Genomic DNA, 144,179 nt, shown 5'->3' with positions numbered 1-144,179 from the left:
GAAGATTACAATTTGGAGTAGACTCTGGAGAATTTTACCTTCCGTCAATGGAAGCTAACCGTATGCTTCAGTCGGCTCTCCTATATGAGAATGATGTCCTTCTCTTTGTCGAAGGTATGATCAAATCCTTGAAAGGTCTCACTGGTATCCTTGATGAGTGGGCTAGCTACTCTGGGCTCAGAATTTTTAAGGAGAAATCCAAGGCAATCGGCTTCAACATCAAAGACAGGGAGAGAAACAAAATTAAATCAGAGTTGGGATGGGACCTTGGTGTCCTTCCCATGAGGTATTTAGGGTTGCCGCTCACTCATGAGAAGATCACTCCTCTTGACTGTGCAGAACTCTTGATCAAGGTAGAAAGCAAACTTGCAAGCTGGAAAGGCAGAATGCTCTCATATGGAGGAAAAATATGCTTAATCAAACATGTGTTGATGGCCCTTCCCCAATATTGGATGTTAGTGTTCCAGCTTCCAAAATCAGTGATTGAGAAGATTGAGGCACTGGCGGCTGGTTTCCTATGGGGAGATAGAGACAACTCTAAAAGGCTTCATCTGATGGCATGGGATATGCTCTGTTTGCCCATTGATGAGGGAGGCATAGGCATAAGACGGTTGACAGATGCTGATTATAGCTTACCTTGCCTACTGGGGGTTGTATTGCATTGGTTTCTACCAATAGCTGGTCTAACTATGTTAAAGAGAAATACCTTCGATTAAGCAGTCTTTGGACCAGAAGGGGGGAAGAAAAAAGATTCTCCTGTTTGGCGTACCATAGTCAAGGCATAGTCGGAAGATTAAAAACTGTGTCAAGTGGTGGATTAGAGATGGTTCCCACACCAAGTTCTGGACCGACAACTGGAGTGAAGGGCTTCTTATTATCAGAATCAATGGGGAGACCTATATGCCCAGATAGAGATGGACTTGCACATTTCAGTGGATATGGCGATTGCTAAATACTCTAGTCCCAATTGGGCTGGGTTCTTTCCTCAACATATCCAACAGATTATTCAGAATGGATGTTCTCAGGGGGAGGATGTGCTGGGCTGGCTGAACAAGCCATACGTGAACCCAATCACCAGGAAGGAAATTTGCGAGGAGATCAGGTAGAGGTTGTTGTGCTAAGGAGCATTGGAGAAATCACATATGGGAGAAAGACGCAGAGGCACGCTTCAGTTGGTTCATTTTTCTGGGTTGTGCTGATCGTCTTCTCTAAGGGGCAACGACCTAAAAATGAAGTTATTATTATCCTAAAGTACAAACAAACTCAAGAAAACCTAGTTTTTTTTATCACCACGGTTAATGCTACACATAAGGCAAAGACTAACAAGACAAAGGTTAAAAAAAAGTTGCAGTTTTTAGTGCAGGTCAGCTTGTGTTGGGACGTTGCAAGTTCAAATCCCAATGGTATGATTATAACTGGTGGGGTCTGACTAACCCCAGCTTGACATTAAAAAATAAAATAAGGTATTCAAAACAAAAATCGATTCATCAATGCGTACAGCTTTTAGATTATGTTTTTACAGATAAACCAACTTTATTTTCCTCTGCAGCAAGAGCTTACCATCTTGAACCGACATTGTATTCATCTTTATAAAATTGGGTCCAGTTTTCAATCAACACCCCACTTAGGTTATACCCTGAGTTCTTGATTTCGGATTGTTTGTGGCATACATATATCTACTGCTTTTTATATAGGAAAATGAAGACGCTTCAAGTTAGTTTCGATCTTCGGTCTAGGTTTAAATCCCATGGGCTTTATCTCTTGCGCAAGCCGAAGCGTGAACGCAAAGGGTAAGCCCACAGAGTTTTACGCTGCGAGGACAATGATCATAAGTATGGCAGGCAGAGCAGCGCGACTAGGTCTCTGATCCTGGTGGTGGTTTCTCCATGTAAATATAAAAAAAAATGTTAGTTCCGATCTAATTAACACAAATCTGATTTTATATGCTTACCCAGTTCAGCCCTAAGAGAGGGTGTAGTGGGGTGGGGTGGGGCCTTGGCCACTTGAGGAGTGTCAAGTTTTCATTCCCATGGGCATCTCCTCTTTGCGCAAGCTGATGCCCAACATAGGCCCCGGAGTCGGGGTTCCTAGCCTCGGAGTTTTATGCTTCCGGTATGATGACTGTAGGTATGACAGGCTGAGCCAGCACGACTAGGTCTTATTGTCAGGTGCCGGTTTCTTCGAGTTTTATAAATCGAAAAAATGCTTACTCAGTTCTGCATCCAATTTTTATTGACCACGATGATCTAGTCTATGCCACAAACATCACAAATGTTTTGAAAACATTGCAATTTTATTGCATAACTTTAAAAGCTCATACAATGCCCAAACAATGCTATAATTTTCAGAATATGGCCTATTTTGTAAATATCACATTTTTATCGTGATATAAGCGAGATAAAAACATTTTTTGTTTATTTGTATTTGTATTTTGTATACATTTCCTATATATATTGGTATTTTTTCCATTTTTTCTTTAAAAAATTTGTTTTTTCTAAATATAATGAGATTTTCCCTTGCCAAGAATTTTTTCTAAAATATGTGAGTTGTGTGATATGGGCTGTAGATACAACTTGGTTTTGGTCCTTTGGGATATGAATACCTGTGCCCAAGCCCAACAATTCGGGTAGGAGTTGGTTCTGGCGTAGGTCAGGACCTGAACCTACTTGTGCTCTACCATAAGGTATCGAGTCCCTTGGCTGCTCACCATGCCCAAACAAGCAGACTTCTAACATATCTAACTAAAAGCTGGGTTGTGTCAGTTTTAGGAGCAGACCTAGAACATGACCCGAACCATAGATGCCCGGTTTCAGGTCCAAACTGAGCCCCCACAACAAAGGTTCAGTTTCATGCCCAATGTGACGTTGCTTAGAGAAGCATGTCGGACTGTCACAGGGACACGCCATTGGACTGCATGTCCCTAGCGACACATCAGGCTCCGACACGCTGATGCTGGCACTGACAGCTGCAGATATGATACTTAAATGTATTTTAATAATATTTATAATCATCCGAGCAATATTTTTATAAAATACATTTTTGAAGATTAATTATCAAAAAATAACAACAGCCGCCCCATGTGGCAGAAGGATTCGATCTTGGGCCTTAAGAAGCTTGAGACACAGGACACTGCTCACCACATGGGATACCACCTCGGTAGTCCAGGTGTGTTATTTTGAAAAACAAGTTCGAACCCATATCACGGCAATCTTTGTGTCGTAACTCGTAACGGACTCGTCGGACCAGAGAAGAGCGTAGTGTCAAAAGCTGTAGCGAGCGTAACGGAAGAGGTGGCGTTGATAGGGTAGAATACTTTCAAACGAACGAGAGTTTAGTCCCATATCGATCAGAAAAATATGTCGGTAGCCCACTCTCTTGTATATAATGGGGGTGACAGGCGAGTTCTCAAACCACGCAGCCGCGTGGTGAGCACAAAGCGAACTATTCTTTCGCCTTTTACTAAAGAATACCGTGTGCTCGCCACTTTAAAGCGGCATACGCCTATTTTTGTATGGGCTTTCCCTACAAGGGAAAGCCCTAACATTTTTTAACTTAAAATATCGGCTCTTTTACGGCTTTGTGGGTGGTTAAGTTGTGGCTCTGGATTATAACTTTCTTTTTGTCCCACAAAAATTACTGTTAATGCTTTGTGTTCAATTTTAACTGGAACAGATCCATACTAGTCTGAGTCTAGGCTTTTACACAATTAAACATCCAATTTACGGCTCACGGCCCCGGACCGCTTATCACAAGAAATTACATAAAAGTTAAAAGCGGTAATTTCTCGTGATTTTTTCATCAGAAACGTACGCGATATTTATGTTTTTATCAGTTATTTATTGTAAAAAACTGTGTTTTTTATTTTTATTTCTTTATAAAATTTTATTTTTTATTGCTGAGATTTTGCCATTTTTACTTTAGTCACTATGGACGGTACACATGGATTGTCTTGGATGGGACATGTAGGAAGGCAAAGTCGTTGAGAGCAAGGATAGACTTATTTTTTTGTCCATGGTAACGGTGCGAACGGATTGGATGTGGTCTGGATTATGGCTGTCGGTAAAAATCTGAATTTGAATTTTATAGGTATGATTCCTAATCCAGATTCGAACTAAATCAGGGCAGCGTGAGCCCAAACCTGGCAAATAATGAGCATTTGGGACTCGGTTCAGGTTGGGTTTATGTCGGGTTGAGAAAATGGGATCTGAAACCCAAACCACATAATTTAAAGAGTTTAAAGTACTTTTTTTTCACATAAAAATATGCGAAAAAACACTTGTGCCAGATGGGTTGGGTCAGGTATTCCGCAAAACTCATACCAAATACGACCCACTTGTTACTTGACCCGGTTCCGGTTATTCGGGTAGGCTTTTTCACAGCCATGCCCATAAATCTAGATTTAGGTCAGCTTAGGTACCAGAAACAAACCAAATCCATTGACAGCCTTAGATGATGTATAATCAATCATAACATTTTAAAATGATAAAAATAACAGCAGCTAAATTCTTGTGAGAAACATAAGTTTTCCATTTTTCTTGAGTTCGTGCAAAATATCAGCAAAAAAATTAATTAAGGGTTTATGCTCATGGGATTTGAACCTAACCACCCGCCTAGTGGCCTAGGCCCCATCCCACTGCGCCAAACCCCTTGGGGTTATTGTTCCTGCTTTACTTTTTTTTTCAAAGGTAAGCTGGGGGTTAGGCAGACCCCTTATCAGTTTTACAACGATACCATTGGGTTTTGAACTTGCAACGTCCCAACACAAGGTGACGTGCACTAGCTGCTCCTACCAGAGCCGGATCCGGCTTTACTTAGTGATACGGGATCTGGTATTAAAAAAAAAGGGATAGAAACAAGCAATTTACCTAAATCTGAACCCAGATCGTCTGAATATTCAGTTTTTATTTTAAGAACTGTATGAGAAAAATATGTTAAACTCTGACTGGAGGTCCAACCGAATCCAATCTGTTCGCACCTCCGATCCGGTGGCGATGATGCATCCACGTAAAACGGGCTAAAAAAAAACTTATCCATTATGGCTCAATCTGACAAGCTAAATAGATCTAGAATATGATCCTCATCTGATCTTGAGGTTTGACTTGAATTAGATAAGTCATGGTTCGATAACTGGAAGCAGTGGCAAATTTTGTTTCAAAAAATGCTAGAATTACATGGCCTTTTTCAGTAAATTTCGGCAGAATTTGTTTCTTCCATTTTTTTAATGTTTTAACATTTTAAAAATTTTGTTTGTTAAAATTAATTAAATTAACTTTTTATTCTTTAATTCAATTTTCACATTGGCATCTCAATTTCAGTCTTTTTTAGGCTTGTGCACCTTTTTGGCACTCTTGAACACTAACTTGATAAGGGGCATGAGGGAAACGTATGTGCAAGTAGATTAGACATCACAAAGCGTCTGTGCAAAGTTACAATGAGCTACCTTAGTCTATGATCTGAAGACCATGTTCGAAAGTAATGAAGCAAGATCACACAAGGGACCTGCTGCAAACTCTAGCTACTATGGGATAAAGATCTGATAGGGGTGACTTGTGAATGTCACCAAGTTGATCTGATGGTCAGGAGGGACCTTAAGGGTTTTACCAACGGAAGGCCAGACAAGGTGCGGTCGGTGACGGGGTTCCCTTGGATTATCCAAAAAAAAAAGTTTTAGAAAAGTACGTTAGATTTGGGTCGGAGGTCCGTCCGAATGCAATCTCTATCCACACCTCTAATTAGGGATGGCAGTGGGGTGGGGCGGGGCACAAGGCCTCCACCCAAGGGCGTAGCTAGGGGGGGGCAGGTGCCTCCCGAAACAGTTAATTTTTTTTGTATTTTTTTTTTAAAACCCAGTCCTAGCCCAACCCTGATTCCATATGAAATAGATTTTTATCCATTTTTTTAGCTCAGTCCAGCCCTAGCCCAGCCTTGACTGCAGCAAATAGTTTGATTTGTCCATATGAAATAGCTTTTTATTAATAATTGTAGCCATTTTTTATTTTATCTCAAAAAAAATTTTTTCGGGGGCGCTGCCTCCGAACCCCCAACTATCGCACAAATAATTTTTTTTTGCTACACCCCTGTTTGCCCCCCCCCCTCACATGAATCCTAGCTACGCCCTTGTCTCCACCCCCGCCCCACCTCAAGATTAGAACCTCCATCCCCGGTCCAAACGGGGCGAGGCAGGGCCCCGCTTTCCCCCGGTCCACTGCCATCCCTACCTCTAATCCCATGGAAATGATGCAACACCTAAAATGGGAGCAAAAGAAGAAAAACCTTATCAAATACAGCTCGATCTGGCAAGTTAAATGGAAGAATATGATCATCATCTGATCTTTGCGTTTAACTTGAATTGGATACATCATAGTTCCGGGCATAAGTCACCCATACGGGCTCGTCTATACAATACATAACAAAGGTGTTAGCGGTTGGTGGTAGGAAACGTGGCCTCGTTTTTAGACCCATATCGACAAGGAGAGCGAAGTGAGATGGGTGAAAGATGTATAAAATGGGGTTGAGGGCCAATGAGCAATTCATACCTTTCTCGGCCTTTTGGCTAAGATCAAGTGTAGTATCTGTTCTTATCAGTTTAATATCTGATACGTGGTCCATGTGACCGCACGATATTAAATTAATTTCTTGTGGGGGAGGGTTGCCACCACAGTAGCTTGCTACTGGGCTCCGCGAGCGTCGCCTATGCGTTGCACTACTGCATGGGCCTGGCGCGCCCCAATCAATCTCAAATATTCAATTTTATTTGTTTATCAATTGGTTGAGCCTTTAGGAGTTCCATTTTCATTTTTTTCTGTCTTGAATCAGTTATTTTCCATTGGGTTTTGGATCACATCGGCACTCTTAAAAATACAGGACACTTCTGAAGATACGTTGGAGTGATTTGTGGCTTTTCGTATTGTGATATTGGATCCTGAGATGGTTTTAAATAAAAAACTGGTGGGATAAGAATTTGAATACACAAAGTCTGATCCATGGATTGTATCTTGTTGCATGATCTGTATAAGATGCTAAATTCAGGCTGGATCTCCGATTATATAAGTTTGATAGAGATATCATAGCACTAATCCAATTGGTTTCCTTTATGATAACTTCATTACTAGCTCTAAAAAGTAAAAAAAAAAAACTAATTGCATTAATTATTGATTTTGATGCATTCTAAATATGAACCAATATTATCATATTTTTCAATTTTTTGTAATGGACATTTTTTATTTTAAATTGATAAATTGGTTAGTTTTCAAATAATATTCTTTTTATCTTTAATTTTTTGCGTACTTTATAATAGTGATCTTTAATAAGCTTTACAAATTACAAGTGTTTATAAATTATAATAAGGCTTTTAATGCATAATCTTGTTTTTTTTTAAGAGAATGTATAATCTTGTTGAAGGAGCAGCCAACTAAATTAAGAATGAGCTCGTGACAGACACAACCCATTTATACCCTAACCAGTCTATACTTGAACAGATTAACCTTTACCGGTCTACAATACTCACTCTTGAACCCAAACCCGAAGCAAATGGCGACCAACCTGCTTTGTACTTGAACCGACTAACACATGGGTCTATGATTTTCAGCCATACTCAAACCTGGATCAAATTGAGTTTTTGGGTCTAATTTTCATACCCAGTTAAAATATGGGTCTAATTAAAGACCAGGCCCATTTGCATCCCAACCTGCTAAAACCAATATGGGTCCACAATTTTCAGCCATACCCAGACAGGACCAAAATAAAGTTGGATCTGTTCCAGATCTATTTACATCCAATCAAAATAGGTCCTTGAGAACTTATCTGGACTCGACTGTTTACACCCGTAAGCTGAACTCGAATTCACACCTTGTTTTTAGGATATGATCCAATAAATAATCGCTCTGAATATTCGTCTTGGCCAACCATATGGCAGTATGTTCCAGTAGGATCCAGTTCCGGGTCCAGGTCAAGGTAGCTGTATTCATGAACTTGGTCTAGTTCCTGTTCGGACCTACTTATGCCCCGGGTGGCAGACCTACTTACACCCCTAGCGTAAGGCATCAAGCCCCTGGGCTGCTCACCATGCCCAAATAAGCAAACCTCAAACATATCAAACCAAAGACGGGGCAGTGCCAGTTTTATGAGTAGACCTAGAAAGTGGAGCATAACCTGAACCATCGAAGCTCAGTTTCAGTGTTTCTGAGCCTAATATGACGGGCTTAGACGAGCAGGAGCATAGTGTCACAAAGTGCAGAGAGCGCAACAGAGAAGGTGGGACTGGAGGAGTTGAAACCGTATTACGAGGGAACGCTGTAGTCTGTTCTGTTGGGTGGTTTCAGCAAATGAAAATTAAACGCATGTGAACAGGAGTTTAGTCCCATATCGATCCGCAAGCAATGTCGGTGGCTCACTCTCATATATATAAAAGAGTGGGATTTTGTCTTTGCAAATCACGCAGCCGCGTGGTGAGCAATGAGCGAACTATTCTTTCGCCTTTTACTATAGAATACCGTGTGCACGCCACTTAAAAGCGGCATACGCCTATTTTTGAAGGGTGTTCCCTTTAGGGAAAACACTAACAATGTTGTCTTAAAGTGTTTCCTCCTTATAGTGTTTCATTTACTGTAAGCAACTTATTTAGAGTTTTTTAAAAGTCGAAAGCAATGGATTACCTTTAAGATATTTTTTTATTTCGAAAATATGTTTTCAATATTTACATTTATGAGAAACTGGAATATGTTTACCAACCAAATTTGTTAGCTGGTTTGAATCGAGATTTTCATAGTTTTTTTTTACTGTTTTTATTGTAATCAGATTAAGAAATATGATTTTTTATGCTTGAATATTTATGAAAATTCTAACCCGTTGATTCTCAAACATTAAAATATTCTTCTTATATATCCTATATATTCTTCTTCTATAAAACCAAGTGTCTAAATCATATCTAGTAAATATATATATATATATATATATATATATATATATATATATATATATATATATATATATATAAAACCTATAAAAATCTTGGTTCACTGGAGTAAACATATTTTAGTTACCTTTACATTTATACATATACATTTTTTTTATATGTTTTTAAAATTGAAAACTTCATCTGCCCTCTCTCGTTGATTCATACCTCATAATCTAGATTTTAAATATATCTTCTATAGAAACACAATTTTTACTTCAACAAAATTACAATAACAAGGTTCATAGTTTTTTATTTATTTATTTATAACCAACTTTGAGGCTAGGACCCACTGGCGGAGCCAGGGGTGGGCGGTCGCCCACCCCAGAATTATGCGTCCATGTGTGTTTTCTTCTGACGATGGTAGTGCTAATCTTTTCCCTTAATTTTTTTCACCTTATTGAATTGTGTAAAAACCGCAGAAGAGACGGGTTATTAGTTTGTGGGAGTTGGAGTTCTCTCTTGTGAATATTCAACGAAGATCTGTGTGTTTTTCTCCAGCTTCTTCTTTTGTCATTTGTTCTTTGTGAAACCGTGTAACCTACGTTTATGGAGAACCTAGCTCCACTCATCCCTATATGATCCTCTGTGGTCATAACTCCCTCTGGGATCTCATTGGTACTAAGTTGTTTTGATCAATCTGGCCCTATCGATGGGTTCAACACGGTTGATTTAATAGAAATCAATCTTTTTGTAGTGTTCTTTAACAAAAAAAAAATTATGATTTTCAATTTATTTCGACAGTGCTATTTAACAAAAAAAACCATGTTTTTATTAATGGTTATTGATTTTTGAATCAGCAAAAAGTCCTGCACATAAGTCGGATTCTGTCTATTCAAATGTCTATCTTCACTAAATGAATGATGTAGATCACATACACAGGGTCCAATTTGATGAAAACAACTTGCATCAGTGAGGTCCTAATGACAGGAATGGTGATATGGATGACTGGAACCTAAATGTGGTTATGGGTGCCATGCAAAACACTATGTTTGCTTCACTAAATTGAGGAAAAAAGGGATTGAAGGTGTGTTGTTATAGCCTGGCCACGGGCTGGCGGATGCCATGAAGGCCCTCAGAAGATGAAACCAGATGGTACCATCAACTTGATGGCCATCTCCTTCTCTGGCCAGGGAGGCTGCTTCTAGAAGAGCATGTTAGATCTAACACGCACAACCAAAATTTCTTCTGACGATGGGTGGGCGAAAAAATTCTAGCTCCGCCACTGGTCCGAATAAATGAATCGTCCTTCAAGACCATAGCATTGTCCCCGAGACCCGAAGTCTGCCCACCCAACAAAAAACTTCTGGCTCCGCCACTGCTAGGACCCCTGCCCCCCCTCGGAGCTTATGCTATGCATTGGCTTACATGAAAGGTCAAGACCCACAAGAATCGAACCTTGACTGCCCGTCAAGCAGCTAAGGCCTCACCCGGCTACGCCAACCCCTCTTGGGAGAACGAGACTTGTAGCTTAGTCCAAGTTTTTATAAAACTAAAGGCTCCAGTAGAACCCAGTTTGGGTTCTCACTTCTCACATCGACTGTTTGGGGATGAGGGGGCATGTAAGTTTGGGCTCACATGGATCGTTATTTGGGGCATTTAGCAAGGAAGAGGCATGGAGAGTGAAGATGCAACTACTTTTGGTCCATGTTAAGAACTCAAACAGATCGGATACGGTCTGGATTATGGCTGTTGGTCCAAATTTAACTTTGTATTGCGACACATCAAGGTGCACCCAAACCCACCCAAGGCATGGTAGGTTGGAGCCTTGGGTACTAGATGGGCAGTCGCGATTCAATTCCCACGAGCGCCCGCCTCCTGTTCAAGCAGACACCTTGCATAGACTCTCATGGTTGAGTCCTAGCCTCAAAGTTTTATGCCACCAGCATGCTGACCAGAGGCATGACATGCTAAACCAGTGCGATGTTGGGGGTGGTTTCTTCGTGTTATAAATAAAAAAACAGTACACTTCATTCGGGCTTCAGATTTGGTTTATGTTGGTTCATGAAAATGGAATCTCAAACCTGATCTACATAATGTAGAGTATTTACAAATTGCAAAACCTTTTTCTTTTTTCATAAAAAAAATACTCGCGCCAATTGGGTCGAGGTAAGATATCCAACAAAAATCATGGCCAAAAACCCAACTCACTTGGGGTGGTTTCTTATGTTATTGTATGCTTTAAGATTTAATTATGTCATTGTTAAAGGCAATTATCTTAATTTATCACAATTTTTCTTTGCCAAGAAAATTCCAATGACTAGATTTGTGACTTTGTTAAGCTTTTATACAGTTAGAAACATAGGTCAAAACCAGGTTGTGTTCACATGGATCGTTCTGGATGGGACACATTTAAAAAGGAAAAGATGTTGAGAGTAAAGATGCGAGGATGCAACTATTTTTCTTCACAAGAGTTCCTCTCATCTATTAGGGGTGATTTGTGAATGTCATCAAGTTGACGGCCGTCACAAATTCGAAACTCATGGGTGATGTCTCTTTACCTCAAGGCCGAAGTTGGGTGCACTCCTCAGTGGGTATGAAGGGCCTCGAGGGTTTTACTTTAACTAACCTGAGGCCAGCCAATGTGCAATTGGTGATACCAACGGGGCTCGACGTGGTTGGTAAGAGTGCACGTCTCCTTGTGGATCAAAATTGGTACGTTGAATAATAACTGGTGGGTGTCTGCCTAACCCTATTTTTCCTTATAAAAAAAATGTGCAATTGGTGATGGCGGGTTTTACCTCTTGGATTATCCCAAAAAAAAAATGTAGCTGTTTTTGGTCCATGGTGGGGTTTCCAAAAGATCGGATGGGGTCAGGATTATGGTTGTCGCCGGTTGGTACAAATTTGAATTTCAATTTTAACCATTAAACATGAAATCCTAATCCATATTTGTCTTGATCAGGTGTGGATACCTAGGGCTGTTGATGGATCAGGCATCCGAGACCCAAACCCACCCAAGTAACAAACATTTTTGTCCGGCTTCGGATTTGGGTTATGTTGAATCGTGAAAATGTAATCTCAAACCTGATCTACATAATCTAGTGTTTACGCTATTTCTTCTTTTTACATTAAAATATATAAGAAAAAACTCCGGTCAGTTGGGTGGTCGAGGTAAGATATCTAACAAAAATCATGGTCCAAACAAAGGCAACCCACTTGGGTCAAGTTCGGGTCAGTATTTTTTATCCCCACACTCCTATATCTAGGTTCATGTCAGATCCGATACTTGAAACAAAACTAAACCCGTTGACATTCCTAGCTGAGGTAGAATCAGTTACAGAAGTTTAAAATGACAAAATAACAACCAATTTCTTGTGAGAAATTGAAAATTTTCATCCACTTTGTTCTCTAGTGAAATTATAGGCAAAACTAAAATAAACCAAAAAATAAATGCATATCTAAAAAAAATCCGTAAACTGCAGTCTTTCCCCATTAATTTGCATTAAATATCACAACAAAATCATGATATTTTTGTTAAGGTGGTAAAATCTTAAACCTGATCTACATAATGTAGAGTATTTACAAATTGCAAAACCTTTTTCCTTTTACATAAAAAAAATACTCGTGCCAATTGGGTCGAGGTATGATATGATAGATCATATTTTAGATCACACAATTTCACAATCAACAACATGAATGAAATCAGAACATGTACAAACATGATATTCATAGAAGACAACCGATTGAAACATAAACAGGGAGCAAGCATATCGATTTCTGCATAATACCAAAATCCAGACAATAGCCCATGAACAAACAGATGCAGAGAACACAATAAAAATAATGAAAACATGTTAATATTATATAACAGGCTAAGGCGTACGAAAGTACTCCCCTTAGAGAAGATTCACCCCCACATACAGTGCAAACAGGGTTCGACATCCTTCCCCAATGATACAATAGCCTCAATGATCAGGACGGGTGCACTCTGACGGATCGTCCTTCGAAGACAACCTCCATGAACCGATGTTGCAGAAAACCCTTTTCGAGATAACTCAGGAAAGAGAGAGCGAAAGCAACAGGGAGAGAGAAAACACAGAGCCTTCCTCAGAATTATGCATACAACACGCTTGTAACCCCAGCCCTAACTACGTTTTATAACCCACGTACAGTTACAAAAAGTGGAAGGGACCCGTTATGGAATTCGAGGAGCCGAGAATCCAAAGAGTTGAGATTTGTTATGGAATCCGAAGAGACAAGACCCGTTATAATTTCTCATAACCCATTAATGAATCCAAATAATCACATAAACTTTGGGCAAAAAGGTACTTTGGTCTTGATTGGATATGGTCCTAAATGGCTAATTACTCGAACCCGAGCCCAGCCCGGCTCGGCACAGCGGGCGGGCATGCGCGTGTGTGTGTGGTAGTCATCCCATCATCTTGTTCTTAGGAACAAGTGTAAGAGTTTACTTGTAGGTTATAAAACCCACAACAAACTCAAGCCTCTTCAATATGGGATTATTCCACATCATCAAGTCCAACCTTTTCCAAAAAAGAAAAGAGCCCACATTTTCTTTATTTGAATTTTCTCTCACCTCCTCTTCTTACACCCAACATTCCCCCACAAATTCAAAGAATCAAAACGGGAGGAAACCAAGATGCAAGATGGGATAATCTGCAGCAGGACATATCATGCTTTCAGTAATGGTACCTTCCGGTTTGAACCACTACCTTAGTTGACTAACTTTACCCACACATGAACGAAGCGAACTGAAGTCTTGAACTTGAACCTTTGGTGTAGGAGTGTCCATTAGAAACAACATGATAAAGGTTCTAGTTGTAATCTCTAGGGGAAGCACGTTAAAAACCAAGCGCCCGAATCCTGTTTCATGAGTGACTTCAAAAATAACCCAATTCTTTAAACTGCGGCTACACAGTCACACTCACATAGGTGAGTTTCTCCAGAGATGCACTGCTAACATCTCGCCTATAAGGCTTTGAACTCATTCTGAGTTTTAACTCTTTCTTAAGTAGCAGCTACAACACCTTTCCAGAGTAATCAGGGGAACAGACACAGATACATAGTATCTCATAAATAAGGTGCTATGCAGTTTATCCTACAACTTGTTATTACCACATTGAACCTACTTTATGGGATCTCCACTCAGATAAGTTGGGTTGCTACTGTAGATGAAATACTGATGGGTTTCAGTCTCATCCTCTCTCTGGATTTTAGGACTAATGACTTATCTAGTCCTTTAGTTAATGTATCAGCTGTGTTCTCTTTGGATCCAACGTAGTCCACAACAACCACCAACTGAGACACCAGTTCCCTTACAGATTTTATTCTGACTTGGATGTATTTTCTTTGCTTTTGATTATATTTTGTGCTTTTGATTTTTTTGCAATTGTGGCCATATTGTCACAATGCACAGATATAGCAGAAATTTGTTTATTCATTAAAGAAAGTTTCTCAAGAAGTCCCTTTAACCATTCAACTTCCAATCCTATGATATCTAAAGCACAAAGCTCAGCCTCAAAAGTAGACCATGACAAGATGATCTATTTTACTGATCTCCAGGCGACTGCACCATCACCCAAGGTAAAAACATACTCTGTCACACCATAACGCCCAAAGTTTATGGCTATCCAGCTCGCATCACTATATCCCTCAAGAACGACAGAGAATCTCTTGTAATGCAAACTCAAGAAAATAGTTTCTTTCAGGTACCTAAATACCATGTTCAATGCCTTCCAATGAGTGTGATTTGGATAACTTGTGTATCTATTTAATTTTGTCATAGAAAACGAAATATCCAGTCTCGTGCAATTTGCAAGATACATCAAACTTTCAATAATCTGGGAATACTTTAATTGAGACAGAGGGACACCAGTCGTATTCTTATGAAGAGGAATAAAAGGGTCATATGGAGTTGCTATAGATCTCCCTTGGTTATAACCAAAATTCTCAAGTACTTTCTCAATAAAGTGAGACTGAGAAATGACTATCCCCTCAGCTGAACGAGTCAACTTTATGCCTAAGATCACATTTGCAACACCCATATCCTTTATATCAAATTTACTACTAAGAAATGACTTTGTCTTATTCATAATTCTCATATTGGAACCAAACAATAGAATATCATCTACATACAGGCATAAAATAATACACCCATCACTTTTAACTTTGAAATAAACACATTTATCAGATTTATTGACTACAAAGCCAAATGATAAAATAACATTATCAAACTTCTCATGTCATTGTTTAAGAGCTTGTTTTAGTTCATATAATGACTTAACAAGTCTACAAACTTTGTTTTCATTACCAAGAGCCACATAACCTTCAAATTGATCCATATAGATCCCTTCTACAAGATCACTATGCAAAAAGGCAGTGTTCACGTCTATTTGATGAACCGAGAGATCATAAATGAAAGTCAGTGCAATAAGCACCCTAATTGTGGTCATCTGAGTAACCGGAGAATATGTATCAAAATAATCTATTTCCTCTTTTTATTTGAACCCCTTGGCAACCAGTCTTGCCTTGTACTTGTCAATGGATCCATCTGGTTTCAACTTCTTCTTAAAGATCCATTTGCACCCAATTGTGGAACTACCACGAGGGAGGTCAACCAGTTCTCAAGTGCCATTAGAGACAATGGAGTCCATTTCACTCTTTATGGCTTCTTTCTAATGCTTTGCTTCAGGTGAAGCCATTGCATCTCGGAAAGTGGAAGAATCATTCTCGATAAGGTAAGTGATAAAATCACTTCCCAAATCCTTGGTAATTCGTGGTCTCTTGCCCCTTCTAGATTCAACCACTTCCTCAGACTCAATGAGTCTAGGATGAGAACAAGATGGTTCTTCCCCTACATCTGTCATCCTTTTCACATGTTCGGGAATGAAACCAGAAGTTGAAGGTATATCTAAAGAAGAAAGATTCTGAGGTACACCAACTTTCATGAGAAATACATCTTCAAAGAATGTAGCTTCTCGAAGCTCAACAATAGAGTTTACATCTATGTCAGATATCTCAGACTTAATTACTAAGAACTTGTAGGCATAGTTGTTCTCTACATAACCCAAAAAGACAACATTTACGGTTTTAGGACCCAACTACTTCATGTTGTGCTCTAGGACAAGTACTTTTGCAAGACACCCCCACACTTTAAGGTATTTCAAGCTCGATTTCTTATTTCTCCAGAGTTCAAAAGAGAAACTGTCATTATGCTTCTGAGGAACTCTATTCAGAATATGGTAAGCCGTATTCAGAGCATCCCCCCACATATAGGTAGGTAATCCAAAACTCCCAAGTAGAGCATTTAGCATGTCAGTTAGGGTTCTATTCTTTCTTTCTGCAATCCCATTAGATTGAGGAGAATATGGAGCTGTAAACTCATGAATTATGCCAAAAAATTTGCAATATTCATCAAGTTTGTTAGAGGTATATTCTCCCCCTTTATCAGACCTCAATCTTTTAAGTTTTCTACCAGTTTGTGTTTTTGCTTCATTCTTAAAAATAAGAAACTTATCAAAAGCTTCATCTTTTGATTTTAGCAGATACACATAACAGTATTTAGTGTCATCATCTATAAAAGTGATAGAATATTTTTTATGATTTCTGATTAACACTCCATTAAACTCACAGATATCTATGTGTACCAGATCCAATATTTCAAAATCTCTAACAATCGTATGAAATAGTTTCCTACATTGTTTTGCTTACACACAAATTTCACATTTTTTAGTTTTATCTATGGAATGCTCAAGAATTATCTTCCAGTTCATCATCATCATGCATTTCACAGAAATGAAATTCATATGACCTAATCTATTATGCCACAAATGAGATGATTCTATATTATATGCAACATTAGACAATGAATCAAAAGAAATATCATTCTCTAATCTATCACTGCAAACATGTTCAACTCGAAGTTTAAACAAACTATCATCTAAATACTCATTGTCAATAAAGGTTCCAGAATGTAAAATAATAACTTTATTATATTTAAAGTTAAATTTATAACCCTCTTTAATAAGACATGAACCACTTAAAATGTTTCTTCTAACTACAGGCACATGGTGCACTCTGTGTAAAGATAGAACTCGTCCTGAAAGAAACTTCAGATCCACGCGTCCAATCCCTAACACCTTTGCAGTCGTTGAATTGCCCATAGTCACGAATCTGCCTACAACAACCTGGTATGAGACAAAGACAGTCTTATCTGCACAAACGTGCACATTAGCCCTAGTGTCAACCAGCCACTCAGTTGGCTCATAAACGAGATAAATTTATGGGTTAATAAAAACATACCCAGTACTGGTCCCAACGACCTCAATCACCATATTGACTTGAGGCGTTTCATCTATGGTCCCATGAGCTTTGACCTTCTTGGAAGGACATTCCTTAGCCCAGTGCCCAACCTGCCCACAGTTTATTCTTTGCATTTTTCTGGATTTTGGCCTTAGGTTTAAACTGATTTTTCATTACAGATTTTGGTTTTTGTCCTTTGCCCTTAAAAGATTCGGTCATCATGTTCACTTTAGGTTGTTCAGTTGGCAACATAATATGTTTCTGACTTCTATGTTCTTCTTCAATGGCAATGGCTACTATAAGATCATCAAGGGAGATCTTCCCTCTACGGTGCTTGAGAGACATACCAAAGTCTACTCAAGACTTAGAAAATTTCTCCACGATGATCATTACTTGAAACTTTTCAGAAAGTTTCATATCAGCCTCAGCCAAACTGTGGAGCAACAAAAAAAACTCGTGTGCCTGCTCAGTGACCGAATTGTCCTCTACCATCTGATATTTCAGAAACTTGGCAACCGAATAATTTTCAAGACCTTGGTCTTCAGTATTATACTTTTTATCAAGTTAATCCCATAGGGCTTTAGCAGTGATAGACGAGAAACAATATACATCGAACAACATGTTGGATAGAGCCAACAATATGCAACCACGACATATACTGTCCTTCTCTTTCCACTTTACCGCAGCACTAACCATAGCAAGATCAGGGTTAGTTTCAGAAACTGAAGAGCAGTCGAGCTCCAGAACAGATAACAACACTATCGTAGTGAATTAGATTTTAATGTGTTGCTGTCAATGCTTGAAATTCTGACTGGCAAATTTCTCAGGTATATCAGACATGTCTACATTTGATATAAAAGCAAAAGAAGTCTATATGCTTTAGAATCTTTTATAAGACTGTTGGATTATATTTCAGATCACACAGTTTCATAATCAACACCATGAACGAGATCAGAACATGTACAAACATGATATTCATGAAAGGCAGTCGATCAAAACATAAATAGGGAGCAAGCATATCGATTTCCGCATAATACCAAAATCTAGACAACAATACATGAACAAATAGATGCAAAGAACACAATAAAAACAACGAAAACATGTTAATATTGTATAACAGGCTAAGGTGTACGAAAGTACTCCCCTTAGAGAAGATTTGCCCCCACATATATTGTAAACAGGGTCCGGCGTCCTTCCCTCAGGATACAATAGCCTCGACGATCAGGACTGGTGCACTCCGATGGATTATCCTTCGAAGACAACCTCCACGAACCGATGTTGCAGAAAGCCCTTTTCGGGATAACTCAGGAGAGAGAGAGCAATAGGGAGAGAGAAAACGCAGAGCCTTTTTCAGAATTATGCATACAACACGCTTGTAACCCCAACCCTAACCACGTTTTATAACCCACAAACGGTTACAAAACTTGGAAAGGACCCGTTACGGAAGCCGAGAATCTGAAGAGTCGAGATCCGTTATGGAATCCGAAGAGACAAGACCCATTATCATTTCTCATAACCCATTAATGAATCCAAATAATCACAGAAACTTTGGGCAAAAAGGTACTTTGGTCTTGATTGGATATGGCCCTAAAGGGTCAATTACCCGAACCCGAACCCGAACCCGAACCGGTGGTCGGGCGCGTGTGTGTGTGGTAGTCATCCCATCCTCTTGTTCTTAGGAACAAGTGTAAGAGTTCACATGCAGGTTATAAAACTCACAACAAACTCAAACCTCTTCAATATGAAACTATTCCACATCATCAAGTCCAACCTTTTCCAAAAAAGAAAAGAGCCCACGTTTTCTTTATTTGAATTCTCTTTCACCTCCTCTTCTTACACCCAACAAGATATCCAACAAAAATCATGGTAAAAAACCCAACTCACTTGGGTCAAGTTCATGTATATATTTTCTATACCCATATCCGTATATCTAGGTTCAGGTCAAATCCAACACTTGAAAAAACAAACAAACCCAATGACTGCCCTAGATGAGACAAAATCATTGATAAAGGTTTAGAACGTCATAATAACAACCAAATTCTCGTGAGAAATAGTAAAATTTCATTGTCCTTGCACTCTAGTGAAATATCAGCAAAAATAAAAATAGACCAAAAAATAAAAATGCATATCCTTAAAAAATATAAAAGTGCAGTCTTTCTCCGTTAATTTGCCATTAAATGTCACAATAAAATCATGATAATTTGTTATAAATGGTGATATCATGATATTTTGAAAAATATTGTGATATTTTGGTCCTTTTAAAATGGACACAAAAATATGGTTCTTTTCTCTGCTATATTTTTGAAGCATTACCAATATTTATGACTACGGATAGAATGGAATTTGGTTCTGTTTTTATATGGTAATACCAGACTGGGTATTAAAAAAGTGATGAAAACAAGCAATTCCGTAAAAATGCACATGGATCAAATTCTTTCTAAGATTTGAATAAAGATCAAATAAAGCATTGATTCAAACTGACTAAATGTTCAGTTTTAAGAAAAAATACGTTAGATTCGGGTTGGAGGTCAGACCGAACACAATCCATCACCCATGGCAAACTGTGGTCCATGGACGAGGCGTAGTCCAGATCGAGGTAACTATCGACTTCCGATAAGAAAATACTGGCCGGATTTGAGCTCGCACTCCTGAGCACACATCTTAGGGTTGGGAAGGAGCCACGATGCCTCCTTCTCATTGTCATCGTCATCAACCTCCTTGTAGTTTCTAGCACAGTTTACGTTTAGCAAGCCGTCTGGGTCAACGATTGGTACAAGCAGGCTCGCCGCTTCGACTGAGTTCGCGATGGTCCCAGCGGGTTCGAAGAAAGGCACCACTGGCAACTGCTTGTGGTGTAGGGTGAGCGGGTTGGTCGAGTGGTTGTCGTTGTTGCAGGCGATGCAAAGCCCAACCACATTGGTTTTGCAAGTGACATTGGCATGGACTTGCTCGCAAACCTCGCACATCCAGACTCGCTGAAGGCGGGACACCAGCCGGTTCACCCCGTGGACCTTGCTGTGGCAGCGGAGACAGAGGAAGGCTGAGTCTACCTTGCAGAAGAGTAGCACCAGCAAGGCCTTGCACACCCTCACTGTCATGCTCCACCCCGCCATGCCGCCCTCCGCGATGAACCCTTTGCGTCTACTCTCGTCCTTCGATTTGTGTTATCTCGTGGGTGGTTTTTGATGACTATCGCAAGTGCCTTTTTTCAGCAGCAAGGGCATGGCTATACGACACATCCGATAGAGAAGAAACCTTCAAACATCGGGTCTGTGCACACCAAAAACCTCGCTTCATTTTGGATAAGCTCAAATTGTGAAGCAGTTATGCCTTTTCTAGTTGCCCCGGAGGGAGTAAAATCCTTAGTTGAACTACTTTCTTATTTGAATGAAAGAGGGCATACTCATCTTAAAAAAAACATATCATGAGAGAACAAACCCCTCCTGAAGAAAACTGCAAATAACTCCCTCAATCCTTCCGATCCTACATATGCAACATGTAAAAATAGTGAAAAAAGGAAAAAAAAAAAAAAAACGTATCCAATATGGTTTAATCTGATGAGCTAGATGGTGTTAGGTGTAAGAAAGGAGGGGAGAGAGAATTTAAAAGAAGAAACATGGGTTGTTTTAGAGAAAGTTTGGTTTTGATGACGTGAAATAGTCCCATATTGATTGTGGTTGAGTGTGTTGTGGGCTTTATAACCCACATGTAAACTCTTACACTTGTTCCTGAGAACAAGAGGTTGAGATGACTACCACACACACACGCGCACGCCCGCACCCGCCTGCCTTGCCGTGCCAAGCCTTGTTTCTTTTGATTTATTATCTAATGTTGCATATAACATAGAATCATCTGATTTGTGACATAATAGATCAGGTTATGTGAATTTCAATTATGTGAAACGCATGATGAACTTGAAAATGATTCCTGAGCATTCCATTGATAAAACTAAAAAATGTGAAATTTATGTGCAAGCAAAACAATGTAGGAAACCATTCCATACAATTGTTAGAGATTCTGAAATATTGGATCTGGTGCACACAAATATCTGTGAGTTTAATGGAGTGTTAACCAGAAAGCATAAAAAGTATTTTATCACTTTTATAGATAATGATACTAAATATTGTTATGTGTATCTACTAAAATCAAAAGATGAAGCTTTTGTTAAGTTTTTTATTTTTAAGAATGAAGCAGAAACACAAACTGGTAGAAAACTTAAAAGACTGAGGTCTGACACAGGGGGAGAATATACCTCTAATAAACTCGATAAATATTGCAAATCTGTTGGCATAATTCATGAGTTTACTGCTTCATATTATCCTCAATCTAATGAGATTGCAGAAAGAAAGAATAGAACCCTAACTGACATGATTAATGCTCTACTTGGGAGTTCTGGATTACCTACCTATATGTGGGAGGATGCTCTGAATACGGCTTGTCATATTCTGAATAGAGTTTCTCAGAAGCATAAGAACAGTAGCCCTTTTGAACTCTGAAGAAATAGGAAATCTATCTTGAAATAGCTTAAAGTGTGGGAGTGCCTTGCTAAGGTACTTGTCCCAAAGCACAATAGGAAGACGCTGAGTCCTAAAACCGTAGATACTGTCTTTTTGGGTTATGTAGAGAACAACTGTGCCTACAAGTTCTTAGTAATTAAGTCTGAGATATTTGGCATAGATGTAAACTCTATTGTTGTGCTTCGAGAAGCTACATTCTTTGAGGATGTATTTCCCATGAAAGTTGGTGTACTTCATAATCTTTCTTCTTTAGATATACCTTCAACTTCTGGTTCCATTCCCGAACATGTGGAAAGGATGACAGATGTGGGGGTATAACCATCTTGTTCCCATCCTAGACCCATTGAGTCTGAGGAAGTGGTTGAACTTAGAATAAGCAAGAGATCACGAATTACCAAGAATTTGAGAAGTGATTTTATCACTTACCTTATCGAGGATGATCCTCCCACTCTTTGAGATGCAATGGCTTCACCTGAAGCAAGACATTGGAAAGACGTCATCAAGAGTGAAATTGACTCCATTATCTCTAATGGCACTTGAGAACTAGTTGACCTCCCTCGTGGTAGTTACACAATTGGGTGCAAATGGGTCTTTAAGAAGAAGTTGAAACCAGATTGATCCATTGACAAGTACAATGCGAGACTGGTTGCCAAGGGGTTTAAACAAATAGAGGGAATAAATTATTTTGATACCTATTCTCTGGTTACCCGGATGACCACTATTAGAGTGCTTATTGCACTGGCTTCCATTTATGATCTCTCAGTTCATCAAATGGATGTGAAGACTGCCTTTTTGCATGGCGATCTTGAAGAAGAGATCTATATGGATCAACATGAGGGTTATGTGGCTTTTGGTAATGAAAATAAAGTTTGTAGACTTGTTAAGTCTTTATATGGACTAAAACAAGCCCCTAAACAATGACATGAGAAGTTTGATAATGTTATTTTATCATTTGGCATTGTTGTCAATGAATCTGATAAATGTGTTTATTGCAAAGTTAAAAGTGATGGTTGTATTATTGTATGCCTGTATGTAGATGATATTCTATTGTTTGGAAACAATATGAGAATTGTGAATGAGACAAAGTCGTTTCTTAGTAGTAAGTTTGATATGAAGGATATGGGTGTTGCAAATGTGATCTTAGGCTTAAAGCTGACTCGTTCAGCTGAAGGGTTAATCATTTCTCAATCTCACTTTGTTGAGAAAGTACTTGAGAAATTTGGCTATAACCAAGGAAGCTCTGTAGCAACTCCATATGACCCTTCTATCCTTCTTCATAAGAATATGACTGGTGTTTCTGTGTCTCAATTAAGGTATTCTCAGATTATTGGAAGCTTGATGTATCTTGCAAATTGCACAAGATCGGATATTTCGTTCTCCGTGATACAAGTAAGTAGATACACAAGTTGTCTAAATCACACTCATTGGAAGGCATTGGACAGGGTACTTAGGTACCTGAAAGGAACTATTTCCTTGAGTTTGCATTACAAGAGATTCTCTGCAGTCCTTGAGGGATATAGTGATACAAGCTGGATAGCCATGAACTCTGAGAGTTATGGCGTGACAGGGTATGTCTTTACCTTGGGTGGCGACGCAGTCTCCTGGAGATCAGTAAAGCAAAACATCTTGTCTCTGTCTACTTTTGAGGCTGAACTTTGTGCTTTAGATATCACAAGATTGGAAGCTGAATGGTTGAAGGGACTTCTTAAGGAACTTCCTTTAATGAGCAAACCAATTCCTGCGATATCTGTGCATTGTGACAATATGACCACTATTGCAAAGATTAAAATCACAAAATATAATCAAAAGCAGAGGAGACATATCCAAGTTAGAATAAAATCTGTAAAGGAACTGGTGTCTCAGTTAGTGGCTGTTGTGGACTATGTTGGATCCAAAGAGAACACAGTTGATCCATTAACGAAAGGAATAGATAAGTCATTGGTCCTAAAATCCTGAGAGGGGATGAGACTGAAACCCATCAGTAGTTCATCTACAGTAGCAACCTAACCTATCTGAGTGGAGATCCCACAAAGTAGGTTCAATGTGATAATAACAAGCTGTAGGTTGAACTGGATAGCACCTTATTTATAAGATACTATGTATCTATGTCTGTTCCCCTGATTACTCTGTAAAGATGTTGTAGCTGCAAGTTGAGGAAGAGTTAAAACTCTGAATGGGTTCAAAGTCTTCTAGGCGAGATGTTAGCAGTGCATCTCTAGAGAAGCCCACCTATGTGAGTGTGACCGTGTGACCGCAGTTTAAGGAATTGGGTTATTCCTGAAGTCACTCATGAAACAGGATTCGGGCGCATGACCTTTAACGCGCCGCCCCTAAAGATTACAACCAGAACCTTTATCGTGTTGTTGCTAATGGACACTCCTATACCTATGGTTCAAGTTCAAGACTTTAGTTCACTTCGTTCCTGTGGGGGTAAAGTTAGTCAACTAAGGTAGTGGTTCAAACCGGAAGGTACCATTGCTGAAAGCATGATATGCCATGTTGCATATTATTTTTTCTTGCATCTTTGTTTCCTCCCATTTTATTCTTTGAATTCATGGGGGAATGTTAGGTGTAAGAAGGGAGGGGAGAGAGAATTCAAAAGAAGAAACATGGGCTGTTTTAGAGAAGCTTTGGTTTTGATGACGTGGAATAGTCCCATATTGATTGTGGTTGAGTGTGTTGTGGGCTTTATAACCCACATGTAAACTCTTACACTTGTTCCTGAGAGCAAGAGGTTGGGATGACTACCACACACACATGCGTGCGCGGGCCTGCTGTGCCGTGTCGTGCCGAGCCGTGCCAAGTGGGGCCGGGTCGGGGTCGGGTTCGGGTAATTGGCCCTTTAGGGCCATATCCAATCAAGACCAAAGTATCTTTTTGCTCAAAGTTTCTGTGGATATTTGGATTCTTTAACGGGTTATGAGAAATGATAACGGGTCACGACTCCTCGTAGTCCATGCTCATTATGACTCTTCAGATTCCTTTAACGGATCTCGACTCTTCGATTTCCGTTAACGAGTCACGTCTCCTCGGATTCCGTAACGAGTTCCTTCCACGCTTTGTAACCATTCGTGGGTTATAAAAGCGTGATTAGGGCTGGGGTTACGACAGATCTTAGACGCACAGATCCTGAAGAAGAGCTCTGCGGTTTTCTCTTTCCCTGTTGCTCTCTCTCTCTTTCCTGAGTTATCCCGAAAGAGGTTTTCTGCAACTTCAGTTCGTGGAGGTTGTTTTCGAAGGACGATCTGTCAGAGTGCACCAGTCTGATCATCGAGGCTATTGTATCTTGGGAGAAGGACGCCAGACCCTGTTTGCACTGTATGTGGGGGCAAATCTTCTCTAAGGAGAGTACTTTCGTACGCCTTAGCCTTTTACATAATCTAAACATGTCTTTGTTGTTTTTATTATGTTCCTTGCATCTGTTTGTCTATTTGTTTGTGTCTCGATTTTGGTGTAATGTGGAACCCGACATGCCTCAATTTTGGTGTAATGCGGAACTCGACATGCCTGCTCACTGTTTCTGTTTCGATCTGTTGAACATCATGATTTGTATTCTGCTGCATATTATGATTAATATCATGATGATGATTGTGAAACTGTGTGATCTGAAAATCGATCCAACAGATGGATCCATAATATGACCCTCGTTTGATATTTGTGTTCAACTTGAATGAGATCCATCATGGTTCTGGGCATAAGTCACCAATACGTTTTTTTTTTTTTAAAGAGTAATTTGTTTGCCCTTTCCGAGTTCGGACATGCCATCTATGTTGAACCATCGCAATTTTTCTTCTTCTGGCTACTAGGGATGCAAATGGGCTCGATCCAGGATGGAGGTTTTGCAAATATTAGCTGTTTCAGATCTGACTTCCCAATGTATTTAGCTGTTCTGGATCTAAGCCATTTGCATCCCTAGTAGGTCAGCCATTACATTTGGAGGTTCATCCTTCGTTTTGGGTCTTGTTGATAGAGAGCAGTGGCTTCGTTTTGGATCTTTTCATACTCTTCAGCACTGAGCCTTTTAAGTCCAGATTTTGGACTGTGCCCGGTACACTTGCTTTACTGTTATTTAATTTGAGCTTTACTGTTATTTGATATCTTAGTGGTATAAAAAGAAACATCTTTTTTAAATCCCATATCGAGGATGATAGGAAAGTGCGAGGGGTGAAGGGTGTATGAAAGGAGGTTGAGGGGTTTATAACATTCATACCTTTCTCAGCCTTTTGGCTAAGATCAAGTGTAGTAACTGTTCTTATCAGTTTAATATCTGATAAGTGGTCCATGTGACCACACGATATTAAATTAATTTCTTGTGGGGGAGGTTTGCCACCACAGTAGCTTGCTACTGGGCACCTCGAACGTCGCCTATGCGTTGCACTACTGCATGGGCCTGGCGCCCCTCTCCCAAATTCCCAAGATTAAATTTTTATTTGTTGGGTCCAAAATGTTTAGATATGTAAGAATAGGATGTGAAAGACAAGAAACCGTAGCAAATTTTCCTTGTAATTTGTGCTTAGAAAATTATAAGTTGGCAACAAAGAATATTTACTTGGAACGTAAATAAAACTTATATAAGAGGCGAAAGAAATACAACATGCTCCTTGTTAAGCAGCTTTTACTCCCAAACCTGCCCTTTAACTTAAGGCGTCCTCTTTTAAAAAACAGAGGAAGGAATTGACATCGTCGTCTGCCTGCCTTCTTATTTTTCCTCCACTTTACGTCCATTCTTCCTCTCACAATCACTTCTCTCTTTGTCACGTGCACCTCATAATTCACTATGCCTGAAATTTTTATGAGGTCAGCAATAATAAAATAAGAATCATGAAAGGGGTGCAACCCTAATTTATAACACATATGACTTGAAAATAGTCATGAGAGGCGTGTCCTTGTTATAAACCGCCAGTAGCTTGCTCCTGCAAGCATGTCAACCGGGGGTTAGTACACCAAACCTCATTCATTTCTATTCAGACCCTCCTAACCTTTCTCTTTCTCTCTCTAAAAGTTATATGCACTGTTTAAATCCGATCCAAATCCGTATTGGATCTATATCCAATATTTCACGTACATGCAACTAACACACGTTCCCACATGGTGGTTGATTTCGGGCATTTATTCTTCAATTACATGTGCCCACTCTAAATGGATATGGATGCAGACCCTCATGACCCATATCCGTTCTTGTTTAATATCTCTCTCTCAATGTTATATGCACTGATTAAATCCGATCCAAATCCGTCTTAAATCTATATCCAATATTGCACGTACATGCAACTAACACATGCTCCACCATGGTTGATTTTGAGTACTTGTTCTTTCTAAATGGATATGGATGCACGTCATGACCCATATTCGTTCTTGTTTGATGCAATTGTTAAGTGCTTGGGCTACCTATCACCGTGGGAATGTGAACTCGAGGTCCAAGGGTAGTTGTCAACTTCATGCAAAAGGGCAAAGGATAAGATAGTCTTCAATTCAATCCTCCACCAATACACAAAATACAAGACCGTAGTAGGTACGATGGCACCTTCACGTAGCTCATGAAAGAGAGCAGATCAGGTTGAAGAAACCTTTGACAGAAAAGCATCAATATGCTGTTCACTGCCAAGATGAACGACACACCTGCAAAGTTTCCGAACGAATGGTAAGGATTTGTGTAGAACACCTCTGGTTTGGTGGGTTTTTAAGTAGGGATGGCAGTGGACCGGCGTGGGGGGTGGGAGACTAGGTCTCCACCCCCGCCCCGTCTCAAAATCCGGACCTCCATTCCCACACAAATTTGAATTTTAACCTCCATCTCCAGTCCAAATGGTGCGAGGCGGGGCCTCATTTCCCCTCGGTCCATTGCCATCCCTAAAGAAGAATTAGGGACGGGGCGGGGCAAGGTGGGGATCGGGGCAGGGGGAAAGCATAAGTCCATCCCTGTAAGGGTTTTGATTTTAACTTTCATTATCGCCTTCATCCCTCTTCCATGTCCCCCATCCCCGGTCCAAACGGGGCGAGGTGGGGCGGGGCCCCTTTTCCTCCGGGTCCACTCCATCCCTATTTTTAAGGTCGATCTTTGAGATACAACCTGTCATCTGTGGGACTGACAGTGGGGCCCAACAGCAGATGGAGATGGAGGGTGATCAGGTGCCAGTAAGCACACCAAAAGTGTGCAATCACATTGCACCTGATCTTCCCTTTGCTTCATCCCCTACGATCATATTCCTGCCTATGATTGTTGTGGATGACCAGTGCAAAGTTCAGGCCTACACACTATATTGAAACTTGAAGGGCACTCAATTGTGATCAAGCCAGTGACCAAGCAGGCTGCATGAACCTTTCCAAGATATGGAAGTCTAAACTCCTCACCCGGTAACATCACAGCAAGAACCAAAAACAGAGGAAGAAGATTTTACGTAAAAGATCATTAGAGGGGTCCAAAATTCGAACATTCAGACTATGGAATAGCACATAATATGCATGCAAGTCTATTCATTCATAGAAGTACACACCATGAACCTTAGAGAGAAGCAGAGAAACTCTTTCTTGGCAATGATCACACCCTATATCGGATCTCATAACAATCATCTGGACCTGCATGTACATGATAAATCATTAATTGGTATGTATTGAACTCAATTTCAGAAGATATAGTGTAGATTAAACATTTAACATTCTCATATACATGATAGGTTTTTACAATTCATTATATATCATACTTTTGTTGCTCATATATAGCATTTAACTTGGTGTGCTCATTTCTCATGCTTTATCATCCAGTCAAACCAAGGTAATATTTACTTTAAATTGGCTGTAGAATACATGAGAAAGGAAAAACTCATTTCATCTTCCTTCAAATTTCATGCTTTGACATAAAAGGTACTTTTTGGCATTTTTTTTCTGAAAACAAAACGGATTCCTAGCTAATAGAAAGCCAGGCTTGGAAGTCGGTGTCTTCAACTGGTTTAAAGATGTCAAAATGGCAAAAACGTCCTTGAAATACTTCAGAATCTTTTGCAAGGATAAGCCATGCACTTCAAGTTTGATTACAAGCATAAACCATAATAACACAAAAATATTTCATGTTTTTGGAGAACTTACATTGGGCACTGAGAGGTTCTCTGCAGATATAAGAGTCTGGTTCTCAACCTCCCCCATTCTCACATCTTCGTTCTTCAATTCGTCTCCCCCCCTTAGGTACTCCTTGTTATGCTTGTTTTGGGCTCCTATAATGGTCCTTAAATGCAATAAAATACTAGCAGTTAGGTTGACCATATAAATTTATAACCTTCTCCGTAGGAAGGTGGTTGGAAAGCGGAATTACTACTTAATTAACCCTTCGTGACGCTACCACGCTTCTCTTCTGTAATGAAACTTCTTCACCTTTTGAATTAATTATATATTGAATCTAATCCAGTGCAATCGAGTGAACTTGGCTCAGGCCTACGTTTCAAATTTAAGGGTGCAAAAGTACACCATGTTGAAGGTGGTTATACACCTTAAGAGCACGTTTGGAAGAGAGAAAAACTCTCATAGGAAAAAAGTTTTGCCTACAAGAGAGTTGTTGATATGAGAAGTTTTTCAACGCTTGTTTGTATAGCATGAGAAAAGCAAGGTGAAAAAATGAGAGAGGGTGGTGGTGGTGAGATGATGGGTGGTGGGGAGTTAAAATTAAATTTTTTCTTGGTAGGAAACATTCTTCCATCCCTCTTAAGGAGAAATAATGTTTCTTATAAAAAAGTGTATTTTTTTAGAAAAAGTTTCTCATTAGAAAGGGTAAAAAAATCTCTATGATTTTTTTTTCATCACTTTTCCTATATCTTTTTGGCTTCCAAACATGCCTTAAGGTGAGACTTTTGAACCGCCCATCAGTCAGGGAGTGCGCCAAGCTATGGGCAGGGAGAGTTTGAGAGTTTTACTTTTTACCAACCGGCCGACAGATTAGGTGATTTGACAAAACACGATTTTTTTGTATTTTGAAATCACCACCATCCATCACTTCAATCACCATCAATCAGAATGATGACATCATTACTTCTTGGTGGGTTCCACCGCTTGTAGCGGCCATTCAAGTGATGGACGATGGTGATCTCAAAACACAAAAATTTGTGTTTTGCCCAATGACGTGATCTGTTGTGAACTGGACGTCTGCTAATGTGCTGTGGGTGATGAGGGGGTAATTCCTTGGCCAAAAGCTTTTGTCAAAAAATTTCCCATATCGCCCTGTAGGATTATGCCAATTGTCCGCCAGAAATGACGTAGTCTATCATGCTTGATTATACTCCACTCCAAGATAAAGACGTATGGTCTAATAAATTTGGGTGATAAATATTGTTATTATAAAATATATTGACCAACGGTGGCTCGGCTTGTATGGCAGGAGCAGTTAGTGCACGTCACCTTATGATTGTCTATCTGCGAATGGAGCCAAAGCATGTGAAAAGGTGCCGGTTTCGGGTGCAATATGATTGCACAAAATTTATGCATTAAGCGCCCGATCGATCACCCTCCCTCAGGTCTTGGGCCCCACTCTCAATCACCTCTCATGTAGTCTCTCATGTAGTGACCATTTTCTCTTAGTTTCCCTCATTTTTCACTTGAAAAATCTAGACTGAGGATAACCACTAGAGAAGAAAGACACCAAGAAGAAGGTCATGTGATGAACTAAAAACATCAACCTCTGAATAAACCAAGAAGCACTGCAAACTTCAAAGAGAACAAGCAAAAAAAGATACCAAAGTGATACATTTCCCTTCAAGACCCTGTGCAAGTTATTCAAAGCTTACCATCCAGTCATACATGAAGCAAATGGTGCCCATTCTTTTCCAGAGAGCCTAGCACTTCAATAGTAAAGACCCTCAGAAGTCGGATAAGAAAATCAGATTTCAGCCATTGACAACCCAACAAACATGTACATTGTTTAGCCTCTTTGGTGTAAATGAATTGTCTATCATAAAAATCCAACTGCCTATGATGTTGAAATTCTGGTTTTTGTTATTTATGAAAAAAATGCTTGTATATCTCTCCTCTGTTCGATGAAAAAAAATATGCTTAGCAACTCTAAATGTCAAAACTAGTTGCATTATCTGAACCTAGGCCTACTTGGTTTACCAAACAATGTTGTAGAATTATTAGTAGAGTGATCTGATCAAGGTAACAGTACATGAAGATATCTTTCTTGGACAGAGACCAAAGCTTTGTGAGATTCTTCAAAATTATCCATGTGATAAGCCACAACGCCTTCCAAGAGCTCTAGTCTTAAGTATCTGCATACATAAGATACATGTGCTAAAATGGAGTATCCTTGTGATATAGTGCTAGATATGCATTATGCTAAGTAATCATAAGATACCAACCATGTTAAAAATGTACAAATATGAAATTGTGAACAAGACCGTCTTACTTGATGCGCTTTAGGTATTGACTGGTGATGGAGGAATTTAAATTCTTGCCTCCACTGTTGATAAAGCCCTTGGGTTGTCTTTCCATATTTTTTATTTTAAAAAATAAATGCAACATACTACAGGTTTTTGCCATCTTCTTACAAGGATAAGATGAATATTCCCTAATAAGAATGTTTCCAAAGAAAAATATCCATATTTCCAATAAATAGACTAATAAAAATCGTTTAATTAAAAACAATATAACCTTGATATCAATATATCACAATTTAACAAATCAAATATTTAGTCAAAGCACTCAATCACTAAACTAGAAGTGTTGAGTGATACAAGGAAATGATATGTACTTGAAAGAGAAGTATTAGAATGATGAGCAACACTCCAAGGAACATTGAAGTGCAATAGTAAAAGGGCACCAAATTGCTGACAACTGGTGCTAAAAGTACTATGACAAACCCAAGACCAAGAAAAATCAAGCGCCATTGTTGAAAAACTGCAATGACATACATCAAACCCATTAACAAAACAAGAAAATAGATCCTGCAGTAAATTCTTTTCAGTAAAATGAACTCCTGCTCACCTTCTTCAAGAGAAATGGTAACAAAGCCTGTTAGTCCATCCATGAATTTGACATCTATATAGTTGTCCCCATAAGGTGATGTAAAAATGCTCCAGAAACCATTTTGGATAGTCCCCCATTCATTTTTTGGGCATTGACAAGGACCAATAGAAGCATTCTTGTGCATATTTATGCAACCATATTTAGTTTTCCATTGTCAGAAAAAATAAATTTCATAAAACAATTTTGGAAAACAACTCATAATGCAAGACATTTTGATAAGAACAGCCTATCAAAACATAAACAAAAAAGGAACACAAAAACCAGATCCCAAATCCACAAAATAAAACAAAAGAAACAAATGAATGATGCAGAAATAATGAAAATCCCCACCTATCATGCATTAAAAAGAACAACATAATAAAATTAAGAAAACAACTTTTTTTCTCCAAATCAGAAGATTCTGCTTAATGTGATCCAGGATAGTCGCTACAATATCTTTTAAATAAACAGTCAAATCCTACATTAAAACTAAATGTAATTTTTTCCTTTTTATAGCCAAAGTGGGGAATTTCCAAAATGGTTTGTATCTAATTAAGGCAAATAACTTCGCTTACCTATGAAAACATATACCGATTTTGCTATGAAACCTTTCTGGTATTCCTTCTGAGGGCTTCAAGATGATGTGGAAGGCATTGGCATAGCTTCTGACATTCAATTTTGACAGTACAGAGACTCAGGCACACTTACATGGAAAAGCATCAACTTTGCCACCAGGCAACAATTTTGGCTGATCGGTTGGAACCAAGTGAATGGTGGAATTCTTCAGGCTAATGTCTGCAAATTAATTAATTAAAATCCATTTTCACTATTAAACACAACCTAGTTTCATGAATTCACAAGATGCTAAACTTAACCATTTCTATGTCCAAAACAAGTGAACGTTATCATGTATTTAGTCTCAATAGCAACAAACACAACCTTGATGAAAAGAAATGAAAAACCAATTCTCAATTGAATAACAAGAACACAAATAAAGAAATGGGATACCACAGGTGGCACCCGAAAAAAGATCATAACCAACATGACAGAAAATTCATTGCAAAAATTTCTATCCCAAATGAAGGGTGAGATGACACAACTCTAAACCTTCTCATGTAATTTTAAGATAACCAATAATTCACTTGGATATTACTTGCATTTAAGCAGTTTCACATCTATGCTAAGCAAGCGAAATTCAGTTTTCTTGGCTTAGTGTCAAAAAGTAGCACCCATCTTTGGAAATGAACGAACTCTTACACCACAGAAATCACACCCACACAGACACAACACACAACCCACATAGCCAGAAGAAATCCCTACGGTTCAAGAATCTCCAAGAAACCCACCAATTGCATTCCAACAACAACGAAAAGCCCTAAGTCACCAAGAAACTTCAACCTAAAACCCTCCGTTTTGAACAAAACGTGAGAACAATAAAGAAAATCAAATGCTATGAGTCCGAGGAACACATTAAAACCCTAGCCATCATGTTAGGGTTTAACGATGGGAGTGAATGATGGAGAATAGGAAATTCTAGTCGGCAAGGAACCTGTGGCCGCATTATCTTTCTTCATTTGTCTAGAGGCGGAGGCAGTGGTGGTTACGACGATAGCATCTGGCTTCAACAGACTGTGTCCCTCCTCATCTCGCTCTTCGCTCGTGCCGCGGACGATGATCTTCCACTGACGATGATCGACGATGATGGTGCAAGCCGCCCTCTTCCCCGTCTGGTAGCCGATTTGAGGGTAATCAGAGAGAGAGAGAGAGAGGGGAGGAGAGGGAGAATTTTGCAGTTTAAATCGAAAAGTAGTGACAAAATTCATGACAAAAAATTTCCGTCGCAAAATCCGTCGCTAAGTTGCGACAGAGTTTGAGACAAAAAATTTTCGTCGCGAATTCGCGACAGATTTTGCGACGGAAAAATTCCATTGCAAATTCCGTTGCGAATTCTAATTTTGGCGACGGCTAGTTTTCTCTAGGTAATCCGTCACAAATTTCAGTCGCTAATTAATATTTTTCTTGTAGTGTTTCCACACGTTTCATTTATTCTTATTATATGTTTTCTTACTCTAATTTTTATGTTTTTTATGTGTTTTTTCTCATGCTTCTCACTCACTTTCATGTGTTTTCTTTAAATTGGTAGTCATCATTTTTAGATTTTATTAAAAATTTAATTCATACACTAAAAAAATCTTAAAATTTAAGAATAGTCACATTTATTTTAGTTTTTATTTGTGTTTTATTTTTATTCTCATTTAATTCTTATATTGTTTTTTTATTCCTCGCTTCCCGCTTCCTATACATTTTCAAATGCATTGCTTCTCACTTCTGCTTCCTGTATTATTTTTCACTTTCGCTTCCTAGTTTGGCAACCTTGATCTCAACCTACGTCGATGATAAATAGCCTCTCTCTCTCTATTCTGAGAGAAAGGTGTGCAACTCCTTTTATTAACCTCAACCTGGTACAATTTCAGAAATAGGAAACTCCTTGTAAAGAAGGATTCTCTTTCTAATTTACAAGGGTTCTTAGCACAAGGACCTTCTATGTTACAAGGATTCTTGGACTTCAAACCAGCTAGAGTCCTTTGGTAAGAAATGGTTTTATGCTTCTCTTTCCTCTTTCATATGTTCTTTAGAAGCAGTCTCCAAAATGTGATACTTATTAATATTGGTTTTTTGATGATGAGAAACCCTTGCTCTTGACACGCCCTTGTGTCAGTGGGGTTTGATCCGGTGCCTTCAACTTAGCACCCTAGCTCACAACCAACCCGCTGGCCATGCATGCAACCCCTCGGTGATGCCACCTTCTTAATATGTCATTCATTTGTTTTTTGCTTCAATTCTTCCAATTATTTATGGGGTGTGCATTTGTATCATTAAATGTACAATACCATTGTGGATTCAATCTAATTAGTTAAATGTGTTCAGCATGGACTGCACCTTATATTGTGTGTTTCCAATGTAAAAACATGGGTTCCTTTAGTCACAAAATCTTGGTTAACCATTGTTCTTCAAGCTGTTGAAGAACCTGGGTTAAACATCACAAATACATTATCCAAACCCCTTTTGCTATGAAACAAGTCATCTAGATCAGATCTATAAGGTCTGATCTACCAAAACAATAATAATATAAACCTTTGATAGTTTTTCTGCCTACGTTAATATATATACAAGTTACATGTTACCCTTTTCGTTATCGTGGAAGACATTGGGCGTTAATGCTGTTGTTGTCACCCTGTTGAGATTAGGATAAGATTGTGTATTGAAGATCGACTTATCTTAACAATATTGAAGATCAATTTATCTCAAAGATCAACTTATCCCAACAAACTTCCTTCTATTAAGGAAATCATACTAACTAGAAGTTTTATCTCAAACAAATCCCTTAAGGATTTGTTATTCGTTGTAGACGTGATCTACTATAACTCTTTTTATTTTTGTAAACCTTGTAATCTTATTTATTTTCGGTAACCTGTGTAACCTCTATATATACAGAGTAGTATTGAGAAACGATTTATGAAGAAATCTTTTATATTCTCTTTGCAAACTTTACATAGTATCAAAGCTAGGTGTCCTGAAGCAAGCTTTTGTCATCCATCCTCATCTTCTGGAGTACTAGCTAGACATCAGTCGGTACCTGAACAAGTATAGCAAGCTACCCTTCCTCCATTCATTACCGCTAACAACGCCTTCGATTCGTGGAGCACGATCGACTTCCAGCTCTGCATGATAGTGCAGTGGACAAATATTAGTCTTGCCGACTCTCAGTTCTACCAAAAGGATCTATTGGCAATACCTATAATTGTTTTTTTTTTGTTACTGCCCAGGTTCACTTTTATTTTTTTTGCTGCAAGATCCTTTGCAGTCGGCTTGTGTTTTCATTTCTTGTTTTCTGTTTTCACATGACTGAAACAAGTCTTGCAACTCCTAACCCATCAAATGAGGTTGCAAGCTTGTTCTATCTGCATCATTTTGACAGTCCAGGAACTGTCCTTGTGTCTCAACCTCTTGATGGAGACAATTATGCCACTTGTAGTCGAGCCACGATAATGGCCTTGAGTGCCAAAAATAAAATTGGCTTCATTGACAGTTTAGTTTCAAAGCCTGAACGTGATTCACCAGATTATTCTAAATGGGTCTAATGTAACAACATGATTTTATCATGGATGTTAAACTTGATTTCTTGGGACTCGGCTAATAGTGTCATTTATGCTACTATAGCTCATAAAGTCTAGGCAAACTTACATGAGTGTTTTTCACAAAGTGTTTCTCCTAGGATTTATCAAATCCAATGTGCAATAGTTCATCTTCGACAAGATTCTATGTCAATAGCCACATACTTCTCTAAGCTTAAAGGATTTTGGGACGAATTGTCTTCATATAACCCTTTACCCTTGTGTATATGTGGTGTTGCCAAACAATTGAATGAGCAACAGGAACATGAATGAGTCTTTCAGTTTCTTATGGGTCTTAATGACTCTTATGATACAGTAAGGGGACAAATTCTCCTTAAGGACCCGTTGCCGTCAGTTTCCAAAATATACTCATTAGTTATTCAGGATGAACAAAGTAGGGAAGCTCGATTTAACCCTATAACTACATCAAATAAAGTAGACTTGTATTCAAGTTCTCCTCATAATGATCATCGTGAATTATTAGTTAGTGCCATTCAATTTAGTTCAAATGAGTGAACCAAAGGTGCAAGATGTAGTAGACCTACCTATTCGCATTGCGATATCACTAGACATGTTAAAGAAAAGTGTTTCAAGCTGAATGGATACCCATCTGGACATAGATTTCATAAACCAAGCTTGAGCAAGTTTGCTCCTACATCAATGGTTAATGCTTCAGTATCACATTAAGATGAGGAGAAAGGAGGTACAAATGAGACTGTTGCGCTCACCCGAAGTTAGTATAACCAGCTCATGGCCTTCATTAAAAGCAAGTCATCTAGCCAACTTCACAGGTTTGTCCTTTCATTCTCCTTCAAATACATCTTAGATCATTGACTCAGAAGCCAATGATTATATTATTTCTTCTTCTAATTTTTTTAACAAACATGAAAAATACACCATTCATGTTCGACTCTCAAATGAATCTTTCGTGGGTTCCTCACATCAAGGTTTGGTAAAAATTTCAGATTCAATCTCCTTGCAAAATGCTCTATGTATTATTCGTTTAAATTCAATTTGATTTATGTTAGCTAGCTAACCAAATCCTTGAACTATTCAATTACTTTTTTTCCTAACTCGTGTGTCATCCAGGACCTAGCATCGAAGACAAACATTAGTGTGGGTTAAGAGCGAGATGGGTTGTACCTATTGAATGTCTCACCACCTCTTATTGCATCCTTATCATATCCCATGAATAACCTGAACATTTGAAATCAATGTCTTGGACATCCCTCGACTGGTGGCATGAAACTTTTTTTAAAATATGATTCTAAAATTCTTCCACACTTCACATTATTGTGATGTGTGTCATCGTGCTAAACAGACAAGACTACCTTTTGGTTTAAGTGACATATCTAAAAAATTTATTTTTGAGTTGGTGCATATTGATATTTGGAGTCCCTATTATCAAAGCTCCTTAAGTGGGGCCCATTGCTTTCTCACTTTGGTAGATGATTTTTCTCGATGTGTTTGGGTGTACTTGATGCATCATAAAAGTGAAACCAAACACTTCAAAATTTTGTTTATATGATTCAAAATTAATTTTTACATCGTATTAAATTTATTAGATCTGAAAATAGGTCAGATTTTTTTTTCTCATGGGATTAAAAGTTTTTTTGAACACAATGGAATTAATCACCAACATAGCTATGTATTTGATGGTACTTTTTATTGTTTGGAAACTTTAGAAAAAGATTTTTAAAGAAAGTGAAAATCGTCCATCAAAAATATAAAAACCGACTTTCACTATTGTAGTGAGTCAGGTCGATCCACACAGAACGAGAACATTTCGATTTCCTCAATACACTCAAACTTTATTGATATTTGAATACAAGGTTATTGATGATTGCACTACATACATGAATTCATAACACAAACTAATAATGAAATAATAATTAAAAACTTCTACAAAATTGGCAGGAGCACTTGGCAATGTACAATCAAATTCAGTCTTCTTCTAAAAGCTAGGCTTTTGTATCTAAGATGTTGCTCCTAGCTCGAAGATTGTGCATACTCTGCAACAACTCAAAAAATACAAGTTAGCATTTTAAGCAAACAAAGTAAGCAAGACAACAACTAAATATTAAAATTGACTATCAAATAAACTACTCGAGCTATGTTATATACTATGCATGTAAAATCTAAATCTGATCGCTGAGTTAATCTATGTTGTTGCTAAACTATGACAGACCCATGCTAATCACATGCATATCAAAAATAAAATAAAATAAAGCAATTAAGAAAGATCGTCAAATACAAATTAGTACCTCACCCTAAATTGAATTAACTCTTAATAATTAAGTGAAAGTGAAAGGCATACAATCTGACCTATCAGTTAGAACACGTCTTCTAAAAGGATCCACACAAGCTAATGTCAGAAGGAAGGACACGTAGCTGATGTGGTTCCATAAAGAAAATGTATTAAAATTACAAGTCAAATTAAAACACTAATTAAAATAAAAAGAAAGAAGATAAGCACATATCACTAACTAAGTTTATTAAATCTAATATCCAGAATGTATTCTAAGGTTAATGACAGCTTACCAAATGAGACTACCGTGGGTTCTACTTAAGTAACACCTAAGAGAAAGAAACGATTGGAGATAGAGAGGAAAAAGCGGTTTGGCGTATGGGAGAGAGAAGAGAGAGAGAGGGTGACACCTAAGCAAGGGCCCACACATTTTCACAATTAAGTTTACCTAATCTAAGGTAATCTAATTCATGTAAACAAAATAAACTACTTTAAATAAAATCCTAGCTACACATTAGGAAAAGTAACAACTAATTAAAAGATACTTTTTGAAATAACAACCTTGACACCCTACGAATTAGGTAACCCTTGACTCACGAAATTCAACCTTTTTAATTCAGTCCAAAGTTACCATATTGTGCCTAAGGTAAATCTAGATTAGTTGCTTAAATGATAGTTACAATGAAAAGTCCATAAAACATGCCTCTACAATTAAGGCTTTTGAAATTCAAAATCATCTAAAAATAAGAACTAATCAACTCACAATTTTTATTTTCTTAATTAGTGCTAGGTCAATCTGATTTACTAAGATAATTCTAATTTAATTACCTACCTAACAGTTAATGCCAACACTCATCTTTACTTAAAAACAAAAGACTCACGTAATTGAATTTCAAATCCCCTACAATTTTGGCAACTAACTCACGCCCCTACTAGATAGGAAACACAATAAATTTTCTTTTCTTTTTTTCAAACTTTGACTAAAACAACCTAAGGATAACCCTAATCAGCACACTTCAAGGAGGTCAACCTCCTTGAAGACTAAAAAAACAAATTTTGAAAATCAAAACCTAGTCAACAATTGCTAAAAATGACTCACTAAATGCAACTGACAAAAATGCCCATGTTCAAAGGGTCAATGACTGAAAACATCTTTACACACGTGACTACCACTGAATACTGATTGAACTGGCTGGAATTTATGGCTATTGTGTCGGGAATTCTATAGTGCACACCGGAAATTTAAAAACTGGTTTTACCGATTTCTTCAAAAAAATCATGCAAAACTTCAATCCAATGCAATATTTTGCAGTCACATAAGGTAAATCAGATTTCAACTATCGAAGTATCTCCCATGGCGTATTCTCATCAGATCTGCAATGAATTTGCAGAACTTTGACAGAGAAAAAAAAATAAAAGCAAATTTACTATGAAAGAGATGCAACATTTCGGAAGCCGGACGAGTGTAGGTGCAAGAAGAGCAGACCATGGCTTCTGGAACACTCTAAGGACGTCCTTCAATGGCTACTTCAATGTCTGCAAAAATCTAGCAAGGTTCACGGTGGCTGAGTAGAGGAAAAAAGAGCACAAACACCCATAAGAAGAAAATTTGACCGTTAGTTGCAAGAAGGTCGACTGGATCTTTGTTAGTGCTTGATTACTCGAGCACGAATCACGCTATTCTCCTGCTAAATCTCTGCAAAAACACAGCAGCAATCTATGAAGAAAAATGAAACAAGAAATATAGAGCAAATAAAAATGAGAGGACAAAGAAGGATGGAGTGATAAAAAGAAGAATCTAGCAAGATTTCGACGAAGAAGATTTAGAGTAGGTGCAAGAACAAAGTAAGATTTTTATTTCAGCCATGGACAAAGCTCTCTGATGGAGAACATGTCCCTTATGAGGGAAGTTCAGAAAATAATTTCTAAAAATTCAAAACACCTCTCTTTTTTCATAAAAATTCATTTCCACTCGCAAAATTTTTTAAATTTCAATTTAGCCTAAAAACACCCCTTTCTTTTGAGTTGTTTTGAAATTTGTAAAACATGAAGTTAGGTGAGTTTGGGTTTTGGAATGGATATTAGGATCTTGTATGATCCAAAACCCACAATGCTTAGATTGGGTCAGAATTGAATCCGATTCATTGTCGAATTTGCTCTAGAACATTGAAATGCCTCTAACTTCTTCATTTTAACTTCATTTTTGCTCAAATTCAAAACGTAGCTCCTTGAACCTTACAATGACCTAAACATGAATTTAAATCATGAAATTACACTTAGATGCATGTAATTAATGACTCAAATATGCTGCATTTCATGAATCATCAATATCCACACCTTCATAAAATGGTGTTGTTGAACGAAAACATCGACATTTGTTAGAAGTAGCAAGAGCTCCAATGTTTCAAGCTAGTCTACTATTCAAGTTTGGGGTGAATGTGTCTTAACCAGTGCTTACTTGATCAATCATACCCATACTCCTTGTTTAGAAGACCTATCATCCCATGAGGTTTTGTTCAACCAAAAATCAACTTTCAATCATCTTAAAGTTTTTGAATGTTTGTGTTATTATAATAACACTGATCAAAATAAATCCAAGTTTGATCCAAGAGCCAAAAAATGTGTTTTCATTGGATACCCTTTTGGACAAAAAGCTTACAAAGTATACGACTTGGAAACTCACTTAACTTTTTCTAGTCGTGGTGTTATTTTTTATGAATCAACTTTTTCATATCATACGATTAAAAAGGGTGACAATAATGCAATATTGCCAATCCCTGCATACATGGATGAATTCTCTACATATCATGATCCACTTGAAATTCGTTCTGCTCCAAAATCCACTTTTGAATACACTATTCCTCCAAGTAACCATAATACCCAAGTATGTGAAGTTGAACCAAATATTCGAAGATCAGTTCGAGAAAAATGTTTCTCTGTCATGTTAAGAGACTTCTACTGTACAGTCATTCAATCTGATCCTACTCCAATCGAAACTTCAACCAATGCACCAAAAGGTACTCGTTTTTCCTTAGTAAATTGTATCTCTTTCCAAAAGTTTTTTGCACCACATCAAAATTTCTTCTAGCCATCTTTGTTATAGATGAACCCACTTCATTTCATCAGGCTATTCAAGATATTTGCTGGCGTGTTGCTATGAATAGAGAAATACAAGCTTTAGAGGAGAACAACACCGAGTTTATCACTCCTCTCTTAATTAGAGTGAAACTCGTTGGGTGTAAATGGGTATTCAAGGTCAAATATAACTCTAATGGTTCTGTTGAGTGATACAAGGCACGACTTTTGGCAAATGGATACTCTCAACAAGAAGGACTACATTACCATGAGACATTTATGCCAGTGGCAAAATTAGTTTTTGTTCGATGTCTTCTTGCCATCGCAGCCATTAAAAACTGGTCTCTCCATCAAATGGATATTCACAATGCCTTCTTATATGGGAATCTCGATGAAGATGTTTATATAGAATTACCTTCAAGGATTGGCAAACAAGGGAAGAATTTGGTATGCAAACTCAACAAATCCTTATATGGCCTCAAACAAATGCCCAAAAATTGGTTTTCAAAACTTTTCATCACCTTGACTCAATATGTTTTTTCTCAGTCTAAGGCAGATTATTCCTTATTTATACTTTGCAAGGACAATGTGTTTATAACTCTTTTGGTTTATGTGGATGATCTAGTGATAGCAAGAAATGATGACTCAACTATCACTGAGTTAAAAAAATATTTGAATCAAAACTTTCGTATAAAGGATTTGGGTTCACTAAAGTATTTTTTGGGAATAAAAGTATCCAGATCCAAGTCTGAAATATATTTAACTCAAAGAACCTTGGATATCTTAGATGAATCAGGTATGTTGGGTGCCAAGCTAGTTGATTTTCTAATGGATCAAAAGTTATCTCTCATGTCCTCTGATGGTGAAGAGTTGAAAGATCCCTCTATGTATAGAAGATTAGTTAGACCTTTAATATATCTAACTATTACATGTCCTGATATCATGCATGCAGTTCATATTCTAATCTGCTTTATGCAGATGCCAAGAAAACCTCATCTATAGGATGCACTTCGTGTGATACACTATTTAAAAAAGGGTCCAGGCCAAGAAATTCTGCTATCAGCTGTGTCTGATCTTCATGTCAGAGTTTATTGTGACTTTGATTGGGCTGGATGTCCAAATTTTAGAAAGTCAGTAACTGGGTATTGTATTTTCTTGGAAAAATGTCCAATTTCATGGAAAACCAAGTATCAAAATACGGTTTTGTGATCATCTATAAAAGCTGAGTATCGGGCCATGACAAATGCAACTTGTGAAATAACATGGTTGATGTTTCTCTTTAAAGAGCTTCAAGTGAAGCTGACGTGACCTGCTGACACTACAAGAAAAACTGTAATTAGCGACAGAAATTTGTGACAATTTTTTTCATCGCCAATTTGCGATGGATTAGCTAGAGAAAACTATCTATCGCTAACATTCAAATTATTTGCGAACTTAGCGACAAAAAAAATTCGTCAAGAATCCATCGCGAATTAGCCATGGCGAAAATTTGTCTCAAATTCCGTCACAACTTCGCGATGGCTCAGCATCAGAAATTTTCTGTGGCTACTCCGTCGCACATTTGCGACAGCGTTTACAATAAAAAAAAATTTGTCGCTAATCCGTCACTAAATTTCCCATAAATCCCTAATGCGAGCCCCTTTTCCCTTTCTATTTCATCAATCGCTCAACTGTCGCCCGTCTGCCTCCCGTCGCCCGCCCGACCGATGCTCATTGACCTTCGTTGGCTCGGTCGCCCGTCTGCCTCCCGTCGTTCTGCCATCACCTACCTGCCGCTAGGCGACCTTTCGTCGCCTGCCAGACCAGTGCTCGTCGACCTCCGTTGGCTCGACCGATGCCCGCCGACCTCTCTTTCCCCCTCCGGTTCTCTCTCTCATTGCTCCCCTTCTGGATTTTTCGGCGAGTCTCGTCCGCAAGTAACCATTCTCCTTTCCCCTGTGGTGTAGCCGCCCCCTTCCCCCTATGGTTGCCGAAGGGCCAACAGAGGCCTGACAGCCTCTGTCGGGCCCTCCCCACCCCTATGTAGTCGACGGGGGCTGACAGAGGCCCTGATAGCCTTTGTCAGACCCTCCTCTTGCCCTTGATCTCTTTGGCATGACAGAGGGCTCCGCCCCTATCCTTTTGAATGCCGACAGAGGGGCCCCTGTCCTCTTGACTTTACCAACATGCCCCCCCTATCTGCTGTCAGAGAATGATCGGTAGGGGGAGAAGCCCCATGCCCTTTTGTTTTCCCAGGCAGGGGGTGGCATCGCCCCCCTCTCCTCGATAATTTTGTCAGGGGGCGAAGCCCCCTGCCCCTTGTCTTTTTTGCCCAGCAGGAGGCGAATCCTCCTGCCAAGAAATTTTGCCCGGTAGGGGGCGGATCCCCCTGTCGGGAAATTTTGCCTCGGTAGGGGGCGAGACCCATTGCCTCATGATTGATACAGGAGGGGGCGAAACGTCCCTGCCTTGACCTTACTGCTGGTAGGGGCAGCGTCCCTGTCTGTCTCGCTTTCACCAAAGAGTTGTGTCTCCCTATCTGGGCTCATTTCCGACAAGAGGCGTCACCCTCCGTATTATCGGGTAATAAACTTCATTTTAACACAGTGTCGCTTGCGGATTTCTCAACGGATCCCGCTTGTGCCCCGCCACCCATGGTAAGTAAGTGACAAAAGCAATGCAAATCAGGTAAATACCTGTGATAAGTGATGCATGTGCATCACAGGTTATTTAATTTCTTGGATGCAACATTTTTTTGTTCACACACTCACTTAGTTGTGGATATCTAGGACTGCTTTGATGGAGTTCGGAGATCATGCTGCACATGATTTTAATGTATGAAAATAGAAGTATTCTTATTTTTGGAGTTCGGATTTCATGGTAGTAGTTAGAGGGATATTGGAATGTGTTTGCTGCAGGTATATGTTTGACATTGTTTTGATATGAATGATTTGAATGTATTGCAATGTTTGATGTGATTGTATTCATGCTTGCATGAAGTTACTTTCAATTTGATTATGACTTCCATGTAAAATTGCATCATGAAAACATATTTCAAATGAATGTATCGTGTTATGAATAGTTTGCACATGAAAATATTAAGTTATCAATGCATGCATCATAGTTCTTGTGATTGTATGACATTATATATATATATATGTGTGTGTGTGTGTGTGTGTGTGTGTGTGTGTGATATATCAAATCATTACATCTACCACGAATGCATGATAAATTCGATATTTTCTTCATTATCGCATTCTAATGTTTCTTTTTTAACTGGTTAGGATAATATTTGTAACATCATACGCCAAAATGACTGTAAACCGTATTGAAATATATTACAATGATTTTAAGGTATTACAATGTTTGAATGTATTGCATGATGTTTTTTATTCTTTGATTATGTATTTTCGATACATATAGGGTTATAATTTGAATGTATTGTAATGTGTTTGAATGATTTGAATGCATTGCAATATTTGATGTGAATGATTTGAATTATTTGAATGTATTGAAATGTATTAAAATATATTGTAATGATTTGAATGTATTGCAATGTTTGAATGTATTGCATGTCATTTTTTATTTGTTAGAATATGGTTCGTGGAGGTTACAGTGGCCAATCACCCAGTGATAACCTGTCTCAACCTTCATCTTCATGGGCTGCTTCGATAGGTATATCATTTAACTAATTATATACTTGATTAGTTTAAATGTGCGTTGTGTGAATTTCTAACTCATTTTTCTATAAATGATGTTTCGCGAGACAACGCTGGATGGAGGGTCTTCTCAGTCTGACACAAGAAGACTCATTCAAATAGTGTATATCGATAATCGACCGTAAGTATTTCATTTTCACTTATCCTATACTTATCTTATAAATATTGTATATTGATAGTTAATGTGTATCAATTCATGTGCAGTGCGAGGTTCGATATACAAGAAGTAATATGAGAGATTAGGAATTCACTAGCTCAACATCTACCAGGACCGGTCGCTCAATGGAAAAAGCACCCGAATGAGGTGTTGGACAGATTGTGGTCCTCATTCATGGTATACAATCGTTTCTCATAGTTAATGTGTTTCATATTTAATTTTTTTTATAATCATGTCTACTAACTTTCTAAAAATATTTATAGGCCTCGAACCGCTTTGCGACTACGATGGAGGAGCAGGACACGAAGAAGGTGTGGCAGAAGATGACTGACACTCGATTTGCAGACATGCTGCACAATATGAAGATTGCAGCAAGAAAAGCATCTGACAGGATAGATGATCCACTACAGTGAAAGGGCCATGGACCTCCTACTATTAGGTCAGATGTTTGGGATGTAATATGCGACAAGTGGGCGGGGCATGAATTTTGAAACCGTTCAACGAAGGCTGCACAAAACTGAGCGAAAATGCCCAATGCCCATCTACACACAGGTAGATCTAGGACTTTTGGGAGCCACCTGAAGAAAATGGTAACTCATTAATATATATATATATATATATATATATATATATATATATATTGTCAATTTTATAAGTATTGTTGCATACCTGTTAAATAATTCTTTTATAATTTAACTTTGTAGGAAGCAGAAAAAAGGAGGCATTGTGCCATACAATGATGTGTTTATTGAAACACATAAATGTAAGACTACGGGAGAGTTCGTATCAGAGAATGCGATAACGACAACAGTATGTATTTATTATATTAATAAACATTATAATATACAAGTTATCATAAACATTGTAATTCTTAATTATTAATTCATACTGTAATCATTACTTTGTAGGAGTCATATGAGCAACAGATGGTAGAGCGATATGATGATGACTCCACTCAACATCCACCTTTTGATCCTGCAGCATAGGTGACTGCAATAGGTGAACCCAAAAAGGATCATGTGTTCGGGTTTGAGAGTAATATGAATACCTCACCAGTCATTGCCTCCTCCAGTCATGGCTCACAGAGTTCTCCCACCAGCATCAACTTCAAGCATCCGATTGACCCGCATAATTCTTGGGATGGTGTACACCAATGTGTTAAGGATACAATGCATGACTATTTATATGAAGCAATTTCTGACGTTGTCCGTAATGACTTGTGCAACTTTTTCGGGACATGGAAACTTCGTCTGCAGATGCCTCTTAGGCATGAAAGTTTCATGTGATGTATTGCATGTTGTTAGATTTCATGTTACTTTGATTGCCTTAACTTAGGTGCATTGCATATAATTTATTTCATTATATTTTTTTTATCAATACTAACCTTTTTTTTCTCTTATAGGATGCTAGAGATAATCAGCGTAGAGGAGCTGAAGGGGTAGATCGAGACAATGAAGAAGTTGATGCACATAATCTTGGCGATGATTAGATTCATGTGTTGAATTTGTTATGCCTTCTTGTTGTTTCAAAAAAAAACTCTCTATAAATGTTCACTTTTAAATAATTAGAACTTGGCAAGGATTATAGTGGATCGATAAATTGTTTTAGTTGCTTTTTATATGTATTTTTTATGTGTACTTTATTTTTTATACACAGGAAATATAAATTGTATCACGAGAATTTTTTCTCGATATTTATGTTTTAAACAAAATTTTTTTATTGTTTGTGACAGATTAGCGATGGATATTATCCGTCACTATTTACTATCGGCATCCAATTTAGTGATGGATTAGGGACGAATATTAATCTATCGCAAAAGTGAATCGGTCAATGTTTTTGCGACGAATTTTTTGTCGCTAAGTCTGTCGCTACAATAACGACAGAATTAGTGACGGATTTTAATTCGTCGCCAAACCAAAATCTTCGTATATTAACGGCGGCCTTACGACAAATCATGACATTCACTAATTCATCGCAAATTAGCAACGAAATTTACGACAAATAGTTTTCGTCGCTAACTAGAGACAATAATTTTGCGATGAAAGTTATCTGTCGCTAAGCCGACACTAATCCGTTGCTAAACTGTTTAGCGATGGATTAGCGATGGATTGAGGTCGTCGGTAATCCACAAATTTCTTGTAGTGTGATCTTACATGTGAAATTTAAGCAAATATTCGTATTGCTGCCAACCCAGTCTTTTATGAGAGGACTAGGCACATATATATTGACTGCCATCTTATTCATAAAAAACTCATCAAAGGTGTCATCCAAGATCATGTTGCAGATCTTTTTACCAAAGCTTTGAGAAAAAATAATTTTTGTGTCTCATAAACAAACTAAGAGTTTTGGATATGCACTCTCCATTTTAAGGAGGAGTGTTGAGATTAGGATAAGATTGTGTATTGAAGATCTACTTATCCCAACAAACTTCCTTCTCTTAATGAAATCGTACTAACTGGGAGTATTATCTCAAACAAATCCCTTAAGGATTTGTTATCCGTTTTAGTCGTGATCTACTGTGATTCTTTTTATTCTGTAAACCTTGTAATCTTATTTATTTTCGGTAACCTATATATATATATATATATAGTAGTATTGAGAAACCATTTATGAAGAAATCTTTTATATTCCCTTTGCAAACTTCACACCCCCGCAACGACTTCACAAGACTTCATTGGCCTACTTTTTTACTTCATATCCACCTTCAGAGAGACTTTCCCTATTGTGGTACGTGTTAGGTTTCACTTGTGAACTTTGGCCTCACTAAAGTCCCTCAATCAGTACTACTAACGTGTCATTGGTTGGTCTGCTTCATGCATCAGTTAAGCCCACGTTAACTTTTCCTAAAGTGACAATTTTTTTTCATATAATTCAGAATGCTTCATCAACATATTGCAGTCACCTTCATATATGTCTATTTCATTACACTGATGCTTGAGAATAACTTGCAAAATTCAGTTGGTTTCCGGTGCTCTGTACCCATGAGTCATCAAACTCAGGAAGAAACCAACTGCTACTAATTGGATCTGGACTTCTCAAATTCAAGCTTGATCTAGGATCTGGATTGGGAGACTTACAGGAAAGTTGTATTGAATCTTTTCTGGGTCATCTCTTGGAATCATAATTTGCATATTATGAGCAAACCGGATCTTGGGCCCAGTTCCTCTCGGAGTTCAGCAACAAAAAGGATATAAAGGCCATCAAGGGTTTATAAACTCAATTAAGCAGGCGTGTCAATTGTACATCCAACCCAATGTCTGACTATAGACATTTCTATGCAGTATCACTTTCAACCTAAGGTCCTACAATTTAGATATGATTTTCAAACTGACTACTCCACTGCTCCCATTTTCCATATGCATCTGACGATTCCGGTTGCTCAAACTTGGTTCATAGTTGCAAAATTCAGCGCTAGAGTGTATAGAAGTTAATCAAGCAATACGCCAATAATTGATCATAGAATTGTGAATTTATATTATCTTATAAAGGCATATAGTCATCCCTCCCAAGAATTAATTTGATTACCAAACTAAGGCATGGAGTACTATTTCGTAGACATTACTGAGTTTCTTAAAGATTGCCAACTTGTTCTCGACCCGACCAATAATTTTCTTTGGCTTACGTCTCTAAATTATCCAAATGTTAGTTGACATAATTAACTAGAGAAGAAGCAACAATTATGCAGAAAATCATGCTATATCAGTGCCATTATTATAATTATTCGACTTAGAGAAAAAAGTTGATGTCCTTTCTACATCACCTTCTTGATGTGTAAACACGGACTTCCAGACTCTCTCTCTCTCTCTCTCTCTCTCTCTCTCTCTCTCTCTCTCTCTCTCTCTATATATATATATATATATATATATATATATATATATATATATAGAGAGAGAGAGAGAGAGACCGCTGTATCTTCATTTGAGGTTAGTTATCAATTCCTCAAATGAAGGATCATGCTATCATTCACCTGCTGTAGCTTGGTCAACCCGAGGCTAACTGGGCCTTGGCTGGATCAGTGAGTTCGAACATATTTTATCCAGCCAAATATGAGTCCAACCAACAGATCCAATCCTAATAAACTCTCTTTCCATCAATATGGCAACACCAAGTCCAGATCCAGCCATTCTGGTAACCTGGCCCAGACCCTAACATGGGGTCCAGATCCTGTACAGGAAGTACCAGGGCAGGTGGGGAATTGCATCCACTTGCAACTTTAAGGTGTTTGATAACTTGTCCCGTGTGCATCGGACGAAAAAGACATCGTGATCAGAATTTGTAACAATCACGTTAATTAACTTATGCTATTTTCGATCCACCTGCCCCCATTTTAGTAAAAGAACAAGAACGGAGGGGAGGGTGTTGCGTGTTCTCCCCCGAAGATGCAATGTTTGCTACAGAGCGTGTTCGGAGGTCCGAATGAACACCACATATATAAGCACGTGGAGCTCGCATTCCTGTGTTTGTCGACATCACTTAGCATCAGAGTTTGGTACGGTTGCAAAGACTTAAGTACCCTTTCCTGCTATTCTCGCCATGAAATGACAGTTCAAGAAAATTAAAAATGTCCTCCATTCAAAAAAAGGGAAACAACGGTTCGAGAAAAGGACAAAAATGTCCTCCATCCAGAAAGTCGAGTATGATGTTAACTCTTTAAAGTCCAAACGTTCCGTTTTCGCCCTAAGCAGTAAGCTTTTGCACCATATGCTATAACAGAAGCTCCCTTTGACGACGCAAACTTTGTTGTCGTCTGCTGCCACCGGAGTAGCAGCCTTTACCGTCGTCTTGAGTCGAGGTTCTCGCCTTGGTTTTTAGCTTGTGTTACAATACATTGCCGCCCCCTCATTCTTGCCTTGTGTTACAAAATATTCTCGGGTTCGCGATCGACTAGTTCGATCATTGGTGGGCATCATAGGGGCATTGGTCGGCTATCTCTTTTTACAGTCTTTTCTTCTTTTTTGTTGTCGTTAGGCATTATGAAAGAAAGCAATGACGCACAAACATTCCAACAAGTGTCATTAAGGCGTCGTGAGTATCTTTCCATGTCATCATGCTATCATTGAAGAACGTATGTCATCGTGAGTGCCATTAAAGCGTTATTTTGTTATTATAGGTGGATATTGTCCTTTCGATGGTTGGAAACTTAACGATATTTGTAAGATGCTGGGACCTGTTGACAAGAATGCTTGTTTATAGATGAGAGGAAGGGCCTCTACCCCATCCGGTATCCTCCATTCACTTAGTATATGCAATGTATCGCAAATCATGGTTGTAGTAACATACTACCGATTTGTGAGGTATTGTTTTGTTTGTTAATATCGATTTGTAAGCTATTATGCTGAATTTTTTTATCGATTTGTAATATATTTTGCAATATGTATATCGATTTGTAAGATATTATGTATTTTGTAGTGTCAATTTGTAAGCTATTATGCTGAATTGCCGTATCGATTTATAATATATTATGCGATATGTATATCGATTTGTAAGATATTATGTATTTTCTAGTCTCAATTTGTAAGATATTTGTAGAAAGACTTTTAAAATGTGTGCACACAGAAATACATTGTTACACGCTTGTGGTGGCGATTTTCGTATTTAAATCACTGCTCATTTAGCGATTTCTATTAAAATCGTTTCACAGCATCGTAGATATAATTAAATCGCTATTGTCAATACACATATACGACAAATTGTTTCTTTTATTGGCATGGTAAGTAACAACTCAATAAATAGTATAAGAAAATAACAAATCATTGTTGCTTTTATACTGTGATTCATTTAATTGTTTGTTTGACTTGCTTAACCTTATCGGTATCCGTTGTTATATGCATCTTGAATAAATTATAGTAAATGTATGCACTTTCTAACGTAAATTGATATCTTGCTTATAACAGTGGTGAGCTTATCATCTAGTTGTATTGAAGATGATCTATCTCAATTATTTGAAAGATATGAAGAAGTGAACATTTGTACTAATGACGCACCTGAAGAAGTGAACATGTGCACTAATGATGCACATAATAACAAGGGTGCAAACATTGGATTCACTCTTGACTTGAATGTTTCAGCAGAAGAAATGCAATTCGATAACGAGGTAGACGATTATGACAGTACACTTGATAAAGGTGCAAGCACTGGAAATGTACATGATAGTACACCTGACTATGTTCCCATAGAAAGAATGCAGTTTAATAATGAGGATGTTGCATATAAATGTTACAATGATTATGCCTTAAAATTTGGCTTCAGTGTTAGAAGGTATTCTTGGTCAAAAAATGCAAAGGGCGTCATGGTGAGAAAGACATGTTTGTTCTAAGGAAGGTTGGAAGAAGTCAAGTGAAAATCCAACAAGAAGCATGCTAGAATCAAGATGTGGATGTCGAGCAAGAATGGTGTTAAAAAGACTTCTGAATGGGAAATATGTAGTTCATACTTTAATCAGTGATCATAACCATGAATTACTAGCTTCACATATGAGTCCTATGTTAATGTCATATCGTAAAGTAGCTGAAGCGCATGTTGCAATTGCTAAAATAGCTGATAGTACCGGCATTGCACCAAGAAAGACATATAATTTGTTCGCGCACATAGATGGTGGTCGTGAGAATGTGTCATTCCACTACAAGAAAAACCCTTATTAGCGACGGATCTTTGCGGCGGATTTTTTCCATCGCAAATTAGCGACGAACTTAGCGAGAGAACATTATCTGTCTCCAATCTTTGAAATATTTTTGAAATTAGCGACATTATAAATTCCGTCTCAAATCCGTTGCTAATTATCGACAGATCGACGACAAAAAAAATTCACTGCAAAACTGCAGGAAATTAGCGAGGAAATTTTTTCGTCGCTAATTAGCGACAGATTAGCGACGGAAAAATTCCCTCGCTAATTTTCGATTTAAACTGTCCCACCTAAGGCACAAAATTTTCCCTCTCTCCCTCGTTCGAAATTTAAACTGATGTTCGATTTAAACCGAGCCTCGTGCTCCCGCTGGTCGATGAAGCCGAGCCTCATGCTCGCCGCAGTAAGGCTCATCGGACGATCCTGCTGGACGATGTCGACCGCCGCGACTGCCGTCGCCCAACTTCGATGCAGCAGAGGAGGGCGAAGGAATCTCGATGAAGAGTGTGTGGATCGCGGGGCGGCCGTTGTACCTGGACATGCAGGCGACGTCGCCGGTGGACCCGCGGGTGCTGGATGCGATGCTGCCCTTCTTCACTGGCCCCTTCGGCAACCCCCATTCCCGCACTCACCTCTACGGCTGGGAGTCGGACGAGGCGGTCGAGCGCGCCAGGGAGCAGGTCGCTTCCACGCCACCTACCTCCCTGTCGGCTCTGACGACCTCCTCGACCTCGATCGCTTCCGCGACGCCATCTGCCCCGACACCGGCCTCGTCTCCGTCATGGCCGTCAACAACGAGATCGGTCCATTCCGACCTCTGCGAGACCCAATCAGAGATCTTGGGGTCGAGGGAGTACGACTTGCTAGGATCCGGTGGTGGGTCATCCTCTTCCTCCGTCGTCGCCGACGAATCGCTCCAAGTCCAGCCTATTGTTGCCGGAATACCTCCCGGCAGCGAGCAAAAAATTTTTTTACACTTTTTTTAAAAATTTAGCGACGGATTAGTGACAGATATTATTCGTCGCTAATTTAAAATAGCGAAGGACTCGCGACGAATATTATCCATTGCTAATTTAAAATAGTGACAGACCTGTGACGGATCAGTTTCGTCGCTAATCCATCGCAACATAGCGACGGATAAGTTTTGTCGCTACTTAGCGTCGAAAAATTCGTGATGAAAGTTATCTGTCTCTAATCCGACGCTAATCTGTCGCTAAACTATTTAGTGACGAATTAGCGATGGATTAGCGACGGATTTAGGTCGTCGTTAATCCACAGGTTTCTTGTAGTGTTCACACCTATGAATCTAAGAAACCACTTGAGAAGAAAGAGGACAAATAATATGAAGAATGAATAAATATGTTCTTTGGTTGATTGCTTATAGAAGAAATCAAGCACTGACCATAGTTTCTTTAGTGCAATGCAACTGGATGAAGATGAATTTGTTGTGAATATGTTTTGGGCAGATTCAAAGTCAAGAGTAGATTATGAATGCTTCAATGATGTGCTTATTTTTTATACGACAGTGAAGATTAATACTGAATAATGGTCATTTGCGCAGTTTGTTGGAGTAAACCATCACTCACAAAGTTGTATATTGGGCGACACTTTCTTATATAACGAGACCAAGGAAAGCTTTGAGTAGTTGTTTAGAGTATTTACACAGGCAATTAATAGGAAGCAACCTGAAGTTGTACTTAGAGATGATGATCAAAGAATAAATATGTTCTTTGGTTGATTGCTTACAGAAGAAATCAAGCATTGACCCTAGTTTCTTTAGTGCAATGCAACTGGATGAAGATGGATTTGTTGTGAATATGTTTTGGGCAGATTCAAAGTCAAGAGTAGATTATGAATGCTTCAATGATGTGCTTATTTTTTATACAACAGTGAAGATTAATACTGAATAATGGTCATTTGCGCAGTTTGTTGGAGTAAACCATCACTCACAAAGTTGTATATTGGGCGACACTTTCTTATATGACGAGACCAAGGAAAGCTTTGAGTAGTTGTTTAGAGTATTTACACAGGCAATTAATAGGAAGCAACCTGAAGTTGTACTTAGAGATGATGATCACGCAATTGCGGCTGCAGTGTCTCATGTGTGGCCAGACGCACATCATTGCCTATGTTTGTGGCATATATTTCAAAATGCAGCAAAGAACATAGAACACATATTTAATCAGAAGATACGGTTTGACAAAAAGTTTATAAGGTGTGTACTTGAGAGCGTAGATGAGGTCACCTTTATGTCTGATTGGGAGGAAATGATTCAGATATATGACCTTGAAGATTGTCTGTGGTTACAAAATTTATATGCAGAAAAAGAGAAATGAGCATTGGCATATGAAAGACAATACTTTTGTGCAGGTATGATAAGCACACAAAGAGCTGAATCTATGCATGTCACTCTGAAGAAACTTAGTATTCATGTTTAGCAATGTTTCGCTTCATGGAACAATATGAATTATTTGTAGACAGTCTTAGACAAAATGAGCTTGAACAAGATGTGAAATGCTTCAATACACGCCCTGTAACTTTGGGCATGAAAATATTGATGCCTCTTCCTCCTCCTGCTTTTTCCTTTCTCTTTCCTTATCTTCCTCGTCCTCCTCCTTCTTTTACCTTTCCTTCTCTTCCTCGTCCTTCTCCTTTGCCTTTTCTTCTCTTCCTCATCCTGATGTTTCTTCATTTGCCTTTCATCTTCCATCTTCATCATTTGTCTTTCCTTCTCTTTCTCCTCCTTCTTCTTCTTTAATTTCCTTTCTCTCTTATCCTCCTCCTCCTCCTTATTTTTTTTTTATCTTTCTCTCTCCTCTGCCTCCTTCTTCATTTGCATTATCCTCCTTTGCTTTTCAAAATATTTTTGCTTTATCAGTTGCATTTTCTTCTCTTCCTCCTTCTTCTTCAATTGCCTTTCTCTCTCCTCCTCCTTGTTCTTTTTTTTCCTTTCCCTCTCTTCCTACTCCTTATTCTTTTTTTGCCTTTCATTTTCCTCCTCCTTTTTCCTTTGCCTTTTCCTTTCCTCCGCCTTCTTCCTTTGCCTTTGCTTTTCATTTTTCTCATCCTTCTTTCTTTGCTTTTCCTTCTCTTTGCCATCATTCTTCTTCTTCATCATCTTTAGTTTTTCCTCATTCTTTCTTTGGTCTTCAGCCTCAATATCTTATGAATAATCTTTCGCATAATACAATTCTAACGCTTTGTCTCTATCTTTATCATTCTCAATCTTCATTATATTTTGGTACCTTTCATAACACTCATATAGATGGGACTGACGGATAACTTCTCTAATATTCATCCCATAGAACGTCAGAGTATTTCTTGTCTAACGAGCTTTAGACATTGCCAATCTGCATAACACATAAATTTAACAGCATCATTATATGTTACAACTGCCTCCCCAAGTATATAATAATACAAATTATCCCATTCATTACACAATCACCAACATTATAAATCGTCGCAATATTTGGCTTCATGTAAACATTATTGTAAGATTTAGCAAACTTAAGTACAAATCGAGGTAACTTCATAAATACATATCGCTAGTGCTTTAAATGTATAAATTATTCAGATTCCGGTCAGACGAAAGTTCACCCTTTCTCTGTTTCTTTGGGGATTATTCAGATTCCGATCGGACGGACACTAGAGTGGCGGTAACTTTCTGGCGGCTCATGGGCTACCATCTGCTTTTCGTAGACCGGAAATTTGACACCTCACCAACTTTTCTGGCGAGTTATTGTTCTCATCCGCCGGAAATTAGCTTCAGCGAATCATCAGTTTCCGTTGGACAAACGTCCGAGAAATGGACGACCTCTAGAGGGCGGTGGAGGACGGGCTGGCGGTGGAGGATGTGACCAGGTGGGTTCGGGGTGGGTGCGCGAGGACTTTGGTTGAGGAGAGGGGGATGCACGCCATCGTGTTCACGAGCATGGCCGAGGTGGAGCTGGCGGAGCTAGGGCTCGACTGGAGAGATCTGAGGGAGATGTGGGCCATGTGGCCCAGCCTGGTGGTGGCAGCGCATGGGCCCATCACCACCTCCGGCGCGGTGAGGTTGGGGGTGAGCGTGGACGTCGTGAGCTCGCGGTTTGGGACATTCGAGGTGAGCGGCAGGGAGCCCCTCGTCCTCCGGCCGGACTTCTCCGTTTCGGCCCTCCCTCCAGATCTTCACCCTCAATGTCAATGGCGGTTGTCTGCACATCATCATCATCATCAAACAACCGACATTTGCAACATAATATCTAAGTACGGTCCAAACAAACGTTGGACTTAGAATAGTTGTCATCGTCCAACCCTAAACAATCCATCAAACATACCCTTAGCCTCCGATAAAAGCCAACTCAAATACATTGATCGGAAGAAATCTGTATATGTCAAAAACTCCCAGTTACATCTTGTTTGAGTTCACGTGGTTTGTTGCCAGTTATGTTTCTGTCGTGGTGGCATTAGTGATTTAAATGATAATTTTTGGCGTTCCACCATTTTTGCGATCCTCTTTTGGATCAGCCTCTTCCAAATGATCAGATTACCACAAAGCAAAAATTGCTTATAGATCAACTTGAAAATTGAAGTTTTTCATGATCAACCTCTGTCAACAAAAATGAGAAAGAAAAGTATATCGTGGTACCCCATGTGACCATTTCTCATGGATCTCGGACGAAAACTCGATAGTTTTGCACTCATACTTAATGGAGGCCATTAATTTAGACAGTATTAAGTAAAGATGAGTAGGAGAGTGGGTGCCTACTGCTAGTGAACGGGATCTTTCAGTGTGTGTTTTTGCAAATCTGACCCTGCAAATGTGTTCAGCATAGTTGATTTATGGATATTTGGATCATGTTTTTTAGATTAAAAAAAGGTGAATTTTCAAGCTTCAATATTTATAAAAAATTTAGATTGTCTATTTTTCAAATCTTATAAAACCCCCCTCTCTTGTTAGAATTGGACTATCCAAAAGTTCATTCCTATAAAATCAAGCATTTAAAACACATTTGTACGACCAAGAAAAAAAAAACTTCATATATGCCGATGGCAAGCACAGATCGGAATAAGCAGCTACCCCAAATCAGTAAAGATTATTCTTTTTTTCTCCCACTCAAAAATGAAACAAGCCAAGAAAATTAAACGAAAGAAAACAAACTGTCATTCTCACCTTTTGTCTATTCTAATTATAAAACCTACAACCATACCATTAATTCCGTTTTCTCCGAAGCTAATCAGGACCCGTGATGCCTTGCTAGCCATGAAAATGTTTCACATACAGCCAATATGTGCAAATTATGACAGCCACATGAATTTCCACATAATCACTTCAACTAATTGCATCCGCAGATGGGTGGGTTGGTGACAAGGAGGAAAAATAATAGCCAAATGAAGAGCAAGTTGATGTGATAGGATACCATTCATTGCAACACTCGTGGAAATGATTCATTGATACAAACATTAACATCATTCGACTTCTCCCATTGGGGATTTCCATGCCTGTAGATAAAGAAATTCACATGGACAATGCAGCAAAAAATTCAAACCTGTTCATTCTTATAGGTACAATATGAAGGGTTGAATCTCATACACTGTTTTGCCAAGCACACTCGAATGAAGCCACTCCACATCAGGTTTCTATAGCTTCAAACATATACAATCATTTTATCAGCAATCTGCTTAAGTGCTTATATACTAACCCAGTTCATTAAGATGAGATAAGAAAGATATGCAACTCCAGTGATGCTGAAGTACAAACCTGCATGAAATAAGTTACACTCTCACTCAGCCAAAATCACCCACATCATTAGGGTGAAAACTTTGTACTATACTATTTGTAATTTAGCATTATACAACAGAACAATCAGAACCGGCAGAATAGATTCTTGATCCAGAATCATCACCACCGCCCAATCTGAAGCCTTCCTCTTGACAAACTCTGATGTATAAAGGGTAATCCATACTTTTATTTCATTGCCCACGTCTCACATTCAATAAATACAGTGAGCAGTAGGCAGAAAGTGGAATTAAGACAGTGAAAAAGCCCAAATCAAACTCCCAAAACCATGCTGCTACCTACAGACCTGGCCTTTTCGATCTTGGCAGCCAGTTCGGCCATCACCAGCCCCGTCAATAGCAGCCCGGACACTAAAGCTGATGCCATTAACATTATGAAGACGCCATTCCAGCTCGTGGCAGAAATATATCCTGTCAACATTGGCCCGAGAGCCGCACCAATGGATCCAGTTCCATCGATTATTGCCGTCACTGTTGCGAGCGCACGCGAATTCCCACTTAAGGAGCTATGTGTGCCCAAGTCGGCAGAAACTGCAGTAGTAATCAGTGCGTATGGTCCATTGACAAATATACCAGCAACAAACATCAAGGCCATGTTCACAAACAAAGAGACACCACCATATATTCGGTAGAAGAAGAGTGCTGGTATAGCACAGTACATGAAGCCTGCAGCTGTTATGGCTCTAGCATCCAACCGGTCGGAGATGTGACCGGCAAGGATGCCACCCACCACGCCTCCTACATCAAAAATAGTAGATAGGTTCCCAGCCATCTCATCGGACAAATATTTTCCATCAATGGCTGCAAGATGTACAAAACTGGATGTCAGTGATCTACCTAAGAAACAAGCCATATCATTAAATTGCAGTTCCTAATTCCTAAAGTAAGTGGACTTCTCATGGTCTACAAGACATAAGACGCAGTTTCACTAGCTGTATGCAGTGAAGTGATTTTCATAATAGCAACAGAACAGAGCGCTATATATATAGTCACAGATATCGGCAATATTTACACAATATCACAATATTATCACGCTAAATTCAGCAAATGATAGTATAGGCAAAATATCGCAATTTGATAATATCACGAGAATATCACTATTGTTTATTTTTTACATTTTAAATATGTTTTTCTTCGTTCTTGTACATTTTTTATTTATTTCTTTTATTAATTATGTATTTTTTTGTCTAAACATGATATCTTCTTATTTTTGTTATTTTTTATATTTTTTAAGCCCAGAGATTTTTTCAAGTTTTATCTCCAAACCTATAATATCGTGAGAAATAGCCTCGCAGAGATATAGCCAATACCGATATTTGTGATATATATATATATAAGAAAAGTGGTAGCTGCCTACCACCAGCCTACGGTGAGCGAACTGTGTTTTTGGGTTGTTTTTCGCAAATCTGAACCTGCAGTTGTGTTCGGCATGGTCGAATTGCTAGGAAATGTTAATTGGATCATGTTTTTTTTTAATTAAAAAAACATGATTTTTAAGCCTTGAATATTTATGTAAATCTTATACCGTTGATTTTTAAACCTTATAAAAACCTACATGTGTACCAGAATCGGACTATTCAAAAGTCCTTTTTTACAAAATTGAGCATGTAGAACACATCTGTATGGTCAAATTTAAGGAAAACATGAAAAAAAACTTCAAAAGTCTGGTAGGCTGGAGGTAGGCAGAGAGAGAAGGTGGTTGCAGCTAACTGCTGTGCTAATTGGGCTTTCGAAGGGTTTTCCCCATGTATACTTAAATATGACCGTACAGATGTGTTCGGCACGGCTGATTTACTAAGAAACAACACTTGAATCATGTTTTCTTATGAAAAACATGATTTTTTAAGTCTTAAATATTTAGGAAAATCTTGGACCGTCGATTTTTTAAACCTTATAAAAACCTACCTGCATATCAGAATCAGATCCAAGAGTCTATTCCTATAAAATCAAGCACGTAGAATGCAACTGTATGGTCAGATTTACGAGAAACGTGAAAGAAAAACTTTCTAAAGGCTGGTTAGCACAGCGGTTAGCTAGAAAAGTGGTTAACATACATACATATATACAGTGTTTGTGTGTGATTCTCTCTCTCTCTCTCTCTCTCTCTCTCTCTCTATATATATATATATATATATATATATATATATATATATAAAGAGAGAGAAACCTGTATCTTCGGACGGGTTTCTCTTCCAATGCTCATCTGACGTGCGGCGGCTTTTTTTTTTCGAAAATGGACGTTTTAGCGGTAGTTTTGAAACGCCGCTAAAAACCCATTTCGTGCAAAAAAAAAAATGTGCTGCTGATCGTGAGCATGATAAGTGGCGCACAAGTGTACGATTTTGGTCGGACACTTGGTTGTTTGAAGATACAGCCATCTCATATATATATATATTGTGTGTGAGAGAGAGAACTATGTAAACTCAGTGTTACTAATCTCTTGTGATGAATTAGTAATTTACAGTGAAAGGTGATAAGTGGCCTGTCCATTCGCCAATTATAGTTTATGAAACATTAGTTGCAGACAAAGAAACTAAAAAAGGTCAAAAAATAAAAGCTTAATTACCTGTGCGGCTGATATAGAAAGGAAGCCAGTAGAGGAAAGTATAAGCCACCAACTTGGAGAAGAAGAGGCAAAGAGCAAATGGTGCCACCCCTGGGATCCTCCATGCCTGTATAAACCCAACAGCCTTTTCCTTGTCGCCATTCATCTGCCTCAGAAGAGGTTCCTCAACTCCTCCCTTGACTGTTTCTGATAAACCATCTCCATCTCTGCTGACCCCCACACTATCAGGATTAACAGGCAACACAAGAAACACCACCAATCCTATCAAGGTAATAAGTATCCCCGGCAACACAAATGACCATCCCCATCCATATTTTAGAGCAACTGAAGCAATCAATGAACCAGATATATTTCCCACAGAAGTATGTGCATTCCATATTCCCATTATCAACCCTCTCTTTCTCTTCCCAAACCAATTACCAACTACAGCAACTACAGACGGCCATCCAGTTGACTGAAATAGGCCAGCCAACATCTGAATGACTAAAAAGTAGACATAACTATGGATGTTCAACCAATAAGCTGCTCCAAACAATGAAGTAAACAATCCGGTCCCCACCATTCCAACAGTGAGGAACAGCCTCAGGTCGAGACGATCACCCAAATGTCCAGAGAAATACATGCCAAGAGAATAGAAAGAGAGAAAAGCAAGGTCGATTTCTCCAAGCATTGCCGTGCCATCTTTCCCATTGAATGGTGCCCATCCCTTACCAATAATTCTTGGCTTCCCATGGTTTGCTTTCAGATAATGGCTCGCTGGCCATGGTGATAATCTCAACTCTGTGGACTCAGGGTCCAGGACGCTTTTAACAATGCTGGTGGTTTTTCTGGAGGCATGATAACTTGCATAAGCAAGAAATGTGACAATGAGGACGATCGTTTGACACGCTCTAACGTTGATCCTGGATTTTCGAAGATATTCAGTGAGCCTTATGCCAGGGGGCTTACCACTCTCTGGCCTTGACTCCTCCAGTGAACCCATGAATTATGGGTTTATTTGTTAAGAACGAAAGAAGAGGAATTCAATAGCCACAGGGGTCAATAAATTACTCCCTTATGACAATCAAACTGCCATCTGAAACATGAATGCAGAAAAAAAAAGAAATTACAACCCTGTAGTAGTAAACACTAAACACCTCAAAAAACAGGGCACCACCTCATTCATCACATATGAACAGAGCAGTTAAAAGTTTGGTTGTATAATCTTGGAACTTGATGAATCAACACAACATTAAGATATATGAAGCAATTCTGGAAAAATTATACAGAAACAAAGTAGTCAAAGATTCATTTATACAAATTTTGGAAACTCAGAATCAAATATATGAAGCAATTCTGGAAAAATTATACAGAAACAAAGTAGTCAAAGATTCATTTATACAAATTTTGGAAACTCAGAATCAATAACAAATCAACTTCAAAAATGCAAGGCACTGCATAGAAAGCATTATTAATCTATAATTCCTTCTTCTGTTGACCATTTGCCCACAAGATGCTCTCAATATGGGGAAACCCAACATATCTTCGACATACTGGCAACTAATTCAACACCTAGAGCAGCTATAATTGAGATTTTGGGAAGCGTAATGATCGTCATCATAATCGAATATAAAAGGTGGTAGAATGCATCCTAAAGGAAGAGAGAAGCCCAAAAATGCTGACAATTTGCACACCATTTATAAATAAAAAGAAAAAGAAGAAGAAATTGCAAAAAAACAAAATTCACAAAATTCATTCCTTCCTACTAAAGAAAGAAAATAACAATAAACTCCATGGAGATGACAAGTTCAGCAGCAAGAAGTAGGTCCTCAGAAAAGGATAAAACTGATCCCCATGATTGAAGAAGTGGAAAACAGAAGAGCATCAATCAAAATCATCCCCCGAACGAAAATAAAAAAATTGATCAATTCAACTCGTTAACATATCAACAAAACCGAACCAAGTTTGCCTCAAATTGTCATCTTTATTCTTAATAACCAACAAACGTTGTCAATCCATCCGAACCGAAAAGTCCCCCAAGACTAATCACGCCTCGGAAACTCTAACCAACCAGCAATAAAAAAATCAAAACAACCTCTGAGAGAGAGAAAACAAGAAGACGAAGAAGAAATCGTTACTGTTTCTTTTGATCTTCAGAGAGCTCTAAGCAAAGAAAATAAGGTGAAGCAAAGGAGAAGAAATTTTGAGAGCTAAAATTATGAATAAGCAAACAAAGGCAAAGATCGGAGACCCAAAAAAACTTACACCAAGAGGAAGAGGAAGATGAAGGAGGAAGCGACCGACCACCACCAGTACAAGCACTCGCTTCCGCGGCACGAAAACGCAAGCACCCTTGGCTTATTATTAAAGGCACGAGAGGCTCCGACGTTTTCCAAGGAACCGACAGACTGATTTCCCGTGACCCCAATTTCCCAAGAATTTTACGGATTTACCATCATCTCATAATACTTCCAACTCCCAAGTCAGTGGGCCCTCGCTCTTATCCATGAATTTCATTTTCATGTGCTATTCTAAAAGCGACACAATCTGCAAGAGAAAATATGGGCTTTAAAATAATTTTTTTTCTACCTCGTCTTGAGTTTGATGGAACAAACGCAATGGCCAGTGAAGGTTGGAAATAAATTGTTGGAGAACGATGCTTGGAACAGACGATATATCGAAGAAACAAACAGGAAAAAAAAGCAAAAAAAGAAAACAGTCACACACGAAAAACAAATATTTTCCGACAAAAATAACCTGCATTCATGATCACACGAGTCTTTTTCTTTATTGATTGAGATACAGTACAAGAGTCATGATCAGCCTTTTTCTTTGTTATTGAAATACAATACAAGAGCCTGATTGTCTCCTTTTAAACAGAAGGGATATACCAGTTTTACAAGAATTCTAATATAACATGGAGTTTAGAGTAAAATTACAGACCTACCTTTTAAAAAAAATTCTTCAGAGCTAACATCCGGAATCCTCACTACCAGCCCCCCCCCCCCCCCAAACATTAGTCAACAGAGTACCTTAAATTTAAGAAACAGGACCAACATAAATGACCTTAAATTTTTAATGAAATTCAGACATGTTATTTTCAGGATAACTATGGATTTGTACATAAGATAATACTGAGAGAAATGCGATACTCGGAAGAAGATTAGTCAACAGAGTACCGCTGCTAATGCACTGATGTTGTGTTGTCGATAATCAGTGTCGAGATTGGATACCAACAAGGCATGGCTGCGATCTCATATTCTTCTGCACACCATGTTCTTTTAAACGTTTGTTCTCAAAAACAATTAGAAAACCAGCCATTTGTTACCGAATAAAGTTTACAATTTAATAGTTTAATGGCCAGAAATAGGAAGCTAGAGCTGGGTTTTTTTTTTTAATCATTTGTTTAAAAGTAATAGAACACACCCCCATACATGCATATATTTATTTCAGAGAGAGAGATGTAATGGAACTTGGGACAGTTTCTCAATAATCATTTTTTGGAAATTTTTGTCTATAAAACAATAAATAAGTCTACATGTCCTGTTTTTTTTCTCGTTTAGTGCAGTGTGTAGCTCAAACAAACCTAGAAGTTTGGCTGTTTTTACTTCTGAATGCATTCTTCCAATGAAAGTTCTTGGGATGGAAGACCACATAATAGTCATAGGAGTCTCTCTCTCAAATAAATAAATAAATAAATAAATAAAACAGTCATAAGCGGCAGTTGGCCTCTAAAAAGTTGGCTCCAACTGCCCATGATTCTAAACATTTATTCTACTTGTCAATTGTCATGGAGGGAAAAAAAAATTCTAGCTAACATTCTAAAAGTTTTCTTAGTTTGTTTTCCAACAATGACCTTACCCCAATGTCTAGATTTCAAATGAAATTGCCAAGATTCAACTTTGGCAAATGTGCTAAAGCATAAGCTGAGGGTTGTGGGACCAAAAGTAGCTCACCTCAACGAGTTCCATGAGTGGCGTTTGTGTAAAATCTCCAACCAATCAATGGTGCTTTTGTTCGTTAAAATTCCTAGGCAGGCATCATGTGTGAATATTCGAGGGAATGATTCCAAACGGGCAACCCAGCATATTCCAAAGTATATCTCACGGCAATCTAGCTGACGATCCAAGTGGGTCCACAATCCTGACATTCATACCGTTATTCTCAGCCTAGGGAAATTAGTGGACCTAGAGAAAGGGGTGGACCCATTACCTGGACCCCTCTCTCAAATGTTCAATGGAAGGGTTGGTCAGTTTGGCTCCCCAATGCTGCATGAAACTTCGATTATGTGATGTATAAGATAACACGTGAGGGCGAAAAAATAACAGTATGTTGAAACTCCAAAACAGTGTTTAGCCCAAATGGTATTGTTTGTTTTGTTTGATAAGGATGAAAAAAAACACCAAATGAGTCGGATCGATCCGGATCTGACTGGATTCGACTCTCACGTATTTAGCGGTTTTGAATTTGACCTGTTTGCATCCTTACTTACCATGCCGCAAAGGAACACAGACAGAATAAGGGGGCGTGAGCCCATGCCTTCAAGCCTCCAATGTAATTACTAAAAATATGATAGACCTGAGAGAAAAAAAAGAGACTTTAAAGCAAAAATTCAATTTTTCATTAACTACCACCATAAGCACACTCATTGCATTGGCAGCACATAAATATACCTTTATTTATAATCAAGTTGTTCTACACTAGCTAGAAGTCAACAATGACATACTTTTTTATAAAAAGTAGGAGATACTTGCACGGCTCTATAAGACATTACATAACAATATACTATTTCATAGAAACTTCACATATAATTATATGGAAAACTTCGTGAGATATATGTGATTTCGTTAGGTATTTGTGATGTTCCCAAGTTTCAGTTTAGGAGAAAGTTCACATATATGTTTATGCAAACTTAGTGAGGTAGTTGTGATGTTCTCATAAGGAATTTGAGTTTAATACAAAGTTCGCATATAATTTTATACAAATTTCATGAAGTTTGTAAAAAAAAAAAACATGCGAACCTCATTTTAAGTGAGTGCATGCGGCACCCAAGGAGCCGAGCAATATATGGTGCAAACTTTATCGGCTCCTGCATGCGAAGGGTAAAAAGGATATTTCAATGTTGGTTATTTGTAATTTGAATATAAAAAAAATATCATAAATTATGATTTTTTTTAAAAAGCACATCATTTTTTTACCGTACAGTACCATCATTTTTTTTTTATATTCTGGCTCACTGAACTTGAGCTCTGCTTGAGAGTCATGAACTCAATCTACTCGTAAACGACTCAAGCCTGAACATATCCTGTTTGGTTTGTTCGACTTCTTTTGCCAGCCCTAATTGTATTAACCAAAATGTGTGGAGAGAGAAAATGTGCTACTATGCTACTATCATAGTAAACTACCATAGGCTACCACCCAGCAGAAAATCATAGTCTTTTGTGGAAATTGTCCCTTCAATTATTTATTCATCAGGACCACTGCCCTCATAAATAGAGGAGTGGATTTGGTGATGGACAATAATGTCTCACCTTGGCCAACTTGATATAGTCCATTGTTTAGCAAGCACGGGTGGTACATATAATCCATTGTTTGACAAAAGGTGTTCTTTATTTCATGAGAAATTGCTGAGCTGTTTTCTTTTTTCCTCATTATGAGTAAAACAAATATTAAATCGTCATGGTAAGAAAGTCTCATGATGAGAGGTTGTGTTGAAGATAAGGATAAGATCGTGCCACCTCCTGCTTCCTTTATTTTCTGAGTTTATTTAAGAAACCTGTTGAACTGTTATGGTGATTTCCTTTCTTTTCTTCTTGCACTCTTGGTTGGGTCTTATCCCACGAGCTTGTGGGACAAGCTATATATATGATGTATATTGTATCAAGGAAAAATAGAAAATATATGAGATTGTGAGGTGTTGTCGTAGATGTAGGTCTTCATGACTGAACCACTGTTTCTTTTTCTTGATTTATTTTTGCTACATGGTATCAAAGTTGTTTATTCTGAGTATTGTGTTTGGGTCATCACCATGGTAGCCGATGGTTCATCCTCTTTGGGCAGAAATGCAGCTGATGCTGGTGAAAGAGTTTTGGTACAAGAACAGGTACCTAATTCAAAGATTACCTCTATTTTATTGAATGGAAAAAATTATTTGCAATGGTCAAAATCTGTTATGTTATATCTTAGTGGTCGATCTAAACTCGGCTACATCAATGGTGAAGTCCAAATGCCGGCAAATACTGATGTCAAATACCGTGAATGGAGATCGGCAAATGATATGGTTATGTCGTGGCTCTTAAATTCTATGGAACCACACATAGCTGAAAGCTTTTTATTTTTGGATTATGCACAAGAGGTTTGGAATGCTGCCAATGAACTATATGATGAACAAAATAATATAGCACGCCTATATCATTTATCTTGTGATATTCATAATCTAAAAAAGGAGGTCATGCCATTTTGTGAATATTATGGTAAAATGAAAAGGATGTGGGACGAGTATGAGTCCTATACATCAACATATACTGACCTGATTTCCTTCAAGAAATTGAGGGAACATGAAAATGTGTTTCAGTTGTTAGCAGGTCTTGGAAATGAATTTGAACACCTACGCAGTCAGATCCTTATGGCTGCTGACATTCCATCAGTTAACAGTGTGTGCTCTATTATTATGCGAGAAGAATCCCGTAAGCGCGTCATAAATAAAGATACTATCCAGGTTGATGATAATCACAAAGAATCCAGTAATAAGGCAGCATTTACTGCTTTTTTTCCTAAATATGATGATCGTATCAATACCAGCTACAAAGGCAAAGGTAAAAAACTTACTTATACTCACTGCAAAAGGGATGGTCATTCTCGTGATAGATGTTGGAAGCTTCATGGGAAACCTGGTGTTCAGAAATCAGATCAGCAAAATACTACAGCTCAAGTTGCTTCAACAAATCCTAGTGACACAACTTTGCAAACATTAACAGAGCTGCTTCAAAAACTCTGCAAAGAACATGAGAAAACAGCAATGGTAGCATCAGCCTCTAGTCATCCTCAAATCGGTAAGTTTTCTGCTTTCTTAACTGATCACAAAAATACAAATACATGGATTATTGACTCTGGAGCATCTGAAAATATGTGCAATTCCATGACAAACTTGCATAATGTTAAAGAAGCAGATCAAAGAAATCAGGTTACTATTGTTGATGGCTCTTCTGTGAAAGTTGCAGGAATAGGTGAATTACCGTTTCTCAATGAGAGTAAAAATTTAGATATGCTTGTAGTTCCTAAGTTATCAACCAACCTTTTATTTGTCTCCCGGATTACTCAAGAGTTGGATTGTGATGTCATTTTCTCACCGTATAATGTGGTGTTTCAGGACCGGATATCGAAGAAGAAAATTGATGAAGAAAAACTTGTGAATGGTTTATATACTTTTGAACAAAAGACATGGGCTATGCTTACCAATAGAGAAGAGTGTTCCTTGTGGCACAGACGTTTAGGTCACCCCTCAAATCAGACTTTAAAAACTTTATTTCCTGCTTTTTATTATGATTGTCAACAATGTGATGCATGTCGGTATGCAAAAATGAGTAGACCCCCGTTTCCTCAGTCTGAAAATAATGTTGAACATTTGTTTGACTTGGTACATTCTGATGTATGGGGACCTGCCCCAATTATATCTTATTCTGGCTTTAGATATTATTTAAGCTTTATTGATGACTTTTCTAAAGTGACATGGCTATATATGCTTAAATCTAAGGATGAGGTGATTGAAAAATTCAAAACCTTTTACACTATGGTGGAAACACAATATGGGTTACAAATCAAGTCTCTCAAATCTGATAATGGATCTGAATTCAAAAATGCTTTGTTTGAGACATTTGAAAAAGAAAAGGGCATTGATCACCAGTTTACTTGTGTTGGGACTCCTCAGCAAAATGGAGTTGTTGAAAGGAAAAATAAGCATCTTCTTGAGGTAACTTGGGCTCTTCTTCTTCAAATGAATGTTCCCAAAAATTTTTAGAGCAACGCTGTTATGAATGCGTGTTATATTATCAATAGGCTTCGTAGTCAACGTCTTCAAAAACGTGCCCCTATTGAAATTCTTAAAGGAAGAAAGTTGAATATAAATCACATACGTACCTTTGGGTGCGTCGTGTATGTGGCCAAGCAAAAACAGAATATTGATAAACTTAGTATTAGAGCTTCCAGGTGTATTTTCTTGGGTTATTCTACCTCTCAAAAGGGATATAAGTGTTACAATACAAAAGAGAGGCATCTTTATATATCAAGAGATGTATCCTTTGATGAAAAAATGTCATATTTCTCTCAAAAACCCAGGGGCGTTACATCTCAAGGGGAGGCTGCCTTACCAAATCTTGACACTTATGATGAGTTCTTCTATGTAAAAGAAAACCAAGAGCAATCCAATGCTTCTTCTTTGCCTCAAGGGGGTGATGAAGGTGATATTTCCATGAATCAAGCTGAAGTTGTTGAAGAAGTTCAACCGATTTTGAGAAGATCTGAACGAATTACTTATCTGCCACCTCGGCTGAATGATTATGTTTCTTATTCTTCGATCACATATCCAATTGAAAATTATATTGGATACAATAATATTACCAAGTCTTACAGTGCTTATATCAACAACCTAGAGACTTTTCAAGAACCTACAAACTATGAAGAAGCAAGAAAGCAAACTGTATGGGTGTAAGCCATGAGCGAAGAATTAGATGCTCTTCATAAAAACAAGACTTGGAATATTGTTAAGTTGCCATCAGGAAAAAGGTTGTTGGATGCAAATGGGTGTATAAAGTAAAATACAAAAGTAATGGTACAGTTGAGAGGCACAAGGCCAGGCTAGTTGCAAAGGGGTGCACTTAAACGAAGTGTATTGATTATGAAGAAACACTTGCTTTAGTTGCTAAGATGAATACTGTTAGAATTATTCTCTCTATTGCTTGCAACTATAATTGGCCATTATATCAGTTAGATGTTAAAAATGTTTTTTTGCAGGGAGAATTAAATAAAGAAGTATATATGAAACTCCCTCCTAAGCATCCTAAGGAAGGAAATAACAACCTGGTATGTCATTTACAAAAGGCCATATATGGTCTAAAGCAGTCTCCCAGAGCTTGGCACTACTGCCTCAGCAGGACTCTAGAACATAATAATTTTTTTAGGTGCAATGCTAATAACTCTTTATTCATCAAAAAAGAAGATGGCAATCTAACTCTTGTGTTGGTATATGTAGATGATATCATTGTGACATGGATGAATGATAAAAGCATTTTATACACCAAAGCTCTTCTTCACGATGCCTTTGATATAAAAGATTTGGGTAAGCTGCGTTATTTTTTGGGAATTGAAGTTGCTCACTCCAAGAAGGGTCTTTTTCTATCACAGAGGAAATACATTTTGAACCTACTCAAAGATGTAGGTAAACTGGGATGCAAACCCGTTGAAACTCATGTTGAAGTCGAAAAAAACCTTGCTATGTCCCCTGAAGATCCTATTATTGATAAAGAACGTTATCAAAGGTTAGTAGGCAAGCTTATATATCTTACCATTACGAGGCCTGACATAACTTATGTTGTTAGTCTTGTAAGTCAATATATGCATACTCCATAAGAGTGTCACTGGAAGATTGCAAATCGGATATTACAGTACTTAAAACGAACACCAGGTCAAGGATTATGGTTTAAGAGAAATGGGAACAATTCATTCAAGGATACACTGACGCTGACTGGGCCGGAAGTCCAGATAGAAGGTCTACTACAGGTTACTGTATATTTGTTGGAGGAAATATGGTTTCATGGAAAAGCAAGAAACAAGGGATTGTTTCTAGATCCAGTGTTGAAGCTGAGTATTGAGCAATGGCTGCTGCCGCCAGTGAGATCATGTGGGTAAAAATTCTTATGACTGAGATGGGACTCCAAATTAATTTTCCAATTCCTCTACACTGTGACAATCAGGCAGCCATTCATATCACTGCAAATTCTGTATTTCATAAAAGAACCAAGCATATAGAAATTGATTGTCACTATGTTAGAGAAAAAGTTCAAAAAGGAGAAATCTCTACTCCCTATACCAAAAGCACAGAACAACTTGCAGACGGTCTCACCAAAGGGTTGACACGAGATCAACATCATAAAGCACTCAGCAAGTGGGGATGCACAAATATTTACACCCCACTTGAGGGGGAGTGTTGAAGATAAGGATAAGATCGTGCCACCTCTTGCTTCCTTTATTTTCTGAGTTTATTTAGGAAACCTGTTGAACTGTTATGGTGGTTTCCTTTCTTTTCTTCTTGCTCTCTTGGTTGAGTCTTATCCCACGAGCTTGTGCAACAGGCTATATATATGATGTATATTGTATCAAGGAAAAATAGAAAATATATGAGATTGGCTGAGGACATAAAATTTAGCGCTCTATAAGAGGCAACCCATATTAGTGTTGTAATATTAGTAGTTTTTTTGTTTTATTTTTTGTTTTGAGTTATGTGTGTGACAAATAGATCATATATACATTGCATTTGGTGTATTTTTATGAGTTATAAGTAATAAGATAGGTGGAATATCTATAGAACCAGTACAGAGCAGCATCAAGTAAGATTTTATAGTGTGAATTAGATGACTTCTACTACGAGGTGTTGCCGTGGATGTAGGTCTTCATGACTGAACCACATAAATATGTTTCTTTTTCTTGATTTATTTTTGCTACAGGTTGGCATTTATTTTTCCATCTACTGCTTTTTATATGTAAATTCTTTCATACTTTTCTTCCTATGAAAACTTTCTCATGAGAAGGCTGAGCTGGCAGGATTTTTTTAGAAATCTATACCTTTTCTCACGAAATGCCTTTCCTTTCCTTGAGAATAAAACTATCATGTCATTGGAGAAGATGTTGTCACATACCCACTTGCTACTTGTGCCCCTCCTCTTACTAAGAAAAGCAAACAAGATATGATTAGAAATCAGATATGGATTTGGTATATGGATTTGAATAAGAATTTGAACCTGACTCCAAACTGAATCTGAATCCAACAGATTGTTCCGATGGCAGATCAAAAAAAAAATGTGTAACTCTTACCTGTCACCGGGGTGTCGCCGAGGTTGCATCGCCGGGGGAGGTGACCGTCGCCGGCTGGGCACCGACATCGGTCGTCGTACGGTGACGTGGGTTATCGTATGGCGACAAAGGGGAGAAACCCTTCAGTTTCTCAGTAAAACGCAAACAAAAATTGAGAATTTTTGTTTTCGTTTTAATAATGTTAGGGGTGGGTCAGGTCTGGGTCTGATCCAGGCCAGACCCAGTTCGAAACCCGGGTCCAACCTGGGTCCACTTTGGATCGGGTCAGACCCGGGTCCCTGTTCGGCCCGAGGCCACCGGGTCCATCTCGGGTCCCTTTTTAGATCGAGTCAGACCCTGGCCCATTTTCGAACTGAGTCCACTTTAGACTGGGTCAAACTCGGGTCTATTTTGGACCGGGTCAGACCAGGGTCTCTGTTTGGACTGGGTCCTTGTTCGGATCGGGTCCCACCCAGATCCACTTAGGACCGGGTCAGACCCGGGTCTGGTTCAGACCAGGTTAGACCCGAACCCTATTTGGACTGGATTGGATCCATACTTTTGCAGGATCCAGACACTATTTGGCTTAAACTGGATTATGTACTAATTCAGCTCTTTTCGAGACCGGTTTATTATCGTTTTGACCGGTTTCTTCCCGTTTTACACTGGTTCTGAGATGCTACGACCCTATTTTCGTAAATATAAGGAGGTACAAGAATTTTGACATACGGTTATAGGGTTTTATGAACTTTTATTCATATTTGGTACTAGTTCATAAGGTTCAGAACCGGTTTGAACCCTTAGATGACCAGTTCAGGGTCGTTTCAGACCGGTTTAAAGTGTTTTCAAACTGGTTCCTACTTGAGGACCCTGAGTTTTACCCATATAAGCATGCTTTTGTTATTTTTTATGCTTTATAAAGTATTTATTTTAAATAATGCATAACTTATGCATGTTAATTCATGTATTTAGTGTTGCTTAACTTGTGTATGATGGTTTTAAGCATGAATTGTAACTAAATTCATGACAGTTAGTTTATGTATATTAGTTAAAGCATGAACTTGTATTATGTCATAAATATACATGCATTAAAATGTGTGCATGGGCGTGCTTCATAATACGAATAGGTTTTCTGTAAAAGATATTGATTGACCGATTCATGTAATGACCAAAGTGATCTAAGTTGTGTTGATTAAGGATTCTTTAGACCATATTAAGATTCATTATTATGATTGTATGTGAATTTATGAAACATCGATTCTACCCAAAGGTAGGTCGTTGTGTTCCAAATTTACACAGGGTGTGATAGTAGATGTGTATTCCCGCCCATGAAGTATGTTCGTACCCAAAGGTATAATGCTGAATTGCCTCTGAATAAATGATCTGCTAGTTTCACCAACTGAAGTCAATTCCTTGAAAATTGAAGAGACGGAGCAACTATGAGTATTGTCATTTTCACCAAAGTGGAACGATAATGACACAACTATACTTGTCTCAAAAAAGGTGAAAATAAAGAGTCACTTTTACTTTTTCAACACGAGTCTCGTCTGAGCAATAATAGTGATGTCTTTCTATTTTTGTTCCTTGTTTTATTAGGTTCTTTTCTTATTGACGATTCTAGTAATATTCTCCTTTTAGAAGGATCTAACTTTTCGGATTGGAAAGAAATCGTGTTATTCATTTTGGGCTATATGGATTTAGATCTGACTCTTAGAATTGACGAACCTCCCGTTTTTACAGAGCAGAGTACAGTCGATCAGAAGATTGCCTCTGAGAAGTGGGAGTACTCGAACAAACTTAGCATGTTGCTTTTGCAATCTTCAGTGGCTAAGAATATTCGAGACGTCATTCTTCACTACAGGACAGTAAAGGAATTTCTGGGAGCTATTGAGACTCAATTCATCACTTCTAATAAGGCAAGGGCCAATATACTCATATCCAAATTGGTGTCTATGAAATATGTTGGTGACAGTCATATCTGACAACACATTTTGAAAATGAGAAATATTGTGACTCAATTGAATGATATGAAGTTCGTCATCTCTGACTCCTTCTTGGTCCATCTGATCTTAACCTCATTACCTACTGAATATGGACCCTTCAAAATCTCCTACAACACACATAATGATGAGTGGTATTTTAATGACCTCTTGGCCAAGTGTGTTAAAGAAGAGGAGAGATTGAAGGGTGAGAGAGTGTCATGTGCACATATGGCCTCTCATAAGAATAAACAAAGGTCGAGGAAAAAAAAAAGCTCCTTCAAAAAAAAAGAATCAGAAGAAAGCCACTAGGGAGAGTTCAAACTCTCAAGTGAAAGATAAATCCCAGTCACGAGGCTCTTCTATAAAGTGTTTCTTTTGCAAGAAGAAGGGGCATAAGAATGTGAAATGTTTGAAGTACAAGAAGTGACTCGAAAATAAAGATAATAAGTCATTTGTTTCTCATGAGTGCAATTTAACTCATGTTTCATTACTTAGTTGCTGGATTGATTCTGGTGTCACGATATACATTACCAACTCTTTGTAGGCATTTCTGAACAAAAGAGAACCAACAAAGCATGAAAGAAGCATCTTTTTTGGAAATAAGATGTGTTCACACGTCAAGAATGTTGGGACCTGCAGAATTGTGTTGGAGTCAGGATTTATATTAAATTTGGTCGATATATTCTATGTTTCATCCTATAGTCGGAACCTGTTTTCAATTTCAAAACTTGATAAGTTTGGCTTTGTATTTAAATTTGAAAATTATAAGCTTATTATTATGAAAAATTCATTGAATATAGGTTCTGCATATATGTGTGATGGTTTGAATCGATTAAGAACCAAATTCCAAATTCGAGAATCTCACTCCATTGAGAACACAATGATTGACAATAAATGTGGCCTAAAGGATGACCATTCCTATCTGCTTTGGCATCGGAGGTTAGGACATATCTCAAAAGAGAGAGTCCAAAGACTCATGAAAGAGGGAATCCTCGGATCCCTTGATTTTACGAATATAGAGTCATGTGTTGACTGCATAAAGGCTAAGCAGTCTAACACATATAAGAAAGATGTCAAACACAGCAATGAAAGGTTGGAGATAGTGCATACGGATGTGTGCGGCTCTTTTTCATCGTGTTATACGGGTGAAAAATATTTTATCACCTTTATAGACAATTACTTACGGTATATGTTTCTCTACTTATTATCTGAAACATTAGAGGCCTTTCAGGTTTTTAAGGACTTCAACAAAGAAGTAGAGAAACAAACCGATGAAGTTATTAAAGTTGTCAGGTCTGATAGAGGCGGCGAATATTATGTTCGTTTCACTGAGATGAGACAAAAGGAAGGTCCATTAGTGTGGTTTCTAAAAGAGGAAGACATTGTACCTCAGTATACTATACCTGGTAGTGCTTACCAGAATGGTGTAGCTGAAAGGAGAAACCGTACGTTTAAAGAAATGTTTTGAGCGATGTTGAATCACTCAAACATTCCTTTGACCTTATGGGGTGAAGCTCTTAGGACAACAATGCATATTTTGAATAAAGTTTCTACGAAGGCTGTTCAAAAGACTATTTACGAGTTATGGACAAGTAGAAAACCTTCTTTGTCATATATGTGCATATGGGGATATCCAACAGAAGCTAAATTGTATAACCCACATATAAAAACTTTTGATCCTAGGACAACTAGTGGTTTCTTCATTGGTTATCCAAAAAGGTCAAAAGGCTTTAGGTTTTATTGTCCATCTCATACACCATAGATAGTAGAAACAGATAAAACAAGATTTCTTGAAAATGGTTCTATTGGGATAGATGTGTCTCAAAATATTAATTTTGAGAAAATGTAGGATTCAGGTTTCACACCTGCTAAGGATAAAGACCTGATTTTCTCTATCATTGTCCCTTCGGGTAATGTAAGAGAAAGTCTAGTCAATGAACATCAATCCCAACTAGATCCAGTTGTTGATGAGAATATACAACAACAATAGGATACAAAGGCTCATTTTGAACCACATGTAACACCTATATGGAGGTCTACCAAAATCAGGAAATCTGCTATCCATTCAGACTATGTGGTGTATTTACAAGAGTCAAATAATTTTATAGACATTGATGAAGATCCCTTCACATTTGCAGAAGCCATTAAAAGTGAAAGATCAATACATTGGATCAATGCCATGAAAGAAAAGCTTGACTCTATGGCAAAGAACCAAGTGTGGGATCTTGTACCTCGACCTGATAGAGTTAGATCTATTAGTTGTAAATAGGTTTATAAGACCAAAACAAACTCTAAAGGTCATGTGGAAAGGTACAAGGCCAGGCTTGTTGCAAAAGGTTTCACACAGATAAAGGGCATTGATTATAATAAGGCTTTTTCTCCTGTCTCAACTAAGGAATCATTGAGGATAATCATGGCTCTCATAGCTCATTTTGATTTAGAGCTACATCAGATGGATGTGAAAACTGCCTTCTTAAATGAGAATCTGGATGAGGAGGTATACATGCAACAACCTCCTGGTTTCAGTATAGTTGACTCAAATAACTTAATTTGCAAATTGAATAAGTTAATTTATGGACTTAAACAGGCCTCCCGCCAGTGATATAAGAAGTTCAATCTAGTAATTATGAACTTTGAATTCACAAAAAACATTGTTGATCAGTGTATTTACATTAAGACTAGTGGAAGTAAGTTCATAATTTTGGTTTTATATGTTGACGATGTTCTTCTTGCAACTAATGATTTGAGTCTATTATATGAAACAAAAGATTTTCTTTCCTCTCATTTCGATATGAAGGACATGGGTGAGGCCACTTATATCCTTAGAATCGAGATCTGTTGCAACAGAACTAAGGGTGTCATTGGCCTCTCTTAGAAATCCTATATCATTAAGGTTCTTAAAAGATATGGGATGGAGAATTGTTCTCCTGGTTCAACACCTATAATGAAAGGGGATAAATTGAGCTTAAAGGACTGTCCTCAAGATGATATAGCGAAGGCTCAGATGGATGTTGTTCCATATGCTTCAACAGTTGAAGGTTTGCAGTACGCGTAGACCTGCACTAGACCTGATATAACATTTGTTGTGGGAATGCTTAGTACATATCAGTCAAATTCAGGCATTGTGCACTGAAAGGTAGCGAAGAAGGTCATGCACTTTTTACAAGGAATAAAAGACTTTATGTTGACCTACAGAAAAGCTGACCACCTAGAGGTCATTGGATACTGTTATGCGAACTTAGGTGGGTGTATTGACAATAGAAAATCTACTACTGGATACATTTCCCTACTAGCGGGTGGTGTTGTCTCATGGAGAAGTGGAAAGCAGTCTACCACTGCTGCTCATACCATGAAGACTGAATTTATTGCTCTATATAAGACTTCGTCACAGGCCATTTGGATAAAAAACTTCATTATAGGTCTTGGTATTATGGATTCTATTGAGAGACCACTAAAAATCTTTTGTGATAATGAAACAGCTATGTCCTTTTCAAATAGCAATAAGAGCTCAACATCCTGTCGACACATGGAATTAAAATATTTTGTTGTTAAAGAAATGACTGAGAATCATCTGGTATGTATTGATACAATTGAGATGAAGGAAATGACTGCGGATCCCCCTACTAAAGGGCTAGCACCGGGATTGTATTCCCAACATGTAAAGGGGACATTTTTTTTTTATTCCTTCTGATGTATGACAATACATTAAATGATCACATTTGTGTATATGAATTTGATTCTCTATGACTTTGTATATTGTTGATTTTGCATAAAGAATCTCTCATATGGGTTAGAGAGAATAGCAGAATAACAATATTAAAGAACCAATAGAATATGTGAGAGACCAACCTATTCATAAAGGTAATTTTCTACATGCCTAAGCACTGAAGGTGAATTATAGTGTAGTACATGAGAATATGACATTTCATAAAGGTGTGTTCATATCTATGACTCATATGATTCATCCTTGTGATAAAGGATGGCATGTGAACCCACACGAAGAATTAAATCGAGATAACGGTATATACCTCGATTTAGTACATTTTTGGTGTCAATGAGTCAAATGAGAGAATGTTGGACATAATGAGTATGGGTCCAACCCACAGAGTGACCCAGTTTGACAGTCATTAGTGGGTCACATTAGTGGCCACATAATGGGGTTAGTGGGTGGGAGTTACGTGTATGTGGAGAGACTACATTCACATAACTGCCTATTTTTCCCATTATATAAGGCGGTAAGATGCTACGAAGATGATGAGTGATTCGTAGCTGTAATCCTACCCAAATCTCACATCCAGTTTATGTGGTATAGAGTCCTGCTCACCGTCGACCTAAGGCCTGGGCTTATTGTGGGCATCGACCGGCTGAGGAGAACGCCGAATTCCCTGCACGCGCTTTATGGCGAATACAAGTATGTTTTTTGTGTTTGTTTTACAGGAAACGCCAACAATAAAAACTACAAATGGATTAGATTCAATCCTTACCTAAATAAAAATCCAAACAAAATATAGGCCTCAACTAGAAATCACTCTGATTAAGTAAATTCGCACCTTGTCCAAATACTCGAATCCTATTTAAGTATATAGATAGGGCTGCACATGAACCGAGCTTGGCTCCAACTGAGCTGATTTTTATCAAAACAACTACTATAGCTAGTTCTATGCTCCTTTTTTTTAACTAGAACAAAGGGGAAAACTCCGTACCAATGGATAGGGCTGGTAAATGAACAGAGCAGCTCATGACTCGGCTTCTTTTGGCTCGTCATGAACTCATTCCTGATCTGTTAGTATAGTTGGTGAGTTGAGCCCTTCGTTTAGCTTAAACGAGTCGAGCCCGAACACAAGGTGCTCGGCTCGACTCGGCTCAATAGTGCTCGTATAGATAAAATATATATTTTTATAGATAATATATATTTTATGTAATATACAAAAGAAAGAATGAATAAAATATATATAAAAAGGATGAATGAAAAATATATGCATAAAATATGGACTATTGAGTGCAATTTATAAAAAGTTATATATATTTTCAAGTATAATATATAAAAATATATATACTATGTATAAATAACATAAAATATTTTTACACGAGCCAACTCATGATCGGCTCGTCTTATTCATGGATGAGCTGAACTCGAACTCGGCTCGGCTAAACACAAACACAAGCCGAGCCACGAGCTCAATGAACTAGTAAACAAGCCGAGCCCGAACATGACCTGGTCAGTTCGTTCAACTCGTTTACCAGCCCTACTAATGGAGGGTCCTCGGCAAGGGATTGGCATCGGCCCCACAAAACGGGCTCCACAGGGATCAAATGAAAACGTTGGAGGGTTTGGGATCACACCACTTCATTCGTATAAGGCAAATGCCCCACCCATTTGGGTAAAACATATTTTTTCACTTCAAGTCAACAAAATTAGTATACATAATAACATATCCTAACCTTATTATATAACTATTTGACCCCAGCTTAATCCGGCTAATCGAGTTTAACCAAGCTCGAACCCTTGATCAAGTTAGGCTTGTATATATGCAATGGGTCTGAGCTCTTGCTTGAGCCCAGCTCGCATGCTTACTCAGATGAGTTTTAAGTTGGGCTTAAATGAGCTGAACCTGAGCTAGCTCAACTCGTTTGGAGCCTATCAAAAATCAAAGTGCTGGATTCGTACTAGATATCCAATTCTATCCGATCTATTCCAGAGCAGATCAGGTGATCTGTCAAATTACTTTAAGAAAGTGATTTGACATCTTCACCGTCCATTGCTTCATCCCACAAGGACCTCATGGTCTTTTTTTGAATACATTGTGGACGGTGAGGATGCCAAATCACTTTTCTAAAAGTGAATTGGCAGATCACTTGATCTGCTCTCGATCCATTCGCGAGACTTAGTTTTTTCTTCCTTCATAAACGATTGTAATTGTAGAAGAAAACCAAGGATACTTTGGTAATTCAGCGCTCTGCAACGCTTCCACCCAACGCAATTGAATTTCCCTTTTGTTTTTTGTTTTTTGTTTCTTCCTTTTCTTTCCCCTTTACCGTCATTGCTCCGCTTTTCTTCAGACTGCGTTCTTACCCAAAATGTCAACCTCTGAACAGAAAGTAAATAAACATAGAAATTAAATAAAGAAAGAAAATTGAAATTAGGAAGAGGGAGAAGGAGGAACCGCTCGACGGGCAGCTCCCAGATCCTTCCGACTCAATGCATCTGGCGGATCAAAGCCTCGGAATCTGAGCTCCATCCGATCTGACGCTTTTCCGGTGTTTGGTTCGGTGCCCGGAATTCTTAGAATCGGTCGATCTTTAGGGTTTTGTTCTTCTGCGAGGAGGAAGAGGCGGAAGGAAAATGAGTTCCGACGAACTCCTCATCATCCAACCCAACGAGCTCAGTTTCCCTTGTAATTATATCTCCACTCACCCTCTTTATTTCCGTTTAGGGCAATGCTTAGATTCATGCGTTTGGTTCTTTTCTTTTATAGGGTTTTCTTTTTCTAGTGGAATTCCTTTCCTAAACCTTCCGTTTGTTTGATTGATTGTATTTGTCGGGGGTCTGAAGTTGAATTGAAGAAACAGATCTCGTGCTCGATTCAATTGACGAATCGGACGGATCATTATGTCGCCTTCAAGGTACTCTTTTAGTCCTTGTTGTTGTTTTTTTCAGTTCTTTTTTTTTTCTTTTAAATTGTATGCTGAGCGTGATTCCTGATAATACAAATCAACGATTCCCGTTTGGTTGATCAGGTTAAGACGACGAATCCGAAGAAGTATTGCGTCCGGCCGAACACCGGGCTCGTCTTGCCGCGGACGACTTGCGATGTTGTAGGTATGATCGTTATTCGTTATTATCGTCGTTGTCTTCATTACTGTAATTTTTCTTCCAAAGGGGATTTGGATTTGAGATTCTGGAGTTCATTCTTTGGTGGGTGTGTTGGTGTGGTTTGCGTTAGTTACAATGCAAGCCCAACGTGAGGCTCCCCCGGATATGCAGTGTAAGGATAAATTCTTACTCCAGAGTGTCGTTGCTAGCGATGGAACTACCCATAAGGATATTACATCAGAAATGGTATGTTGGTATTGTGGCGTTAGGTTTCAGGGGGCTGGTTTGCTTCTCAATGCCTTGCATTGTGAGTTTGTGGGTTGGTATTTGTAGTTCAATAAGGAAGCTGGGAATCATGTTGAGGAGTGCAAATTGAGGGTTGTGTATGCGTCTCCGCCTCAACCTCCATCTCCGGTTGCAGAAGGATCGGATGAGGGTTCGTCGCCAAGGGCCCCATTGTCGGATAACGGGCATGCTGTGGGCTTTGATAGTGTGAGTTTTCTGCAAATGTTCATTGGTTGTGTATTGAGCTACTCTTTGAATCGACAGATCGTGGTTTTTGAATGGTTGGATCTACTAATGTAAATCAATTTTCAATATCAATTCTTCAGGTCTCACGGGAACACCGGGAACATGTTGATTCTAAGGGCAAGAGTTCAGAGGTATTTCATTCTGAACATTTCTGAACTTATTGTGTGTGCACCTGTGCTCTTATATCGTTATTGCCATGTTTGGGTTTGTAATTTTGTTTTAGTTTTAGTCAGAATGCCTGCAATTGATCTGATTAAAGAAGCATTTAACACAACCTTATGTAATCTTGACATGCTAAACACTGAAGAATTGAGCTTTAATTTATTGTCCTATAGCATCTAAACATTTTTTTCCTTGTTAAATTATCTTTCCAACAGTGATAAACTAAAATGTGCTATTAAATTGCATATGTTGGACCTTGTGTAAATGGTCATGCCCAATATTGCAGTGGTTGACGAGAAACAAACTTGACTTCTTGCTTAACACAAAAAGTGGGAACTCTTTTTAGGTGATTTGGTATCTCAACATTGGGTTTGTCTAGTTAAATTGTTTTAGTCTGATGTTCACAACAGTCAACTATTGAAAAAACTGAATCTTTTCGCACATATTTGGCTATCTAGATCTAGCAACTGCCTGTAGTGTTTTCCAATCAAATCTACACACTTAATGGGGCAGTTCTTATTTTGCCTTACCACATTTGTTTCTTTTGACCGGTGCTTGGAATAAAATTTACCCTTTTTACTAGGTTTGAGAAGCTAATTTTTTGAACGGTGTTGAACTGATATCCTAGTAGGATAAACCTAAACATTTGGTTGAGTTGATATTAAAGTTTAGCCAGGTGGGATCTTGAATTGAGTACGTAGGATCAACATGGTTAACTGAAGTTCCATCATGGTTAACCAGTGATGATACATGTGACATTTCATGTGACTGAATTAGATAAATACTTAGCTGATTTCCTATTTATGCATGCCTTCCTGTACCAAAACGTCCATGTAACCATACCTGGTTTAGTTTAAGATCATTGAGGTTGGTCTTAAGAAAGCCTTTGCAATATGAGAGAAGCCATATATTGTTCTATTTTTTGAAATGAGGTAGGGGCTGAAATTGAATCAATATTGTAAAAAGCATATTGGAGGGCATATTGGAAGGGTCTATGATACTGGTGTATCGGGCCATATCATATTATAAGATACACCACCGAAGTATTTTTAAAAAATAAAAATAAAAATCATAGCACAATAAAAAAGGAAAATATATTTAAGCTCTAAAACTATTACAAGTTTAGAACATCAACCACACACAGAGGTAGACTACTAAAACATGTTAAATAATAGTAGCCAACAAGGAACAGGTAACAAACCAACAAATATATAATCATGAACAACCAAAGAATTTGACATGAATAAATGAAACACAATTATAAATGACAAAAACAAAAAAATATTACTCAACTATAAGCTTGCATCATAGTTCATAGTTGCATAAAAGTTTTATGTCAAAACCCATTGGGATTAAAGCTGTTAGACTACAAAAATTTTGAAACATAAATCTTCAACATTTCATTTGCACTTCTCTCTATTTCTTCTTTGTAAGTTCAAAAACTTTCTTCAATTCCTGAGGTTGGCAGTTGTAATAATGGGTCATGTTCATCGAACATTACATCTTTAAATTCAGGGATGACCTCTGGCAGTGATTATGTCACGAGCATGACTATGTAGCTTGTGGATTTCTTCTATGGGTTATATCTATTTCCCATAAGCCGGCAACAATCTTGACTCGAACATTGGCTGGAATATTGGGAAAAGGACATCGTCATACATAGTTGACTTAGCATGCATCATGGCATTTGAATACAGTCCACCTGAATAATCCACTCACAAAAAGACACTTCAAGGCTTTTGTCCCAAACTTAAGCTCAACCTATTTGCAATATCGCCATGCCAAGTCATTTTTGTATGGTTCCATTGATATCGATAAATCTAAATCAAAAGCCCCAAAACAATAAATAAGGGTTGAAGCTATGGTACCCGGACACTCCATTTTGCCCTCCGTACCTGTGTCGACACACATATCCCCGTGACGACACATGTTGACACCTGGACATGCCATTTTACCCTCTGTACATACAAGTTTGTATTCAATTTATAATTTATAATTATATTTTCTGTTTATAACTTCATATTTTCAGTATATAATATATATTTTAGATATAGCATATATATTTAGATTATATTCAGTTTATTTTGAATTTATTTTATATTTATGTGATATATATAGCCGTGTCTCCGTACCTACATTTTTTTGAATTGCCGTGTCATACCCTCTGTACCCGTACCCGTACCCGTACCTGTACCCAGGTGACATAGGGTTGAAGAAAGATGAGAGAGAAATACCTTAAAATAGTGTATGTTGGACCTCTTGCATCGTTGTTTTGAGCTTTAGGGCTGCTTTTACCTTTACAAACAAAGAGTACGCCTTTAATGACGCAGATCTAACCTCATCATGTTGAATGATGCACCTAATGGTTGGTTTTGATATATTTTGCACAAAAATACATTGCTAAGGGTGGATGGGGATGGATCTCTCACAAAAATTTTCAGGGCTCAGTTCTTGGGATACCCTTGCCCTAAACACTTTTTTAGGGGTAGATAAAGATAATTCTTTTTACAAGATTCCCTTTTAGGACATGATTTTTTAATGTACTTGCTCAAATGCTTCTTAGAGTCAGATGAGTAGGTCTTTCAGAAAAAAAAGGAAAACTTTTCATGCTCGGCTTTGGGCAATTTCACGAACTTTTAGGGTGATTTAATCGAAAAAAGAAGAGAGAAGAGTGTTTTTTAAGCTTTGAATGTGCAAATGTGGTCAGAAAGACATCTTTTGGCTAAAACCCCCATCAAAAAGTAGTTAGATGCGACTTTTCTGATCGTCAGGAACTTTTAGTCCCTGTTGTAGCCAACTCCTATCATCACACAGTACAATACAAACGCATGTCGTATGATATGGACGCGATAATCTTAATATGCCGGTATTAGCTTTGTGTTGAATTGTTGTAGGGTTCAATACTACAATATGACATATCATACTGTACGATGCAATATTTACAACATTGAGTTAAATATCATTAATATCCTGACCATATCCCAATAACTTCAATATATCCTTAGATTTAAATTAGTTACAATATTGTCATTATAATATGAAAATTATTTGATATTGTTCAAAAAGTAGGCGAGTTTGCCAAATAAATTTTCTTGCATTTTTCTATTCTTAGATTTGCCATTTGTTTTTCCATTGTGAAAAAGTGGTTGCTAAAATATTAGTAAACATTTGCCTGGTTAGATGTCTCGACGATTTCATGTGAATCTGGAATTTGGATATATATCAAATATGAAAAAAGTAGTAATCTGAAAATATTTTCAGACTAGTCATAATAAGTGCAATATATTATTCATAAGGTGGTGAACCATTTTGTTGATCGGAGTTGTTTTTAGCATTTCTAGGCAAGTATAATCCTCCGAGGTAGAAATTAAGGTTTGGAAGGCCTGGCCAAGCTAGCATACGTGGGACATTGAGCATGAGCTCTGAACTGTTTTGAAAGTCACAACTGTTTTTTTTTGGCCACTTGCTTTATCATTATTACTAGAAAACAGCCCATCCTTACGCATTGGTTACACATGCGTGTGCACACACACACACACACACACTTTCTCTCTAACTTGAAAAGTTATCTATACTTTGGTTAACTTTAATAAATAATTAGTGTATTATTAAGTTCAGGAAAGAGATTAGGGAAATCCTACCATGTTCAAAGTTACCAACGTGAGGACTTTATAGTTTACATTAGATTAACCTCTCTCTCTCTCTCTCTCCTTGGTAATCTAATATTTCCACGCATATAATATTCCTAATTTCTCTCTCTCTCTAACATCCCTATAAGATCCCCATGCAAGTAGTTTCCTAATCTCTTTCTTCTCTCATGTTTGTATAGGATCCCATGTGAGTAGTTTCCTAATTTCTCTCTGTCTCTCTTTTGCATGACGGGCATATTGTGACAATGTTTTAACGATTTTTAGAAAGATATTTAAACCTAGCTTAACCTATGTGTCATTTTAAAAGAGTTTATAAAGCAAAATATTTTTCTGTATCATCATTGCTTCTTTATTAGTATAGATATAGATTTTATTTGGCTACATTTTTAAGTTTATTCCAAGAACATTTTCTCCCAACTTGCTTGTTGATTGAGTAAAAAAGAAAAGGGTGCATAAAACATGATCCTAGTAGGGCCATTTTTTTTAGTACTTTCTGGATTATAGCATACTCACGGGACCTTCTTGGTATACATAATGTCTTTGAGACATAACATTTACCAAAGTTTCTGATATCAACATACTGAAGTAGTGAAACTTGCTGAAAAGCTTTTGCTCATCTATCTTATCATTGGAAAGCTGTTCTCAGGGACTTAGCTGAGTCGGTGAGAGCTTGCTTTTACTATTCTGATGATCTTCATTGATTTGTCAATGATTTAATGTTCCTCTTCTTTTTTACTTAGTGGTATATGAATCCATGCTCTTTGTACGGTTCTCAGACTTGATTCTTTGCTAATGTATTTATGGATATTGTTTTTATATGAAAGCTGTATTGAATTTTTGCAACTTGTTTAATACAACACAAAGTTCCAATTCTGTGCTTTCTAGTATATCCATGTTTCTTCCTCAATCCCTAGTAGCATGATCCTGCTATGACTGCACATCGTGCTTTTTGCTTCATATGCATGCTATTTTTCTCTATGTGAAATCCTCAACATAGGTGCTAGCTATGAACTGTAATATACTCTAGCCTGTTAAGTTTGTTTGCTTCTGAAGCTACTAATATTCGTCTTCCCATGTGTATGTTCCTTCTGTTTTCTTAAGCTACATAAGTTTTTTGAAATGCTTAAAAAAGTCCCTTTTCAAAAAGTGCGGTTCTTCTTGAAACATCAGCTTCCAAACCTGAAATGCATCTTTTCTGAGAATAGAACTCTTTCAAGCAGTAGTTGGCTATAGGTTTGATATGATGCTTAATGTAACATTTACATATACACACTGTATAATTAAAACTTTACTATTTCCAATTCATCATTAAGTTCATGTTCTTTGTTTAACAGTAACTGACGAATTATCTGATGAACTGTTGTATTTCAGTCACGAGCTGTGGTATCAAAGCTGACTGAAGAGAAAAAATCTGTTATTCAACAAAATAATAAACTTCAACAAGAGCTGGTGAGCCCTTATTTTCATTTCTTCCTCTCTCTCCCTTTCTCTCTGTGAATGTATGTATCGTGTGCATGTACTTGTGCATCTTACTTGCAGATATAATATGCTCGAGTCCCTTGGGCATTCACCATTGCTTCTCCTCTTCTCTTCTCCCATTTTCTTCTATTCATTTGTCCTCACCATTGAAGTACTGCAGGTTTCAGGTTATCGTATAGATGAAAGTAGTTATACCCTAACATCAAACAGACGCTTCACTTAACATGCACGTCATGTGTCACACGATATGACACCAAATATACCATGACACTTCCTAGACACAGTCAAATGTGTGTCAAACACTATCACCACCGTATTTTCAACTTATTTCTTCCTTTTTATGAGTTTCATTATTTGTGTTGTATTTACTTCTAAAATTTGACATTGATTACGTTACATTTCACTTTTCAATGTAAATGTATCATTTAGTGCAAGGTTGTAAGTATCATATCGTTACCCATATCAGTCGGGCCGAAAATAAGATATGTATCATATTGTAAAAAATCATTCCTTTATAATAAAAAATTTCAAAAAAATCATGAAAAATCAGAAAAAACTAGCAAAAATTCTAAAAAAATCATAACACATGAAACAATGATGAATTGCACAAAATACTACCATAAAATCACATATAAGCATTTATGTCTTCATGAACTGCATAAGACATCATCAAGCATCAACTATCTCACAAGAACAATGCAAAATATTAAATATCTTGCAATTAAGAACATGCCACAGGACTCATACTTTTATATTACATAAACAAAAATATTATGACAATAGTTGCACTTGATTTTCAATCGGTTTTCACTCATTACTTGAGTGCCCCATTACCATGCCAGATCATCTGATGCCATCTTTATTGGAGTGTGGAGCCTGATTTCTACCTTGATATAAATCTTTAATTTTCGCATATTCAACCTTGCAGTAAGTTGGCAGGGGGATTGTAGAGGTTAGCCCCCCCTCCCCCCCCCCCCCTCCCCGAGGCGGGAATTTTTTGAAGAGTAGCTCTGTAATTTTACTCATAATAAATATTGTTTACCTTAACCCATTTCCTTGAGTGGAAAAATGATGAAAATGCCCTTTTACTTTAGCAAACCGCAAAAACCCTCTCCCTTGTGCACGGATCGACACCCAAATCACTCTCACAAGTCCTAGGATGCATGAATACCTCTCTAATGGCTTCTATACAAATGAGGGAGTCAGGCATCAAGAAGTCTTTAAAACCCAAAACTGAAAAATAATGATTCGGCCCTTTTTTAAGTATGCTGACCTTGTATCATACGATACGGGCTTGTATTGTATGATGCATACGGTACACGATACGAGTGCGTATCATATTGATATTCTTTATAGTAACGATAGTATTGTATGGTACGGTACTGTACGATACATACACCATTGATTTAGTGTTTTTAAATACTAGACACACACAGTCTCCTGCACCCAAGTTTTCTGGAATTGCCTTGTTGCACGCTTTGCACCTGCACCTGCACCTACACCTACAGTTATGAGGCATAGATCACAACTTTAAAGTGTTGTTCTCTGCTTTATGTCAGTATGAGAATAACTTGACTTGAGAGAGGTTACCAAAGTAGAAAGCGAGTATTCACCAAACTTCTTACTTTTAACCTTTCTACATGATGGGACATGATTTCTTGTTCCAGTCAAGACCCTTCTTGACATTAACCATCAAAGTAAAGCAAATGATTGAGCCCAAACAGACTTTAGGGCATGTTTGTTTCATGAGATCAACTATTCTCATGTGAAAGTATCTTCATATGACTGTTAAATCGTATGAAAATATTCTTTCATGAAAAAAAATCCTTTTTGTATCATATCAAAGCACAAATGAAGGCCATGCAAGCAAGATGTAAAAGGCACTCTCAGAAGAAAAGTTAGCTCTAACCAAGAAGGAAATACAACTATATGGGCACAATTCCCCTTCTCTTTACAAAAGGAAAAAACAGTTGACTTTAAAACATAGTAAAAATACAAGAATACCCCTATAAATAATAAAATGTACAAGCAAGAGGAGTAGCACACATTTCTCAGTATCCCCCTTAAACTTGAGATGATGCAAGAGGAATCATCCCAAGTTTTCAAAAGAATGACTTAAAATGCAAAGGAGCAAGACTCTTGGTAAACACATCCTCAATTTGATTTTTAGAGCTCACATGCCCCAAGAAAATGACCCCATCTTCATATGTTCTTCTTGTAAAGTGACAATATATTTCAATATGCTTTGTTCTTTCGTGAAACAAAAATAGTTGACTTCACAATAAAGAGAGTAAAAATATGAGAATACCCCTATAAATAATAAAATGTATGAGAGGGTTAGCATACTAACTATGATACATGTATTACATTTCTCAACATATCACATATTGCGAAAAAAATGTATGTGCATGGTCTGCCAAAACTTTCCTTTTTTGGCGCTTACATTTGCTAATATAGATGAGAAAATGGAGAGAACAATTTGTGGGGTTGCGATATGAATGCATTTTCTTGCCGAATTGGTGGTCAACAGGTCTGTCATGAGACAAAGGCATTTTCATATGAAAAAGTGCCAGTTCTCTCACTTATTTGAGTGAAACAATGTGGTTGTAGGATTTAGGTTATTTTCTGTAATTTCTTTTCTTTTTTTTGTTTTTGTTTTTACCAGTGGCCATCTTAAAAGAAGAGGAAGTCTGCGTGGCCATATTAAATAAATTATTGTTAAATTATTTTTTGTAACTGTCATTTTAACTTTTTATTCCTTTATGTCGCAATGGTTCCAGCAAAATCTGTGTAATTCTTCACATTTTGATTCATGTTGCCATGTTAAATAAATTATTGTTTGTGGGAAATGTGCAAAAGAAATTGGTTCTTTTTTCTGAAATGCTCTATGATAACCAATTTATTCACTACTGTTGATATTTTCCATGTGCTCTCACTAATACATGAAACAAATCATGATATTTTTTACCATTTTGGCATGCTATTGAGTACTGTTCTTGGACTAGTTTACTTTTTGCTTTTGCTACCAGTTAAACAGGTTAACATTTATGCATTTAATGGGGGAATTATTCTGATCTCATGCATCGAGGGATGACATATATTTGTTTTATGCATTGAAAAAAGAATGTTTTTGTGCATTAAACCTGCTGAGCATATAGGGGCACACTTTTTCACATGAATCCACTGTGCCTTTTAGGCTCTGTTTGGGACCCCGAGTTGGAAGCGGCGACGGAGATTCACCATATCCCCATTGGTCTCCACTGTTTGGTGCCACCAATTTAGGATGGGCAGTCAAGATGGAGGGGCGTTAGCATTAAATTCTGCAGATTTCGACTGCGTCCGTGCAAGGATGTTGTTGTCGAATCTGCAGATGTCGACGCCCCTCTCGTACCCCTTCCAACACTGGCTCCCAAACAGAGCCTTAACTTAAAAAAGCCTTCCAGTAATTTGTGTACAGGCAGAGTTTTTGATATTCAACAAGATCAAAGGCCTGAATATTTGCGGTTGGACATGACCACTACTTGACCATCTCCATCACTCGGACCCCGTAGCTTTTCTGAAGTAGGTCTCAGGGTTGGAGGCATCATGTGTTTTTTCTTGTCCTAAATATTGCACTGTTTGTGTCTTTAGATGATCTAATACTGCATATTCATATCAAGTGGATGCAAGTCATCTGGCTGATCATAAATGATCAAGGGGTCGTTCTGTGTTTTTCAATTGCTGTTCCTATTATTGTTGTTGTTGATGGTGGTTCTCTTATGAAGATCTGGTGTTTTAACCTGGTTAATTTGTTTTATAGGAGCTTCTGAGAAAGCAAAGCAATAAAACTCACGGTGGCTTCCCCTTCCTGTACGTGATGATTGTTGGTTTGATGGGAATCCTCATTGGCTATCTCTTGAGGAGGACATGATGGAGTTGGCTGCTTCATGATCATCATCTGTTGGCAGTCTTCACAAGTGGGATTGCTCCTTGTGTGACAAGGAGAGGTATTAAAGGAAACGTAATTATCTGGGCTTGATGGATATGTTCTCTATCGAGCATTGATCTGGTCTGTGTATTGGTCGATTGTTGTGTCAATTTTCCTCCATCCTTTTTCCCTTCGCTATTGGGATTTCTTTTTCTAGATTTGCTGGTTTATCCTGGAAATCCAAATATTGCCTTCCATAGTTCATTGAAGGTCACTGTCTCAAAAAAATGAAAGTATTTTTCTCAAGCATGTTATTTGCTTTTTGCTGCTCTTGCTTTTTCCTCTCTTCCAGAATCCCGGCCACTACTTTGAATCCATGATGGTCTTGTTTGATGTATGACATAATTGGTGTTTTTTTTCCATTCCTATAGTCAAACCAGGGTTACCGGAAGCGCCTAGCTAAAAGGGGAAGCACGCTTCCCCGAAGCACGCTTCCCCGAAGCACGCTTCCCCGAAGCGCGCTTTCCCGAAGCGCGCTTCGGAAGCGCGGAACGTCGCGCTTTCGAAGCGTGGGGGGAAGCGTCCCCCTTTTTTGGGAAGCGCGCTTCCCTTTAATGGGGGACGTGTTTCCCTTCAATGGGGGACGCACTTCCCTTTAATGGGAAGCGCGCTTCCCCCTCGCTTCCCCCACGCTTCTCCTGTTTTTTTCAATTTTTTTGTATTTTTTATTTTTGTTTTTTTCGCTTCCCCCTCGCTTCCGAGACGCTTCCTATGTCGCTTCCGAGACGCTTCCTAGGTCGCTTCCGAGACACTTCTCAAATCGCTCCTAAGTGGTCCCACGCTTCCCCGCTTCCTAAAATTTTGAAAGTGCCTCGCTTCCCGCTCCCGCTTCCCGTATCGCTTCCCGCTTCCTCAACTGGCAACCATGAGTCAAACTCCCAATGCAATTTGAACCCGAGACTCCTGGATTAGGATGGTATATGTATAACCAGTCCAGCTACCATAAATGACTGGTATGGTATATGTTGTCACATGGGTGCGGGTACGGGTGAGGCACAATTTGGACACGGGGACTCAACTATATATATATATAACAATAAATTAATAATAAGATTGTAAGTTTTAAAGCAAAAATAAAAAAGTAATTCTATTGAAGTAACAACACAAACTTATCAAAATATAACATATAAAGAAGCTTGTGAGTGTGATAACAATAAAACTTATCATAAATCTGTCTCATCGTCTGAATTAAAAGGAAGAACATGATCGAGGTAGTTCATCTTGAGAGGTGTCAAATCATGTTCTCCTTCCAAGTCAAAATCTTTTGGATTTACATCACAATACTTGGATGGTCTACAACTGCATCAAAATATGACTAACTTAGTATCTAACTTCAAACTTTGAATACAAATATTTAAATATGAACTTTGAATACAAAAGAAAAAAAGTATTTATACTCATCTTTGGTGCGGCGAGAAATTAATCATAGATTAAAGTGAACATAAACCAAATCATCTGCTCTTTCACTAGTGAATTTGTTTATTTTAATGTTGTGAATTTAAGCATATGTACTTCAATTTTTTTACAACATGGTGATGTAGCAGGTTGAGATAACAACTTCTTTGCAAGACGTAGATTTGGTGTCTCTGATCCATATGTTGCCCACCAATTAAGGGGATCTTTTTCGTCCCTTGCCACAGGTGCTACTAAAAAATCAAATCTCTCAGTAGAGAACTTTCTAAACTCACTATTTACAACATTAAACATGTGAGGACCATTAAAAAGTCTTCCCAAACATATCATTTTGTTTCTTGGTATCTCAAGATCTTCATTTGGAGAAACACGATCAACACCTGCTGTCAACCATTTTTTTGCATAATATTTTGAATTGAGAGAATGTGCCATGCAATGCAAGGGTGTATTGCTTTCATCTCATCTTTTCACTAAAACTGAATGTACATGATTATAAAATTTTGAATCATCAAGTGCAACATCTTTCTTCTCATGTTTAAAAATGATACTTTGAACTTTTTCAATCATATTGTCCCACATTTCATAAATTCTATGAAGCATGGGTACATCTCTGTCAACTTCTTTCAACATTTCTCAAATAGGCTCTATAAATTCAACAAAATATGTAATTTTATCCCACCAAAAATCATTACAGATGCATTTTTTGATAGCTTGAGCCTTAACATCATCTTCAGTACGCTAAAAATCTCAATCTTTATCAGTCTCCATCATCATCAATGCATTCTTGAGTTGCTTAATTCTTTTCATCATAACAATAAGAGAAACAAAATGAGTTTTAGCAACTTTCAGTAACTTGAGATCAGAATGCCTATTAAATATAAAATGGGCATGATGATGGTTTACAACAAATTTTTTAATATTTTTAACATCAGGCTTTGTTTCCTCAATCCATAAACACATTTCATATGCATGTGCATCATCTTTTGATAGATTGCATATAATCTTAAGTGTCAAATTTAAACTGTGTGTTGCACAAAGAGTCTAAAAAATATGTAAATATGTATCTTCACTTGCCAAATTCATTCCTGGACGACTACAAACAGGAGCATTGTCAGTAATGATTTGCACCGCACTTTCTTCACCCACTTCTTTTATCACTTCAACAAATAATCTTTTTAAATATTCAACATCTTTATACTCCCCAGATGTGTCAACAATCTTAAAAAAGATTGACCCATTAAGTGAGTAAGCAATGATGTTTATCAGTGGTCGCCTTTGTATATCAGTCCACCAATCATAAACAATAGACACTCCATGTAGTTTTCATGCAAATTTTTGGGTCTCTAACAAGTCTTCAATTCTATTTTTTTCTTCTGCAAGAACGACTCTTCTTAGTTTTTCTAAACTAAGAGGCACATAACCACTCAAATTACAATTAGCAAAAGATGTGATCATATCTTTCCAGTATGAACTTCTAGCTACATTAAAAGGAATTGAGCTTAAGTAAAAGAATCGATCAATCTTTTTATCAATTTCTACTCTTGCCATGTTTTTTAATGATCCTTGTATTGTTTTATTGCCTTCAATCTCTCTTTTCTTTAAAAACTCTTATTGTTTATCACTAGCAATATCAAAAGGCAAATTAATCGAATCGTTTCTCATCTCTGCAAATTTTTTTTTTCAGCTTCCTCTTGTTCTTTCTTTAATTGCTTTAACAAGTCTTTGTCAACCCCAGAACATGGTCTAATTCCTTGAACACGAATATGCAAAAGATGTGCTTTCACCGCGTATAAGAACCCGTGAAAACAGTCGTATATAGATTATAATGAAACTGCACATTCCCACCACTACCACTAGCTTTTATCTCTTTTGTCACAAGCCTCCAAAGTGGTTGAGAAACTTCTAATTCAGAGTTAGAACTTGAACCGACTGTATTGACACTGCCACTAGAACTCACCATTATATCTGAAAAGTGAACTGAAAAAAAAGTGAAACGGAATACAAAATCGAAAAAGTAGGAAGGGGCAGGGGCCTTTTGCGCCTACCTGCGTTGCAGGAGAGAGAGAGAGCGACTAGCAGGGGCGTCGCTCCTGCCAATGCTGAAAAAACTGAGCAGGGAGGTAGGGTCTTGCCCTGCCTGTGACAGAGAGAAGAGGCAAGGGCGATGCCCCTACCTACCTAAGGGTTCCCAGGGCAGGGGCATCGCCCCTACTGAAAAACCCCAATCAGCAGAGGGCATCGCCCATGCCGAAGACCCACGTGTGGTAGGCGCGATGCCCCTGCCATGTTGGGCAAACGAGCAACAATGGGAGGCGAAGCCCCTTGCCGAACATGAGGAAGGGTTGAGCCCCTCATCTACGGAATAAGAGGCACAGGGAGAGGCCGAGCCCCTCCTCTGTGAGCAAAGGGTGCAGGAAAGGGAGGGTCCAGCCCCTCCTGTGTGAGCAAAGGGTGCAGGAAAGGGAGGGTCCAGCCCCTCCTGTGTGAGCAAAGGGTGCAGGAAAGGGAGGGTCGGTAGGCCCTGCCTGTCGGCAATAAAGGAGAGGACGAAGAGGGGAGGTCTCGGCCCCTCCCCTACGTACAGCAGGAACGGGGAGGCAAGAAGGGGCTCGACCCCTCCCCTATGAAAATAGGGCAACCGAGAGGGGCTCAACTCCTCCCCTGCGAAAATGGGGGCACCGGGAAGGGGCTCGACCCCTCCTCTGCGCAAACAGGGAGAAGAAGAAAAAGAAAAAGAAGAAAACAATGAGAGGGAGAGAGAGATATTACCTGAGAGGTGGCCGGAAAAAGGAGAGTCGTCGGTGTTGGGAGATGGCGCACGGGGGGTGTTGGCGTCGGTTGCCGGAATACGATGAGCAGGAGGGAGAGTTGAGCGTCGGGGGCTGTCGGCGTTGGGTGGCCGAGAAACAGGAGAGAAAAGGGAGGGTCAAGGGGCGGTGGCAGAGGGTCGCCTACGGCGGTGGTCGTCGATGGTCTGTCGGAGCTCGGATGAGAGAAGACTTAACCCTAGAATTTTGTAAAAAGAATTCGGGGGGGGGGGGGGTATTTCCCTCCCCCTGCGCCTCTTAAGGGTCGGGCCCCGACCCCTCGACTGTTTTGGATCCGGGTCGGGTCGTTATAGACTCGGTCAAAGTTGACCGAATCTAAAACATGGATGGAATCGGCCCTAGTGCGTTGACCGAGTCCGACTCTTCGTTGACCGTGTTCACCCCGTGTTCGCACCCATGTCGGGGCGTATCGACTGGGGTGCGTCGACCTTAAAGTCGAGTCTGTGTGACTTAGGGTATATGTATATAACTATTGAACAGATGAATGGCTGTAAAACTCTGTGTGCCTGTGCCTGTGTGGTGCACGTGCGCTTAGGAAGAAAGCAAATTTTATTGGTTTTGTAGTGCAAGGCTGGATTTGATGTTTTCCTCATGGTAAAACTATGATCAGTATTCTATTTCCTCTACCGATACTCCTTCTAAAGGTTGATTTTTCTAAAGCATTTGACGCCATCTCTCATGATTTTGTTCTACACATGCTTCACAACACGGGGTTTGACAAAGGATAGGTCTACTGGATAGCTGACCTCATTTCAAATGTTAAAGCTGCAATTTAAGTCAATTGTGAGATTGGGGAGTTTTTTCAACTTCAGAGACTTTCTTTCATCAAGGGTGCCTTTTATCGTCTCTTTTGTTCAACATTGTTGTTCAAATCCTTGTTGCTCTCTTTTGCAAGGTCGAATTCATTGATTTTCTAAAACCGTTATCCATTCATGGTTAGCGAGTTTCTTTGGTACAGTATGCTGATGATTTACTAGTCTTAGGCTAGACATCAATTCAACAAATGGCAAGAACTGAATTTTTGCTCAATTGCTTTGCGCAAATTTCTGAATTGTATGTCAAAAAGCAGAAGTGCTCCGTTCAAACTTTCAATGTTGATAGAGCTATCATCGCTGCTACATGCTCTGCCTTTGGTTGCCAATTTGGGTCCTTCTCAACTGCCTACCTTGGCTTGCCAATAGATCATAAGCCTATCCCCTTCTCTTAAGGGGTTTCTTGAGTTATTCTTATGCTCATTTGTTAATGTATTTGATTGTTAGTTTGTGTTGAGAAACCATGTATATTTGTTTTTGATGCATAGTTTATCATATAGTGAATGCGATTTGAGCTCTTTTGTGCGTTGTTTTTTTCTTGTGCATCTCTTTTGGGCCCACATGGACTTCCTGAGTTTGAAAGGACCCATCCCTATTTCAGCCACCGGCTTGTTTGAATCTTTCAGCCTGAGCAACTCGATGCTGAGAAGTTGCTAACATCTCATCAGTTCTCGCACAGGATGCCTAACAAACCTTATGCTTTCGAACCATCTGAAAAGAATGGGATAGTGGCAAGAGAACAAAAGATTCTGGGAGACCAACACAGCCCAAATGGACCATCTATAATCAGTATCCCCTGGAGGACTGCCCTCCTTCCTGCGAACGGGTTATCGTTGTGTTCTGACCTGAACAAAATAAACGGGACATCGTTGAGCCTGAGGCAAAATAAGAAATTGGAACCGATTCTGGATCCAATTATGTCAACCTGCATTTGTTTGGGTTCTTATGTAGACCAATGAGTACACACTGGGACATCCAATAGGGTTCCAAATCCAAATGAGAGACCAGTCTCATAGGTTAGGAGTGATGTCCTAGCATTACTAAAACCAGAATTCTAGTGCAGTTGAGGTGTCTTTGGTGTCATAAGCACAAATATATGTCTCTCCTTCTCGGCAAGGATATCATCATGGGAAGATTTCGTGATATTTTCTAAACAAGAGCTTTCATAAAAATATTGCACATCTAAATATGAAAAATATATATGATATATAATCAGGGTAGGAAATGAGATGAGCCACTCGTGGTTCTGCCCGTGTTTGGCTCGTATAGAGTTCATTCAAACCCATAAAATCAGCTCAGCAAGCTCAATATAAACAACAGGTGTTTTGCTCTTCTTGGCTCATATAAGCTCCGAAAGTAGTAGTATTATAAAAAAGTAGTAATAAAATATGCTTTAGATGTATTTTGTCACATAATGTAGTAGAAGTGTTTGGCTTGCAAGCAATAGGTCTAGGGTTCAAATCCTTTTACCTTTAACAATGCATTTTTTTCTCTAAATAAGTCAACTTAAGCTTGGTTCAACCGGTTTGTAGTTCAAATCCTATTAATTTCAGCTTTGAAACAATATATTTTCTGTAAATGAGCCGGTTCGTTTACCCTAAGCTCATTATGAGCTCTAGCTTGGCTCAAGTTGTCACGAAACAAGCCTAGCTTGGACACCTCAAGTTCGGTTCGTTCGGCTCCCTCCCTCACGCAACTGGCGTTCTTCACTCTCTTGTGCATGGCATGCATGCCAAAGCTTGAGTGGCTTCGGTTACAAGACAGAGAAGGATGAAGGCCAAGAAGCACAAAAAGAAAAAGACTAAAGGAAAAGAAAATGGGAGGACAGATGATGATATTCATTGAGGTGTTAATTTGATGATATTGGTTCACCACCACTACCATTATACTTTTAAAAGATGGTTTGCTTTTGCTTTAGTAGACAATCGGAACAATGCAAGGCTGATGATGGAGAAATAATGCACTAAAAGATGCACAGATTCAATGGTGAAGCAACCTAACATCAAAAGTTACACACTATATGGTAAATGGTCTTTTTCTTTTTTGCATAGATGTGAGCTAAATTACTTGATGTACTTTTAACTCACAATTTTCATTAGGAAAATTTCCATTTAAGAGCAAATCTTTTACACTAATTTCAAAACTGGGCCTCATTTTTTTGAAATTCTTGAAATGGGGCCACATGTTTCCTGAAAACTACCAAAATAGAGACTTCGGGTTAACTTCCACCATGCTCACAAGTCAATATGTCAGTAACTTTTCATTTGCCACCTATGCAGCATATCGGTTATATATAGCTTATATACTGTTAATCTACAGACAATCTAATGACTATTAAAATATGCACAAAAATCAGTAAATTGTAGTCACTAAATCAATTTCATTAGCTGCAAATCATCAGTCAGTCTTGAGAAAAAAAATGTAAACAAATACATGTGTATATGCGGAAATTTCACTGCAGGAAATGCTCAACACCAAGGAAAACTTAGATTATACCATGAGTTAAAGGAATGCCCGCTTAAACAAAAAAAGATGAGGAAAATTTAAAAAAAAGAAAAAGAAAAAAAGTAAACAGAGTGCAACCAGAATGAAGAAGACTAACTTGAACACTTCAAGCCCAGTTCGTTCAGCTCGTTTACCAGCCCTAGGCCACAGTACTGCTCTCATACGTGTTGCAGGTTTTGTCTTTAATTGTCTGTATCTTACCATTGCTGTGGTCCAATGATTGTGGTGGTGAATTGGTGGATCTGGCAGTTCATTTAGTCTCATTTGTTTGTGGTATTCTCAGTTTCAAGTTCGAGTTATGCTTAAAGTCAAGACAGCATTCTTAATCCAAGTCCGAGCTCCACTTAAAATTAAGACGAGATCCAATCCAATTATAGGTATACACATCGGATAAAGGTATACATTCTAATGGGATCCAGTTCAGCATACAATCTATGCATCCAAGTCCGAGTCAGACTCGGTATCCAACCCGAGTCCGAACTGTTTACATCCCTCATGGTGGCTGACGTTGGGCTTTCACATAATTGTTAGCCACAAAATCATTGTGGGCTCATCACAAATGGGCTTGAGCTCAACCAAGGGTGGGTCATCACCATTCAACCAAGTGACCTCCGATTCCTGTCTGTCATTGTGTCGGGTCGAGGGTGAACACGGCCAGTCTGCAATCTTAGGATGGCAATACCTGATTTGGATCCTGTTCTGATGAGACCCGGTTTAGGCTAGACAAGGTCAGGATTGAAAGAGCAAGACCCGACTTAATAGAGTAAAACCCTTTTGTTCCAAGGACTTTGCATGTAATAAATTGGATGTTAATCAACTCTTGGATGGACTTCAAAAACATCAGATTCATTTACTATGTAGTTGCCCCCACTTATCAATAGGGGATGTAGCTCAGATGGTAGAGCGCTCGCTTAGCATGCGAGAGGTACGGGGATCGATACCCCGCATCTCCATTATCTCACTTTTGTTATTTTCGACGTTGCATTCATTCATTTTTATGAAATTTTTATTGATCTATGTTTTAAGAATTTTCGTCCTTGTGGGAATAGTCCTTATACAGAAAACCCCAAAAAAAGATACACAGTTGGACAAGATTTTTCTAAGCTCTGCTCTACTTGCCACTATAAATTTTCAAAATCATCAAAAAAGAAAAATAAAAAAACGGTGGGACAAATTTATGAGAGTGGATCAGGTCAGGGGCGCCCCTTCCTGTATCACAGCCAGGGTTGTCCCGGATGCCGTTCATCTCAATGGAAACACCACAGAGAATTTGTAATAGAAACCCATAAAGGCTCCGATCATCTCTAGGGGCGATTGTAAATAGCGATGTGAAAGGGTTGGATTGGGCTGGATGTAGCCAATTATCATATCAAAACTGGATATCGGCTGAACGATTTCAATTTCAGATTTAGATATGGATAGTGAAATGTTCATATTAAATTTGGGTTTTTACATGTAAACGGATTCGGGAATAGGTCAAATCTGAATATTTGCTGGATTCAATAGCAAAAAATAAAAGCCATATCCACATCCGATAATAATCAAATATGATTTTGGCTGACCAACCAAAATCGACTAAATAGAATTGGATCAGGTGAACATCAGATAAAATCCAATCCATTGACATCCCTACTTGTGAACATTACAAGCTGAAGAGAATTCACGCCTTGTCCCAGTGCCAGTGGCATAAGCACCTTAAATGTTTTTTTTTGAAAGGCAAACTGGAGTTAGGCAGACACCTATCAGTTTACACTACCATTGGGTTTTGAACCTGCACCATCCCAACACAAGGTGACGTGCACTAGCTGCTCCTACAAGGCAAGTTTTTTTTTTATGACGAGGAACCCTCACCAAAGCGAGGAAAACCCCGGGTAAAGCCCATGACCACCCTGCCTTACATGGCCCACCTCTGAAAGGTACGGACACACCCATGTGCCAGTGGGGTTTTATCTGGTGCCTTCATCTCAGCACCTTCACAAGCACCCCACTGGCACGCTTAAAACTTAAAAACATTTTTTTTATACTTGAACAGTCAACCAAGTTGATCACATCGAGCACAGTATCCACTGTATCCATGACACGGTTGGGCATATAGACCACCTTATGTTTGTCCCCCCCACAATGGCATCAGCAGTTCCATGCTGCACCTTAAAACCAATTCCTTCATCATACGAGCACTAAAAATGGATCAGCATCATATGCGCCCACGGCAGCAAAACCAGTGGCCTGAGGAACTCTGCTAGTTTGGTGCCTTCCATCAGTTATCACAAAAGTCAGGTTATATTTTGACTCCTTTTTAAGTATTTTAGATTTTCTATGTTGTATTTCATATTATTGATATTTTATACTTACCAAGAGATTTTCCCTCACCCAAGGTTAAGAAACCCATACTGCAGTTTGTGAAATTGGTTGCAAAACAAATTCACAAAAAATGGAGCTTAAAACACCAAAAACGTAAAACAGAAAAGACATAATATTTCAGTGGGCATCTCCCAAAGACATAATAAGTCTCAATCAACAGACAAACAAGCGGGAAAATGCATCCCAATGGGCATCTCCCAATGTCCCTAAATTTCCCAAGTTAGTGATCTTCTCAAGAAAAGAGGTTAATAGCAAGATGCACAAAGCCATATGCACACCACCTTGCCCAACGCAGAAGGCATCCCATTTCAAGCCATCCCCAGCACCATGATGGCAATTCCCTTGACCGTCAAGAGTATCATCCAGTTCTGCAAGAATCAAAACATTCACATCTGCATCTGCATCCATCTCATCATACAGCTAAAATTCATGACCCAATCACTTATGTTTGGATTTTTGAACCCATATTGTAGGGTAGATCTTGGATTATATGACATCACCTAATATGCCACACACTATTTTCATAGAATGAAGCTTCCCACAAAAATTCTACATGACATTTGAGTATAGAATCCCGTTTACTCCATGGGATGAAATACATCCCCTGGAATCTAATCCTACTCAGCCTGGACAAGTAGAAAGCAACCGACCCCGTTCGCCCCTTACATTGCTCTGATCTATTGGGTAACAGCTCAGATAGCCAGCAAGAAAAATAACAGGACCAACCATCCCCGTTTCTTAAATGGCAGCCAATTTGCAGTTATAGAAAAAGGCTTTTACAAGGGCTTTCAACTCTTTGCTAGACCTAGTGATAATAAAATGCACCAACGATCAGAATCCTGAGCAGCTACAGGACATTAATTGAACAAGACGTGCCCTTCCACCTTCAGTATCACTGCATCAAAACCAATCTCACAACCACAACGTTTACTGATCGACCAATGACATGCTAGTCTGATACGTCTCTCGGGTCTCCACAAGCTTTGACTAAAATCACCAATATTATACATATGACAAACTAACTGCAAAAGTAACTTCCATTTTACCTTTATCGGTCCATAGTTTAGCTATGGAGCTACGCCTTCCACCATGGATCCAGTCTGCAATTGCCGCTAATACAGTTTGTCTAACATGATAGAAGCAATGTCACCAAATTGTCCAGCTCTCAAGCTGGATGACAATCAAGAAAGCCCGTTCCTGGGCAGGTCCTTCATCATAAAAGAGAAAAAAGGCATATTTTTGTGTGTGGGTGGTTGCCGAAGAAGAAACAGCAAGCATTTCCATGTGTGCATAAAACCACAACGAAAATGTGCAACGATAGAAGTTATTTTCTCTCACCCATGAAAGAGAAGAGAAAACCACAAACGAAGAAAAACAAAACATTTCCAAAACAAGTTTTTGGAGTTTTAACAAATTTCTGGAAAACAATGATCAAAACTCTTTTTGATGAACAAAGATGTCCAAAAGAAAGTTAGTGGTCTTAGGTTAGAAATTTTATCAATCATAGCCATTTTCAAACAGAGAGCTGAAACTAGTACCCTTCCATGTTTTAGAATCACTTGAAGCTACTACCGTCCAAACACATTTCATCATCTGCTGTGCATCACCATCCCTCATGCAACAATTCATTCTGCCATCTCATTAAAACACAATAAAGCTGAAACCCAAAATGATGCGGGAATATCTTTTCATGTGAAACTCTGGGCAATTACAAAAAATAAAAGAACAAAGGTAACAAACTGATTTACCTACCTCAGACATTCTTCTAAAAATTGATATATCAAGATGACGCGATCTCAACAAAGCTGTTGTATAGCAGATAATTTTTACCCATAACAGAGTTAAGAAGTTACTGGAAAAGAACTGGAGGAAGAAAAGAAACATCTACCTCTCTTTTCTTTGCTTTTTCCTTTTTTCAATAAGAAGCCACCTATTCCACACATACTAGTATAACCGACCTGGACTTCTTGATGACCTCCTACGGCTATGTCTATATGGTGAACGAGATCTGCTCCTCCGGTTTCTCTCCCTTGACAATTCCATGCTCCCATTACGCTCACGATCCCTATCTCTGCTCCAGTCTCGACCAGCCTTGTGATGGTTATGCTTCCAATCTGATTCCCTTCCGCCATCCCTGCTCCCTCTGCCACTGTATTCTCGTGACCTTTCCCTTTCACGATCCTTGTACCTTTCTCGTTCTCTTACATCATTTTCTCTCTTCTTATTCTCACTTTCCTTGTCCCTCTGCTGACTTTTCTCTTCTGCTTCCTTCTCTCTAGCCAATCTCTCCCTCACCTTTTCTTTTGCAGCCTTTTCAACATAAAATGAGATGAGTTGGATGCAAACATAAAATTGAGTCACCAAAAGATGAAGGACTTGAATATTTACCTTGTATTCACTAATAAAATCCCGTATCATGCCATATCCTATATGCTGCTTTCCAGTTATATGTGACTGGGTCCTCTCAGCAGCATCATTAGCTACTAAAAAGGAGCCACATATCTCGCAAAGTGCCATCTTTTTCTCTTGTGTAAGGGTCAATGCTTTGTCATTCAATGTTTGTTGTGTCAAAAGCGTCTTCTCAGCATTCAACATATCCACCTGGGACATGAAGGAACAATTCTAAATCATATGATGTCAAAAGAAAATGTGTAAATATATGATACCATCAAGTATGAGAAACTGCTTAAGAAATGGCATTGACAAAACCTTTCTCATGAGCGCCTCAGCCTCATCAACCTTGCCAGCTTCACCAAGAGATTCGACTTGCTCAAGTAGCTTTTTTATCTTATCCTCCAGCAGAGAGAGCTGCTCGGACTTCTCAAGTGGAATAGGAGGTGCAGGTGGAACTTCGACTTCTTGGGTTAGCCGCTCACGGCCCCTCCTAACCTTCCTGTCCAAGTCCAATACCTACATAAAACGATCGAACATAAACCAAAGCATACAAAATGAGTAAATGTCAGACAAAGCACAACCAAAGTATCCAAAATCAGCACACACACACACACACACACACACACACACAGGGAAGGGAGACCGTCCAACCAAAGGAAGGTACAAACCGTCCAAACCACTTTCAAAAAATGATTTTACAAGTGATTTGTCAAATATGACCATACAGATGCAATCTCCATGGTGAAAAACCTAAGAACCGGCTCTTGTAGTAAATTTTTCGATATGTACATAGGATTTTATAATGTGCAAAAATCAATGGTTTGAAATTTTTAAGGTTTTCCAGATCACAACATCCAATCCATTCACCCAAAAATGTTCGTCATATGCCATGTGGTTGGATTTGCCAAAAAATGCTATGATTTTTAAAAGTGGTTTGGATGGTTTGTACTTCCTTTGGTTGGACGGTGCCCCTTATATATATAGAGAGAGAGAGTAGGGCATAACGTCGTCGAATTCACAAAGAGTTCAATGTTAGATAGGCGCACGCGTTAAAAGAAAAAAAGGAATTGCTACCGCCGCTAAAAGTCCCATTTCCGCCCAGACAATTAGCGGCGGTAATTGTTATTTTTTTCTGCCAGATTAACGACATTCCTTCGATGATTGCCCATCCATTGTTACGGGCAATCGTGTGTGTGCATTTATATATATATATATATATATATATATATATATATATATATATATATAGAGAGAGAGAGAGAGAGAGAGAGTCACCAGCTTCTCACAAAACTGTGCAAGTTCTGCTTCAAATCTTGGAGCGTACATGTCATGCCTTGGTGATTTCTCAAAGCTGAAACCATGAATAACAATAAATTATCATGAATGTGTGCATAGCTGTGGATACTAAAAGCAGCATGCTTCATCTAAAAAGCAATATCGACAGGTCTGAAATTTCAATCATGAAGTGAAGCTCATATCATATAGTTCAGAGAGACCATAGCATCACATCACCCAAAGCCTTTCAACATCACTATGATAGTGGGACTACCAGCCTGATACATGACCTTTCAATTTAGAACTTATTTTTGAGGAACAGGACCGATACTTGGTAAACCATAAACAGTTTTTTCAAGCTGCATATTGCAGAAAAGACTGATGAGGAAGATCGACTGTACAACCAAATGAGAAATTTGATAAATGAAACACAGACATTAAAACAACTTAAACTCTTACAAGGCTTAGTTAGCACCACAAACTAAACTCTTTGCACTTTTCAACTTGTGTTGGACACACCTGCGACACTTGCAAAACAGATATCGCCGCTACTTATTAGCCTATACATCAACCTTCCCCATTCTTTTCAGTTGACATTGCACCCCAAGTAAACATGATATGGTGATGGTCCCGGACATCAGATGGACAAACCTATGCCCTACCCTGTCAACATTGTCTCCCCAACTTGGATTTTTATTTTGATCTCTTCTTTTGTACATTTATTGTTGACATGAGTACATCTGCATGCTTATGATCATGAATCTCGACCTTTCTTCTGGGTCTGTATCATGCCTTGTTTTACACTGCATATCCATGGTTGCTGTGCAGTTTTCAACATGGGTTTCTGATTTTTAAGCAAGTCATAAAATAAAAGTATTATGAAAGAGAAGAAAAAACATGAGATCAGTTTTATGTGAATATCAAGTCCAGGATCATTCATCACAACATGACTCGCCAAATGAAAGAACAAAAGACAAAAAAAAGGAAAAATCATATAGACGTACAATGTGCTCTATGTGATGGACATGAATGTATCAGATGCAGAGAACAAAATATGAAAATTTAAAATTTGGCTAGGTGATGTATTGCCACATGTCATGTGAAAAATAGTTGTTTGTGCTAGCAACTATGCACCTAGTTAGAGTTTTGTGATAACCAACTTTCAATATAGTTTTCTTCATGAATATGGAGATGTGTTTGTCTGTATGTGTTCTTGTGTTGGCAAAAGTATATCTGTTTGCATATTAAACTATCAATGTCTGTCAGATAAGGCATTGACAAAAAAACTATGATGCACAAAACTCCATCCTAAGCAGGTTTCCTCATAGTTTTCGTGCACATGTACATGCATATGTACAAGTGGATGAAGGCAGACATGCACAAGTATGGGAAGCTTAATGCTTGCCAACTCTTTTTTGTTTATCAAATTTCCAATCTATCCTTTTATTTTTTTTATCATTTGTACGTCACAAGTGAAGATTGTTAGATGAGAGACGGGGGAGGCTTGAAGAGTAGGTCGAGATGTGGCAACCTGTTACCACTTACCAGTTATAGAACTACAATAGCAATTATCGTCTTGTAACCATAGTAATTCTGTCTCCATCCATGATCTCCTAAGCATGTGTGTGTAGAAGGACAAAGAGATGTGAAGATTAGATGAGATCACTTCTTTTTCCTTTAAGAATATGTGAACTTCATACTAATTACAAATTATAACAATAATTATCAATCATTACTAATAGCAATTTCCATGAGTCTATCAGAGAGAGAGAGAGAGAGAATTGGACACAAATGTATAAAACCAACTGAAATGTGTGTGTGCTGCACATGAGAATAAATTAAGTTCTTTTGTTAAAAATAAAACAAAAAGTAATGGCTGACAAATACAAATGAGAGGCGTATTGTTTTAGTTTACTTATAACAAACAGAGTTCAGGTTCCTTCCCATGAAGGGCAACCGAGCCTGGTCCTGTTTGAAACAAAACCTGTCGATTACATCATTTAGGAAGACCAAGCTGAGCTATTCCTTATGCCGGCACAAACACATTTAACATCTGGGCCCACCTTCATTCAAAAGGCATAATGCAATATGTATGAACTAAGAATTAGTCCTCTCTTATATCTTGTGATGAGTATCTCTTAGCACAACTTCTACAAAGATGGGATGACTTCAAAGGGACTTATTGCAGTTCACATGTTTCAAACAACCAAGACGTTCTCTCAGGCAACAATTATTAATGCCCATCCACAATTTTTGTTTCATAATTTGTTATCAAATGGATCATGGAGAGCTTATCTTTGATGGTATCATTTAAGCATTTATTTACCTAGAAGATGGTGAAAATAGGTGATTGGTTGATAGCTCTGTGACATAGACACGCCATATTGGCAGCCGTACCCTTGTCGACACGGGTGCTGGTACCGGACGCAGCACGGGTACATGCTGGTCCAGGTCGGGTCCAACCCTGACCCAACCCAACTTTTTCTTTTCTTTTTTTCTAGAGCGAAAGAAGAAGAAGAAGAAGAAAGAGAAGGAAGAGGAAGAAGAAGAAAAAAAAAGAAAGAGGAGGAAGAAATAGAGAGGGAGACTTGAAACCCTAGAGAGAGAGAGAGAAGCAGAGAGAGACAGAGGGAGAGAGTGTGAGAAACCCTGAGAGAGAGAGAGTAAAAATGAGAGAGAGAGAGAGCAAAAACAAGAGTGTGAGAAACCCTGAGAGAGAGAGAACCTACCTCGGCTCCTCTTTTTTTTTTCTTCTTCTCGCTGCATCGAAAGGGCGGGAGAGAAAGAGCGAGCGAGAGAAAGATAGAAAAGGGTGGCTACGCCCTTCCCCTTTTATAAGGTAGGTTTGGATATGGATCTTATTATAGATCAATATCCAAACCCTCTCTTTCTTTATATATATATATATAGCCATGTCCCCGTACCCTCATTTTTTTAAATTTCCGTGTCCTACCCTCCATACCCGTAACCATGTGACATAGGTTGATAGCAATCAGAAAGGGTTTGTATGTGGTGTAAACCAATGTGAAGTTAACAGAAGTCAAGAGAAGTAATGGAAGCTGGAGTCACATATCTCACAATTTTCACTTTTTAATGAATGAAAATGACAAATAACAAGCATCCCTTCCATTAATAGCATTGACCTAATTTTTGTACACAGTAAATTTGAACTGATGGCCAGAATTCATGATCTCAGAATTCACCTAATCCTGTGGATGACTAGAGGAGTTCTTATATATACAGCAAAAACAACAATCAAAGCTCTGTATCACATAACACTCAGCCATAATATTTTTAGCACCTTACTGGCATCAACAATGACAAAAATCAGTGTGAGTTGCATCATCCAGCAATAATGAGCTTATTCCAACAATTTCAACTAATGTCATGCTCAGAAATGGCTTTTGAAGCAACTGTTTTTCCCAAGTACCCTTGTCAATAAAGGGAATTTAGACCTTCATGAACATTAACCCTTACCTTTAGTTTAAAAGTAGTCACACTGAACTGAATGAACTTACCAAACACCCTTGAAAAGGGTTGTGTTTTTTAAAATGCATAATCACTTTTACATGAGCTGGAAGATTTTGAAGTTCCCAACTTACATCACGTGTCTGTGTGTGTGTGTGTGTGTGTGTGTGTGTGTGTGTGTGTGTGTGAGAGAGAGAGAGAGAGAGAGAGAGAGAGAGAGAGAGAGAGAGAGTTACCATGAGCCAAACAAGTTGGGAGTCAAGCAATAATTGAGTTGAGTCATGAGTGATTGGGTCTTAAAACCATGCCATGATTCATCCAGTCAAATATATATCCAAATCAGATCCAGGTAAGACCAACGAGATCCAGTTAAATTCAGCAGTAGAGTTACACTTACCATAATCCAACCCTTAAATATTGGGGTCCCAACTAGGCCTAACCTGGTTTTATCTATCTGAGAAAACTGAGAGCAAGAGTATGGGCATGTAAAACATTATATTTCCTGGTGCAAGGGCATGGAACTCAGGCACAAAGTTTGCAGCATATGGGTCGTGGATCCTCAATCCCAAATAGCACGTTAGACAAGGGTGGGATCATTTGAACTAAAATGGCACTCACATGTAACAGCCCAAAGTAGAGAATACAGTCACAATTGTACCGAAGTGTCCTGTGCATACCTTGTGCTGAAATGACCTAGAGCATGCTCAATTGCTGCTCATTTATGGAACAACAGAAACCAAAGCAAGATAAATGCTACTGCTTGTTGTACTGTTAAACGCTTGTAAAATAAAAAGCAAATGAAACCTAGAGCATGCTCAATTGCCACTTATGAAACAACAGAAACCAAAATAAGATAAGTCCACTGATTGTTGTACTGTTAAACGTTTGTAAAATAAAAGGAAAAGGAAAAGTTGGGTGTAAGAAAAGATGATGAATCATAGCTGCTAGAATAAAAAGAAAAGACATGAAGGGGAAGGTGGACGGAAATGAGGTAGACAATTGTTTTGTGACGAGGGAGAGGTGAATTAGAACAAAAAATCACTTAATGCATGGATATCATAATTTATAAGTCATAACCCATTTTAAGATATTCTAGATCACATTATCTAAAAGAGCACATGAACACATAATGCAACATTCAAAAAACAATAACTATGTAGGCAATATTCGAGACAAGAATGACATAAAATGCCTATAGTAAGATTACTTTGTACATCAAGGTATTTAAATTTCTTCATAAAAATTTATACAACAGTTCACATGTATTCTGCAATCTCCATTAACACATACAAAAAATGCTATAAGATATGGATGATCCATTACTGTAATGGAAAAAAAACCATGTTAATTGCTTCAAGAATCTTAATTTGTCAATCTTAGTAATAACAGTTCTTGAACTATGAGGAATCAAGGTTGCTGGCAGCTTCCTACTAATTTTGGAAGCAGACGGTTTTCCCTCTTCACAACTGAGATTCCATGGAAGAAGGATTTCCACTCCACCTAAGAGCTTCAGTAACTACATGACGAATCCGCAGATCAACATCAGGTTGTGTACTTGACAGTGTAGACTATTACTAGAAATATACTGTTCTAACTTCATGTTAGCTATAGAAGACATGATCACCAATATTGCTGATATTTTAAAAATATCTTGATATTATCAGTATTTCAAGGACACCTGATATTTTCCGAAGGTTTTCAAAATAACACAATATTTTCCTGAAATATTCTGAGATTTTCAAGAACATATTTTTTATATAATTTTAAGTTTTTTTTCTTTCATATTTTTAAAACTTTTCTAAATATTTCTTTATATTTTTGCAAGAAAAATATTACAAAACCTATTAGTTCTTATATTTTTATTATTCTTTATCCTTTCTCCAATTTTAAAACTTCCTATATCTTCATCATATTTTTCTGAGAAAAAACTTAATGGAGAAAACTTTCAAGGAAAACCTTGCCAAGAATGATATTGGCGACTTGATAGGAGAAGGCTGAGACATGGTAAATCATCTCAAGTATCTCATAATCTCAGTCAAGAGAAAGAATGGCAGCTTTAGCTAATGTCATCAGGAATATTACTCATTTAGTCTTGGCCTTGATCTAGCATGCAAGATAATGAGAATATTACAATTCAAAAAATATTTTTTCTGGTGATAAACCCTGTGTTTGAAATCTTCAGAAGGAGACGCATCCCTCTTCCCTATAAGGATCTCACCGGAAGGCTAAAGATCAGTTACCTCAATGAAAACCTGAAACAGCCAGAACTCCAAAGTTCTTATTTAGCACGCCAGTAACTCATATTAAGTTCCTTCCTACACAAACATGTAAATAATATGTAGAAGCTTACTCCACGAAATTCTTGGAAGAAAAATAATTAAGATAGACACAAGTACCAAACATGTACAATATGCACTAATTATATGGCAATCCCAATCTTTAAAAAGGTATGGACATCTTAACCCCAGAGGGTAAACTTAAACAACATCCTAAGAAATGTAAACTTCCATGAATAGTTTCTAAATTTTTTACAATCGTTCAATGTGACAGTAAAAGGGCAAAGCTGCTGTTTTTAATAAACAATATTTTTGTAATCTATTAACTTGCAGTAAATCATCAAACGTGAGGAAATCATAATCTACGTTAATCATAAAGATATTAAGTAACATATTCAAGGATGAAGGAAAGAACACATTGAACACTGCAACTACCTCTCTTTCAACTTTGGATCATGAATTCTAGGGCATGGACCTACACCAAAAAAAGGAGCATTAGGGAAAAGCAACAAAATTTCTTGCACCTGAAGATATCATTGAGAAATTTTGAAAAGTTAACGTGTCCACCCAAATTTAAACCTACCAAGATCACTTTTCGTATTGAAAAATAAGTCATGCGGGCAGAATCGAACCATATAAGAACCACAAACTTCTCTATCATCCCAGCATATCTCCTTGAACCCCTTCTTTTCTTCTTCTGTAAGGTTGCGAGCTACACAAGAATACAAAGAAATAAATAACCAACAAGAGTAAGGATGAAATGGAATTGCACGACAAACATCTGAAAAGAAAAGGAAAAAAGGGCGCTACGCTATATTTCGAGAAATTTAAAGAGTAAGTCAGGAATGACTGCTGAAACTGAACATAATAACCCTGCCCAATTTTTCCAAGCTGCAACATGAGCATGGCATGATAACCAGGAAATAACCCAAGCATCGGTCTGAAATTGCAAAAAACGAGTTCCGTGGTATTCCAGGCAACTAACTGGTATAGCTGGACTACACTGTGAGATCAAGGTATGTTGGCTATAGGTCCTATGGACCTTTCTAAGTTCCGTTCGTCGAGACGCAGCTAAGTCAGAAAACAAGAAACCATGGATCTAGTCAAGTCTTCAAATCATAAAAACCAGAACTCCCTTCACCACACAGAATGTAGGTATTGGGCGGATAAATTAATCAATGAAAAGATACAATCTAAAACAACTACTTCTTTCAACCGACCAAAATTTACAAAAAAGAACACGTAATTAGCTAAATTAATCCTACAGCCGTGGTTGCTTCCATCACCAAACAAAATAAAAAAGTAGGAAATGAAGCACTCACGCATTCAAAATCTAAAGAAAGAAAATATCATGACCAAAATATAAGAGACAACGTCATCGAGCCAAAAATCCATCAAGTAACACGAAATCATAATTATTTAAAAAAAAAGGCAGCAGGAATTAGGGTTTACAATCGCAAAATTGCAGCAAAAGAACCCGTAGGTGGTACGAATGAGAGAGGAGGGGAATTACCAGCACCCATCAACTCATCCAGCAAGGCTCTCTGAGCGTCCATGACTGCAACAATCGATAATTTCTCGATTGAGACTCAGAGACGCGCCCCGAAAAAGAGAAGAGGGAAGAAGTATCCCACGATTTCAGTTCGATCTGAGGGTCTAGGGTTTCAAGAAGAGAGAGAGAGAGAGAGAGAGAGAGAGAGAGAGAGAGAGAGAGAGAGAGAGAGAGAGAGAGAACAGATGAGGACGATATCGAGTACACGCAAATAACAAGAAGAGAGGAAGGAAAGTAAAATGAAAGGGGGAGAAGGAAAAACCTAGATTTTGTTTTGTTTCATCACTCCACCGTTGCTGTTTTGGATCTGGATCTCGGATCCATACGCACAGTTGAATCAGGATGGGTCTGACCCGAATCCAGATCCATGACATGAATCGGTCAAGAACTTCACCGGGTCGTGCTTGGCTTGGTAGAATCTTGAAAAGGACTGACCTAGTCAAACGGGACTCTGCTTATGGCACATTTCTTGGTCAAGGACATGGGTTTGACTGGCACGACCGGGTGAGTCGGACTAGATTTTTTGCGGCAATGCCGGGTCGGATTTATCTCTTTTGGGGATGCCAAAAGTCCAACTTTGAATCAGAAAGTAGGCACCAATGAGCTAATCAGGTCGGGTGTGCGGGTCTAGTTCAGTGTCTGGACTATTTGTTTCAACTGGAATAGGATTGAGGTGTTCATTAACCACGCCTGAATCTAGCCAGAGAACAGACAGACAACAGGCAATATGGCTGGACCGGCTGGTAAACTAACCGAACCAGCTGAACAAAGGCATGCTCGGACTTGGCTCGTTTACCAGTGGACTGAGCTCATTACTCAGCTCGTGTTCATATTTAGCCGAACCGAGCTCAAAGCTCGGCTCGCCCCTCAACAAGGCGTGCCTAACACAATCTGGATTGTGTAAAATTTTTCATATTATCGATACATGAAATGTATATTTTTTATATATTAAACTTAATAGTTCACATTTTGCATGTATATTTTTCACTCATCCTTCTCTTCATATATAATATTTGTTTTGCACCATTCTCTGTACATGTTACGCCCGGAATATATATCACATAAAAAATATATTTTTTATCTATACAAGTTGACTCGAGCTAAGCCGAGCTGAACACTTATGTTCGAGCTCGACTTGTTTAAGCTAAACGAGATGCTCGTGGCTCGGCTCGCCAGCTGTGTGATGAGCCAACCGCATACAACCTCGTGTCAAGCTGAATCGAGCCGAGTCATGAGTTGTTTGGTTCATTTATCAGTCCTCTCTCTCTCTCACACACACAGATATCCTGTCAAGTTTTAGCAGTAAGAAATAGGAGTAAGAATTATGCAGAACCTTTGTCCTTCATGTTGTAGAAAACATCTGGCACAAATAACTATCCTATATGATTTTATTGGTATTACAGACACTCCTCCATGATTAAAGCTGATCCTCCCCACTGCGTTGCATACATGAAAACATTGACCACCCGCCCATTAGTCAGTGTCAGAGGGATTGATCAAGAGTAGGATCGGCGCGAGCATTGAATCCTGCAAACCATGAAACTCTCATGAGCTGAATTCCCAGGATCAGAATCCACCATGACACCAACCCTCTGATGATCTCCACTGCCCAAGCTGGCGCTCCCACCTCACCCGCTAACCTCAATCCTCTCATTAGCTGCAACACCCTGTAGGCCTCATACACAATTGGAACGACGAGCCACACGGGTGATCGCCAGTGCCATGTCAGCATCTCCGTCAACATTTGCATGGACAAGAGTAGAAGATAGGGGCCAAACAGAACAGCAAATGAAAGAAATGGCAACTGTGGTTGCAGAATGCTCCTGCAAGAGGCCAGGAGTATCATGAAGGGAATGACAAAACCTGTCAAGTTTGCACCTGTGTTCCAGAACCTGTAATTCCAAGGAATTCGATGGCTGGATGACTGTGATAGGTCCACGGATTCACTCTTTGTATTTGATCTAGCACAAGCATCTGCCATAAGTAGAAATAAGGTGGTGCCAATATTAAAAATGCAATCTAGTCCGACTAAAGACAGGAGACCAGAGATGTTGCAGCCGAGGAATACTGAAGATAAAGGCAGCCATAAGGTGGGAACAATGCCAGTCACAAGCAGAACAGAAGGGCCCAAAAGCCACATGGGCCATTGCAGAGGTTGTAGAGTTTTTGCTTGATTAGTAATGGCGTTTTCATTCTCAGAGATGCTTGTTGTGATTGCTTCTTGGACATCCAAGGATTCAAAGATGTTACTCCCCTTTACGATGCCATCAACATCACTGGTAGGAGAGTAGGGAAGGGGTGAGGGCTCCCAAGCAGACAATTGCGAGCAAAACAGATGAGAATGATTGCGGACAAGGGGTAAGGTCTTCAGATCATGCGATGGTTTTGGAAAATGAGATCTTGAGCTTGGCACCCGCAGCCGCAAAGCGCCATTCATTACAAGGTGTGGAGGCCTGAATAGAAAGATCGCCTTCTCCATTTCTTAAAAAGGTTCAACCTATTCAGCAGACAACTTCTCTGCAACACAAGTGACAAACAATTAGGAAGAATCAATCGTTAACTGTGGCAAAAAATGAATTAACAAAAAAAAACAGCAGGAATATCACACAATTTGGTATTCAGACTTCATAACTAGAATAAGGTATCGTTATTCAAAATATAGAAGGAACAGTTTTGACATGAAAATAGTGGTATCATTCTAAAGATGAAGCTAAAATCAGTAGCGAAGGATTTCAAAGCAGAAAACAGTTAAAAGTCTTATCAGAGATCAAACGTCTAATGGTAACATAGAAGCATTCATGAATGCTGAACACAAACAAAGCCGCATAATCTGCAAGGTAAATGCATAATCTGCAAAGCAAATAAAATATAATAAAGTTGGATATTACCAGCAGGTGATTGTGTAGAAATAACTTGTGATCCTCACTAGACCATGCAAGTCAAATAATGGAATTTTGATCAGGAATCAAATTGTGACACAACAAGCCAATCACTGTATCTTCCAATCATTTTGCCAGCATGAGCATCAAAATGCAGTTATGATTTCAAAATCTTCATTTCAGTTGGTGAACCAGGAGTTTCCATCTTAGTCCAGCCAATTATTCTAGTCAGTTGAAGCACACATATTGCCAAGCTTACCAATAACATCAAAACCTTAGGAGCGATATTGAGAGGGAAACTCTAATCCTATAATACATTCAAGATTTCACAGTACTGTTTTTGCTAAGCTCTTGAGCAAGTTGCTTTCATGCATATTCCCTGTCACCAAAATAAGTCAACAGGACATTATTGGGTCAGCCACTGTCACAACTATCCACTAGTCCCCCATGAAGTGGCTTCCCTCATAACAGAATGCAAGAAGCAAGAAGCAGCTGTTGCCACAATGAAAAAGTGTTACTGTTAACTAGGTAGACACTTCAAACAAGCTAGGTGGTGTGCCTCTTCAGCTGGACCAGGATATCTATTATCATTTGGCTTGCTGGGTTAGCTTTTTGAAAGATCAATCTTGTCTTTCAGCCCATTGATTTTATTATTTGTCATACCACTTCCTGATTCTTGCAAGCAATATAAAATGGATCACCTAACCATGTCTAGAGTATTTGCAATATCTGCTGGAACAAGATCAAGGAATCAGCTACCACCTGCAACTTCCAATCCTCATCTTCCTCTACTTGCAAAACCCATGCAGGTTTTACCAAAACAACTTTGGCAGTTACAGGAAACAAAAGTATCTAAAATCAAATTTTCAAGATGTCATCTGGTGATTTAAAAAAAAAAAAAATTTACACGCTTTCTGATCTTATCTGAGATAATACCATATTGTGAAACCCTAGCAAGAAGCAGTTTCTCCACAAACTATCGAATATTGTGCAGTCAATACTCAATGGAACCATCAGATATAGTCAAATTTCACACTGTCTAACTTCTTTAAATTATTGCAACTGGATCCAACTGGACACTTGGTACCAGTGGCATAGCTAGGATTCATGTGAGGAGGGGCAAACAGGGGTGTAGCAAAAAAAATAAATTGGTGTGATAGTCGGGGGTTCGGGGGCAGCACCCCGATTTTTTTTTTTTGAGATAAAATAAAAAATGGCTACAATTATTAATAAAAATCTATTTTATATGGACAAATCAAACTATTTGCTGCAGTCAGGGCTGGGCTACAAAAATGGATAAAAATCTATTTCATATGGAATCAGGGCTGGGCTAGGACTGGGCTTTTAAAAAAAAATTAACTGTTCCAGGAGGCAGGACTGGGCTACAGCCCAGTCCTGCCCCCGCCCCCCCCCAGCTCCGCCTCTGCTTGGTACCATCAAAGCCTTCAGCCTTGGGCTCCAGTGTCTGCATGGGATGCTCTTTTGATCAACAAATTTCATTTGATGGCTTTAAAGAAACAAAGAGTTCACACCATGTACAGCCAAAATCCCTATTTTTCGCAATGATTCTTCCTACTTCATCTTCTCGCCTTACAAGAAACTTTGACAATGATTTACTTGTGTAGCTTAACCTTCAATCTTATCTTACTATAGTTTGTTGTATGCTATGTAACACGAACTCTTCTAATGGGGTACCACACCTGCGTCGCACCCGCATGGGTGCGGGTGCGACACTTGGACACGGCTTCCCTTGTGTCAGGTGAAGTCAACCATACTGCTGTCTATTTCTGTTCAAAAGTAGATTTAGATAACCCTAACCAAGTCCAGTTATATATATATAGAGAGATAGAGAGAGAGAGAGAGAGAGAGACTTAGTGTTAACTTAAAACTGTTAAAAATTATATATATACCCTCTCCGCATCCACGCACCCAAGTTTTTTTAAAGCACCGCATCCGCACCTATGTAACATAGGTCATATGCATTATCTCTTAACTTTATAATAGTGCTGTCTATATTATATCTTCAATTGTTTTAGTGGGGACGATTCAGATATTTGTGAATTTTGTTCCACCATATAAATTTCACATGAATGGATCTACCTAAGGTACAAATACAGGAACTTAGCAGTATAGTCCACCTACTGGTACAAAATTATGAATGCCTTTTCCAGTGCCCATGTATTTTCCTTTTAGTTTAAAACTTTAAACAAATGATTTGTTTGCTTCAGCTTTCCCAATCCCACCATCATAGCTGCTAAGAGGATGATAGAGGTGGTAACATGAATTATATTTACCTTGTATACTTCCATTCCTTGCTTTTCACTATTTGCTTAACACTAAGTTTGTACAAAAGGTGAAGAAAAGTTTTCTGTTATTATGGATTTCCCCATGGATTCTGTTCCATAAGTCTTGCCAAGACACAGAATTTTCTAGGAGCACGGACATGCATGACCAGCCAAAAACTTCCAACTTCGCACAGATATGCGACATGACCGAATTCGTCAACTCACCACCAACCATATTAAACCCATAAACTTCTAGTGAAAGACAGGAACCCTGAAATTTCCTAAAGAAATGATCACTTGTATCTGCCTCCCCACCAAAGACTTAAGCCTCAAACGTTTAGATGAATATACATCACCAATTTCACAAAGAAAAGTAACAAAACCATCCAAAAGACTGGTTGAATCTTGCAACATACAGAAAAAGTAGGCAATCAATCTGAGGCAGAAAAGGGGGTACAGGAATCAACATAATTGAACATCAATACATCGATTAGGATAAAGAGAGGCGGAAAACCCAAGTGAGTGTTTTAATATGAAGCCAACCAAAGCAGATTCAAAGAGATTTTAAGCAACAAGGTCTGTGATTTGAAACTGGTACCGTGATACCCATCAACCATCTGTGTAAGAATGAAGAGAAACGTGTCGTGGCTCACATTTCTCATGGCTGATAAACGGTAATAGGCAGATACTCTGCTCCGGCACGGCAATAGGATGCAAGCGATTCCCCGCTGAACGACTAGTGGGGACGAGTAGCTCGAATCTTTGGAAATTCTTGGACCGGAAGGTCGCGCACGCATGTGTCGCATTTTCCACCTAACCACGCAACTAGACTGGGCCATAAGTTCAGGCTCGGTCTGGGTCCGTCCATACCCAAGCCAACCAAAGACTTCCGTCACTCAGTCCACACCCAACTTGGCACCCAATCCTCAAACCATGGTAGACAGAGGACTTGAGCAGATAAATGGCTTCAAACCTTGTTTCAATTTCGTTCTATTTTTTGTGAAAGGCAAGGTGGGGTTAGGCAGACCCCTACCAGTTATACAACAATACCATTGGGATTCGAACTTGCAACGTCCCAACACAAAGTGACGTACACTAGCTGCTCCTATCAGACAATTTCGTTATATTTGGTTTTTATTTTTGTTTTAATTTTGTCCTTGGAAGCAAGGAGTAAGCCCACATTGTTTTAATTTTGTCCTTGGAAACTTTTTTAAAATTATCATGTTTTCAACGTGCTAAAACAATGTTTAGGTTTCAAACTAGTTACCCAACCCAGCTATATGTAACACATAGTGTGCTCGAAATTGTGTTGGGTTCTGCGAGCCTCATTGGGCGGTACAAGTCCATTCAAGTCAAGTTGAACATTGGAACCTTGTTGAGACTCCAGAAACTTGATTGAGTTTCATCCCATGAGCCTTTCCTTGTTGACAAGTTTATACTGGGCTCAAGTAGACCAAGCCTAATTAGAGCACCCTGATGGATCCAAGTCTAATGAGAGCACATTGATGGTTCCCCTAATGTGTGGAAATTGTAGAACCACCCACTTAGCCAGTTTTGTCTCTCTTCTAGACCAGAACAAACTGGTGGGTCCCTACAGGATAATGCAACAATTCAATCCAAAAGAAATTGCTTGGTGGCCATGAGTTGAAGAATCTCCATCCTCTCTATCTATCTGCATTATCTTCACTTTCACATGCTCCCTTCAGTTTAGGACTCAACACTCTCCATGGATGACACTCTAGACAAGTTGGTTGTCTTCCTCGCAAAGAGGGATGGCATAGACAAGCTGGTCAAGACCTTCCAATATGTTTCCAAGCTTGTCCATTGGCACATAGAAGCCTCTCACCCCACCATAGCCCAGAGAGCCAAACAATGGGAGCTTGCATCCGGACTAAGTCGCAAGGCCTTCCGAAGTGGCCGGTTCCTCACCGGCTTCAACACTCTCCGAAGAAACCCTGGCTCCACACCAACTTTCCGGTTGCTTGCGGTCTTCGCCAATGCCGGTGAGATGGTCTACTTCTTCTTTGATCACCTTTTATGGCTCTCTAGAGTAGGGGTTCTGGACCCTGGTATTGCCAGGAGGATGAGCTTCATATCTGCCTTTGGTGAATCTCTAGGCTATGTTTTCTTCATCATATCCGACTTAATTATCATAAGAAATGGCCTTATTGCTCAGAAAAAACTCCTCCATGCACACATGTCCAGTGATGATTCGTTGCCGGCGGACAAAGAGGTAATGGAGAAGGTGAGGAAGATCAAGGGTGATAGGATAATGAGGTTGATGGCTGTGGCTGCCAATCTTGCTGATTTAGTAATAGGATTGGCTGACATAGAGCCCAATCCTTTCTGCAACCATGCAGTGACTTTGGGTATAAGTGGGCTCGTCTCTGCTTGGGCTGGCTGGTATAGAAACTGGCCATCTTGAAGTAATCTCCGTCCATGACATAATTTTATATAGCAAAGTTCTGATTGTATAAAGAAATTAATCAGTTTGGTCTCATTTGAAGTATAAAGTTTGTTTGTTTTTTTCACATAAACACTACCTCTGTAGTCAATGATAGGGGTGTCAACGGGTCTGGTTTACCCGGACCAAACCCTATAGGGTCCAGGTATTGTGACAAATAAGAAGACCCGGGTCCAGACCCAATGGTCTGAATACATGGACCCGGGTTTGGTTTGTGAAATTTTATACCAGACCTGGACCCGACCTGAGTTCTGAATAAGACCTGCAAATTTTCAATGTAAAAATGATAAAAAAATATATATTATTTTACCGGGTATGGTCTGGGTTTGGTTCATGTAGTTCTTATCGGATCCAGGTATGGTTTCTCTTATAGTAGACCCGATTAGACCTGGGTCCGAACCTTATACCATACCCGAAAATCTGGTCCAAGTCTGGTTTCACCTAGGTCTGAACCAAACCCGACCCATTGACACCCCTAGTCAATGCTGGTTCAGCACATTCAATATGAAGCTTAGCATCAAGCATATGGTTTTTGCATATCTTGGAACAATGGCCAATGCAAAGTTTCTGTGGGATTTGGGGCCTGAATGTCAAAAAAATTGATTGTTTCTCAACTTTCATATTATCCAAAAAACAGCTTGGAATGCTCTTTCCCAACTCCATCGATCGAACATTCAGATCCTTGAATTTAACATGAAACCAAGAGTGGGCATCATTGATCAGATTGTTGGACGACCTCCATTGGATGCCGAATAAGTTGGCAATCGATCTCCATAGCCTCGAAGCCACCGAGCATAGCAAGAAGAGATAGGAAGCGTCTTCCGTGGATACCGTGCATGGCTCGCAGCGACTAGAAAATTGCAACCCAAACTTGTGCAGCCTAATCTTGGGTGAGAAGGCATTCCCCCAAGATTAATGGCAGCTCTGGGAAATGCTTTTTTAGTCCAAATGAAGTTAATCTATTTTATCCTTTTGGCCTTGGGTTCCAAGGGAATTTCATGCAGATTTTGTGGGTTCTCCCGTTGCATGAAATGCGAGTGGTGATGTTCTTCCATTGATTGCCATAATAAGTTACAGAGGATGCCCAAGCCTCCTTCCTCCCGGGGTTTGCAGATGTTCTCCCATTGCATGAAATGCGAGTGGTGATATTCTCTCATTGATTGCCAGAAGTTACAGAAGATCTTTTCAATAAAGGAAATAATACTAGTTGGGAGCATGAACGTCCCCATCCAATACATAGGAAAGGATTGTAGAACCGCCCGGATAAGGACCACTCTTGCCGCCTGCAAGAGATATTTTCCATTCCACGGCTCCAATCTAGCACGAAATTTAGGTAGCAAAGGTTCACACAATACTTTAGTTAACTTACCTTTGAAAATGACGAGCCCCAAGTATGAGAGTAAAGGGTTTTACATAATCAAATGTGAAGATAATATCGATAATCAAGGATATGGTTATTCTTGTTACCCCTTATTCAAGGGTCAAATGTGAAGGACATCATCAAGGACCAAATGAGATAACGTTATCAAAGAACAACAAAAAATTGGATTCTTAGATAGATCCATCGAAAAACCGACTTCTCCCACAAAACCCATTGTTGCCTAAGAACGATGCAACAACATGATACTATCATGGCTACTCAACTCACTGCATCCTGAATTATCCTCAAACATTATCTGCGTTGAAACTGCGGCCGAAGTATGGACCAAACTTTGTGAGTGATTCTCGTAATCGAATGCTCCGCACATATATCAGATTCACCAAGAAATCATAAATCTCAAGCAGATGCAAACCTCTCTGGCAGCCAGGTCTATGGGACGACAAGCTATCCACATACATGACTATTTTGCCATGTACATACGAAATGGCAAGGGTCATTCATGAACAACAAAACCAAGAAAGACTTATGCAATTTTTAATGGGTTTGAATGAGAGTTATAGTGTCATAAGGAACCAATTGCTCTTGATGACACTATTGCCAAATATATCTAAAGCTTTTGCACTACTTGTGCAAAAAAGAGAGACAACGTGACCTCAGGGTCACGACTAATCAAGAACCAGTGGCGGCAATCATAAACAGGTCTAATGCTCAAACCAATGCAAATCCAAATAAAAATCGGCAAAATCGTGTCCGCCCAAAATGCGATCACTGCAAAAAACTTGACCATGTAAAGACCAAATGCTTTCACCTCCACAATTTTCTGAATCGATCCGATACCCCCACCAATGACCATCAATGGAGTCAGGCCAACGCAAATTATGTGACTTCCGAAGGCAACAAGTCAATGTCTACCCAAAGCCCCCAACGACTTACCCAAGAACAACTTGACCAAATATTAGCATAGATAAATTTAGGTAATCCCAAACCAGCACTTGCACTCAACCTAACATGTTTTGATGCTTCCTTTGTTTGCTTTATATCGCCCAAAAATTGATTCATAGACACGAGCGTGATAGACCATATTGCTAACCTTGTCAAATTTAATGTTCCAAAAATCCACTATTTTTCCTCCTATTGGATTACCAAATGGATCTTCTATACATGTAACTCACATGGGTAGTGTCTAATTGACACCAAAATCTAGTCTCTTAAATGTCCTTTTTGTCTCAGAATTCAAATTTGATCTTATTTCTAGGAGTAAATTGATCCAAGATCTAAAATGTGATATTTTCTTTTATCATGATCCTTATGTTTTCCATGACTATCTCTCAAAGAGGAAGATTGGAGTAGATAAACGATGTGGTGGACTTTAAGTTTTTGAGATCGGTGATAATGTTTTCTTGAGTAGTTCTTCATTTAATTCCAACATCTGGCACTTAAGACTTGGGCATCTTTCAAATACTATATTGCACGCTCTTATAAATGATAATTAGTTACATGGTTGTGTTCATCACAATCATTGTGATATCTGTCATATGACCAAGCAAACTCGTCTTCCCATTTCTAGCAGGTTGATTTCCTCGTCAAAACCTTTTCAACTAATCCATTGCAACATATGGGGAGGATACCAAACCACCTCGTTATTTAAAACATAATATTTTTTTACCATAGTGGATGATTATTCTAGAACCACATGGGTTCACCTTATGCAGAACAAATTAGAAGCCATAGTTCAGATCAAAAAATTATTTTTAATTGTTGAAAATTAATTCAACAACAAGATTTTGAGTCTCGAATCTGACAATGGAACTGAATTTTTCTCAAATGACATACAAAATTTTTTAAGGGAAAAGGGTGTTAAATACCAACATAGTTGTATTGTGACCCCCTAACAAATTAAATGGTGTGGTCAAGCCCAAGCATAGAAATTTACTCAACGTTGCGAGAGCCTTGAGATTTCAAGCATCTTTACCCATTAAGTTTTGGGGAGAATGTGTTTTAACGGCTGCATGTATCATTAATCACATTCCTTTCAAACCATTAATGGGTAAAACACTTTACGAGTTACTTCATGGAAAGAACGTAGTTTATGACCACTTTCATATTTTCATATGTTTATGCTATGCTCACAACACACATCACTACCATAAGTTTGATAAATGTGCATGCAAAGCAGTTTTCATAGGATATCCATATGATCAAGTAGGATATCGCGTGTATGATCTTGAAACAAAAAATAAATTATAAGTCGGGATGTAAAGTTTTATGAAAATGTGTTTCTCTTTAAGATCACAACACTCTAGATGAAGGGGAGGGGCATATCCTACTCATTTCCATATTTAAGCCTCGGTCTTATTTGATTCAAGAACTCAATGATAGTCCGGTCAATGAGATCTCTAACCCCCATTCACTTTGATCCAAGTTCTGAATCTTCCAATCATGGAACCGTTGAACCTACTCAAGTTCATTTCCAAAGATCTAAAAGAAACCGTCAACTGCCACCACATCTTAAAAACTATAGTTATTACACATTTTCTCCTATACTCCAATCGACCGACACAAGAGATGAGGTCCACAACACGAATCATGAGTTTTCCAAAGTCATAAAATATGATCATTTTTCTAAAGGACACCATGTTTTCTTAAGTGTCATTTCTCAACACTCAGAACCCAAAACCTTTTTCCATGCCGTGAAGTTTCAGTATTGGCATGATGCTATGACTGCAAAGATTAATTAGGGCACTAAAAGATAATCATATTTAGTCGATTATGGATTTACCCGTGGACAAACACCTAGTTGAATGCAAGTGAGTGTACAAAATTAAATATCATTCTGATGGCTCCATTAAAAGGTATAAAGCTCAACTAGTGGCCAAGGGCTATACCCAAATTGAAGGATTTGATTATAATGAGACTTTTGCCCCTGTCACTAAGTTGTAATAGTGCAATGCTTCATAGCTATTACAAAAATAAAAAATTGACATCTCTATCAAATAGATGTTAACAATGATTTTCTCCACGGGGACCTTGATGAAGAGATGTATATGGACTTGCCACCAGGTTTTTGTGTTCAGGTAGAGCGTAAGTTTTGCAAATTGCATAAATCATTGTACAAACTCAAACAATCCTCTAGGAAGTGGTTTGCTAAGCTTTCACACTATCTACTTCAAAAAGGTTTCGCCTAATCTAAAACTCATTATTCTTTTTTTCAAAGGCTACTAATGAGGCACACAACTTTGTTCTAGTTTATGTAGATGACATCATCATTACAAGAGATGATATTACGTACATCGAGCAACTTAAATTTTACACCAATCAACAATTTTGATTAAAGGACCGTGGATGACTAAAATATTTTGTCAGCATTGAAGTTGCAAGATCCAAAAATGGTGTTTTCTTATCTCAGCAAAAATATGCTCTTGATATTCAACAGAACATGGGTTTCCTTAGAGCCAAGCCAAGTTAATTTCTCATGGAACCACATATCAAACTCAGTAACGAAGATGGAGTTTTGTTGGAGGATCCAGGGTCGTATAGGCACCTAGTGGGTCGGTTGTTATACCTTACTATAACCTGACTCGATACCATTTTTGTGGTCAATATTCTAAGTCAATTCAGCAGTTAGCTGCGACAACCTCATATGGATGTTGTCATGCAGGTCCTTCGATATATCAAAAGTTCTCTTAGACAAGGAATTCTAATGTCCTCCACGAGCAAGATCCAAGTGGTTGGTTGTTGTGATTCAGACTGGGCCTCTTGCCCAATAACTCACTGATGTATATCTGGTTATTGCATCATGATCGGAGACAACCCGATTTCTTAGAAGACTAAAAAGCAATTCACTGTGTCACGGTCATCGACCGAAGCCGAATACCAAATACCGATCCATGGCCCTAGCATGTTGTGAACTCACATGGATCAAGTACCTGCTGATGGACTTTGACGTTAATCATTCTCAACCCATGACACTGCATTGTGACAACCAAGCAGCCCTTCATATTGTTGCAAATCCAGTTTATCATGAGTGCATTAAACATATCAAGATTGATTGACAACTCGTGCCCGAGAAAATTCAAAGTGGTCTCATTCAAACATAATTTATTCCCATGCATTCTCAGTATGCGGATCTTTTCACCAAGGTACCCAACACCGATCATTTTTCTCATCTCAAAACCAAGTTGGGCGTTCTCAATCTGCACACTCCAACTTGACGGGGAGTAAAGGAATTTACAAGGATTTTACATGATCAAATGTGAAGATAATGAGAAGATAATATCAATAATCAAGGATACGCTTATCCTTGTTATCGTTATTCAAGGGTCAAATGTGAAGAACATCATTAAGGAACAAATGAGATAACATTATCAAAGAATAAATGAGAAGATAATATTGATAATCAAGGATACGATTATCGACATTCAAGAAAGATAATGATGAGTTGTTGTAATCAAATGAGAAAATAATATCGATAATCAAGGATACAATTATCCTTATTATCGACATTCAAGAAAGACAACAATGAGTTGTTGTAAATGTGTTTTCTTTTTAAGTTGTGTGTACTATATATATATATATATATATTGTACCCAGTTAATTAGTGATTGAGTAGTATTCAACAATACAATAATATTCTTCTTGTATTTTCAATCTTATCTTCTTTCAAAGAAAGGGAGATTTTTTTGCTGCAAACGACACGATCTTGCGATAGTGCCTTCTCTATTGTGTGAAAGATTTCATGCTATAAAGGCGGATTTGTCTTTGCTAATTTGCGACCTAGAGGCTGCCTCAAAAAAGTCATGTCATTGAATAAACTGAGGAATGGATTGTTTATGGTGTTTATAAAGAAGACAACGTCGTTCGTAATGGAGTGATGTCATTCAAAACCACCTAAGTTCACTGGAGATATAACACCTCTTGCAATTGACATGTACAAATTTTGGGTTAGCCTTTCCATGATGAGGATAAAAGGTATGGGGATAGGAGATCCCCTTAGTTGATGCCCCTGCTGCCCCAAAATTGATGACTGACTTGACACAAGTTGTAATCTTATTGGTCCACAAATAGACAAAACTGAAGAACATAAGAGTATCTTCAAGGAAATCCCAATCGACTCTGTCATACGCTTTGACTAGGTTAGTCTTGAAGATTGCTCCCATATTTTTACTGAAGAACATGAAGTCAATCATCTCGTGGGCCATAAGAATATTGTTCTGACTGAATACTCCACCCTTTTAGAAAGGTCTGTTGGTTGGGACTGATAATTCTATTGAGCAAATCCTTTATTCTATTGACCATGATCTTGGATATGATTTTATAAATGAATTTGCAAAGGCTTATAGGACGAAATTGAATTAACCTATTGGCTCATTCAACCTTAGGGATTAGCATAATGTTTGTACAGATTGCCTTCTTCAAATGCTTGCTGGTTTGGAAGAAATTTTTAACTGTTGTACTCACATCTGTCCCTACGATATGCCAAATTTTTTGGTAAAAGAATCCCCGAGGCATTGTCGCCCTCCATCTCAAAGTTGGTCTTCTTTACCTCATCTAAAACCTTGTACTTCATAAAATCATTCTCCTCTTTATTGACATTCGACTCCATGTTCTCTCGGTATGGATTCAAATCTATATTTGTTCTTTGAAATAGATTCGAAAAGAACTTCATTGCTTCCTCTTTAATGTCTTCTAATGAATAGTTGAATTGTCTTTCTGATAATAAAGGATATGTGATTTTTTTTATGTTTCAGTTACATAAAGTGAAAGAAAATTGAATCGAAAATTATAAGAGAATTAACATTTTTATTCTCACTAAGTCAAAAAGAAGAGTAGAGGACGATACATATATTGTTACAAACTATCTTGAAAGGAGAAAGTCGATATTCTTGAAAGAGAGAAAGCTGATATTCCTTTATTTCAGTTGATCTTCATTTTCTCAATTTTAGTAACCGTGTGATATCATCCTTGATTCTAGCTGATCCTCATTTCCTCAATTTTAGTAACCGTGTGATATCATTTGATATTATTCTTTCCTTGATTTTAGTACTTGACATCAGTTGGTTCTCTTTTCCATGATTTTAGTAACCGAATACAACAAATGTGATAGGATAACATGGTAAGTAAATAGGATAATAATACACATGAACGTGGTAAGTAGTTTGTTCATTTCCTTTACTCCTCCTCAAGTTGGAGTGTAAGGGTTGAGTATGCCCAACTTGGTTTTGAGATGAGAGAAGTGATCAGTACCAAGCGTCTTCGTAAAAAGACCTGCGTATTGTGAATGTGTGAGAACAAATTGTGTTTGAATTAGTCTGCTTTAAATTTTCTCTCAGACGATATGACAATCAATCTCAATATATTTGGTACGCTCGTGATATACTAGAGTGGCGGCAATTTTCATGCATAATTTTGCATACAACTATGCATACATGTCATCATCATCATTATTACATAAAATTATATAATTTAACAGCAAGTAAGACATTAAATTTTGGTAGCCACATTCGCGCAAGTCGAACCCCTAAGTCCCTTAATGTGTAGCCTCCTTTTAAGCAACATGTCATATTATTTTAACATGCATTCATGCCTTAGCATAGGCATGACACACTCTGCATAAAACCAGACCTATACTTGCATACACATTTTGCATACTGATCATAAAAAAAATTATGCAAAGCATAAGCAACCTACATAAGTATCGAGGTTTAGTCTTTAGACCGATTTTAATTTGTGAAACCCTCAACTCTTTCTGACTGTTACAATCTTAACAGAAAAAAATTTTATTCTATGAACAAAGCAAAGTTTTTTACAAATTAAAAAAAAAAATTGTTAGCTTTTCATAGCCACAAACCATTCGTAAAAGGAAGTTACAAATGTTTTACTAAAGACATATATTTTTTTATTCCAACTATCATATAATCTTTCTTAGTTCATGAATAGATCCCAAAATTTTACAGTAGGTGTACAATTTTGTTAGCTTTCCAACGAAATAAATTGCTCATCAAAACTTCTTCAAACGAGATAGTTATGAGCATTTTACTAGTAAGATGTAAAACTGTAATACTATGTATTCAGGTGGGGTCAAACCAGGTCACCCAAATCCATACATCTGAATTTTTTTATCATAAATCGACTCAAAAATTTAAATAAAATCATATATCATAGACTAGCATAACCTATAATCGATAAATCTATTTTCCTCAGCCGTTTGGCTAGAAAAATACACTCGTCTTACACAAGGCCTAATTTCCCAAAAATAAAATCAGTAAATACATGATTTAATGAATAAAGCATGAAATTACTCTAAGAATAAAAATCAGAAAAATAGAAAATAAATACATAATATCAGCATGCTTATATTCTAACAATTCTAATTAATTTTTTCAAGAAATAAATTAACTATTTCATGTTTTTCCTAAATTTGCCAAAAAAAGTTCTAAAAAAACTAATAAGACTAAAAATATAATATTTAAGGATTCAGACCATGAAAATCCTTCAAATTTTTACAAAATGTCTACAACAACATACTTTACTAATACAAATCAATATTTACGAAAAAATCATAGCGCAACCTATGTATTTTAAAAATTTACAGATTTGTTTTTCTAAGAAACTGATTTTTGAGCAAAACTCATTTTCAAAAGGGGTTTTCTATTAGAAACCCAATCTATTTTCATATTTCAATAGACCTAAGCCAAACCCGCATGTGTGAGGCTTGGTTTAAGGTCTATGCTTATGAAAAATTGATGAAATTTGTGCACAAATTTCATTTCACAAGTGAAGTTTAGATCCCCTACCTTTTGGCTTTTACTCCCTTTATTTGTTTTTTGGTAAGTTTCATTTTAACTTCAATTTAAAGTTATTTTTTATTTATTTCATTTTAAAGTTTAAATTAGGATGCCACATAAGATGGGATGGCCCACCTATGGACTCCTACCATTTTATAAAATCTAGCTAATTTTTTAATTTCATTCCACTAAATAAAATTCTACTTAAATGCAAATTAATTCAAATAAAATATTTCATAAATGGAATTATAAATTCACATCAAATGCTACTACATGAAATTTAATTAAATCTACTCCTAAATTAAATTCTATTAATATATTTTTGAATTTACCACATAAATATATTATTTATTCCAATTATTCTTTTAAGGCTTAATTCAAATTTCTCAAAATTTATTTCTAAAAAAATCAAGCTCCATAGTGTCAGTGTGACCCTAGGCGTGTAGAATTTATTTTTATCATTTTAAAAGCTCTCTCTAAACTTTACAAACCCTATAAATATATTATCTACCAAATTTAATATTTTGATTTATCATTAAGTAAAGAAAAATATAAAAATTCAAGAAAAAGCTCCAAAAAATTACAAGTGTTACATCCAATTTAACTTTGAATTTAAATCTAGTATCATCCCTTGATTAAATGTTGCTTCTTTTTTACATGTAAATCAACTCTCATATTATAAAATTCTTAAAATTTACTTAATATGGAATATAAAATTCTATTTTTAAATATTTATTAATTGCCGAGAATTCACATGTACTATATTCAAATTCAATTTAAATTTCAACTTAAATTTTGTCAAAGATTCAAATTATTGTATAATTAAAACTCAAATTGACAATCAATTAAATCTTAATTTAGGTTTGAATCAAACACAAATCCAATTATAATATTTGAAACATATATATTAAATCTGAATTAAATCCAAATCTGACCCATATTCATATTAAATCCGATTAAAACTCAAAACCTGATTCATAATCAATTTCAAAGTGAAATTCATTATGAATCCAATTTAAATATCAAATTATGACTTAAATCTCATCTTAAATTTCAAATAACATTTTAAGATCCACCTTTATTTCACATAAATATCAAAAAAATCATGGGTTTTACAATAAGAGTGACTATAGATCATACCAAACGTCGTAGAGGTAGTTGTGGGAGTCGAGTTTGAAATATGCTCTATTGTGCATGACAATAACGAGATTTGAGGTGGTGTCGACTATGTTGGCTCTAATACCATAAAATGACACACACACATGGATGCACTAGATTTAACGTGGTTTGGCAATAGAAGTGCCTACATCCATCGAAAAGAAAGGTTCTCTCTATCGATCCACTATGAGAGCCTTCCATGCAATCTTATTTATAATGACGGAGACCCTCAATAAGAGTAGTCTCTTGTGTTGCACGATTTACCACTTTGTTACAACTCGAGATTATCTTGTTACAACCTTTATCTTGATAATCTTCTTGATCATCATATATCGACTTTTGAAAGAGTCCCTCTTATTCAACACTGTCAATATTGAAGAGTCTGAGAATAATAGACTCTTAAAGTCGTTGAGAGAGATTAATGTGAGAGAGTCCATGGATGCTAACAACTGCGGCCATAGATCAATATTCTGCTTCTGTCGAGGACCTGGATAATGTTGTCTGCTTATTGGTTTTGTATGATATTGGGCTTTGTCTTATCATAGTGCAGTATCTTGAAGTTGATCTCCTAGTCATTGGGAAAGCTGCCCAATCTGAGTCATAGTATTCAAATACTTGTAATTCACTATTTGAATAGAACAAAATACCTTGCCCAAGAGTTGTCTCGAGATAATGCAATAGCCATAAAGTTGCTTCCATATGAGGTTTGCAAGGCTTGCCCATGAATTGGCTAAGAATGTGTACAACATAAACTATGTATGTTCGTATAATTGTGAGATAAATGAGTTTTTCAATTAGGAGTCAATATTGTCTAGGGTCATGAAGTTCCTCGATCCATCTTCATTGGTGAGTTTTAAGTGTTGTTCCATTAAAAAATCTGTAGGTTTGACTCCAAGATATCATGTGTCATTTAAGATATCCAAGGCATATTTTCGTTGTGAAAGAAAAAAAAATCTTAGATCAGACAACTTTGATTTCAAGAAAATATTTTAGATGACCCAAGTCTTTGAGATGAAACTTGTTATTGATGTGATCTTTCAATAATTGTATTTGATTAAGGTTGCCCCCAACAATAATAATATCAACTATGTAGGCAAGAACAAACATTCATTCTTCTTTTGTGATCTTTGAAAACAAAGAGTAATATGCCTTAGACTATACTATTCACATGTCCTTTAGGGCAAAGGATGACTTGAAAAACCAATTCTGAGAAAATTGTTTAAGTTCATAGATCAATACGCAATTCTCTTTCTGTCAAGTGTACCTTGAGAGCAATTTCATATAAACTTCTTCGTGTAGGTCCCCATGTATAAAGACATTATTGACATCAATTTGAAAAGATGCCAATTCTTAATCACAACAATTGTGAGTAGGCAACAGATAGTGACAAGCTTTACAACTTGGGAAAATGTTTCATGGTAGTCAACTCCTTCAAGTTGTATGAAGCCTTTTGCTACCAAATGAGCCTTATATCGCTATATGGATCCATCAAATCTAAATTTAATCTTATAGATCCATTTGCAGCCTATGAGCCACTTTTTTGTAGGTAATTTGGTCAATGTCTAAGTATTATTTTCTTCTAGGGTCTTTATTTATGCAGCCATAATGTCTTGCTAATGCTGGTGATTCATGGCTTGGGCAAAGTTTCTTGGTTCAGAGTTTTGGGTTATCGTTCCAAAGAAGGCTTTATAGAAAAGAGAAAAAATTTCATAACTGAGATGTTGAGAAAGAGTATATTGGGTACCTAGATGAGTCTCTCTTGTTATATCTGATTGGAAGACGGGAGCAACAATATGTCTTTTATAATCCTTGGGATGACTTGGTTGAGATTGATACCTCATAGAGCGCCTAATTTGAGATTCAGTTTAATCAGGAATTGTAGAATTTGTGGTTTGAGTATGGGTGGGATATGTGATTTGGTTGGTATTGGTTGATTGACATTTTAGGTTTAGATCCCCATTTTAAAAGTTGGTTTCAAAAAATCAGGAATAGGTAAGGGCAAGCTCAAATTTTCAAATGGAAACTCATTTTCATAAAATTTTATATCTCATAGTAAAAACATTTTGATTTTCAAGGTCATATCCTTTTTGTCCAATTTATCCATGTGGGTAGTCTATAAACAATCTTTTGGCTCTAGAGTCAAATTTATGAGCATGATGTATGTTATAGGCATAACATTAGCATCCAAACACTCTCAAGTGGTCATAGTGTGGGGTTTTGGTAAAAAAAAACATGTAAAGTTTTATCAAGCAATGGAAGGGAGGGAAGACAGTTGATCAAATAAGCCACAATTAGTATACATTCTTCTCAAAATTTTAAGGGTAAATTGGCTTGAAATCTAAGAGTCTGCACTATATTAAGTAAATCACAATGTTTATGCTCAACAACTCTATTTTGTTGGGTATTGAAACACAACTGTATTGGTGATCGATTTTTTTTCCTTTAGATATATTTGCATATCATTGGAAAATAATTTGGTGTCATTATCAGTATGTATACAAAATTTCAAAAATAGTTATAAGTTTATGATTTATATTGCATCAAATAAACCCATGTACTACTAAAATCATCAACTATGGTAAAAAAATAATGAGCACCAGACAAGGACGAAGTTTGGTAACCACCCCATATATTAATATGAATTAATTGAAAAATGACATGTAAAGCAATGGAGTTTGAAGAAAATGAAAATCTAGATTGTTTGGCAATATGACAAATAGAGCAATGATTAACAATATGATAATCATTAAATTCATTCAATTTAAATAAAGTCTGCAATCTGTTATTGGACAAATGCCCAAGATGATTGTGCCAGATTTCAGAAGAGGGTAAAGAAGCACTCAGAGCAACGTCATTTTCATGCCTCTTCAGTATATAAAGTTCATTCTGAAGTCTACCTGCTCCAATCGTTGAGAGAGGGTCTTCAAACAAGCAAGAATCTTCTTTGATTATAATATGACACTTTAAATCATAGATAATCTTGCTCACAAAAATAAGTTTAAATAAAAAATTGAGAGCACGTTGAATATTTTTTAACGTTAAATACTTGGTTGGATGTCTCATCAAGTAGGCCGAGTTTTTAAGGAAAGACATGCAAGAAACAAAATAAGTCATATGATCAGTAGCCTTTATATCGATCCTTAATTGAGACATTGAAAGAAAAACATAAGGGTTGGATATATTACTTGCAAGATTATCTTGAGGACCTTGGTTACTTGGATTATCTGAATAGTGCAAACAATATCAATCTGCCATTCACTTGCGTGAGGAGTCATTGGATGATGCAGAAATATGGTTGTTGCTATTGCCAGCCATTAGATAAAGGAATTTATCAGACCAACAATGAATTTGATGGGACAAAGACTGTAATGCAACAAGGAGGACATCCAGGCTGAAGGTTCAATTACAACGGTATGAAGCTTGACACTTACAGGGGATGAAACTACCGTTAATGGCTTCACAAGAGAGGAAGGATATGAAGATACTACAACTACTCTGATACCATGTTAAAATGGTAGAGAGAGAGAGAGAGAAACATAAAACGTCAAGAACAAAGTGAGGAAGGGGAGTATTTTTCATTCAATGAATATGAGGATTAATACGTGTACAAGTTTCAACTGCCCTTGATTTGGGCCCAACTTCCCTATAAATGTGGACTTGTCTTCACAACCACATTAGATGGGAGACTCATCTTTACAATCTTATTAGAATGAGGTTTGTTACATTTTACAACAAGACTTTATATTATGAAATTATCGTAATAATTCTCATTTTACAACAAACATTACATTCTAAAATTACTATGGTAATTCCAACAATCTTCTTGCCCTGCAGCTTTAGGCACAAACTATCATCATCTAAAATCTCCCAAACAGATTACATTCATCTACAGTCGTACAAAGGTTATCTCAGATCAGTGGCGGAGCCAGGGGTGGGCATGGGTGGGCGGTCGCCCACCCTAGAATTTGAAACCGAGTCAACTCGGGACTCGAGAAACCGAGTCGACTCAGGAAACTGAGGACTCGAGACCTGGGCTCTCGATGAGTCTAGAGCCTACGTCTTAAAGACGTAGGCCAAAAGGGGCGAAGAGTAAAAGCTCACCACTTTTTCTCGCACCTCTGTGCTCTGCCCCTCCATTCCGGCATTCCCCATTTGTCATCGGCAACCCCATTCATCGACTCTCCTCCCGTGTGCTCTGCAACCAGCGACGATTGTGCCGCCGCCCTCCTTTCGATGAACCCGCGGTGCTGGTGCCCCCTTCTGAGCTTCTCTCTCTCTGTTGCAAGCTCTGACGACGCAAGCCACTGGTGTCGCAGTCGGACCTTCCTCCTCCTTCGCCATATTTCTTTCGCCGGTGACCATCGCTAGCTGTCGGTTGTCGCACTATCTCAGGTAACCTCCCTACCCCCTCGCTCTTGAATCTTGATGTTGTTCGGCAGAGGGCTTCGCTCCCCTCTGCCTGTGTTGTTTCTCAATAGGGGGCTTTGTCGTCTGACCCCTTGTTTCCCGACCCCTTCCCTCTTATGTTTTCCAGCAGAGGGCTCTATCCCCTGCCTTCTTGTATTTCCCTGCGGGGGGCGAGCCCCCCCCCCCCCCCCCTCCCACCTTCCCTCTTATGTTTTTCGGCTGGGGGCTCTACCCTCTGCCTGCCTCCTTGATGCTTTTTCGGCCCTGCCTGGCTGCCTGTGTTGTTTCCCGACAGGGGGCTCTGCCTCCTTGTGTTTCCCAACAATCATCATAGCCCCCTGCCTTCTTGTGAAGCCCCCCACCCCCCACCCCCCTACCTCTGCTGATGTTTTCGGCAGGGGGCTTCACCCCCCTTGCCTATGCAAGCCCTTCTCGACAGGGGCTTTGCTTCCACTGCCTCCTCTGATTGCCAACAGAGGGCTTCACCCCCTGCCTTGTTATTGTTATTGTTCTTGTTGTCATTTCATTTTACTCGATCCTTTTTTGCAATGAGATTTGGCTCATATAACATTCTCATGTTTTTTTTGTCTTTTTTTAATAAAATAACTCATGGTACGTTACCATATGGTCTTTTGTGAAACAAATCAAGAATAAGCGCCTTTTAGTTGCTTCTTTTTTGGGTAAAGAATAGTTAACTCAAATTATTTTAGGATCAAACATCTTTGAAACATAAATTATAAGAATAGGCGGCTAAATATAATAAACTTAATGTTAAATGTTCTTTCTAAAATGGCTGAAATAAGTGACAAGTTTGGTGGTTTTTTGTAAATTAATCGTACAACAATAGTAATAGGGAGGGGTATCAAGAACGAGTCAACGGGTCGGGTTTGGTTCAGACCCAAGTGGAACCAAACTTGGACTAAATTTTTTGGGTATGGTATTGGGTCCAGCCTAGGGCCTAATCGAGTCTACTATAAGAGAAACCATACCTGTATCCGATAAGAATTATATGAACCAGACCCGGACCATACTCGATAAAATAATATTTTTTATCATTTTATATTGAAAAATTGTGGGTCTTAATCGGAACTCGGGTTGGGTCCGGGTCTGGTATAAAATTTCACAAACTATACCCAGGTTTATGTATTAACCGGTCTTCTTATTTGTCACCATACGAGGACCCTATGGGGTTTGGTCCCGGACGGGTTCGGGTAAACCAGACCCGTCCCTAAGAATGAAGCACGACTTGACTCATTCAAAGGCCTTGGGATCCAAATTTTGTGTGTTCACAACCTGTTCGACTATATTAAAAGATTTACATAATTTGAATTAGAGCATAGAATTGGTCAAAGGGCAATAATGCGTTAAATGTATGTTTTTTTTAAAGGCAAGTTGGGGTTAAGCAGACCCTTACCAGTTATACAACTATATCATTGGAACCTGCAACTTCCCAACACAAGGTGACATGCACTAGCTGCCCGTTAGTGCGTTAGATGTATATTGGAAGCAAATAATATATTCAATTCAATGTGGAGACTCGTGAATTGGTCAAATTGGCCATGCATGGTGCCAAAGACATTTCAAACTAGGCTATGTTTGCAGTGGCAGAGCCAGGGGTGGGCATGGGTGGGCAGTTGCCCACCTCAGAATTAGAAATCGAGTCGAAATATGATACGACTCGGGTCTTCTTCTTCATTCCGCACGATTTGGTGGTTGCATTCTTTCCTTGCGAATGTTTGTCGAAGAAGATCAGAGCAGAGTGGTGCAGGAGTGGAGATCAAGCCTCCCTGCGATACAGAGTACCCTATGGCACCCAGACGCAGGAGACGGTGGACATGGGACGGAGCCAGCCGAGGGAGTTGCTCCGCCTCATGCTGTGGCGAGGACCGTCCCCTCCGAGAGGGAGCTGAGGAGGCACCTCAGTTGGAAGACCTTCGGCTTGCTGATGGATCACCATCGAGAAGGAGGTGGCTCAACTACCGAAACAGGCTTTCGATCTCGATCTATGATCTTCACCACCACGGAGGCTTCAAGCCATTGCGCCACCGATAGAGGTCGATCATCACCACCCGAAGTCTGCCCACCCAACAAAAAACTTCTGGCTCCGCCACTGTCTGTTTGGGAGCCCACGTTGCAAAAAGCCATGTTTTTTTTTTTTGAGTTTTACTCCAAGAAACTGCCCCGGGTACAGAGACCTAGTCGCATTGGCTCAGCCTGTCATACTACAATCTCTGTTCATGTCGGCATAAAACTCTGAGGGCTTACCCCTCGACCCAAGGGAGTCGCCAATTTTCGACTTGTGACACCCATGGGATTTGAGCCTAGACTGCCCGTCTAACAGTCTAGGCCCCATCCCACTACATCAAATCACATGGGTCTGAGAGCAGCCATGATCCATTGAATCCTCAATGGTCTCCACAATTTGGTGTCATGGTTTTTGGATGTGAAGAAGAGATCGGAGGGGCGATGATGGTGCTGTGAAATCGGTCCCCTTCATCACCCCTCCGATATCCCTTCCAAACAGAGTCTTAATTGTTTACCTAGTGCTTGAAAAACAGAGCCTTAATTGATTAGTTCATTCCTTTAAATCACTTAAGAAACCTAGAGTCAAATTGAATAATTTTGATCCTGCTAATTAGAGCATCAGAGTTGCTTATATAAGTGGGCCACCATATTAAAGTTGAACAGAACCACACTTTTGAACAGGACACTTTGTTCTCTTGATGTGTCCAATTGGAGTTCAGTCACTTTTCGCTTTTGAAAGAGTCAATTTAAAGTTTAAATTACATAATAAAATAAAGTGATAAAAATCAAGCCATTCCTGCACACGTCCCCTTGATCCAAAATATATAGAATCTAAGGATCAAGTTTCACCATGTACAAAATCAGGTTATATTTAAGGTCGAGAAAAAGGGAATTTCACAAATTTGAACCACAAGTTCAAAATTTCTTCAAATTTGGCATTCTTAAAATCCAGCAAAATATTCTTCAAATTTCTTGTCAAAGCAAAGGGATTTAACCACAAGTTTATTGGGGAGTTGCAGCTAGTCGCAAAGAATGCTTAGTTAATTTAACCACAAGTTTACTTGGGGGGCTCGACTTGTCTGGCAGTAGTAGTTAGTGCACGTCACCTTTTGTTGGGACGTTGCAAGTTCGAATCCCAATGGTATGGTTGTATAACCGGTAAGGGTCTGCTTAACCCCAGTTTTCTCTGTAAAAATAAATAAAAAAAATTAACCTCAAGTTCGAGTCTTTTTCAAATATGAGCAAATTATGGTTCTTATTGCACCGAAGATGACATACACCATCCGTTCATGAATACCATGTTTTCCTCAAAGTTTTTTTTTGCTTAATTCTGCAAATCAAGATCTGGTCTATGTGCCAATGAGAGCCCTGCTCATCTGGTACGGGCTACTGGTGCACATAACCAAGTTGACAAGACATCAGGAGTTCAAAACCCACGGGTGCGTGTCCTTTGCCGCAAGGCCAAAGTCAGGTACATTCTATGATGGGTAAGGGGGGACCTGGGGTTTTCTGCCAATTATCCAAACAAATCAATGGTGTATATTATGTTGTGTAGCTACTTTTTTTAATTCTCTTCAAAAATAAAAGTTGAGGTTTTTTGGTCATTTTGTCTCCTTCTCTTTTAATATCATCAAATCTTAAGCTGTAGCCTGACATGTATCTTTGAGGGATTCGAAGGTCGTTCTCACTTCTCCTGGATTTTGCATTCTATTAACTGAGGGAGGTAGACCCAAGGGGTTTGGCGTAGTAGGATAGGGCCTAGACCGTTTGACAGGCACGTTCAAATCCCATAGGTGTCACTCTCTTGGTAAGTGAAGCTTGGCGACTCCCTGGAATCGAAGGGTACCCCCTTAAAGTTTTACGCTGACAGGACAACAACCGTAAGTATGACAGGCTGAGCCAGCGCGACTAAGTCTTGAGGCAATTTCTGCTGAGAAAAAAAAAAGCTGAGGGAGGTGGTGGTTCAACTTGTTCACATTCTCGGTTGGAATAAAGGGTCACATAAATAAAAGAAGTTGGCTCCCTCCCAAAGCGAGAAACAAAAGCAACAACAAAAAATTAAAACATAGGTTGGCTTTTTTATTGGTCAAATTGTCAACTGGCACAGAAAAACAAAGATTTGACTGTAAAGTAGCCGTCATGTTCTCCATTCAACCTTCTTGATTGTCTCAGTTTTTGAAGGGGACTCTTCAGATGATCATTGATGTGATCAGCCCTGAAACAAAGAGGAAATCAACATATGAGCTAATTTGCATAAATATGCCTCTCATGTAAGGCTCAATAACAACAGCAAGAAAATAAAGAGAAGCAGAGCAATTTTTGAAATTTCACAAGTCATTTTTATTCTCAGAATCAAGCACAACGACCCTTTCACCAGGGGAGCATGCTGAGCCTCCAATCACAAAAATCAGACATGGAGATCCACACACACGACTGTTGGGACATTTGGTTATCAGTACTCAGTAGAATTAACTCAACTCCACTGAAGAGAGAGAGAGAGAGAGAGAGAGAGAGAGAGAGAGAGAGAGAGAGATGTATCTAACCTTAGAAGGAGCCACACGGGTGGGCTGGGAGTAAGAAGAGCATTCACCCTTAGGGAAGAGGCAGAAGAAGAAGGCCTTAAAGATGTCCGTTAAGGCCGTCCTGAGGACGGACCCTCTCTCTGGGATGCAACGGCTGGTCCTCATAGCTGAGAGAGAGAGAGAGAGAGAGAGAGAATAACACCCAGTCTTGAGGAGCCTGCCCTTCAGCTCTCTTCCCTTTATACAAAGCAGTGAAGCACTTCCCCCCCATCAATATGATGATGGGGTTGCCCCGCGTTGAAGGAGTCCCATAGGATGAGGGGCCCTTCTGCCCAAACGCGACACTCAGACCCATTCAAACCATGAGCTGGGCCCCCACATGAAATCACCAAACGCGCATATGCCCAGTACAGTCGACTGTACGTGCTATCTAGTTGGAAAATCAAAGATGCAATGTTCATTTTTTTTTTTGGGATAGGCAAGCTGGGGTTGGACAGACTCTTATACATTTTGGATTTGGACACGGATGGGATTTTATTAAAAAAGTTGTATAATATTATATATCCTTCAAAAGAGTGTGCCAGTAACGGCAAATTTTACTGATAAAAAGGAATGTTGGTCTTTCAAAAGAGATGCAAGCAAAATTTATACATCCTTCAAAAGAGATGCAAGCAAATTTTATTAAAAAGGAGTGTTGATCTTTCCAAATTTTGCACATCCCAATTCCAGCCAATTTGACTAGGCGCCTTGCCAAAGAATTAGGCGTCCCAGAAGCCTTGCTTACGCCAACTCTTTGTAGGGTTAATATTTGGTATTAATGAAAGTGCAAAAAATTATTGAGTAGAAATCACCTTCTTTTCATTTTTTTTTAGATTTTTATGGATGTGATCCACATAGTTTGCTTGGTAGAAAAGGAGCTTTGAATCACGTGATTCTGGCATGTAATAAGTACGTTTCTAAAGGCTTCCAAAATCATCTCCCTACAATGTACCAAAATTTTATGTCTCAAAAAATCATAGTTTTTAGCTAGAAAACCATATATCAAGGTTTGATTCATAGCAAACAAACCATGCCGAATATATCTATATTGTCAGATTGGGTTGCTACAGTTTAACTCCATAGTTTTGTACTTTTATTAGTACTAAATATAAACCTAGAATATATTAACGAAAATGACTGTAATGTTTGGCAAAAATGACGTGTTTCAAAAAATGTCTTACAATTTACCAAATTCATCGAATGAACAATACCACAGGTTTGCAGTTTTTTTTTTTTACTCTTTTAACACTTACAAATACAATTTTTTTATTTTTGCACGTCATGACGCTAAAATAATACACCCACAGAACTTGTCAATAAAATTGCATCAAAGGTTGTGATATTCCAAAAAATATTGCAAAACTCGTGACGAGTTTCACACGATCACATGCAAAAAATCATAAAATTTGTGAAAGTCCAATTAATGCAAAATTGCAGACGAGTATCACAAGACACGTTGCAAAAATCCGTTTAAGTATTATAGAAGTCCGTACCTTGTAAAATTTTGAACGAGTATCGCATGAAGTATTGCAAAATTATGAAATATTTGTGAAAGTCTAACATTAAGAAATTGTGACTTGTCAATTCTTGTAGCTTTACTAGCAACTATGTAAATATTGCCCATATATAACATTGATTGTACATCATCGTTGTCCAAGATATGTATATCATATATCTTCACCATCTAATTTTGAAGTGCACTTATACCGATAACTATTTCATATATCTGTTTTTATGAGACATTAATGCTACAAATTCCTTACAGTTGTTATTTTTAGAGATCATTATAAATCTCCAAAGAGTTGCTTAATGTTAAAGTAATTTATAATATCATTTTAGTTATCATCATAACTGTTTATATGAACTAAACAACGTATCACTAAGTTACCAACTTTGAAAACTAACAACTCACAATTAACAACAACACACCCACAACCCCTATTCAATACTTATGCAAGGTCAACCTCAACCATATCTGACTAATTGAATGCTTCTAATTTGTCAACCATATCCCTAATAAAAAGAGATAAATATTGAGAAAATCACCAAATATTGACAAGCAACTGACAAAATAAATAACTATATGAGAAAATCTCTAAAGATCATAAAGCCTAAATGATAAATCTAGTGACAAATATTACATGTTTACATAGGATAACAATCATAACAAATAAACATACATAATAAGTCCACAACAAAAACCAAATAAAAAAAAGAAAACTATATTGTAAAAAAAAAAATAGATACATTGTATGAAGTTCACCTTTATAGTTAACCGAAAAAGTGGAGGAGAATGATACCACAACTTTGTATGAGGTAGAACAAACAACTTTCATGGGAATCACCATAAGGGTTGGGGTTTTAGAAGGAGGAGGCTTGGAGTTACCGCTCTTTATAAATACAAATGAGAAAAAAATGTAAACATGTATTTATTTGGGACAAAAATTTGCAAGAAAAAAAAAAGTTGCAATACCGGTAAGATCTGGATAAGAAATTTTGCAATATCGAACTTTCGAAAAAAAAATCATAATTTCACATTACGTTGTGCAGTACTCTTTCAAAATTTTGCAAATTATGGACTTTTGCACCACTTAGAGGTATTTTTGCAACGCAATGTGCCAATCTCATTGCAGTTTTGCAATATAGGACTTTCATGCAATACTCATTCAGAGTTTTACAATTTTTTTTGAATTTTTTCAATCTTTTTGGAATATTGCAACCTCTTGTGTAATTTTGTTAACAAGTTTCATGGTGTATTATTTTAGCATCATGACGCGCAAAAATCAAAAATTTGCATTTGCAAAGGTTAAAAGCGTCCAAAAAAATTAAGAACCTGCGATTCCACTATTATTCGTAAAGAAGGATCGAGGACTGGGCGGGACAAGGCGAGAATTAGAGATGAGGATGGGGCAGGGCAAGGCAGGAGAAAGTGTAAAGTCCATCCCCGTCTTCATCACTCCATCTCTGTTTCATGTCCTCCATCTTCCATCCAGGGGCCCTATTTTTCTCGGTCCACTGCTACCCCTAGAGTTGGCACAAGACCGGCCGCACGACAGAGCCATATGGGTGGGGGAATTGGTTAGAAAAACTCTCGTATTCCCTTTTGGTTTCCAACATCTTTTGAGGAGTAAGAAACGATTGAGAGGGGTAGGCATGCAACAAGTCACTTGGTGCCTCAACTAGGCCCCAACTATTGACCTGGAAGGACATCGTTGGGAGTTGTGCCTCATTTTGTGCATTTCTTGACATGTGTCCGCTCCTCTGGTAGCATTTTTCTCTTCGTGTCCACCTTCATTGTGTCCATTGCATCTCCCATGGTCGGATGAGTCGTTGTCACTCTTCGTCACTCCTGGGCTCTGTCTTGCTGCTCAAGCCATGGTGGTTGGGTCCGAACTTCACCAGAAAATGACAATGATGCACTGTCTTTTGGCTGGTTCTGGACCACTACTAGTCCCATGAAATGGATCGTGGGGCGGGTCTCTCTCTCTCCTACAACCACAGGACCACTACTAGTCGACGGTTGAAAATTTAAAGATATTTATAAGACGTTGGGACTTGTTGACAAGAATGCTTGTTTATAGATACGAGGAAGGGCCTCTACTCCATCCGATATCGTTCATTCACTCAGTATATGCAATGTAATGCAAATCACGATTGTAGTAACATACTACCAATTTGTGAGATATTATTTTATTTTTTAATATCGATTTATAAGCTTTTATGCGGAATTTTTGTATCGATTTGTAATATATTATGCAATATGTATATCAATTTGTAAGATATTATGTGTTCTGTAGTTTCGATTTGTAAGCTATTATGCTGAATTATCATATCGATTTGTAATATATTATAAGATATCTAGATCGATTTGTAAGATATTATGTATATTTTAGTATCGATTTGTAAGATATTTGTAGTATGATTTTAAAACGTGTACGTGTGGAAATACATTATTGCATGCTTGGGATGGCGATTTGCGTATTCAACTCGCTGCTTATTTAAAGATTTTTATTGAAATTGCTTCACAGCGTCATAGATATAATTACATCATTGTCATGTGAATCGCTATCATCAACACACATATATAATAAATTGTTTCTTATATTGGCATGGTAAATAACAATTGGATGCATAGTATAAGCAAATAACAAATTATTGTTGCTTTTATACTATGATTCATTCAATCGTTTCTTTGACTTACTTAACCTTATCAGTATCTGTTGTTATATGTATATTGAATAAGTCATAGTAAATGTATGTGTTGGCTAACGCAAATTGATATCTTGCTTATGACAGTGGTGAGCTTATCATCTGGTTGTAGTGAAGATGATGTATCTCAGTCATTGAAAAGTTATGGAGAAGTGAACATATGTACTAATAACGCACTTGAAGAAGTAAACATGTGCACTAATGATGCACATGATAAGTAGGGTGCAGGCATTGGATTCACTCTTGACTTGAATGTTCCAGCAGAAGAAATGCAATTTGATAATAAGATAGACGATCATGACAATACACTTGATAAAGGTGCAGGCACTGGGAATATACATGATAGTACACTTGACTCTGTTCTCGTAGAATGAATGCAGTTTAATAATGAAAAAGCTGCATATAAATTTTATAATGATTATGCCTTAAAACTTGGCTTCAGCATTAGAAGGTATTCTTGATAAAAAAAATACGCAGGGTGTCGTGGTGAGAAAGACATATGTTTATTCTAAGGAAGGTTGGAAGAAGTCAAGTGGAAATCCAACAAGAAGCAAGTCAGATTCAAGATGTAGATGTCCAGCGAGAATGGTGTTAAGAAGACTTTTGAATGTGAAATATGTAGTTCGTGCTTTAATGAGTGATCAAAACCATGAATTATCAGCTTTATTTATGACTCCTATGTTAAGGTCACATCATAAAGTAACTAAAGTGCATACTGCAATTGCTGAAATAGTTGATAGCGCCAGCATTGCACTAAGAAAGACATACAATTTGTGTACGCACATAGATGGTGGTCGCGAGAATGTGTCATTCACACCTATGGATCTAAGAAACCACTTGAGAAGGAAGCGAACATATAACATGAAGAATGGAGAAATATGTTCTTTGGTTGATTACTTACAGAAGAAATCAAGCAATGACCCTGGTTTCTTTAGTACACTGCAACTGGATAAAGATGAATATGTTATGAATATGTTTTGGGCAGATTCAAAGTTAAGAGTAGATTATGAATGCTTCAATGATGTGCTTATTTTTTATTTGACAGTGAAGATTAATATTGAACAATGGTCATTTGCGTAGTTTGTCAAAGTGAATCATCACTCAGAGAGTTGTATATTAGGCGACACTTTTTTGTATGACCAGACCAAGGAAAGCTTTGAGTAGTTGTTCAGAGTATTTACACAGGCAATGAATGAGAAGCAACCTAAAGTTGTACTTATAGATGGTGATCACGCAATTGCGGCTGCAGTGTCTCATGTATGGCCAGATACACATCATCGTCTATGTTTGTGACATATCTTTCAAAATGCAGCAAAAAATATATAACACATATTTAATCAAAAGACAAGGTTTGACAAAAATTTTACAAGGTGTATACTTGAGAGCGTAGACGAGGTCACATTTATGTTTGATTGTGAGAAAATGATTCAAATATACGACCTTGAAGATTGTGTGTGGTTACAAAATTTATATGCAGACAAAGAGAAGTGGACATTAGTATATGGACGACAATACTTTTGTACAGGTATGATAAGCACACAAAGAGTTGAATCTATACATGCCACACTGAAGAAAACCTTGTATTCGTGTTTAACAATGTTTTATTTTATGGAATAATATGAATTATTTATAGACGGTCATAGATAAAATAAGCTTGAACAAAACGTGAAATACTTCAATACACGCCCTGTAACTTTAAGCATAAAAATATTGATGTGACATGCAGATCTGTATACACTAATTGTATTTGAATGGATTAAGAAAGAGGTTATACAGGTCATAAATAGCAAAATAGAAAGACGTATGCAAACCAAAAATATGCACAAATATCATATTATATGGGAGGGCGAAGAGCATCCCAAAAGGCAAGAAGCATATATTACATATAATGTTGACAACGAAACAGTTGAATGTACGTGCAAAATGTATGAATTCAAAGGTATGTTATGTCGTCATACATTAAAGGTACTTAATCAAGAGAAGATACAAGAAATATTGTAGTCATATTTAATGTGAAGATGGATGAGACAAGCAAAGATTGAACTGTTGGATACAGATAATATCAGTTAAACTGGTATTGATGAGAAGTGTCACATAGCCTCCTGTTACCAACAACTATGTAGGTCACTTATGCATGTTGCAAATTTGGCATCGAAAAGTGAAGGAGCTTATGTATGTATGAGAAAAGTGTGAAAGGAGTTACTTTAAAATATGTGGTTAATTTACCATCAGTTTGTTGCAGCTCATGAAAATCACTCCAAGAAAATTGGAGCGAACAATAGAGTTGAAAAATCATGCTTCCCTTAACACTCATGAGAAGTTGTGCCAAAGCGTAAACATCATCTTCAACAAGTCAAGAGCCAACGTTATAGATTATGATGAAAAAATTCACCTAGCAAAGAGTATCAAAAGAAAGCATGTCTCTTATCGCAGTCGTTAGAGGACAAAGGGTGCACTAGAATTGGTTGGCAAGAAA

General features: G+C 38.1%; 5 protein-coding genes, 5 non-coding genes and 1 pseudogene across 10 annotated transcripts; 7 read left to right on the top strand and 4 right to left on the bottom strand.

Annotated features, from left to right (window-relative positions):
- The first annotated feature begins 3,416 nt into the window (after positions 1–3,416).
- LOC149821699 (U5 spliceosomal RNA) lies at positions 3,417–3,535 on the top strand. Its single transcript, XR_016426251.1, has one exon. It is a non-coding gene; the product is annotated as a U5 spliceosomal RNA (small nuclear RNA).
- Positions 3,536–6,532: 2,997 nt separating this feature from the next.
- Positions 6,533–6,730, top strand: LOC149821698 (U2 spliceosomal RNA). Its single transcript, XR_016426299.1, has one exon. It is a non-coding gene; the product is annotated as a U2 spliceosomal RNA (small nuclear RNA).
- A 1,708-nt stretch (positions 6,731–8,438) lies between these two features.
- Positions 8,439–8,556, top strand: LOC149821697 (U5 spliceosomal RNA). Its single transcript, XR_016426263.1, has one exon. It is a non-coding gene; the product is annotated as a U5 spliceosomal RNA (small nuclear RNA).
- An 11,262-nt stretch (positions 8,557–19,818) lies between these two features.
- LOC149821696 (zinc finger protein CONSTANS-LIKE 3 pseudogene) lies at positions 19,819–20,331 on the bottom strand (annotated as a pseudogene).
- Positions 20,332–25,941: 5,610 nt separating this feature from the next.
- On the top strand, positions 25,942–26,139 carry LOC149821695 (U2 spliceosomal RNA). Its single transcript, XR_016426286.1, has one exon. It is a non-coding gene; the product is annotated as a U2 spliceosomal RNA (small nuclear RNA).
- A 31,063-nt stretch (positions 26,140–57,202) lies between these two features.
- LOC149821694 (putative glycerol-3-phosphate transporter 1) lies at positions 57,203–62,354 on the bottom strand. The gene is made up of 3 exons (XM_089980820.1): positions 62,283–62,354; positions 60,039–61,113; positions 57,203–58,273 (listed from the first exon to the last, which is right to left on the bottom strand). Exons 2-3 carry the CDS (start codon positions 61,018–61,020, stop codon positions 57,726–57,728), a joined length of 1,530 nt encoding a protein of 509 aa, XP_089836946.1. The 5' UTR covers positions 61,021–61,113; positions 62,283–62,354; the 3' UTR covers positions 57,203–57,725.
- Positions 62,355–79,206: 16,852 nt separating this feature from the next.
- Positions 79,207–89,912, top strand: LOC149821693 (vesicle-associated protein 1-2-like). The gene is made up of 8 exons (XM_089980756.1): positions 79,207–79,458; positions 79,617–79,687; positions 79,802–79,883; positions 80,008–80,123; positions 80,211–80,369; positions 80,489–80,539; positions 85,592–85,669; positions 89,499–89,912. The coding sequence occupies exons 1-8, from the start codon at positions 79,407–79,409 to the stop codon at positions 89,607–89,609; spliced, it is 720 nt and encodes a 239-aa protein (XP_089836882.1). The 5' UTR covers positions 79,207–79,406; the 3' UTR covers positions 89,610–89,912.
- Positions 89,913–98,104: 8,192 nt separating this feature from the next.
- Positions 98,105–98,177, top strand: TRNAA-AGC (transfer RNA alanine (anticodon AGC)). Its single transcript has one exon. It is a non-coding gene; the product is annotated as a tRNA-Ala (tRNA).
- A 3,069-nt stretch (positions 98,178–101,246) lies between these two features.
- LOC149821691 (uncharacterized) lies at positions 101,247–110,760 on the bottom strand. The gene is made up of 7 exons (XM_089981642.1): positions 110,512–110,760; positions 109,582–109,710; positions 109,434–109,473; positions 103,255–103,330; positions 102,295–102,495; positions 101,974–102,186; positions 101,247–101,895 (listed from the first exon to the last, which is right to left on the bottom strand). The coding sequence occupies exons 1-7, from the start codon at positions 110,552–110,554 to the stop codon at positions 101,530–101,532; spliced, it is 1,068 nt and encodes a 355-aa protein (XP_089837768.1). The 5' UTR covers positions 110,555–110,760; the 3' UTR covers positions 101,247–101,529.
- A 1,145-nt stretch (positions 110,761–111,905) lies between these two features.
- LOC149821690 (uncharacterized) lies at positions 111,906–116,441 on the bottom strand. The gene is made up of 2 exons (XM_089981098.1): positions 116,313–116,441; positions 111,906–113,067 (listed from the first exon to the last, which is right to left on the bottom strand). Exon 2 carries the CDS (start codon positions 113,027–113,029, stop codon positions 112,034–112,036), a length of 996 nt encoding a protein of 331 aa, XP_089837224.1. The 5' UTR covers positions 113,030–113,067; positions 116,313–116,441; the 3' UTR covers positions 111,906–112,033.
- A 955-nt stretch (positions 116,442–117,396) lies between these two features.
- LOC149821689 (peroxisomal membrane protein 11-4-like) lies at positions 117,397–118,245 on the top strand. The gene has a single exon (XM_089981220.1). It carries the CDS (start codon positions 117,441–117,443, stop codon positions 118,137–118,139), a length of 699 nt encoding a protein of 232 aa, XP_089837346.1. The 5' UTR covers positions 117,397–117,440; the 3' UTR covers positions 118,140–118,245.
- The last annotated feature ends 25,934 nt before the right edge of the window (positions 118,246–144,179 follow it).

The sequence above is a fragment of the Nuphar pumila genome, chromosome 11 (assembly GCF_984573655.1).
Source record: "Nuphar pumila chromosome 11, dmNupPumi1.hap1.1, whole genome shotgun sequence".
Lineage (NCBI taxonomy): Eukaryota > Viridiplantae > Streptophyta > Magnoliopsida > Nymphaeales > Nymphaeaceae > Nuphar > Nuphar pumila.
Note: the sequence above shows the minus strand (reverse complement) of the source record. Positions and strands in the feature narration are given on the sequence as shown.

What these genes read in the sequence shown, in the direction of transcription:
- LOC149821691 (XM_089981642.1), bottom strand. Translation starts at nt 110,554, where the DNA reads ATGGACGCTCAGAGAGCCTTGCTGGATGAGTTGATGGGTGCTG. An exon ending in GATCCAAAGTTGAAAGAGAG is followed by an intron (nt 103,331 to 109,433) that starts GTAGTTGCAGTG and finishes TCATGGTTTCAG; the next exon opens with CTTTGAGAAATCACCAAGGC. An exon ending in CACAGTTTTGTGAGAAGCTG is followed by an intron (nt 102,496 to 103,254) that starts GTGACTCTCTCT and finishes CGTTTTATGTAG; the next exon opens with GTATTGGACTTGGACAGGAA.
- LOC149821690 (XM_089981098.1), bottom strand. Translation starts at nt 113,029, where the DNA reads ATGGAGAAGGCGATCTTTCTATTCAGGCCTCCACACCTTGTAATGAAT.
- LOC149821693 (XM_089980756.1), top strand. Translation starts at nt 79,407, where the DNA reads ATGAGTTCCGACGAACTCCTCATCATCCAACCCAACGAGCTCAGTTTC. An exon ending in ATCATTATGTCGCCTTCAAG is followed by an intron (nt 79,688 to 79,801) that starts GTACTCTTTTAG and finishes TTGGTTGATCAG; the next exon opens with GTTAAGACGACGAATCCGAA. An exon ending in AGGATATTACATCAGAAATG is followed by an intron (nt 80,124 to 80,210) that starts GTATGTTGGTAT and finishes TGGTATTTGTAG; the next exon opens with TTCAATAAGGAAGCTGGGAA.
- LOC149821689 (XM_089981220.1), top strand. Translation starts at nt 117,441, where the DNA reads ATGGATGACACTCTAGACAAGTTGGTTGTCTTCCTCGCAAAGAGGGAT.
- LOC149821694 (XM_089980820.1), bottom strand. Translation starts at nt 61,020, where the DNA reads ATGGGTTCACTGGAGGAGTCAAGGCCAGAGAGTGGTAAGCCCCCTGGC. An exon ending in TTTCTATATCAGCCGCACAG is followed by an intron (nt 58,274 to 60,038) that starts GTAATTAAGCTT and finishes TACATCTTGCAG; the next exon opens with CCATTGATGGAAAATATTTG.